Source organism: Oncorhynchus masou, chromosome 13, assembly GCF_036934945.1.
Source record: "Oncorhynchus masou masou isolate Uvic2021 chromosome 13, UVic_Omas_1.1, whole genome shotgun sequence".
Taxonomy (NCBI): Eukaryota; Metazoa; Chordata; class Actinopteri; order Salmoniformes; family Salmonidae; genus Oncorhynchus; species Oncorhynchus masou.
In genome coordinates, this window is record NC_088224.1 from 19,614,188 (window position 1) to 19,758,366 (window position 144,179).

The 144,179-nt window shown below is 44.6% G+C and overlaps 3 protein-coding genes across 7 annotated transcripts; all 3 read right to left on the minus strand.

Annotated features, from left to right (window-relative positions):
* Positions 1–20,268: 20,268 nt before the first annotated feature.
* On the minus strand, positions 20,269–37,391 carry LOC135551885 (sorting nexin-10B-like). Of its 4 annotated transcripts, XM_064983157.1 has the most exons (8): positions 37,039–37,391; positions 28,978–29,073; positions 25,209–25,248; positions 24,441–24,527; positions 24,159–24,259; positions 23,068–23,166; positions 21,217–21,423; positions 20,269–21,012 (listed from the first exon to the last, which is right to left on the minus strand). In XM_064983157.1, exons 3-8 carry the CDS (start codon positions 25,233–25,235, stop codon positions 20,736–20,738), a joined length of 798 nt encoding a protein of 265 aa, XP_064839229.1. In that variant the 5' UTR covers positions 25,236–25,248; positions 28,978–29,073; positions 37,039–37,391; the 3' UTR covers positions 20,269–20,735. The 4 variants fall into 4 exon arrangements, with proteins under 4 accessions (XP_064839229.1, XP_064839228.1, XP_064839230.1 ...); XM_064983156.1 differs by lacking the exon at positions 28,978–29,073 and having other exon boundaries at positions 37,039–37,389; XM_064983158.1 differs by lacking the exons at positions 25,209–25,248; positions 28,978–29,073 and having other exon boundaries at positions 37,039–37,384.
* Positions 37,392–51,086: 13,695 nt separating this feature from the next.
* Positions 51,087–55,113, minus strand: LOC135551887 (chromobox protein homolog 3-like). 2 transcript variants are annotated; one of them, XM_064983160.1, is made up of 5 exons: positions 55,003–55,113; positions 52,664–52,812; positions 52,282–52,450; positions 52,013–52,107; positions 51,087–51,723 (listed from the first exon to the last, which is right to left on the minus strand). In XM_064983160.1, exons 2-5 carry the CDS (start codon positions 52,804–52,806, stop codon positions 51,597–51,599), a joined length of 534 nt encoding a protein of 177 aa, XP_064839232.1. In that variant the 5' UTR covers positions 52,807–52,812; positions 55,003–55,113; the 3' UTR covers positions 51,087–51,596. The 2 variants fall into 2 exon arrangements, with proteins under 2 accessions (XP_064839232.1, XP_064839231.1); XM_064983159.1 differs by having other exon boundaries at positions 52,664–52,842; positions 55,003–55,110.
* Positions 55,114–63,934: 8,821 nt separating this feature from the next.
* LOC135551888 (endoplasmic reticulum membrane sensor NFE2L1-like) lies at positions 63,935–75,570 on the minus strand. The gene is made up of 5 exons (XM_064983161.1): positions 74,696–75,570; positions 72,030–72,134; positions 71,688–71,795; positions 71,004–71,478; positions 63,935–66,396 (listed from the first exon to the last, which is right to left on the minus strand). The coding sequence occupies exons 1-5, from the start codon at positions 75,209–75,211 to the stop codon at positions 65,624–65,626; spliced, it is 1,977 nt and encodes a 658-aa protein (XP_064839233.1). The 5' UTR covers positions 75,212–75,570; the 3' UTR covers positions 63,935–65,623.
* Positions 75,571–144,179: the final 68,609 nt, after the last annotated feature.

Genomic DNA, 144,179 nt, shown 5'->3' on the forward strand with positions numbered 1-144,179 from the left:
TATGAAAATAATAAGAATCAAAATGGTCAACGGGACAACAGTAACAACAATAACCAAGGGTCAAAATAACCATACATTGAACAATAACAATAAGCATACAGTAGAGTACATGTGCAGGTTATTTGGTCTGTCAGACACTGTCCCTCATCTTATGGCAGGCAGCAATGTAGTGCGCTGCCAACCCACAGTTCTCTGCGTCCTCCCCCAACAGGACAGGTGGCCTACTCTCATCAGAGAGTACTTTGGAACCTTGAATAAGGGTGTCACATTTGGGGAAATGACACTCTCTAATTGTTTTATATTTTTGACATTTTGTCAGGAAATGCAGCTCCGTCTCAGGTTCTGCTGTTGTGCAGTGGTTGTACAGCCTTTCCTCTACAGGGAGCCAGGTTTTCCTGTGTCTACCCTTCTCAATGGCAAGGCTGTGCTCACTGAACCTGTACTTTGTCAAGGTTTTTCTAAGGTTATGATCAGTAACCATGGTCAAATAGTTTGCCACGGTGTACTGTCGATTTAGGGCCAGATAGCACTGCATTTTGCCTTGTGCTTGTGTTTCCCAAAAAGTCATTTAAGTAATGTAGTTTTGTTTTGACTGTGTTGTAAGTTGTTTTATTCTGATTGATTGGATGTTCTGGTCCTGAGGTTTCAGTGTGTTAGTAGAACAGGTTTGTGAACTCAGCCCCAGGACCAGCTGGATGAGGGGACTCTTTTCTTTGCTCAGCTCTTGGCATTGCAGGGCTTGGTAATGATATGAGAGGGGCCACTGTATTTTAGATGTTTCCAAAACTTAATTGCTCTTTTTTGAGTTTTTATTATTAGTGGATATTGGCCTAATTCTGCCCTGCATGCATTGTTTGTAGTTTTCCTCTGGACATGTAGGATAACCTTACAGAACTCCGCATGCAGGGTTTCAATCTCTCTCTCTCTCTCTCTGGGCCCCTCTCTCTCTCTCTGGGCCCCCCTCTCTCTCTGGGCCCCTCTCTCTCTCTCTGGGCCCCTCTCTCAAATTCAAATTCAAGCTGCTTTATTGGCATGAAAAACATTGTGTCAATATTGCCAAAGCAACAATGTATACAATATACATTGTAACAAAATTCTAAATGATAGCAAATATAAAATATAAAAGTGTAGTAAATAATAATACAAAATTAAATACAAAAATAATAATAATTACAGTAATAACAATAATAGCAATAACAATTAAGTTACTGCTTACTATGCAGATGTTATTATTCAGTGTCCCTCAGGCTATGGCAGGAAAATACATATTTGGCTGCAAGAGGAGCCATTGCTCCTTCGCCCATGAGTATTCTTAGTTTTTCCTCTGGGTTCAATTTGTAAAAATTTGGAATATGTTTAGTAATTTCTGTGAATAATGAATCTCTTTGTGAGGAATATTTATCACAGTAAAGGAGAAAGTGCATCTCTGTCTCTACCTCCCCTGTTATGCAGTGACCACATACACGCTCCTCTTTGGGTAGCCATGTCTTTTTATGTCTGCCGGTTTCTATTGCCAATCGGTGGTCACTCAGCCTGTACTTGGTAAGGATCTGTCTCTGCTTCGTATCTCTGACAGAGTAGAGATAATCAGCCAATTCATATTCTCTGTTTAGGGTCAGATAGCAATTTAGTCGGCTTTGGGATTTTGTTTCATTTTTCCAATGTTGTAAATATGATTCCTTTGATTGGTTCATGATTTTGCTTATTGGAATTCTTTCTTTTGAAGCAGTGCTGGTGTCAGCTTGGTTGGTGAGGTCCAACACCAGCTGACTAAGAGGGCTCGTTTCTGGGCTCAGCTCTTGGGTTTGAAGTGATTTAAATTGCAGACTTGAATTTGGACTTAAATTCAGATGTAGCCAAAATTTTAATGATCTTTTCTGTATTTTCATTATTACTGGAAAACGGCCCAATTCTGCCCTACATGCATTAGTTGGTGTATTTCTCTGGACTTGTAGGATTTTCCGACAGAATTCTGCATGTAGGGCTTCAATTGGATGTTTGTCCCACATTTTAAAGTCCAGTTTATTGAGTGGCCCCCAAACCTCACTTCCATAAAGAGCTATTGGTAGGATTACACTGTCAAATATTTTAGTCCAAATTCTAATTGGGATGTTGATTTTGAATAATTTTATTTTTATTGCATACATTGCTCTGCGGGCTTTTTCTTTGAGTGCATTCACTGCCATATTAAAGTTTCCCGATGCAGATATGGTCAGACCAAGATAGGTGTAATTTTTTGTGTGTTCAATTAAGGTGTTGTTCAGGGTGAATTTATATTTGTGTTTCTGACATCTGGGTTTTTTTGGAAAATCATGATTTTAGTTTTTGGAAATTTACTGCCAGGGCCCAATTATGGCAATATTGCTCCAGAATATTAATTTTCTGTTGAAGACCTTCTTTGGTTGGTGATAGAAGTACCAAGTCATCAGCATATAGCAGGTATTTCACCTCTGTGTCAAATAGTGTGAGTCCTGGGGCTGGAGATTGGTCCAACATGTCTGCTAATTCATTGATATAAATGTTGAAAAGATTTGGACTCAAACTGCAGCCTTGTCTCACACCTCGACATTGTGAAAAAAATTCTGTTCTTTGGTTTTTGATTTTTATTGCACACTTGTTTTCTGTGTACATACATTTTATTAAGTCATATACCTTACCACCAAGCCCACTTTGTAGAATTTTGTAGAATAGCCCTTCGTGCCAAATCGAATCAAATGCTTTTTTAAAGTCAATAAAGCAAGCAAAGATTTTGCCCTCTTTTTTTGGTGGACGTGTTTATTAATTAGTGTGTGTAAGGTGTATATATGGTCAGTAGTGCGATGGTTAGGGAGAAAGCCAATTTGACATTTACTTATTACATTTTTTCTTGAAGAAAGGTTTGAATTCTTGAATTCAAAATGCTACAGAAAATCTTTCCCAAGTTACTGTTTACGCAAATTCCCCTGTAATTATTGGGGTCTGATTTGTCTCCACTTTTGTGGATAGGGGAGATGAGCCCCTGGTTCCAGACATCAGGGAAGCAGCCAGAAGTTAAAACCATGTTGAACAATTTAAGCACAGCATTTTGCAACTCAGGTGTGCTGTTTTTCAGCATTTCATTTCTGATGTTGTCTAGACCACAAGCCTTCTTTGATTTAATAGATTTTAGCTTTTCATTTAGTTCTTGTTGGGTTATTGGGTAATCTAATGGATTTTGGTTGTTTTTAATGACTGATTCAAGGATGTTCAATTTTTCTTTAATTTCTAATTGGTTCTGTTGCAAGTCTTTTTGTGGGATGTTTTTGTATAGATTATCAAAATAAGTTTTCCAAATTCCTACATCTTGTATTGCTAATTCTTGTGGCTTTGTTGTGCTTAAATTGTTCCACATGTCCCAGAACTGATTTTGGTCAATTGCGTTTTCAATTTCATCAAGTGTCCTGTTGGTATAATTAAATTTCTTGCGTTTCAGTGTTTGTTTATACTGTTTCAGAGTTTCAAAGTATTCATATCGTAGCTCTGGGTTGTTTTGCTGCTTATGTTTTTTGTTTGACATTTGTCTCAAGTGTTTTCTAATTGTTTTACATTCATTATCAAACCATTTGTCAGAAACATTTTGATTTTTGCTTCTGATGTTGCATTTCTTTGGTTTTCTCAAATTTGCTTTCGATGCTGCTTTTTGGAATATGCAGTTGATGTTTTGAGTAGCTGAATTGACACCATCTTTATTGTTTTGGTACCGTGAGTTATTGAAAAACTGTATAGAGTTCATTATTTCATTTGAGTTCAATGCTTCAGTGAATCTCTGCACTGTTTGGAGCCCATCTGTATGATTGGTTTATGTTGTAGAGTTTATTGGGCTGTTTTTTTAATGAATATTGCCGGTTAATTTCTTCAGAAACACGTTGATCTGACTGTGATCTGACAAGGGTGTCTGTGGTCTGACAGTGAATGCACTAATGGAAGAGGGGTCAATGTCAGTGATGGCATAATCGACTACACTTGTACCAAGAGCTGAGCAGTAAGTAAACTGACCTAAAGAGTCCCCTCTGATTCTACCATTAAGCATGTACAGGCCTAAGGCTCGACAGAGATGTACTAACTCCTTTCCATTTTTGTTCAGTATTTGGTCAGGACTGTTTCTATTATTTATAATAGGGCTACTGTATAAGGACGGGTGTCCAAATATGTGATGGTTACCTCCCGCATCAGTGTAGTCAGGCTCAGAACCTGTTCTTGCATTGAAATCTCCACAAAGAAGCACTTTACCCTGTGCCTGAAATGTAATGATTTCTGTCTGGAGATTGTCAAAAAACTGATCATCATAATATGATGAATCTGAAGGAGGAGCATAAGCTGCACATATGTATACATCATTGTCACAATAGATTGTACCTTTGTTAAGTTTTAGCCAAATGTGAGTGGTACCTTTTTTCATTTCATCCAGCGCTAAGTCCCGCTTATGCCAAATGATGATTCCACCTGAGTCTCGGCCCCTTTTAACATGTTTATGTTTGATTGACGGTAGTAAACTTTCTCTATAGCCTGAGGGACACTGAGTATCTATGTCTCCACGACACCATGTTTCCAGTAGGATTATGATGTCCTGTCCCTTGATGTTTTTAAGCAATTCTGGATTTGTTGTTTTATAACCAAAATGTGAAGAGTATAGGCCCTGGATATTCCAAGAGCTGATACTTAATGATCTCATTTATAATAAGTGATATTCACTGGTTTGAGTAAAGTACATCGAAAAAAAAAACAAATACAAATAATACTATATATATATATATATATATATATATATATATATATATATATATATATATATATATATATATATATATATACACATATACATATATACATATATACATACATACACACACACACACACACACACACACACGCAGACACACACACAGAATTATTATTATAATACCGGTGTCAATAAAATTAAGAATAGTTGTAAACAAATTAATAAGAATGGAATAAGATTGCACATAAAATAAGTACAATGCAATCTGCAACCCTGTGTGTGTGTGTGTGTGTGTGTGTGTGTGCGCGTGCGTGCCCGTGTGTGAATTAAAGGGACTGTCTAGCTCAGTAGTCTGCATATTAGTTCTCTCTCTCTCTCTCTCTGGGTGCCTCTCTCTCTCTCTGGGTGCCTCTCTCTCTCTCTGGGCCCCTCTCTCTCTGGGCCCCTCTCTCTCTCTCTCTCTCTCTGGGCCCCTCTCTCTCTCTCTCTCTGGGCCCCCTCTCTCTCTCTCTGGGCCCCTCTCTCAAATTCAAATTCAAGCTGCTTTATTGGCATGAAAAACATTGTCAATATTGCCAAAGCAACAATGTATACAATATACATTGTAACAAAATTCTAAATGATAGCAAATATAAAATATAAAAGTGTAGTAAATAATAATACAAAATTAAATACAAAAATAATAATTATTACTCTCTCTCTGGGCCCCTCTCTCTCTGGCCCTCTCTCTCTGGGCCCCTCTCTCTCTCTCTCTCTGGCCCTCTCTCTCTGGCCCTCTCTCTCTCTCTGGGCCTCTCTCTCTCTCTCTCTCTCTGGGCCCCTCTCTCTCTCTCTCTCTGGGCCTCTCTCTCTCTCTCTCTCTCTGGGCCCCCTCTCTCTCTCTCTCTGGGCCCCTCTCTCTCTCTCTCTGGGCCTCTCTCTCTCTCTCTCTCTCTCTGGGCCCCCCCTCTCTCTCTCTCTCTCTCTCTCTGGGCCTCTCTCTCTCTCTCTCTCTCTCTGGGCCCCCCTCTCTCTCTCTCTGGGCCCCTCTCTCTCTCTCTCTCTGGGCCCCTCTCTCTCTCTCTCTCTCTGGGCCCCCCTCTCTCTCTCTCTCTCTCTCTGGGCCCCCTCTCTCTCTCTCTCTCTCTCTGGGCCCTCTCTCTCTCTCTCTGGGCCCCTCTCTCTCTCTCTCTCTCTGGGCCCCCTCTCTCTCTCTCTCTCTCTGGGCCCCCTCTCTCTCTCTCTCTCTCTCTGGGCCCCCTCTCTCTCTCTCTCTCTCTGGGCCCCCCTCTCTCTCTCTCTCTGGGCCCCTCTCTCTCTCTCTCTCTCTCTCTGGGCCCCTCTCTCTCTCTCTCTCTCTGGGCCCCTCCTCTCTCTCTCTCTCTCTGGGCCCCCTCTCTCTCTCTCTCTCTCTGGGCCCCCTCTCTCTCTCTCTCTCTCTGGGCCTCTCTCTCTCTCTCTCTCTGGGCCCCTCTCTCTCTCTCTCTCTCTGGGCCCCTCTCTCTCTCTCTCTCTCTCTCCCCTCTCTCTCTCTCTCTCTCTCTCTGGGCCCCTCTCTCTCTCTCTCTCTCTGGGCCCCCCTCTCTCTCTCTCTCTCTGGGCCCCTCTCTCTCTCTCTCTGGGCCCCCTCTCTCTCTCTCTGGCCCCCTCTCTCTCTCTCTGGGCCCTCTCTCTCTCTCTCTGCCCCCCTCACTCTCTCTCTCTGCCCCCTCACTCTCTCTCTCTGCCCCCTCACTCTCTCTCTCTGCCCCCCTCACTCTCTCTCTGCCACCCTCACTCTCTCTCTGCCCCCCTCACTCTCTCTCTCTCTGCCCCCTCACTCTCTCTCTCTGCCCCCCTCACTCTCTCTCTCTGCCCCCCCTCACTCTCTCTCTCTCTCTGCCCCCTCACTCTCTCTCTCTGGCCCCCCTCACTCTCTCTCTCTCTCTCTGGCCCCCTCACTCTCTCTCTCTCTCTGGCCCCCCCTCACTCTCTCTCTCTCTCTGGCCCCCCTCACTCTCTCTCTCTCTGGGCCCCTCTCTCTCTCTGGGCCCCCTCTCTCTCTCTCTCTCTCTCTGCCCCCCTCACTCTCTCTCTCCCCCCGCACTCTCTCTCTCTCTCTGCCCCCGCACTCTCTCTCTCTCTGCCCCCGCTCTCTCTCTCTCTCTCTCTCTCTCTGCCCCCTCCTCACTCTCTCTCTCTGCCCCCCTCACTCTCTCTCTCCCCCTCACTCTCTCTCTCTCTCTCTGCCCCCCTCACTCTCTCTCTCTCTCTGCCCCCCCACTCTCTCTCTCTGCCCCCCTCACTCTCTCTCTCTCTGCCCCCCTCACTCTCTCTCTCTGCCCCCTCACTCTCTCTCTCTCTGCCCCCTCACTCTCTCTCTCTCTGCCCCCCTCACTCTCTCTCTCTCTGCCCCCCTCACTCTCTCTCTCTGCCCCCTCACTCTCTCTCTCTCTGCCCCCCTCACTCTCTCTCTCTCTGCCCCCCTCACTCTCTCTCTCTCTGCCCCCTCACTCTCTCTCTCTCTGCCCCCCTCACTCTCTCTCTCTGCCCCCCTCACTCTCTCTCTCTGCCCCCCTCACTCTCTCTCTCTGCCCCCCTCACTCTCTCTCTGCCCCCTCACTCTCTCTCTCTGCCCCCCTCACTCTCTCTCTCTCTGCCCCCTCACTCTCTCTCTCTCTCTGCCCCCCTCACTCTCTGGCCCCCCCCCCTCACTCTCTCTCTCTGGCCCCCTCTCTCTCTCTCTCTGGGCCCCCTCTCTCTCTCTCTCTGGGCCCCTCTCTCTCTCTCTCTCTGGGCCCCCTCTCTCTCTCTCTCTGGGCCCCCTCTCTCTCTCTCTCTGGGCCCCTCTCTCTCTCTCTCTCTGGGCCCCCCTCTCTCTCTCTCTCTGCCCCCTCTCTCTCTCTGCCCCCTCACTCTCTCTCTCTCTCTCTCTGCCCCCTCTCTCTCTCTCTCTCTCTCTGGGCCCCCCCTCTCTCTCTCTCTGGGCCCCTCTCTCTCTCTGGGCCCTCTCTCTCTCTCTCTGGGCCCTCTCTCTCTCTCTCTCTCTGGGCCCCTCTCGCTCTCTCTCTCTCTCTCTGGGCCCCCCTCTCTCTCTCTCTCTCTGGGCCCCTCTCTCTCTCTCTCTCTCTGGGCCCCTCTCTCTCTCTCTCTCTCTCTGGGCCCCTCTCTCTCTCTCTCTGGGCCCCTCTCTCTCTCTCTCTCTCTGGGCCCCTCTCTCTCTCTCTCTCTGGGCCCCTCTCTCTCTCTCTCTCTGGGCCCCCCTCTCTCTCTCTCTCTCTGGGCCCCCCTCTCTCTCTCTCTCTGGGCTCCTCTCTCTCTGGGCCCCTCTCTCTCTGGGCCCCTCTCTCTCTCTCTCTCTCTGGGCCCCTCTCTCTCTCTCTCTCTGGGCCCCCCTCTCTCTCTCTCTCTCTCTGGGCCCCCCCTCTCTCTCTCTCTCTGGCCCCCTCTCTCTCTCTCTCTCTGGGCCCCTCTCTCTCTCTCTCTCTCTGGGCCCTCTCTCTCTCTCTCTGGGCCCCTCTCTCTCTCTCTCTGGGCCCTCTCTCTCTCTCTGGGCCCCCCTCTCTCTCTCTCTCTGCCCCCTCACTCTCTCTCTCTCTGGCCCCCTCTCTCTCTCTCTCTGGCCCCCTCACTCTCTCTCTCTGGCCCCCTCACTCTCTCTCTCTCTGGCCCCCTCACTCTCTCTCTCTCTGGCCCCCTCACTCTCTCTCTCTGGCCCCCCTCACTCTCTCTCTGGCCCCCCCTCACTCTCTCTCTGGCCCCCCCCTCTCTCTCTCTCCCCCCTCTCTCTCTCTCTCTCTGGCCCCCTCACTCTCTCTCTCTCTCTGGGCCCCCTCTCTCTCTCTCTCTCTCTCTCCCCCCACTCACTCTCTCTCTCTGCCCCCGCACTCTCTCTCTCTCTCTGCCCCCGCACTCTCTCTCTCTCTCTGCCCCCCGCACTCTCTCTCTGCCCCGCTCTCTCTCTCTCTCTGCCCCCCGCACTCTCTCTCTCTCTGCCCCCTCACTCTCTCTCTCTCTCTGCCCCCCTCACTCTCTCTCTCTCTCTGCCCCCCTCACTCTCTCTCTCTCTGCCCCCTCACTCTCTCTCTCTCTGCCCCCCCCCTCTCTCTCTCTCTCTCTGCCCCCCTCACTCTCTCTCTCTGCCCCCCGCACTCTCTCTCTGCCCCCCTCACTCTCTCTCTCTGCCCCCCTCTCTCTCTCTCTCTGCCCCCCCACTCTCTCTCTCTGCCCCCCTCACTCTCTCTCTCTCTGCCCCCTCACTCTCTCTCTCTCCCCCCCTCACTCTCTCTCTCTCTGCCCCCTCACTCTCTCTCTCTCTGCCCCCCTCACTCTCTCTCTCTCTGCCCCCCTCACTCTCTCTCTCTGCCCCCTCACTCTCTCTCTCTCTGCCCCCCTCACTCTCTCTCTCTGCCCCCCTCACTCTCTCTCTCTCTGCCCCCTCACTCTCTCTCTCTCCCCCCCTCACACTCTCTCTCTCTGCCCCCCTCACTCTCTCTCTGCCCCCCCCTCACTCTCTCTCTCTCTGCCCCCTCACTCTCTCTCTCTGCCCCCTCACTCTCTCTCTCTCTCCCCCCCCTCTCTCTCTCTGCCCCCTCACTCTCTCTCTCTCTGCCCCCCTCACTCTCTCTCTCTCTGCCCCCTCACTCTCTCTCTCTCTCCCCCCCCTCACTCTCTCTCTCTCTGCCCCCCTCACTCTCTCTCTCTGCCCCCCTCACTCTCTCTCTCTCTGCCCCCCTCACTCTCTCTCTCTCTGCCCCCCTCTCTCTCTCTCTGCCCCCCTCACTCTCTCTCTCTCTGCCCCCTCACTCTCTCTCTCTGCCCCCTCTCTCTCTCTCTCTGCCCCCTCTCTCTCTCTCTCTGCCCCCTCACTCTCTCTCTCTGCCCCCTCACTCTCTCTCTCTGCCCCCCTCACTCTCTCTCTCTGCCCCCCTCACTCTCTCTCTGCCCCCTCACTCTCTCTCTCCCCCCTCACTCTCTCTCTCTCTCTGCCCCCCTCACTCTCTCTCTCTGCCCCCTCACTCTCTCTCTCTCTGCCCCCTCTCTCTCTGGCCCCCTCACTCTCTCTCTCTGGCCCCCCTCTCTCTCTCTCTGGCCCCCCCTCTCTCTCTCTCTCTGGCCCCCCTCTCTCTCTCTCTCTGGGCCCCTCTCTCTCTCTCTCTCTGGGCCCCCTCTCTCTCTCTCTCTGGGCCCCCTCTCTCTCTCTCTCTCTGGGCCCCCTCCTCTCTCTCTCTCTGGGCCCCTCTCTCTCTCTCTGGGCCCCTCTCTCTCTCTGGGCCCCTCTCTCTCTCTCTGGGCCCCCTCTCTCTCTCTGGGCCCCCTCTCTCTCTCTCTGGGCCCCTCTCTCTCTCTCTGGGCCCCTCTCTCTCTCTCTGGGCCCCCCTCTCTCTCTCTCTCTGGGCCCTCTCTGGGCCCTCTCTCTGGGCCCCTCTCTCTCTCTGGGCCCCTCTCTCTCTCTCTGGGCCCCTCTCTCTCTCTGGGCCCCCTCTCTCTCTCTGGGCCCCCTCTCTCTCTCTCTGGGCCCCCTCTCTCTCTCTGGGCCCCTCTCTCTCTCTCTGGGCCCCTCTCTCCCTCTCTCTCTCTCTCTGGGCCCCTCTCTCTCTCTCTCTGGGCCCCCTCTCTCTGGGCCCCTCTCTCTCTCTCCCCTCTCTCTCTCTCTGGGCCCCTCTCTCTCTCTCTCTGGCCCCCTCTCTCTCTCTCTGGGCCCCTCTCTCTCTCTCTGGGCCCCCCTCTCTCTCTCTGGGCCCCTCTCTCTCTCTCCCCCCTGCCCCCCTCTCTCTCTCTCTCTGCCCCCCCTCACTCTCTCTCTCTGCCCCCCTCACTCTCTCTCTCTGCCCCCTCACTCTCTCTCTCTGCCCCCCTCACTCTCTCTCTCTCTGCCCCCTCACTCTCTCTCTCTGCCCCCTCACTCTCTCTCTCTCTGCCCCCCTCACTCTCTCTCTCTGCCCCCCCTCACTCTCTCTCTCCCCCCTCACTCTCTGGCCCCCCCCTCACTCTCTGGCCCCCCCCTCACTCTCTCTCTCTGGGCCCCCCTCACTCTCTCTCTCTGGGCCCCCCCTCTCTCTCTCTCTGGGCCCTCTCTCTCTCTCTCTCTCTGGGCCCCTCTCTCTCTCTCTCTCTGGGCCCCTCTCTCTCTCTCTCTGGGCCCCTCTCTCTCTCTCTCTCTCTGGGCCCCTCTCTCTCTCTCTCTCTCTGGGCCCCCCTCACTCTCTCTCTCTGCCCCCCCTCTCTCTCTCTCTCTCTGGGCCCCTCCCTCTCTCTCTCTGCCCCACTCTCTCTCTCTGCCCCCTCACTCTCTCTGCCCCCTCACTCTCTCTCTCTCTGCCCCCTCACTCTCTCTCTCTCTGCCCCCCCCTCACTCTCTCTCTCTCTGCCCCCCTCACTCTCTCTCTCTCTGCCCCCTCACTCTCTCTCTCTCTGGGCCCCCCTCTCTCTCTCTCTCTGGGCCTCTCTCTCTCTCTCTCTGGGCCCCTCTCTCTCTCTCTCTGGGCCCCTCTCTCTCTCTCTCTGGGCCCCTCTCTCTCTCTCTGGGCCCCTCTCTCTCTCTCTGGGCCCCTCTCTCTCTCTCTCTGGGCCCTCTCTCTCTCTCTCTGGGCCCTCTCTCTCTCTCTGGGCCCCTCTCTCTCTGGGCCCCTCTCTCTCTCTGGGCCCCTCTCTCTCTCTCTGGGCCCTGGGCCCTCTCTCTCTCTGGCCCCCCCTCTCTCTCTGGGCCCCTCTCTCTCTCTCTGGGCCCCTCTCTCTCTCTCTCTGGGCCCCTCTCTCTCTCTCTGGGCCCCTCTCTCTCTCTCTGGGCCCCTCTCTCTCTCTCTGGGCCCCTCTCTCTCTCTCTGGGCCCCTCTCTCTCTCTCTGGGCCCCTCTCTCTCTCTCTGGGCCCCCTCTCTCTCTCTCTGGGCCCCCCTCTCTCTCTCTGGGCCCCCTCTCTCTCTCTCTCTCTCTCTGCCCCCCCTCTCTCTCTCTCTCTGCCCCCACACTCTCTCTCTCTCTGCCCCCTCACACTCTCTCTCTCTGCTGCCCCCTCACACTCTCTCTCTCTGCCCCCTCACTCTCTCTGCCCCCTCACTCTCTCTCTGCCCCCTCACTCTCTCTCTCTCTGCCCCCCTCACTCTCTCTCTCTGCCCCCTCACTCTCTCTCTCTCTGCCCCCTCACTCTCTCTCTCTCTGCCCCCCTCACTCACTCTCTCTCTCTGCCCCCTCACTCTCTCTCTCTGGGCCCCTCTCTCTCTGGGCCCTCTCTCTCTGGGCCCCTCTCTCTCTGGGCCCCCTCTCTCTGGGCAATTTCTCTCTCTCTGGGCCCCTCTCTCTCTCTCTCTCTCTCTGGGCCCCTCTCGCTCTCTCTCTCTCGGGCCCCCTCTCTCTCTGGGCCCCTCTCTCTCTCTGGGCCCCTCTCTCTGGGCCCCTCTCTCTCTCTGGGCCCCTCTCTCTCTCTCTCTGGGCCCCCCTCTCTCTCTCTCTCTGGCCCTCTCTCTCGGGCCCCTCTCTCTCTCCCTCTCTCTCTCTCCCTCTCTGGCCCTCTCTCTCTCTCTCCCTCTCTGGCCCTCTCTCTCTCTCTCTCTCCCTCTCTGGCCCTCTCTCTCTCTCCCTCTCTGGCCCTCTCTCTCTCTCCCTCTCTGGCCCTCTCTCTCTCTCACACACACCTCCCCCCCCCTCTGGCCCTCACCCCTCTGGCACTCTCTCTCACCCCCACCCCTCTCTCTCTCTCAATTTTTTTTCCTCACCCCGATCTCATATCTTCCCTATCTCAATCACTCTGCGTGCGTGCGTAGCATCTCTGTGTATGCGCTTCTTTATGTGTGTGTGTGTGTTAGACAGGGGTAATTGAGCTCAGAGAGTTCTGTCTTTGGTGACAGAGGGGAAATTGAAATCTTCAGAATCCATTAGAGATGTCTATCATAGTCTCTCCTGATGTGTGTGTGTGGTGTATAGTGAGGAATGGGTATAATGGTGGTGGGGTTGGTTACAGTTACAATCCCTGAGATAAAACATCATGACAGCGGAAGAAGCCGTAGAAAGCTCATGCCTTGCCTTCCAAATGGTTCCCTATCTAGTGCCCTACATTTGACTATTTAGGGAATACAGTGAAAATAAAGTGCCATTTGGAACACAGCCTACCTCAAACACAGAACGAGGGAGTTCCTTTCCAATTCAGATGAAAGCCCAGGTCATTGTGACATTGACAGCTTGCTACACTGAGTGGACAAATCATTAGGAACACCTGCTCTTTCCTTTTTGTGTGCATTGCATCATCCATGACTTGATGTGTTGTACAGGTGTGCAGAATGGCTCTCTGAACTCCACAGGGTGAGATAGAGAGAGCAGATGGAAGGAAAGCAATTGAGAGAAAAAGAGGGAGATGTACAGCATGTACCAAACAGGAGATGGTCTCATGCTTCCCCTCTCTCTCGCACGCTCAGCCACAAATCTGCACATCACACATATCAAATGTAGGCATACATTTACAAACGCTTGCACACAAACTAACTGAAATTCACACATTTGTATGGATTGTTAAACTGTGTGCTATGCAGAGTTAGCATTCTGATCAGAAGAGCTCACTGTTCCACACTTGTGGCCTGTGTACGATTTCATAAACTGGGACGGTCTCCCCTAAATGGCTCCATTGTCCCTATATAGTGCTCTACCACTTTCCCTATATAGGTGCACTACTTTTCACTAGAACATGTTTAACACTGCTGTGAACGGACATATTTGGAGGTTTGCAAAAGCTGTAATAGAGTGTCATTTTTGTAGAATGTGTTGTATGTAGCAGAGGTGGTGAACCTCTAATGAGTATCTTTACCTACGACTTGGTTCTCCCAGAGTTAAAGCCAATAGGAGGTTATCAAAGTGACTGTTGTGGGGTTAAACTAGTTTTCAGAGTGTGTGTGTGTGTGTGTGTGTGTAGGGGGCGATTAGCTGGTTTTAATGGGAAAATAACGTCAGAGCCAGTGGGACGTTTAATCCATCTGGGCTGATTCTGTTTCCATCACAGTTATTGATCACTAGTCAGATGACAAATCAAACAGGGGGCCGCTTTGCTGTGCTCGCTGTGAGGGTGTATGTGAAAGAGAGAGAGAGTGTGGGGCATGTCTGACACAGCATGTTAGTGTTTCTCCATGCATTACAGCATCAATAGCAACAGAAACAACTGCTGTAAGAAAGTCTTTTAGTGTTTTAAGACAGTATCAAGTTGGATAGAAGGCCTCTGTCAGTGAAGCCTGGTTAGTAACATCTATTTGGACAGTAGGTACAACTAACCTGTACATTCATTGACAACAGTAAACTAATGTTTGAATGCATCCATCCTGCTCTGTGTTAAACTCAGCTTTTTCTTCCATTTTCTCAATCTCTTCTCTCTCTTACCAATACCCTTTCTCTGTAAAACTTTCGCCTTCCCTTTCTCTCTCCTAGACACGCCCCCCCCCTCCCCTCTAAGTGCTATTGGCTTTAAAGGGCAGCAGATCAGCAACAGATTAATACTGCATTTTGGGGCCATTTGTCTCTGCTGCTCCTGACTCTAAAACCCTCTTCTCACCTCCATCCCACCTCCTCCCCCGCCTGCCCCACCTCCATCTCACCTCCTCCCCCGCCTGCCCCACCTCCATCTCACCTCCTCCCCCGCCTGCCCCACCTCCATCTCACCTCACCTCCTCCCCCCTCTGCCCCACCATCTCCTCCCCACCCACCACCATCTCCTCCCACCCACCACCATCTCCTCCCCCCCACCACCATCTCCTCCCGCCTCCCTCCTACCCACCCCACCATCTCCTCCCGCCTCCCTCCTACCCACCCCACCACCTCCCCCCCCTCTGCCCCACCACCTCCTCCCCCTCTGCCCCACCATCTCCTCTTGCCTCCCTCCTACCCACCCCCTCCCCCCTCGTCTCATCTCCACCCACCAACCCCCTCTCACTTCCTCCGTCTCACCCCACACCTTCCTGCCATCCCCAGCCGCTGCTGCCCATACGTGACACCCCCCCACCTTTCAATGGAGACAAATTACCCACTCTGTTGCTAGGAGATTAGAGTCGTCACGGTAACCTGTGCCTTGACAAAGTGGTTGTGATTGGTGACCAATGCACTTGAGGGCAGGGTCATCTCTCTCTGTGTTTAAAACAGAGCACGTTTTGTGAGTGTCACTGTGCATATCAGAGGTTGTATGTCAGCAGGTTCTTTGTGTGCATTTTTTTTTTATCAGGGCAGGGTTAGGTCCTGGCTATATGACACTGATCCTGGCAGACAGAGATTGGCGAGGGCCACATAGGGAAGTGACTACTGTGAGACCGGAGAAACCTTTTACTGGCCGCCGCCGGACACTGATGAATGGACACGGGCTGTTATCGAACGCTACCCTAATCAGCCCAACGATCCAACAGCAACAACATTTTTCAATTTTGTCCCAACTCATAAGGGGCGGGCCATCAGCCACGTCAGGTTTCATTGGCCCAGCCCTCTGTCACTCGGAATAGACCATGATTAGGTACATTACCAGATGATCAAACACAAGGTGCTGATCTGGGGGGGTGTTTAGGGCTCAGGTGCGGAGGAAGGGTTGTGTGAGTGCGCGTGGATGGGTGTGTAGGGCTCAGGTGTGGAGGAAGGGTTGTGTGTGTGTGCGTGGATGGGTTTGAAGTGGATGGGTGTGTAGGGCTCAGGTGTGGAGGAAGGGTTGTGTGTGTGTGCGTGGATGGGTTTGAAGTGGATGGGTGTGTAGGGCTCAGGTGTGGAGGAAGGGTTGTGTGAGTGCGCGTGGATGGGTGTGTAGGGCTCAGGTGTGGAGGAAGGGTTGTGTGTGTGCGCGCATGGATGGGTTTGAAGTGGATGGGTGTGTAGGGCTCAGGTGTGGAGGAAGGGTTGTGTGTGTGCGCGTGGATGGGTGTGTAGGGCTCAGGTGTGGAGGAAGGGTTGTGTGTGTGCACGTGGATGGGTTTGAAGTGGATGGGTGTGTAGGGCTCAGGTGTGGAGGAAGGGTTGTGTGTGCGCGCGTGGATGGGTTTGAAGTGGATGGGTGTGTAGGGCTCAGGTGTGGAGGAAGGGTTGTGTGTGCGTGCGTGGATGGGTTTGAAGTGGATGGGTGTGTAGGGCTCAGGTGTGGAGGAAGGGTTGTGTGTGTGCACGTGGATAGGTTTGAAGTGGATGGGTGTGTAGGGCTCAGGTGTGAAGGAAGGGTTGTGTGTGTGCACGTGGATGGGTTTGAAGTGGATGGGTGTGTAGGGCTCAGGTGTGAAGGAAGGGTTGTGTGTGTGCACGTGGATGGGTTTGAAGTGGATGGGTGTGTAGGGCTCAGGTGTGAAGGAAGGGTTGTGTGTGTGCACGTGGATGGGTTTGAAGTGGATGGGTGTGTAGGGCTCAGGTGTGAAGGAAGGGTTGTGTGTGTGCGCGTGGATGGGTGTGTAGGGCTCAGGTGTGGAGGAAGGGTTGTGTGTGCGCGCGTGGATGGGTTTGAAGTGGATGGGTGTGTAGGGCTCAGGTGTGGAGGAAGGGTTGTGTGTGCGCGCGGATGGGTTTGAAGTAGGATGGAAATGGAAAAAGTGTGTGTGTGTAGGGTTAGTGACACATGGGGCAAAAACTGAAAAATACAAATGAAGAGAAATATTTGATATTCACAGTTCGACATTCCATCTCTGCAGGGTTGTCAAGAGATGTAAAACAGCCATAAAATAAGTTTGTCCATTTTGTTTTTGTCTCCCTCCATTACACACATACAGATGTAACAGACACAGGGTACAATACTCCCCATCCAAAACGGGAAATATCAAGTGTGAAAATGTGAAATTTCATCTGTCGCCTAGAAAGCCAGTCACCTGCCCAGCCTGGGATGTTGACTAATGTGACAGAAAATTAACAATTAAAAATATTACACAAGCCTGGAGCATCGGGCGACGCAGTGCAGCTCGTTCACAATTCACTAGACACCCTAATTGCTTTGTAGAACATTCGGGTTTAAGTTTTGTTTTGTAGGTAAGGAGCGCATCGATGCACACTGGAAATTGAGTTAGAAATTACTGCGCTGCAACAGACCTACCATGAATACGCAGATATCTGAACTGTACACATACCCACCCCTTCCTTTGAGGACCGTGAAGCAGCATTTCCTTTCAGAAGGAAATTGACTATAGGCCCTGGAGGAATGAAACGGGTTGTGTGCGGCGTGTGCAATGCTCAGGTATTACCCAACAAGGCCGTTAATAAGGTCAAACACTTCCTGTACAGTTTGAATATCACGCTTTCTGTACGAGTGTGCATGGTGCATGTGTTAAGAGTGCCATATGAGTATCATTAGGTCTGTACTACTGCAGAGTAGGGACTCTTATCATCTCACAGCTTCACTGGCTTAGAAAACGCGGCAGGTAGCCATGCGGTTAAGAGCGCTGAGTTAGTAACCGAAAGGTTGCTGGTTTGAATCACCGAGCTGACGAGGTAAAATAAACCTGTTGAAGTGCCTTTAATTGCTCCTGAAAAACCGCTCTGGATAAGAGCATCTCTTAAATCCCTGAGAGGACAGGCTGGCTTGGTCTTTGGTGAAAGTGGGCTGCAGGACAGGAGGGAGACCGATGCAGTCTTATTTGAGCCTTCACCTGTTTTCCCCACTTACCAATTTACGCGCTGCACAGTATTCCTACCTGCCCCAAATTGACACACAGGTCCTGCTGCTGACAGGTAAATCCCCCCCCCTCCTCTCCTTAAATTAATACAGCTCACCTGGCAGAACTGACTGGGTGCTGCTGGTGACCAGCTCAGGAGTAGTGTAGCAGGAAGAAATACACCAACAACAAAAATAACTCATCAGCATACACAAACCAAGGCGCCTGTTCGGTCTGCTGGCCTGTCTTTGTGGGAGGGGAAGTGACATTAGCCCGCAATGTGATACATTGTCAGAACGCCCAAATCACAGTCTAGTCAGCACTCTGCCAGACCTGACACACGCTGTAATAAACTAGGTAGCCTACACACATGCAGCGCCCCTCCCCGTCAAAGGGAGAAATACCCAGAGTTTAAGACATCTCTAAGCAGTGTGTGAGAGCGAAATAGATGGGAAACACTCCTCACACCACTTCAAATACAGAAATGACTTTTTCGTAGGTTAGAACTCACGGAGAAGGTTAGTAAAATTAAGCAGTTGGAGACTGAGGTTGAGGTTAGGAAAAGGGCTAGCAAACAGAGTTAGAGGGGAGAAAGGTTGACTCACCATGACAAGGGTTTGGACTACAGAATACTGTCCAGCCATCCCTACCACAGAAGACCCGGGATTTCAAACCCACAACATGCCTCAGAAGCACAGACAACACCATGTTACTGACCCAGAAAAGCTACATCTTGGCAATATAGCACAGAGTTTCTAAACCCAGAGGTGCAACATCGCGAGACAAGATACGATTGCAAAGCAGACCAGGCCGGAGTTTGAGAAGTCAATAAGATAAGTGAAAAATGATTCCTTAGTTCATCCTCACTACCTAGAGTCGGGCTAATCGAAGGCGTGCCTTAGATTCGACAGCCTGCATATGCGCAGTTTGGCATGAGACGGCCGTTAGACCCGATTGTGTTTATGTGCATGAGTTCAGCTAGCCAATGTCACCTCCAAGTGTGATCAGGGATTTCCATTGGAGAAGCAGTTTCTGCCGAGCTTCATACTGTACTGACTATAGTTTCAGGATTTCGTTGACGCAGATTCTTTTGTATCTCCAAATCAGACAAACATTGCGCATCTTAAACTGTGGACATTAAATGAAGGGGATGAATATATTGAACTGGTTTAATCTCCAAGGGAGCTCATTTTAGATGTTACAACACCCTCTACAGGGCTGATAGCACAGAACATCTGGTGAGGCATCCAAAAGCCAACTACACTGAACAAAAATAAAACAAAATAAAATTGAGTTACAGTTAAGGAAAGTCAATTGAAAAAAAATTCATTAGGCCCTCAACTATGGATTTCACATGACTGGGAATACAGATATGCATCTGTTAAAATTAATTTTAAAAAGTATTGGTGGATTAGAAATAAGTATCTGGATGTGACCATTTGCCTCATGCAGCGTGACATCTCCTTAGCATCGAGTTGATCAGGTTGTGGCATGTTGTCCCACTGTTCAATGGCTGTGCAAATAGTTTTTTTATTGGTGTGAACTTGCTGTCATAAACCTCAATTCAGATCCAAAACATGCACAATGGTGACATGTCTGGTGAGTATGCAGGCCATGGAGGAACTGGGACATGTTCAGCTTTTAGGAAGTGTACAGATCCTTGCATTATCATGCTGAAACGTGATGGCGGCAGTTGAATGGCACAACAATGGGCCCCAGGATCTCATCACTGCGTCGCTGCATTCAAATTGCAATTGGAAAAAAATGCAATTGTTCATAGCTCTGCATGCCCATACCGCCACCATGGAGCACTCTTCACAACGTTGACATCAGCAAATCACTGACCCACGACAAACTAGGTCTGCCGGTTACAGTTGAAACAGGACTTATCCGTGAAGAGCACACACCTCCAGTGTGCCAGTGGCCATCGAAGGTGAGCATTTGCCCACTGACATCAGTTGATGCCGAACTGCAGTCAGGTCAAGACCCCGGTGAGGACAACGAGCACGCAGATGAGCTTCCCAGGGACGTTTTGACAGTTGGTGCCGAACTGCAGTCAGGTCAAGACCCCGGTGAGGACAACGAGCACGCAGATGAACTTCCCAGGGACGTTTTGACAGTTGGTGCCGAACTGCAGTCAGGTCAAGACCCTGGTGAGGACAACGAGCACGCAGATGAACTTCCCAGGGACGTTTTGACGGTTGGTGCAGAAATTCTTTGGTTGTGCCAACCCAGATTCATCAGCTGGTTGAGGTTCTGGGCTGGTTACACGTGGTCTGGTTGTGAGGCCGGTTGGACGTACTGCCAAATTCTAAAACGACGTTGGCAGCTCTGGACATTCCTGCAGTAGCACGTCAATTGCATGCTCCCTCAACTTGAGACATCTGTGGCATTGTGTTGTGTGACTGAACCACACATTTTAGAGTGGCCTTTAGTCCCTAGCACAAGGTGCACCTGTTTAATGATCATGGTATAATTAGCTTCTTGATATGCCATACCTGTCAGGTGGATGGATTATCTTTGCAAAGGAGAAACGCTTGAATTGAGAAATAGGCTGTGCATATTGAACATTTCTGGGATCTTTAATTTCAGCTCATAGGACCAACACTTTACATGTTTATATTTTTTTTCAGTATAGATCACTCATAACAGAAGACATCTAGGCCAGAGACTGGTGGGAGGAGATATAAGACAGGCTCATTGTGTCATGGCTGGAATGGAAGCGTCAAATGTGTTTGATACCATAGCAGCCATCACGATAAGTCTTACAGCACTTCCCACCAGCCTCTTCTAAGCCTACTGAAGTAGCCTACTGAAACCAAAGCACATTTCAACAAATTACTTGGACATTCCAGGATTTCAAAGGGCACCAACCACCAAGTCAATAAACCAAGTTAGTTCTTAAAAAAATTGATACTTGGAATACTTTAAAGAGTGAGCCTATACAACTCGGCCTCCCTAGCTAACCTTATAGCACAGTTTAATTGTGCAAATTTTATTTTTTTTAAGTATAATTTAAGAACCTTTCCTAGTATGATTGCAGGTAAACCGATTCACATACAAAGGAACAAAATGTAAGGCACAAGTTAGAATTCAAGAATGAGATATTACATTAAGACAACGTTCTGTTTTGGACAACTTATTCACTCGCAACACCAGTTGGTCCGCAATAAGAGGGTAAGTCAATAAAATATCCTTTAAGAAAACATGGCTCAGTCATTTTAAAAAGACCGATGGGGACGCAGAGAGAATTCCAACAGAACCACACCTTTCTACGCCACCAGTTAATCAGAGGTTTGAGAAGCACATGAGGAACAGTAACAAACAGTCTTTTGAGTAGTTTCCCAGACAAAGATTAAGCTGAGCCATGGAATAAAAAGCACTTGAAAGAATCTCCATGCAGGACTAGGCTTAATCTTGTCTGGGAAACAGCCCCTTTGTGCGTGTGTGAAGAGGTGTGTCAGGGCGCCATGTGTTCCTGGTCACACGACGACTCTGACAGACTGCTGAAGAATCCCTCATCCCGGACGCGAATGTTGCAGTCAGAATTTTCACAGGTGCTGCAGTCAAAGGGTAGAGGGCTGGGGCTCTGGGGGACCCCAGAGTCATGGCTGTGGCCCAGACTTGACGTGGTGCTGGTGAGGCTGAAAGTACGGAATAAGAAGGGCAGAGGGCTGGGGCTCTGGGGGACCCCAGAGTCATGGCTGTGGCCCAGACTTGACGTGGTGCTGGTGAGGCTGAAAGTACGGAATAAAAAGGGCAGAGGTCATGTCGGCTTGCGTCGTTTCTCCGACAGCAGCTGATATCAAATCATGCATTTTTTCATAGACAATCGCTGTTGAGTCAATGGATGTCATTGAAAAACAGCCTTAATCAATCTGTAAAATTTAGTAGCTTCTTGATATGCCACACCTGTTAGGCGAGTTCATACCGTTACTTACCTTTCATAGTCTGAGTTGAAGTACACCTTGCTGCCCTTCTCTATGGGGAAGCGTGTGCGGTGACAGTCGCGACACATCTGGATGGCCTGTGCCACTGTGTAGCGTGTCCGGCCCAAGACACATGCCTCCATCTTGGTCGTACTCAGCTGGGATTGGAGGAACAGGTGCACTCTACTGTCAGACAGCAGCAGGGGGTCCTGGAGGATACTGGGGACGAGGAGAAAAACATTCATTTGTTGGCTAATTAATGAACAGTAGATGCATACAACTATCAAGAACACCACAAGCTGTATTTTCAGTTTGTTTTTGAAGTTAACAGTGCTCCAGGTTAAAGTGTGGTAGGAGATTAAGTGAATTGTTATTCTAAGCTCTGGTACCCTATGCCAAAGCTCTGACAGGAGAAACTAGGCAAAAATGAGATCAACATTGTAATCAGTACATAAATGGCTTCTGTTTCAAGTGGAGTGGAGGAAATTAATGAAGTTGCTGGTAAAAGCCACTGGATGGCGTTTGGTGCCATAAATATAACATCTTATACAGGGCAAGCAGAGGCTTTACAAAAGAAATGTCATACTAGAGGAACATCTGAATTCATGTGATGGAATTATATTGCTATTCATTTGGGATAGAAATATCCCCCCAAAAATTGATTTACACTTTTGATACTTCAGTACATTTGATCAATTACATTTACTTTTGATACTTAAGTATATTTTAAACCAAATACTTTGACTTACTCAAGTAGTATTTTACTGGGTGACTGACTTGTCATTTTCTATTTTCACATCTTTGCTTTAGTATGGTAATGGGTATTTTCCACCACTGCAACTAATTGACATTTCATTTTTGGGTTATTAAACTAATTGACCAACTTCAGTTCAATTACTTGAATTCCATTTAGTTTGTGAGGCCAATGCTGAGAGAGAGAAAGTCAGGGGCTGTGGGACGCACGCCTGAAGGGAGTTGTAGTTTTCATTAAGCAAATATTCAACCTAATTCAGCGTAGAAACATGGTAATTAACTACAATGACCATAATCCATTTGAACCTGATCTAACATCTCTGGAGAGACCTGAAAATAGCTGTGCAGCGACACTCCCCATCCAAGCTGAGAGCTTGAGGGGATCTGCAGAATAGAATGGGAGAAACTCAAACAGGTGTGCCAAACTTGTAGTGTCATACCCAAGAAGATTTGAGGCTGTAGTCGCTGCTTCAGCAAAGTACTGATTAAAGGGTTTGAATACTTATGCAAATGTGATTTACGTTTATTTTTAATACATTTGCAAAAATGTAAAAACCTGTTTTTGCTTTGTCATTATGGGGTACTGTGTGTCGATTGATGAGGGAAAACATTTCATCAATTTTAGAATAAGGCTGTAAAGTAACAAAATGTGGATAAAGTCAAGGCTCTGAATACTTTCAGAATGCTCTGTATAGCTGTTCTCGTCTGGGTGCTACTGCCTGAGATGGTGACTTTAAGGAATGAAAAGTAATCAAATAGAAACTAAGTCATATTATTTTATGTCATAAGTTAACGTTCACCATTTTTCGCTCCATTTCCATTAGAAAGCTCAACTCATTGTAATGTCATTTCATAATGTATTTCTTTAAATTCGAACCTTAAATCAAAAGCCGTGATTTTTTTCAAATCTAAACTAAACGACTTCCAAAAGCACTAATTGTTCATCACTATTGACCGGACAACCACTTGAGGTAGGAAAACATCTGACAAACTGACTTTGGTTGCATCAGACCCATAGATGGGCTTTGTCTGGATCATCCCTTCAAACCTTTTGAACATACAAAACCTGGCAGCCATTCATAAGGCTGAGGAATAAACAAGGACACTTACATCTCTAGAAACTCCCGCAGGCCATTCATCCTCTGGTTGACCTTGTAGGGGTTTTTCATACTGAAGAAAGGGTTCCGGGGAGGCAGTTTGGGCAACTCTCTGGAAAGGGACAACAGTGGCTTTCAATGTGGCACTGTCATAGGATGCCACCTTCCCAACAAGTCTGCCCTGCACCTGTCAACAGTAAGTGCTGTTATTGTGAAGCGGAAATGTCTAGGAGCAACAACAGCTCAGCTGCGAAGTGGTAGGCCACAAGCTCACAGAACAGGAATGCCAAGTGCTGAAGAGCATTATCCTCGGTTGCAACACTCAAGAGATTCAAACTGCCTCTGGAAGCAACGTCAGCACAATAACTGTTCGCTGGGAGCTTCATGAAATGGGTTTCAATGTCCGAGCAGCAGCACACAAGCCCAAGATCACCATGCACAATACCGAGTGTTGGTTGGAGTGGTGTAAGCTTGCAATCATTGGATTTTGGAAATGCGTTCTCTGGAGTGATGAATCAGTAGAATGCACTGCATTGGGGCAGGTAGCAAGCTAAAGTTTGGTGACGGAATAATGTTCTGGGACTGTTTTTCATGGTTGGGGAGAGGCCCCTTAGTTCCAGCGAAGGGAAATATTAACACTACAGCATACAATGAAATTCTAGACAATTCTGTACCACCAACTGTGGGAGCATGACAATGTGTGGAAGAACTTCACAGGCCTGCAAAGTCCTGACATCAACCCCATCAAACACCTTTTGAATGAATTGGAATGCCGACTGCGAGCCAGGCCTAATCACTCAACATCAGTGACAGACCTCACTAACGCTCGTGGCCGAATGGCAGCAAGTCCCGCAGCAATGTTTCTACACTAATGAAAAGCCTTCCCAGAAGAGTGGAGGATGTTATAGCAGCAAAGGGGCAACTAACTGCATATTAATGCTCATGATTTTGGAAAGAGATGTGGACACCTGCTCGTCGAACACCACATGACCAAAAGTATGACTAGTCAACCCCTGAAAGACAAGTGCATACATCATTGCAGGAGTGATCAAATGATGCAGTGAAGAGGGCCTACAGTGAACTATCACTGTGGATTATACGTACATGAGCATAGTGTTGTCCTGCAGACGCTGCCGGAGCCAAACAAACTCACTGTATCGCCTCCGCACAGAGGAAGTCTTCTTCCTAAAACACATGCTATTGGTCTTAACACAGGAAGAAGGTAAATCAAATTAGCATAGGGTTTATAGCCAATATTACCCCACTTCAGATTGTCATGAAGTTAGAAGTTGCCAATAAATACAGCTTCCTCAATCTCTCAGAAGCTGAAGATGTTAATGTTTAATGATGTTCATCAAGTTAAGCGTGCCGTGCAGTAGTACTCACATGTAAACAGATCTCATAGTCAACGTGCGTGTGCCAGAAGTCATCTTTGTGGAATTGTGGCTCCTGGACCCAGACACTGACAAACTCCTGCAAAAGAAAGAACAGTGTTGAGGGGAACTGTGGCAATTTCTTTGCTCAAGAGCAATGAAGTCACAGGAGAGGAAACATTTCAACAGAAATGTTACCCAACCTGTCAGTGTGATTTTTTTAGTTGTGCTTTTCTATAAACCAATTTCTGTGTTCATGCAAGTGACTAAACGAATCCTCACTATCAGTATCTGCAATTTGGCAGTACGCCCAGAACCTTGTTTAGAGAAAGGAATCGGTTTCAACGTCCCAGCTTAAAGAAACCTAGAGGTATTGGTCGGTCACATGAGTATAGCAAACTTTATGAATGATAAGCTAAATCATGCAAATTTAACTCGTCAGTATTTAAGGGAACTAACGGGACTGCCATGTTAGAGCTCACTTCAGACCGGTACTTTATGCACTGAAGTTTGACTGACCTCCAGCTTGCTGACAAAGAGTATTAATTTAAGACAGACTTTGTGTGGCGTAATAATTTTCACAACAAGGAAAAACTAAACAGTATAGGTTTAGAGTTAATGTTCACCAGCTCTGCCTTCATCAACTACAGCATGTGCAGGCTTTCCAGACCAGCACTAATACCCAATAAGGTGTATTAGTTCTGGGCCAAGAACGAAAGTCAGCACATCCTATAGCTCTCCATGAGCAGGATTAGAGAGTCATGACAGGTCTATCACTTGCCTGTTTCATTAGACTGTCAATCTCCATCGTAGACTGGAATCTGGGGGAGATGGGACAGAACCGCATTCAGTCAATTGGCAAACTGGCAAGAATGAGGTTGTGCTTCTCTAGTAACGGTTTTTCTACAGTTACTTTACTGACAGTCAGTTCTATTACATAAAACCATCAGAGAAAAAAAAAAGGCAATATTTATTAGTCAAACACCTTCTCTGGCACACAAAGCCTACCTGACCCTTTCAAGTTCTCCTCTAAACCAGGGCTGAGAATTGCCAGGTATCGTGATACAATAATCGGGACACTTAGGTGGTGATACAATTGCAATATATATCAAACATATAGCTCAATACATGTCTACTGCAGTGAGACAATAGAAATGAGTTGATCAGTCAGGGAAATAAAAAGCTGAATTATTGGCTCACTATTTAAAAAAAGATTGAGAACAAGCTACAGGATAAAAAAATAGAGTTTTAGAGCAGGTACAGCGCTAGCTAACAGAAAATATTGTTACTTGTTGTCAAAGTATCAATATACTGTCCAAAATAATATCGCAATATGCAAGAGATTTTTAACCATCCCTACTATAAACCAGGCCGCAGAGTCAACGACTGTTGATTCTCCATGCACCTGGTTAAACATTCATATGCCAGAATCATTTGGCAACTTTCTGTATTCAACACATCCTGATATTCTGTTGCAAACTTGCAACCATGGACGCCAATGTGCGTCTCAAGTCAGTGGGTTCTCACCAGTCGGGTCAGAAGAGTGCTGTTCAATGCAAACGCATCAGACCCACAAACCAGCAATACAGGTGTACCCCATGGCAGTGTCCTTTTGCCAGTTCTGTTCACACTCTACACCAACAATTGTACCCCTATAAGAATCAGGATGCGCACAGTAAAATATGCTGATGATACAGCAATCGTTGATTTAATAGGTGACAATAAGGGATCATCGCTTTCACCTGATCAGTCTACGGCACAGTTTCCCAAAGTCGGTCCTTGGGACAACCCTGGGTGCACGTTTTGGTTTTTGCTGTAGCACTACACAGCTATTCAAATAACCAACTCATCAAGCTTTGATCATGTGAATCAGCTGTGTAGTGCTAGGTCAAAAAACAAATCTGCACCAAGGGAGGCCCTAGGACAGAGTTTGGGAAACCTTGGTCTACGGCACAGAAAGAGCATGTTTTGCAAAAATGTAAAGTTCAGTCAATTGAGTTCTAGTCGCAGGCTACAGTAAAATGTTTAACGTGTGCAATGATGTGCCAAAGGAATCTGATTTGAGTGCATTACAGGGTAAACCGTTAAGTGATATGTCAAGGTGCCGATCCATCATTAGTGTAACTAATGTTAGGGAATGATTCTAATGGAGAAAGCTGATCAGAGAGCAGCTCTACCTTTATTTTGAACTATCAGTATGCAAACATGATCCAGTGACGCACTCACAGAACGTTCTCAATGCGTGGTGTTTTGGGGAAACGCATGTTAGGTCTTCGACTGTTGTAGGACAGATGAATTGTTAAAAATAGTTCCATAACTATCAGGAAACCGGGCCCAGATCTGCAAGAGACATGGGGCCCATCCACAGACATACCATTTCAATTTCCTCTTTGTATTAAACTATGGCACTATACTTGACTCAAACCTCACCTGGACACCTAACAGAAGTTGAGAACAACTACAGTACCAGTCGCAAGTTGACACCTACTCATTTTAACGATGCACAAACAGCTCTCAAGGACAAACAGCAATCACCAACTCAGAGGCTGCTGCCTACATAGAGAAGAAGTCATTGGCTACTTTAACAGATCACTAGTCACGTCAAACAATGCACGCTAATGTTAACATACCGTAGTCATATCACATGTATATACAGAATGTTATACCATCTATTACACCTTGCCGCTCAGCCATCCATATACAGTTGAAGTTGGAAGTTTACATACGCTTAGGTTGGAGTCATTAAAATTTGTTTGTTAACAAGAAATGTGTGGCGTGGTTGACAAACTGTAGTTTTGGCAAGTCGGTTTGGACATCTACTTTGTACATGACAATTGTTTACAGCTTGGAAATAACCAAAAAATGTCATGGCTTTAGAAGCTTGATAGCTAATTGAAATCATTTGAGTCAAGTGGAGGTATTAAGGCCTACCTTTCAACTCAGTGCCTCTTTGCTTGACATCGGAAAAACAAAAAACTCAGCCAAGACATCAGAAAACAATTGTAGACTCCACAAGTCTGGTTCATCCTTGGGAGCAATTTCCAAACACCTGAAGGTACCACATTTATCCGTACAAACAATAGTACACAAGTATAAACACCATGGGACCACAGCAGTCATACCGCTCAGGAAGGAGACGCATCATCTCCTAGAGAGGAACTTACTTTAGTGTAAAAAGTGCAAATCAATTCCAGAACAGCAAAGGACCTTGTGAAGATGCTGGAGGAAACAGGTACAAAAGTATCTATATCCACAGAAAAACGATTCCTATAGAGACATAACCTGAAATGCCGCTCAGCAAGGAAGCCATTGCTCCAAAACCACCATAAAAAAGCCAACCTACAGTTGGCAACTGCACATGGGGACAAAGATCATACTTAAGAAATGTCCTCTGGTCAGGTGAAACAAAAATTGAACCGTTTGTCCATCGTAATGTTAAGAGGAAAAGCAAGAAGCTTGCAAGCCGAAGAACACCATCCCAACCGTGAAGCACAGAGATGGCAGCATCATGTGGGTGTGCTTTGCTGCAGGAGGGACTGGTGCACATCACAAAATAGACTGCATCATGAGGGAGCGAAATGATGTGGTTATATTGAAGCAACATCAAGGCATCAGTCATGAAGTTAAAACTTGGTCACAAATGGGTCTTCCAAATAGACAATGATCTCAAGCATACTTCCAAAGTTGTGGCAAAATGGCTTCAGGACAACAAAGTCATGTTATTGGAGTGGCCATCAAAAAGCCCTGACCTCAATCCCAGAGGAAATGTGTGGGGAGAACTGAAAAAGCATGTGCGAGCAAGGATGCCTACAAACCTGACTCAGTTTCACCAGCTCTGTCAGGAGGAATGGGCCAGAATTCACCCAATTTATTGTGGGAAGGCTACCCAAAACGTGTGACCCAAGTTAAATGTAAAGGCAATGCTACCAAATACTAATTGTGTAAACATCTGACCCACTGGGAATGTGATGAAAGAATGAATAATTATTCAGACATTTCACATTCTTAAAATAAAGTAGTGATCCTAACTGACCAAAGACAGGGATTTTTTACTAGGATTAAATGTCAGGAATGGTGAAAAACCGAGTTCCTGCATTGATAAACTTCTGACTTCAACTGTACATATTCTCATTCACCCCTTTAGATGTGTGTATTAGGTAGTTGGAGAATTGTTAGATATTACTGCACTGTCAGAACTAGAAGCACAAGAATTTAGCTACACTCACATTACCATCTGCGACAAGTTTTGAAGGGTTTCTTTATTTGTACTGTTAACTTCTTGCGTCGAGCATTCCCGTATCCGGGAGCGTAATCATAGCCTCAAGCTCATTAGCATAACGCAACGTTAACTATTCATGAAAATCGCAAATGAAAGAAATATATTCACTCACAAGCTTAGCCTTTTGTTAACAACACTCATCTCAGATTTTCAAAATATGCTTTTCAACCATCGCTACACAAGCATGTGTAAGAGTATTGATAGCTAGCATAGCATTAAGCAGGCAACATTTTCACAAAAACAAGAAAAGCATTCAAATAAAATCATTTACCTTTGAAGAACTTCAGATGTTTTCAATGAGGAGACTCATAACAAAATGTTCAGTTTTTCCAAAAATATTATTTATGTAGGAGAAAATCACGTTTGGCTAAGAAAAAAACAAATTCAGTCATTACAACGCCAAACTTTTTTCCAAATTAACTCCATAATAGCGACAGAAACATGGCAAACGTTGTTTAGAATCAATCCTCAAGGTGTTTCTCATATCTATTCGATGATAAATCATTCGTGGCAGTTAACTTTCTCTGAAGCAAATGGTAAAATGCACGCAGCTGGAGATTACGCAATAATTTTGGCGGAGGACACCAAGCGGGCACCTGGTAAATGTGGTTTCTTATGGTCAATCTTCCAATGATATGCCTACAAATACGTCAATGCTGCAGACACCTTGGGGAAACGACAGAAAGTGTAGGCTCATTCCTGGCGCATTCACAGCCATATAAGGAGACATTGGAACACAGCGCCCTCAAAATCTGGGCCATTTCCTGTTTGAAATTTCATCTTGGTTTCGCCTGTAGCATCAGTTCTGTGGCACTCACAGATAATATCTTTGCAGTTTTGGAAACGTCAGTGTTTTCTTTCCAAAGCTGTCAATTATATGCATAGTCAAGCTTCTTTTCGTGACAAAATATCTTGTTTAAAACGGGAATGTTTTTTTTTATCCAAAAATTAAAAGAGCGCCCCCCCTATATCGAAGAAGTTAACATAAGATTCAGACAAACTGAACAAGTTCCACAGACATGTGACTAACAGAAGTAACATGTCCCTGAAAGGGGGGGGGGGGGGGTAAAAAAATTAATTTTAAAAAAGTCAACGCAGCTGGTGGCCACACCAGATTCTAAGTACTGCAGTGCATCTCCTCATGGACTGCACCAGATTTGCCAGTTCTTGCTGTGAGATGTTAACCCACTCTTCCACTAAGGCACCTGCAAGTTCCTAGACATTTCTGTGGGGGTCCCATAATACTTAAACCTCTTGAAACTCCCCATCCCGGATCCGGGATTGTGACTAAGCCTCAGGCTCATTAGCATAACGCAACGTTAACGATTTCTGAAAATCGCAAATAAAATTAAAATAATGCGTTTGCTCTCAAGCTTAGCCTTTTCTTAACACTGTCATCTCAGATTTTCAAAATATGCTTTTGAACCATAGAAATTGACTAATTTGTGTAAGAGTATGCAAAGCTAGCATAGCATTTTGTGTAGCATGTAGCACGCGACATTTTCACAAAAGCCAGATAACCAAATAAATAAAATCATTTACCTTTGAAGAGCTTCTGATGTTTTCAATGAGGAGAGACTCCCAGCCACATACCAGATGCGCAGTGTTTCCTGAAAGCGTCTGTGTGTAGGAGAAATCGTTCCGTTTTCTACATTGCGCCTGGCTACCGAAACAAACCGAAAATGCAGTCACCTACAACGTGAAACTTTTTCCGGATTAACTACATAATATCGACGGAAACATGGCAAACGTTGTTTGGAATCAATCCTCAAGGTGTTTTTTCACATATCTCTTCATTGACATGCAGTTCGTGGAAGCTTGCTTCTCTCTCTTTTCTCCCATGGAAAAATACTGGCAGGTGACTTTTGCGCACCAATTTCGGCGCAGGACACCGGGCGGACACGTGGTAAATGTGGTCTCTTATGGTCAATCTTCCAATGATCTGCCTACAAATACGTCACAATGCTGCAGACACCTTGGGGAAACGACAGAAAGGGCAGACTCATTCCTCTTGCGTTCACAGCCATATAAGGAGATCATGAAAGACAGAGCCTCAAAAATCCTTGTCATTTCCTGGATGCCAAATCATCTTGGTTTTGCCTGAAGCTCACGTTAAAGGGCACGCACAGAGAAGATATTTGTATTTCTGGACACGTCAGAGTGTTTTCTTGCGAACAGTAGCAATTATATGCATAGTCGAGCATCTTTTTGTGACAAAATATCTTGTTTAAAACGGGAACGTTTTTCTTCCAAAAATGAAATAGCGCCACCATAGGTGTAAGAGGTTAATGGGATTGAGATCCGGGCTCGTCGCTGGACATGGCAGAACACTGACATGCCTGTCTTGCAGGATATCGGCCATAGTGTTCGTTCTGTAAGTGGTGGCATTATCATGCTGGAGGGTCAAGTCAGGATGAGCCTGCAGGATGTCTTCCCTGTAATGCACAGCAAGCTAAGTCTGATGATGCTGTGACACACCGCCCCAGACCATGACGGACCCTCCACCTCGATCCCGCTCCAGAGTACAGGCCTTGGGTGTAAGGCTCATTTTGTCTACGATAACGATAAGCGCGAATCCGACAATCACCCCTGGTGAGACAAAACCGCAACTCGTCAGTGACGAGCAATTTGCCAGTCCTGTCTGATCCAGCGATGGTGGGTTTGTACCCATAGGAGACGTTACCAGTGAGGTCAGGTGAGGAACTGCCTTACAAGCCCTCACTCCAGCCTCTCAGCCTATTGCAGACAGTCTGAGCACTGATGGAGGGATTGTGCGTTCCTGGTGTAACTCGGGCAGTTGTTGCCATCCTGTACCTGTCCCGCAGGTTTGATCAGATGCGTAACAACTGCACAGGATCGGTACGTGGTCTGCCACTGCGAGGACGATCAGCTGTCCGTTTTGTCTCCCTGTAGGGCAGTCTTAGTTTATATTGTAGAATAGTGAAGACGTCAAAACTAAGAAATAACATCTGGAATCTTGTAGTGACCAAAAATTTGACTTGTCAAAATATTTTAGATTCTTCAAAGTAGCAACCCTTTGCAAACGCTTGGCAGAGTTCCCATATATGCTGAGCACTTGTTGGCTGCTTTCCCTTCAGTCTGTGGTCCAACTCAACCCAAACCATGTCAATTTGGTTGATGTCGGGTGATTGTGGAGGCCAGATCGGATACAGCACTCCATCACTCTCCCTGGTCAAATAGCCCTTCCACAGCCTGGAGGCGTGTTTCAGGTCATTATCCTTCTGACAAACAAAATGATGTTTCCACTTCGTGGTTGGAACCAAAAATCGCAAATTTGGACTCACACCAGAAGGACAGACTTCCAGTCTATTGTCCATTGCTCATGTTTCTTGGCCCAAGCAAGTCTTCTTATTGGTGTCCTTTAGTAGTAGTTTCCTTGCAGCAATTCAACCATGAAGGACTGATTCACAGTCTCCTCTGAACAATTGAAGTTGAGATGTGTCTTACTTGAACTCTGAAACATTTGGGCTGCAATTTCTGAGACTGGTAACTAATGAATGTATCCTCTGCAGCAGAGCCAACACTGGGTCTTCCTTTCCTGTGGCAGTCCTCATGAGAGCAAGTTTCATCATAGCACTTGACGGTTTTTGCGACGGCACTGAAATTTTCCAGATTTAGACATGAAGGTCAGTCAAAGTAATGGACTGTCATTTATCTTTGCTTATTTGAGCTGTTCGTGCCATAATATGGACTTGGTATTTCACCAAATAGGGCTATCTTCTGTTGATCACCCCTACCTTGTCACAACTGGTCGTGCTGAAACGCACGAAGGAAAGAAATTCCACAAATTAACAAGGCACACCTGTTAATTGAATTGCATTCCAGGTGACTACCTCATGAGGCTGGTTGACAGAATCCCAAGAGTGCAAACCTCGCAAGTAAATGTTTTTATTTTATTTTTTATTTCACCTTTATTTAACCAGGTAGGTAAGGTAATGAGGTAAGGAAATAAATAGACCACAGTGGTGAAGTAATTACAATATAGCAATTAAACACTGGAATGGTAGATTGGCAGAAGATGAATGTGCAGGTAGAGATACTGGGGTGCAAAGGAGCAACATTTAAAAAATACATAAAATACCAGTATGGGGATGAGGTAGGTAGATAGATAGATGGGCTGTCTACAGAGGGGGTGTGTACAGGTGCAGTGATCTGTAAAATCAGTGGTGTTCGTTTGGTTAGCATGGAATCACTCTTCATGGAGTGGCACGGGCGGGGTTAAGGATTGCCACCGACCGCACACCCCCACGTAACAGTCAGGCTGCCGATACGCATAGACTACATCCCACAGTGACCGTATGCACATATACCAACCAGAAGCCATGGATTACAGGCAACATCTGCACAGAGCGAAAAGGCGAGAGCTCCCGTTGTCAAGGAGCGGGGACACTAACAAGAATTCCTGCTGGGCTCTGACGAATCAACAAAACAGGTAAAGCATCAATACAGGACTAAGAGCAAAAATCCTACTACACCAGTTCTGATGCTTGGATGTGGCAGGGCTTGCAAACTATTACAGATTACAAAAAGGGAAACCCAGCTGCACCAGTGACGCGAGCCTACCAGTCTACGCTCATGTCGAGGCGAGCAACACTGAACCATGCGTGAGCGTACCAGCTGTTTTGGAAGACTTATCACGCTCTCCGTACCCGATGTGATTAAGACCTTTAAATAGGTTATCATTCAGAAAGCCAGAATGCTTACTCTGCGCATGAGCTGACCAGCTAACAACTGTCTTCACAAACATTGTCAACCTCCCTGACCAAGTCTGTAATACCTACGTGTTTCAAAACCACCATAGTCCCTGTTCCAATCTGCAATCATGAAACGTTTAAAAAAGGCACCATCATGCCAGACACCTTGGAACCACGCCAATTTGCATACCGCTCCAACAGATAACGCATTCTACACTGCCCCTTCCCACTCAGTGTTCTACACCATAATGCCCTCCAAACTCATTACTAAGCTTGGCATCCTGGGACTGTACACCTCCCCCTGCAAATGGATCCTGGACTTCCTGATGGGCTGCCCCCAGGTTATGAGGGTCAGCATGGCAGATGAGTTGTTGCCCCCTCAGGAGTGTGCTTAATCCTCCTCCTGGACTCCATGTTCACCTATGACTGCGTGGCCGCGCACAACGCCAACATCATTACTTTTGACAACACGATAGTGATCTAGGCCTGACAACCGACAATGAGACAGACCTGGCAGTGTTGACAACCTCTCCCTCAATGTCAGCAAGACAAAGCAGCTGATCGTGGTCTAGAGGAATTTTATTAGTCACATGCGCCAAATACTACAGTGAAACTACAGTTCAGCAGGAACCAATGGAATGCTCGAATTGTGGGCTGCATTTGCACAAATTAATCCTGATCCCATAACCCTCACAGCTATCCTCCAATCACAAGGATTATCCAAGTATTGGTACTAATTCTCTCCACCAAACACGTTAATATCCGGTTGCTAAGCATGTTTGTCTAGAGGAAGCCCGTGTCAAGAGAAGCTAGCTCACGTCTAAATTCTCTAATTAAAAATACTGCCATTCCAACCTCTGCTTTGGTTTTAAGCCTCAACTTGCCTAGTTAACAGTTTACTTTGTTATAATTCTAATTAAATTTGAGGCTACATGTCATGTTATATTTTATTTCCAACAACCAACGCCACAATAAATCCAGCTGCATATTCATGGTTTGCACCTCAGTCACAACGTTGCCTTTGTTATCAATGCCGCAGCCATATTGATGCGTAAAAGTAGAACATGGGCTATTGACGTGTTTAAATTACACTATAGAGGCTTGGGAATACGATGACATTACTAAAGTAAGCACATATTTGGTAAGAAACAGCTTCGCCATCATGTTGTGAAATTTACTTTACTATCTAATGAGAACATTGCCATCTAAAGAACCTCTTGGAACTCCCCATCCCGGATCCGGGATCGTGACTAAAGCCTCAGGCTCATTAGCATAACGCAACGTTAACGATTTCTGAAAATCGCAAATAAAATGAAAATAATGCATCTGCTCTCAAGCTTAGCCTTTTCTTAACAACACTGTCATCTCAGATTTTCAAAATATGCTTTTGAACCATAGAAATTGACTAATTTGTGTAAGAGTATGCAAAGCTAGCATAGCATTTTGAGTAGCATTTCACATGCAACATTTTCACAAAAACCAGAACCAAATAAATAAAATCATTTACCTTTGAAGAGCTTCTGATGTTTTCAATGAGGAGACTCTGTTACATACCAAATGTGCAGTTTTTCCTGAAAGCGTCTGTGTGTAGGAGAAATCGTTCCATTTTCTACATTGCGTCTGGCTACCGAAACGAACCGAAAATTCAGTCACCTACAATGTAAAACTTTTTCCGGATTAACTACATAATATCGACCGAAACATGGCAAACGTTGTTTGGAATCAATCCTCAAGGTGTTTTTTCACATATCTCTTCATTGATATGCAGTTCGTGGAAGCTTGCTTTCCTCTGTATCCCATGGAATAATACTGGCAGCTGTCTTTTGCGCACCAATTTCGGCGCAGGACACCGGGCGGACACCTGGTAAATGTGGTCTCTTATGGTCAATCTTCCAATGATCTGCCTACAAATACGTCACAATGCTGCAGACACCTTGGGGAAACGACAGAAAGGGCAGGCTCATTCCTCTCGCATTCACAGCCATATAAGGGAGACAATGGAAAACAGAGCCTCAAAAATCCTGCTCATTTCCTGGATGCCGTCTCATCTTGGTTTTGCCTGAAGCTCACGTTCTAGGGCACACACAGAAAATATCTTGGTAGTTCTGGACACGTCAGAGTGTTTTCTTTCGAAAGCTATCAATTATATGCATAGTCGAGCATCTTTTTGTGACAAAACATCTTGTTTAAAACGGGAACGTTTTTCATCCAAAAATGAAATAGCGCCCCCAGAGCATCAACAGGTTAATCAAATAGCTAGAAATGCTCGTATTGTAAGCATTTCACCGTAATTCCACACCAGTTGTTTACAAAAGCATGTGACAAAGATTATTTGATCCCATGTATACCAAACCGCCAGAAATCGTTCAACCCCGCTATTAATCTGAACTGTATGAAATGTAAATTAATCCCATCCACAGTTTGTGATATTGCTCATGATTTACATTGTTGAATGTATTTATGCACTGTGGGGATGTTGTGTTATGTTTGAGATTCAAGACACATTTCCCTAAAGGGACAGTGTTCAACCAAAGACAAACAGTTCAGACCAGGCATATTTTGTCACAACTGCAAACCGCAACTGCTTAGAGAAGAACTTCAAAGTAAACACATGTGGCACCCTACTAAAGTGACCCTACTACACATTGCGAGATATTTGGCCAAATATACCAGCATGCCTATCCACAGGAAAACAATGGGGGAGCACAGCGGTCCAATGGCAAAGGGTATTTCAGAGCTAGCGTTTAACGGAGTACACTGCCCAGTATTACATAATTAGGAGATTGGACACCATGTTAATCATTACAATTTTAAATTATATATATATATATATATATAGATTTGGCAAAATACAGACAAACTTATATTTTCCTATAAGAAATAATGGGACAACAGCGTTCCATGAGTAATTGTTGTCTACATTTCAACTACCAGCAACGTGGGCAGGTCTCATTTCCAACAATAGCGAAGCAGGCCTTGTGACGTAGTACAATAGGCTGGGAATAGAACTTTCAGAAGGCGAGATGGCGCCACAGTGATCAATAGCACTAATAGCTGGCGGGGGGAGGGGGAATTCCCTAAAGCCTATTTTTTCATGATTACATTTTACATTTAAGTCATTTAGCGACTTACAAATTGGGATTACTTAAACTACATCAAGCAGCTGGGACATAATATTATGAGCTACATGCCAGATGAAATGAACTAGCTTTTATCATGAAATAAACATTGTTAAAAATGTAATGTGTTCAGCCTAGCTTCGGTTGACCCCAAAAGGCTAGGGCCAACTCTGACTACATTTGTGGGTACGGATGTGAAGATCCTTGAACCACTGCAGCCCCTCATGAGTTCCTTTTGAGGCCCAACCCTAGGCTGAAACGAAATTGAGGAAGCTGAGGTTAGAACGCCTGCAATAAACACGTTTTGCAAACAGAGACAAATGGCCACGCTCTTGAAATACAGAACAATACTGGAGAAATGATTGCATTCCACAGGTTTGTTTGGCATTTGAACAGTTGCAAACGCACCAGAGTCAATACATGGGAAACTTTACTTTTTCACAACATTAAAAGCATGTTTATCTCTAATAAAAGGCATAGTAAGCCTACTTGTCTTACCTTTTGTATCTGATTATTTATCCTTTCAGCTGACAATTCGTTAGTGCCGCATGAGCAGGCTATTCTTCACTGAGTGCTCTTTTTCGCGAGTCTGCCGACTGCAGTTCGTTTGAATATGATAATGAGGCGCGCGCGCTGTTTCGTTTGGTACGTGCACTCTCCTGGTCTGAAATTGTGTGATTATTTTGGACCTGTTAAAACTGTTGTAAAACCAAACCGCGCATATAAAAAAATAAACAATTATTTGACTGCGCTATTGGAGCGGATGGGTCTTTCTTTGCTGACCCCCCCACAGACAGCATTTATTGTTTACCAGTAAAATAACCGCTGACTTTAGTCAGTTTTAGTTCCAGTGCACACCTGCCCCTAATTGCAATTAGCAGATAGTACATGGCAAGATGATTGACAATATGGAGTGCATCTCAATAGTCGAGCTTGCTTCCTCCCCTTGTATTATTTTCAATCGTTAAGGACAAATGTTATGTTAAAATAACGATTTATCAACGATCATATGCAAACAAAAATAAGAAAATGGATGAGAGCAAATCCCCCTCATATCCTTCTGTCATATCGCTTCAATCTGTCTGTCCTGTATTTTCTGATCAGTGCAGCTGAAGAAAAAACATTAAAGGAAAGGAGCCACGAAGAGGAAGCCATTTAGACTATTGAGGCCACTTATGACAACCACAAGACTTGGATGAAAGCTATAGAAGAACATGTTGACGCTTATCCGTACAACTTAATCTATGGCTGTCCCATGGATATCCTATTAAATTACTAGAGGGGCTACTCTCTTGCCTGACAGTCTTTATTTCACCGGAGGGCGGTGCAATACGTCGCAGTGGGCGTGGGATTCAATGTGGAACTACAGTCCAATGCACGTTCACGTTCAACCAAGAACCTCCGCCTGGGACATTTTCATAACTTTGTCGTCGACATCACTATGGTGGGTTTCTACTTTATAGTTTATAATTTCAGCTTCATATATTACACCATTTTTCTTTAGGCTATTTGAACTAAGGATAGCTAGCTGGCAAATGTCTGGAGCAGTTTTCCCAAAAGTAAACTATGTGTAACGTCAAGTTTCGCTTGCTTGCCAAACAACGTCAATGCCATCTACTAAATTTACATGATTGAAATATATGAAATTTATCATGACTATATTTAATCTAATTTCACTGCGATTGGTTAGTCAACATGCAATAACACCTATATACTTTGAATCACAGAGATACATTATTTGGGTTTAGATTAACAAAATCAAATTAACTGAGCCTACCCTTTCCCCCGTGACTGTGATGCAAACCAATACTAAAGGTAAGTATGCTCAGTGATTATGCCTATATACATTGATATTCATGTTATGTGTGTGAGTTGTACAGTAGTAGAACTATCTGCATAAGCTGTATGTGAGTGAGCATCTCTCTCTCTCTTTCACACAGTCCTCTCAATTCAGTTCAAGGGGCTTTATTGGCATGGGAAACATATTTTAACATTGCCAAAGCAAGGGAGGGTGATAATATACAAGAGTGAAATAAACAGTAAATATGAACAGTAAACATTCCACTCACAGAATCATAAAACATGGGACGAGATGTTAAAAACTGTCCAAGGTGCCAATAGATGGAATGCACTCGCATGAGATTTGCCGTGATGTTGACAGAGTGGCATGGGAGGTTTATTTCTTAGATTGGGTTAAGATGTCAATTTTGGGACACATCCTCAGTAGTGTGCCTTCGAATCAGTGGGTGTTTCGGCCTTTAATCACTAAACACCCTCATCAAAGGTGGCCAGCTAAAGGGTGATCAAGCCTTAGCTTGTGTCCCATGCCCAATTAAGATTTCCCACGGGACTATGCAAGGCAGGGGCGTCCTCTTCCCTGAGCCAGCCCTACAGCTGACCGCATACCTCATATGCCCTCCTCAAGTTGGAGGGATCTGAATTGGGTTCTCAGGTGGGGGTTGGGGGTCATGAAGTTATAGCCCAGCAAGGGTCCTTCCGTTTCATCCAGATCCACTGGCTGCCTCTTTCAGCTGCTTGAGGAACTGCTCTGACGGTCTGCCGCAGAGCCTGTCCATGGATTCCAAGTTCTTTCAGCAAACTGATGGTGGAAGAAGCCACAAATCCTCTGCATCCCACTTCAACTGGCCAGACTTTTGCATTACAGCCACGCTGAGTTGCGTCTGCTGCCAACTCTGTGTAACAGTTTCTTACGCTCGTAGGCCTCTTCAACAGAGTTTTCCCACGGGACTGTGAGCTCTATGATGTACACAGCCTTTCGTGAAGGAGACCAGAGTACCATGTCTGGCCTAAGGTTGGTAGAAGCAATCTCAGGTGGAAAAATTAGTTGCTGGCCAATATCGACAAGCATCTTCCAGTCCCGGGCCATGGCTCGGTGTCCAGTTTCTGGCTTTGTAGGAGGATACTTGGGCTTTTTCTGTCCCTCCCGGATGAATGTTGTTGTTTTGACGGGATTGCTTGTTTTTGGAGGTAATGAATTGGTTGCACTCCTCTTGGTCTCAAGTGCTGCAGTCAGGCTCTTGAGGACCTGATTGTGCCTCCTGATTGTGCCTCCAGATTGTGCCTTTGACATCAATTTATCTGTGGCCAATGACCTTGAACCTTCTTAGATGGGCACTTCTAAAGTATCTATATGGCAGCACCCAATGGGCTAGAATCCCCATGGGCAACAGAACACTGAGCCTATCATGGTGCAACTCTCCTTATTTGCTGCTGGCTTGCCCCACCACCACAGAAGGCACTGAGCTATGCAGAAAAACCTGCATTCTGGAGTTGCCTTACTCAAAAAAACAAAAAAAGAGACCATGTTTGTATGCGGCTTTATTAACTCAATGATACACACTACGGTCAAAAGTTTTAGAACACCTAGAGTGTACAAAGCTGTCATCAAGGCAAACGGTGTGTATTTGAAGATTCTCAAATCTAAAATATATTTTGATTTGTTTAACACTTTTTTGGTTACTACATGATTCCATAGGTGTTATTTCATAGTTTTGATGTATTCACTATTATACTACAATGTAGAAAATAGTAAAAATAAAGAAAAACCCTTGAATGAGTAGGTGTTCTAACACTTTTGACCGGTAGTGTACGTATTTATTTACATTGTTTGCAAACTGATATGTGACACGTACTTATGCCAAAATAACATAAAAAACAGGCAAGCCTCCCCCCAAAAATTGTTTTGCTAAAAATGTAGGGCTCAAAACAGGTGTCCTGAATGACAGATTATGCTTAACTACAGTAATGGATGTTAGGCCTAAATGTTTCATCAGGGAGCTACAAAGATTAAGTAAACACGTCACTGCTGAAGTCGCTAAACAAATGTCATATTCTAGTTCTGTTTTTTTGTTGTTTTTTTTGAGAGAGAAATGTTTCCACAAAGTAATGAGACTGGGTGTGTAAGTATGCCTCCAGGATAATATGGTAAAGTTGTCCTTGTTTATCAACAAGATAATTATTTGTTTCAGGGCTTAGACTAAGTCCAAGGTCATCCAAAATCAATCAGATAAACCATTTTTAATTAAACCTGCAAAGCTGATACCAATTTCATTTAAAAAAATGTTAGCACATTGGGAGCGAGAGACTTTTAGAGAGGGAGAGAGACTGAAAGAGAGAGGAAACCCGATTTTGATAAACTCCCATATCTACTGGGTGAAATACCACAGTGTGCCATCACAGCAGCAAGATTTGTGACATGTTGCCACAAGAAATGGACACAGTAATATTTCAGTAGTAAAATGAGGTTTATTGGATTAACAGTTCAAGGCTTAATGAGCTCACCAAACCAATTGTGTGTTCCAATTGATCAGTGCTAAGTAGTTACAGGTATTCAAATCAACAGAATGACAAGGGTGCCCACATTTTTGCATAGCCTATTTTTCACATCTGATTTAATTTCATACAACGTTGGTTTGCTTGCTGCCAGGCCAAAGCCTCCTCTTCCATGCTGGATATTCCCCACAATGTCTTGGTGTCTCAGGGCTGATGTTGCTTGCTGCACAGCCATGGATGATGTCCATTTCCGTCCAGTTTGTAGAGGAGGTGCAGCCTTGCTAATGGTCTGGTCTTTGGAGTCCTTCAATGTCATCTGAAGTCTTACTTTAGAGCACCTGTACTCCTCCGTTAGACTTGTAAGAGGTAGTTCAAGGACCCCTTTGCCATAGAGGCCGATGTTACTCAGGCATCGTGGGACACAGCCATTTCTTCACGTATGAGGTAATGGTTCGCTCCATCTTCTCCACTGTTGTTATTGGGACCTCATAGACGGTGAGTGGCCACATTACCCGGGAGAGAAGTCCAAACTGTAGGCACCAAAGCTTGAGCCTCCCAGGCAGTAGGGTCTTGTTGACGTTCTCAAGACCGTCAGCGATGTCCTGCCTTACTTGCTGCACTTGATCTTTATCCCGGAGGTTTTGTTGTACCATCTACCCAGGCTCTTGATGGGTTGCTCAGACACCGTTGGTATCAGGTCATCTCCAATGCAGAACCTCACATCTTTAAGCTGTCCCTTGACTATGGAGATGCTTCAAGATTTGCTTGGCTTGATTTTCATCCGGGCCCACTTGATGTTATCCTGCAGTTTTGCAAGTAGCCGCCTGGTGCATGCTGCAGTGGTGGTCAGTGTAGTCATGTCATCCATGTATGCTCGGATAGATGGGAGACAGAGCCCTTCCTTAGTTCTCTCACCGCCGACCACCCATCTCGATGCCCTGATGATGACTTCCATGGCCATAGTGAAGGCCAGAGGAGATATTGTACAGCCTGCCATTATGCCTACTTCCAAGTGCTGCCATGTTGTTGTGAAGTCAGGTGTTGTGAAACACAATTGCAGGTCTTGGAAATAGGCCTTTACCAGTGTAGTGATGGGTTCTGGTACGTGGAAAATGTTCAAGGATTCCCAGAGGAGTTCATGGGGAACTGAGCCAAAGGCATTGGCCAGGTCGAGGAAGATGACAGTCTCTCTTGTCCTTCTTAGCTGTTTGGATCTGGTGCCAAATCATACTAGTATGTTCCAGGAAACCAGAGAAACCAGGAATGCCTGCTTTCTGTACGGATGTATCAATGTACTTGTTCCTTTCCAGATAAGTGGACAGCCTCTGTGCTATTATACTGAAAAAGATCTTCGACGTTGAAGGGAGATTGGTCGGAATTGACTGATGTCTGTTGCATCCTTCTCTTTCGGGATTAGCACACCACCAGCCCTTCGCCATGCCTTTGGTATTATGTCCTTCTGCCACACTATCCTCATGAGCCTCCAAAGAAAGCGTAGAACATCCGGGGCGTTCTTGTAGAGCTTGTATGGTACTCCATTTGGCCCAGGAGCCGAGGCCGCTCTTGCTCTTCGGACAACGTTCTCTACTTCCCTCCATTTTGGAGGGTCAGTGTCCAGATTGAATTCTGGTGGTTACAAAAGAAGTTACAAAATAATAAAGACACTACAAATGTCATATTATGTATACAATCGGTATGAAAAAGTTTGGGCACCCCTCTGAGACTGCATAATAATTTACTCTGTCGTCACAGAAAATGATCACAGTGGGTTGCCATTCCTTTTCGAATAAAAGCTGAGTACTGGGGTATTGTCCAGACAAAGATTTTTAGTGTAGCAATATTAAATTGTCTGAAATTAAATCAGATGTGAAAAATAGGCTATGCAAAAATGTGGGCACCCTTGTCATTCTGTTGATTTGAATACCTGTAACTACTTAGCACTGATCAATTGGAACACACAATTGGTTTGGTGAGCTCATTAAGCCTTGAACTGTTAATCCAATAAACCTCATTTTACTACTGAAATATTACTGTGTCCATTTCTTGTGGCAACATGTCACAAATCTTGCTGCTGTGATGGCACACTGTGGTATTTCACCCAGTAGATATGGGAGTTTATCAAAATCGGGTTTCCTCTCTCTTTCAGTCTCTCTCTCTCTCCCTCTCTAAAAGTCTCTCGCTCCCAATGTGCTAACATTTTTTTTTAAATGAAATTGGTATCAGCTTTGCAGGTTTAATTAAAAATGGTTTATCTGATGGATTTTGGATGACCTTGCACTTAATTATTTGTTTCAGGGCTTAGACTACCTTGTTGATAAACAAGGAAAACTTTACCATATTATCCTGGAGGCATACTTACACACCCAGTCTCATTATTTTGTGTAAATATCTCTAAAAAAAACACCAAAAAAACAGAACTAGAATATGACATAATTTGTTTAGCGACTTCAGCAGTGACGTGTTTACTTAATCTTTGTAGCTCCCTGATGAAACATTTAGGCCTAACATCCATTACTGTAGTTAAGCATAATCTGTCATTCAGGACACCTGTTTTGAGCCCTACATTTTTAGCAAAACATTTTTGGGGGAGGCTTGCCTGTTTTTTTATGTTATTTTGGCATAAGTACGTGTCACATATCAGTTTGCAAACAATGTAAATAAATACGTACACTACCGGTCAAAAGTGTTAGAACACCTTACTCTTTTTTTGTTTTCTTGAGTAAGGCAACTCCAGAATGCAGGTTTTTCTGCATAGCTCAGTGCCTTCTGTGGTGGTGGGGCAAGCCAGCAGCAAATAAGGAGAGTTGCACCATGATAGGCTCAGTGTTCTGTTGCCCATGGGGGTTCTAGCCCATTGGGTGCTGCCATATAGATACTTTAGAAGTGCCCATCTAAGAAGGTTCAAGGTCATTGGCCACAGATAAAGTGATGTCAAATCACATTGTATGTACAGTAGTTTTGATTGGACTGATCATTTCAACATCATACTTATAAAAAATGTCGCTAGCAGTCATCATGAAACAAGTCGACAATCTACTAGAAAATCCTTTTTAATCCTTGTCATATCAAGAGAAATAATGAAGAGAAATTATAGATCAAACGTATCGGTGCTCATCAGCCATTGGACATAAACATTACACAACAAGTTGGAAATCGCAAATTCAACCATGAGTGGTTTGGAAGGAATCAGTGACAGTGGCTGTGTGCTCCAAAACCGCCATAAAAAGCCAGACTACAGTTTGCAACTGCACATGGGAACAAAGATCGTACCTTTTGGAGAAATGTCCTCTGGTCTGATGATACAAAAATAGAACAGTTTGGGCATAATGACCATCGTTATGTTTGGAGGAAAAGGGGGAAGGCTTGCAAGCGGAAGGACATCATCCCAGCCGTGAAGCACAGGGGTGGCAGCATCATGTTGTGGGGGTGCTTTGCTGCAGGAAGGACTGGTGCGCTTCACAAAATAGATGGCATTATGAGGAAGGAGAAGTATGTGGATATATTGAAGCAACATCTCAAGGCATCAGTCAGGAAGTTAAATCTTGGTCTCAAATGGGTCTTCCAAATGGACAATGATCCCAAGCATACTTCCCAAGTTGTGGCAATATCGCTGAAGGACAACAAAGTCAAGGTATTGGAGTGGCCATCACAAAGCCCAGACCTCAATCCTATAGAAAATTTGTGGGCAGAACTGAAAAAGTGTGTGCGAGCAAGGAGGCCTACAAACCTGACTCCGTTACATCAGTTCTGTCAGGAGGAATGGGCAAGAATTCACCCAACTTATTGTGGGAATGTTGTGGAAGCTTCCCCGAAACATTTGACCCAAGTTAAACAATGTAAAGGCAATGCTACCAAATACTAATTGAGTGTATGTAAACTTCTGACCCACTGGGAATGTGATGAAAGAAATAAAAGCTGAAATAAATAATTATTTCTACTATTATTCTGACATTTCACATTCTTAGTATCACCACTTAAAATAAAGTGACCTAAAACGGAATTTCTACTAGGATTAAATGTCAGGAATTGTGAAAAACTGAGTTTGTATTTGGCCATGGTGTATGTAAACTTCTGACTTCAACTGTAAGTGCGTTCAAAACATCTGGGAACTTTGGGGGGACAAAACAAACTCATCCAACTCAATTTTCCAACTCGGGAACTCTGGCCTCTTTCTGGAGCTCCGACTCTCTGACCGGAAGATAACTGACGTCATGATTTGACCTTGTTTTTCTGAATTCCCAGTTGTTTTGAACGCAGCATAAGTGCACCAGTATGTGCGCTTAAATCTAAACACACTGTGACGTATAGCATTGCCCAACAGGAAAAATGGAGTGAAAAGTGTTGGTTCCTTTTGTGTCATTAACTCTCAAAGTTCCAGAATGATTTAAACGGCAGCCATATTGGTCAGGGAGAAATCCAAACCAGTCTAATTAAAATCAATGGCAGTGGAGTCATAATCTTGTGAGAGTGCTATTATGTGATACAATAGCAGCACTGGTTGCAATTACAACTTGTTTAAGTCCTGTCATTAACTGATTTGAGCCAGTGAATGGCTGTGGATTGACTGTATTGCTTAAATGGAATATTGGCAAATTGGCAGTTAATTTTACAGTCAATTTCAGGAATCATTCCTCTAAAACTGTCTGGCTAACAAACATACAGTGCTGATAAATTCTCAGAATTATTCATATTTGTCTAATAATGGTGGTCTTAAGGAAAATTTGCCAAGTGTGGGATCCTCTAGAAAAACATGGGCCACTAGCTAACTAAACTATATTGGCCTGATTGAACATAGGACTGTCTGACCCCAAGCTGCAACCTGGAAGCCTGGATGCCATTGTGATGCTGCAACATCAACATTCTACGTATAGCCCAGACATAATGCACTTGCCTATCCTAAATAATCATCTGTCTCTCGTAACGTGTAGAAAGTATGTTGTGGACGTAAAGAACCTGTTGACGTTAACAAAAGTGTCCATATGGAATGTTATCAATGCTTTTAGAAAAAAAGGTCCATAGGTCTATGCAATATGTCTTGGGAGTGAAAAGTTATTTGGCTATCTCTCAATTGATTTTCAGATAGTTCTTTCAGGGATAAGTTAAAGGTTGTTTTTGTAATAGACTGCATTGGTATATTGAACTGAGTGAGACAGTATGCTATTACTTGTTTCTCTGCCTCAATGTAATATCTACTCATGTTGCCATGGCATGAAAACATTTTAAAGTATGTACCCATCCACACTGTCTAGTACAGTCACCTATACCCAGTGTGTTTGTTTTAATCTCTCTCTATTAATTCAATTCAAAGATCTTTATTGGCATGGGAAACACATGATTACATTACCAAAGCAAGTGAAATATATAAAAATTAACTGTTGACATTACACTCACAAAGGTTTCAAAGGAATATAGACATTTCAAATGCCACATTATGGCTACTACATACAGTGTTGTAGTGATGTGCAAATAGTTAAAGTACGAAAGGGAAAATAAATAAACATGGGTTGTATTTACAATGGTGTTTGTTCTTCACCGGTTGCCCTTTTCTTGTGTCAACAGGTCACACATCTTGCTGCTGTGATGGCACACTGGTATTTCACCCAATAGACATGGGAGTTTATCAAAATTGGATTTGTTTTCAATTCTTTGTGGGTCTGTGTAATCTGAGGGAAATCTGTGTCGAATATGGTCATACATTTGGCAGGAGATTAGGAATTGCATGTCAGTTTCCACCTCAAGAGCATGTCTTCTCTTGAGAGCCAGGTCTGCCACTGTGTTCTCTCTGTTTAGTGCCAAATAGCATTCTAGTTTGCTCAGTGTTTTTGTTAATTACTTGACACATTGGAAATAAATATATTTTTGTTTTCTCTTTGGTTGGGTCTAATTGTGTTGCTGTCCTGGGGCTCTGTGGAGTCTGTGTGTTTGTAAACAGAGCTCCAGGATCATCTTGCTTAGGGGTTTCTTCTCCTTCTTCATCTATCTGTAGGTGATGGCTTTTTATGGAAGGTATGGGAATCGCTTCCTTTTAGGTGGTTGTGGAATTGAAAGTCTCTTTTATACATTTTGATCATTAGCAGGTATCGGCCTAATTCTGCTCTGCATGCATTATTTAGTGTTTTATGTTGTACACAGGATATTTTTGCAGATTTCTGCATGCAGTTTCAATTTGGTGTTTGTCTCATTTTGTGAAATATTGGATGGCGGGCGGACCCCAGACTTCAAAACCATAAAGGGCAATTAGCCAGATCCTAATTGGTATGTCAAATTTTATGTTCCTTTTGATGGCATAGAAGGCCCTTCTTGTCTTGTCTCTCAGATGGTTCACAGCTTTGTGGAAGTTACCTGTGGGGCTGATATTTAGGCCGAGGTAGGTGTAGTTTTTTGTGTCTTCTAGGGTAACAGTGTCTAGATGGAATTTCTATTTGTGGTTCTGGTGACGGGACCTTTTTTGAAACACTATTATTTGTGTCTTACTGAGGTGTACTGTCATGGCCCAGGTCTGACAGAATCTGTGTAGAAGATCTAGATTCTGCTGTAGGCCCTCCTGGGTTGGGGATAGAATCACCAGATCATCAGCAAACATTAGACATTTGACTTCAGATTGTAATAGGTTGAGGCCGGATACTGCAGACTGTTCTAGTGCCCTCGCCGATTCGTTGATATACAGTGCATTCGGAAAGTATCCAGACCCCTTGACTTTTTACACATTTTGTTACGTTACAGCCTTATTCTAAAATTGATTCAATTGTTTTTTTCCCCTTATGACACAATACCCCATAATTTTTGCTAATTTATTACAAATACAATTTACGTAATTATTCAGACCCTTTACTCAGTGCTTTGGTTAAGCACCTTTGGCAGCGATTACAGTCTTGAGTCTTCTTGGGTATGTCGCTACAAGCTTGGCACACCTGCATTTGGGGAGTTTCTCCCATTCTTCTTTGCAGATCCTCTCAAGCTCTGTCAGATTGGATGGGGAGTGTCACTGCACAGCTATTTTAGGTCTCTCAAGGACATTCAGAGACTTGTCCCGAAGCCACTCCTGCATTGTCTTGGCTGTGTGCTTACGGTCGTTGTCCTGTTGGAAGGTGAACCTTCGCCCCAGACTGAGGTCCTTAGAGCTCTGGAGCAGGTCAAGGATCTCTCTCTACTTTATTCCATTCATCTTTGTCTCGATCCTGACTACTGGAGTGCTGCAGAGATGGTTGTCCTTCTGAAATGTTCTCCCATCTCCACAGAGGAACTCTAGAGGTCTGTCAGAGAGACCATTGGGTTCTTGGTCACCTCCCTGACCAAGGCCTTTCTCCCCTTAATGCTCAGTTTGGCCGGTCGGCCAGCTCTAGGAAGAGTCTTAGTGGTTCCAAACTTCTTCTATTGAAGAATGATGGAGGCCACTGTGATCTTGGGGACCTTCACTGCTGCAGAATTTGTTTGGTACCCTTCCCCAGATCTGTGTATCGACACAATCCTGTCTCTGAGTTCTACGGACAATTCCTTCGACCTCATGGCTTGGTTTTTGCTCTGACATGCACTGTCAACTGTGGTACAGGTGTGTGTGCCTTTCCAAATAATGTCCAATCAAGTTGTAGAAACATCTCATGGATGATCAATGGGAACAGGATGCACTTGAGCTCAATTTAAAGTAAAGTATAGCAAAGGGTCTCATAGCAAAGGGTCTGAATACTTATTTACATAAGTTTATTTTTATTTTTAATACATTTGCACAAATGTATTAACTTTTTTTTCTCACTTTGTCATTATGGGGTATTGTCTGTGGATTGCTGAGGATTATTTATATATTTTTAAATACATTTTAGAATAAGGCTGTAACGTAACAAAATTTGGAAAAAATCAAGGGGTCTGAATACTTTGCGAAGGCACTGTAGATAACATACAATATATTACACACACATATAGATAATATACAATCTATTACACACACACAGATTTACCGTTTATTGACATCTACATTTGTCGTGTGGTCCCGTGTAGCTCAGCTGCTAAAATAGTGGCGCTAGCAATGCCAGTATAATGGGTTTGATTCCTGCTGAGGTCACACATACTACAATGTTTGTACTCAATGGATTTGTAAGTCACTTTGTTTAAAAGTGTCTGCTAAATGGCATATCCATATCTGTCTAAGTCTGTGGTCTTGTGGTTAGTGTCCACCCTGAGATTGGTAGGGAAACAATACTGTTGGATAGAATACGCTTCGGTCTCATGACAGAATGGAGTAGAAGGCTTGAGAATCTAGACTAGGGGAGATTCCAGGAATCCCATTGATAAAACGTTCCTATTGAGTTATTGTCTCAACATGCCTTCGATGACCTTCACTCTCTCAATCAGCTGATCTTTGATCATCTGACAGTCCCCAGTGAGTAGGAATCAATGGTTTTCTTCGTAAACTGATCAGAGTGCAGTGTGAGAGAACTGATAGATAAGGTACAATGGGTTGTACCTAGAACCTAGCCAACACAATCTGTTTACAACATGTTCTACGATGTGTATGTGTTATGTCTCAACACAAGTCTTGTGTGGTTGAGTTACTTCCCTGTGAGATTAACACCTGATAACGGTTGAGATGCAATCAGAAGCTCCAACATTCTGAATGAAAGGCTGAAATAGTGGAAGATGTGTGGAAATGATTTCTCTTGCTTGCTCTGTCACTTTGTCTCACCTTCTCTTTGTTTGTGACCACAGCTGATCACAAATCCGATTCTCCATCTACCCTTCCATTCCATTCTTTGCCGGTCACTCTTCCAACAGCCTCTCTGTCACCAAGGTCCCATTGACAGTGTGACTGTGTTGCATCCCAAATGGAACCCTATTCTAAAAGTAGTACTCTATGTAGGGAATGGTGTGCCATTTAGAGTGATTAGTGATATATTGTATTGAGTATGACTGACCTATGACCCCTTAGGTAAGAGTAATGATCAAAGAGCAGTGTCACACAGCAAATATGCTGAACACACACAGGGACACAGAGGGGTTTTCTACAAAGCAGAATCAATGTTAGCCAGCTAACTTTGATAAGCAACCAGGAATAATGATTGATTTTGTGGTCCATCTAAAAAGCTAAACTTAGATGTGTTTTCGTCATTTAAATTAATTAGACCATGCCTATTTTAAGCTTCTTTCTACTAAATATTTATGCAAGTTAGCTGGTGAACACGTTGATCCTGTTTAGTGTCTTCTGAGGGGTATACTAAGTCTCTATACCCTGACATGACAAACTGTGACACCTGAAACGTCCTCATCACCTCAGGCAGTGACATCTGTGGGGTCTGTCATTTTGGAGAAAAAAAAAAGTTGCATGAAGGAAGCCCCAGTGTTGAGGATGTTGCTTCGGAAGCTTTCTGTATTGTATCATTGAGGTCTAAAGTCAAATCTGTAGTATGGGACCCCTAACCACACAAAATACATCAAAACAGCACTGGCATGTCTGTGGGATTCTATCGTGCAGGACATTCCCTAATTTGGCTTTGAGAACCTGCGACTGTCACTTCCTGAAGAGGCCAACTTCCAAGTCAGTGTATTCTATAATGTTCAATTACTCCAATGCATTGTATTATGCATATTTACAATGAGCCTGCTAAACATCCAATAAGAACCAAGAGTTACAGCGGGCCCATGTTTACATTATTTTAATATTCATAGGTCAAAGAATGAGGTTCAAAGCATGATTTCTAAATTGTCAATCATAATACCATCACCAGTGTAACTGATGAGCAGTGAGAAATCTGCCTCATTTAACTCTGGCTTTGAGACAGTTCTGGGTGTCAAGTTCAGACGCTTCAATAAAAAAGCGGCACCAGTATAAGAACTTTGGCGAAGCTAAAGAATGGGATTTAAAATGTTGGTTATCCCAAATGGAGCAAGCTGCATGTATTTTGAATACAACAGCTCCACTGTAGACTCCAGTGTGTATGGGTCATGTCAGAGTAAGCCAACAGTCTATCCACAAATCACCTCTAAGCCATACTTTCATGTCTTCTGTAATATTGCTTTTCAGACTTGTATCTCCAATGGGAACACCAACAGTAAACACATGATCACAATTTTCAAAATCAGCTTCCCTAGTATCAATGACTGACTGCCGTCAACTACTGGGTATAATTTCACCGTGCACATGTTGAGTCAGTAGGTCAAACAATGAATCTGGCAGAGTCTATGGTTACAATTGGTTGAAGTCAGGGTGCAAAAGTTACAACCAGTGTCAGCGCTATGTAACAAACCTCAGCACAGGCAGAGGGGGTGGTAAAATGAAGCATATAAACCTTTATTGAACAGCTTTTTGAAAAAATATTTACAAAGTGAATATACAGCAAAAGACATACTGTTCAAGGGATTCAAGTATGCAACATGGGGAGATGAAAAAAAGAAACTAGCTGAATGTGAGGGAGAAGATGTCAAACTACATGGATTATACAAGATGTACAATTCCAACAGTAACTACATATCAGTTGAGGAACCAGTCCCTACCAGTACTGGATGAGGAATAGGTTCATTAAAAAGCGACAAATCACCCATCCATCCATTTCTCCTCACCGGTCTTATTCCCAGTAAATATCATCCTATCACTAAAAACGTGTACAAAAGCACAGACTTTCACCTGACTGCTCTGCACTAATACTATGGCTAAACATGCTGTATATGACAACAAAAAAAGTGGAGACATGAACAGTCCTGAGAGGCAGGAACAGGGACGGGGTCGAAGGTCTGGGGGGGGCCACAAGGGACGTCAGTTGGTTCAGGAAGGGGTGCTATTGGGCCTCGTCCTCGGGACAGGAGTGCCAGGTCAGCCTCTCCTCGTAGAAGGAGATGACCACCTGAGGGCAGCGGGTGTTGGCCTCGCGGGCCGGGACCAGGTCCGCCTCATCGGAGTCTTTCCTGTAGAGTGGCGGGACAGTGGTTGGTGGTTATTAGTAGCTATTGAATAGAATAATAAGACTCAACTATTTAGCAAGTAGCACTGTTCAGGATAATAAAGTTCAGGTGCACATCTAGAAAACTAAAATGTGATGGTTACAAAGGCACACGTACAGTAATTTTAGGAGGTGAACAACATACCAGGGGAGATAAATTATGAGGAATGGCTCTTGGGCTGTGCAACCCTGAAAAGGGGTGATATGAGAGCAACAGCACAGGTGACAAGTTAATTTCACAATTTGAGACTCACCACTTCATCAAGAACATAAGTTCTCCACTGCTGTCTGTAGCACCAATTATCCTCTCTGGATCCAGGCTCCTGGCAAAGCCCCGTGGCTTGTCACTCTGAAACACAAGGTACAGTCAACACAGCTCCCATGCAACCAGTCTGGAAACCACAACAAACTGATCAAATAACTATTGCACTTGCATACAAGCCTATACACAAAAAAGGACTACAAAAACAAAATCCTACAACACTGATTTGAAACAAAAATCCCGGTTAATTCGTACACTCACCACATCCTTCTTCTTCTTGGCTTTGTTTCCCTCTGTCTCTGGCTCATCTGTTGAAGACTTCCTCTTGTTGGAGTCAGGATTCTCCACCACGGTCTTCTGTGCTTCCAAGAAAGCTGAGATCAGCTCTGGACAATCCAGGTTATCCTCTGGCTCCCAAGTGTTATCCGCTCTGAAAGGAAAGATACAGAAGTCAGTGGCTATTTCTTCTCCTGCGTATTTCAAAAGACTATCAGCATACTGTTGAGTAAATCATGGCTCTAGAAATGCAGCAAATTAAGACATTTCACAATAGGTATATCTGTAACTAAAATGTCAGTCTTTGAAATTCAATTCAAATGCAGATTTCAACTAGCTTGGTTCTCCAGGATAAGTGTGCACTCACTCTGTAAATCCCTTCCACTTGAGGAAGAATTCCACCTTCCCGTTGACAATGCGTTGGTCCATAACCTTCTCCACAACATACTCCTCTGGTGGCTCCGCCTCCAATACTTCCTTCTTCCCTTTGCCATTCTGCTTTTTACCCATGTTAGGCTGCGAAACAAGAGGGGAGGAGGTTTTCATCTTTTTAAAGAGACGAATTTGGGTTTTAATAACATGACAATGCTTACACAGACTAGCAATACAATAATAATATCAGATTGTTTTTCAAGTGATACTTTGATACCCAACGTGCCATTCCCTTATAGGGGTTGACATCCTCCTGAGGAGGATGAGCTGGTCAATCAGCAGTCTACTTGCATACATATTTTTTGGCCCACTATACAACCACACCATAGAGATCACAAGCTTGTAGTCCTAAAAACCAGCAGTAAGTTAGCATTTTCCACCCCTGGTTCATTGGTCATTCCTATGGGGGGAAATGGATGAGTTTTTGGTCTATACCCACAAAATATGTTTTTTATTTAACCAGGCATGTCAGTTAAGAACAAATTCTTACTTACAATGACAGCCTACATGTAGACTGAGCCGTCGGAAAAAAAGACGTGAAAATGTGTACAGTCTTAAAATCATTTCAGCCCCCATATGGGGCAGATCCAGCGCCCACTATAGGCTGCCTAGGCTGTATGGAGTTGTGCGTTTTGCTCTTCATCAATCATGCCTATCCTCACACAGACAATGCTAACAAAATAACTTTTTTAGCTAAATAAAACAGGAGCATAGGTTGTAATTTTAATTTCTGTAACAACGCTGGGCCAATTGTGCGTCGCCCTATGGGACTCCCGATCACAGCTGGTTGTGATACAGCCCGGGATCGAACCCAGGTCTGTAGTGACACCTATCGAAATAGAACTACAACACTAGTTGCAAAATTTCTCATGGCACTACATCTAGTCCACGCATCTAGTGAGCGAAAACGCAAGGATGGTATATTGTTTTGCTCCAGGCTGCAAACAACTCTTCCGTGGGAAGGTGCTTGTTTTACTGGTTACCAAAGAATGTCTAGGAAACTTTGGGTCCGTCTTACAATGTAAGCTAAGCCTGTTAGGTAGAAGCCAAAAGGTTTACACCCCAAGGTGGTTTTATTTTCCATATCAGGTAATATGATATGTATAGTGTTAACCATCCTTCTGTAATTATCCTTAACTAGCTAGCTATGATGAACATGTTTCTTTGCTGATAGGTGTTTGTTGCCAAGCAACAGATCATGCTCACATGCTAAAAGTGGAGGGGAATCGCTTATGGAAATAGACTAGGCAGATCTAGCGCCCTCTATAGTCTAGGATTGATGTGCATTCTCGGTAATACACTCGCATCCCCGGTGAACCGGCTCGTTCATAAAGAACCATCCATTCAAGCTGCAAGGCATTATTTCCCTCCTTAACAATTTAAAGGCGAGCCGTCGGAAAAAAGACGTGAATGTGTACCGTCTTAATAAAATCATTTCAGCCCCCATATAGGGCAGATCCAGCGCCCACTATAGGCTGCCTAGGCTGTACGGAACTCGTGCGTTTTGCTCTTCATCAATCATGCCTATCCTCACACAGACAATGCTAACAAAATAACTTTTTTAGCTAAATAAAAACGGGCGCATAGGTTGTAATTTTATTTTCTCTAACTTTACTGTTAGCTATATTGGCTTCTAGCCAACGTTAGATTCTGTAGATGTAACTAAACGTTTAAATGACAGATTTCGCTAGGCCCCCTCGTTTCCCCCCATCTAGAACCTATTTTTTCCAGGCCTAGGGGCTGGTCCAATGCTTGCATTGATTGTACATACAAGCGAAGTAGTTCCTCAAAACTAACTACTCAATTGAACACAACTAAACTGTGTGTTACCGTTAGTTAACTATACATTGTGTGTTTTTGTTTGCTAGCAAACTAGAATTTGCCATCTTAGTTAACAAACTTCCACGGCTTAGCTAGCTACCAGATATTAAGGTTGGCACAATGGCCGGTCAAATTGTGATTGCAAGGCCCAAAAGCTGCAAATTGAGTATCCCATTAGCACTTGTTATTTGATTAGGCAGTGAGAATCAGATATTCCTTTGATTAAAGGGCAGCTAGCTGACTATCAAGCGAAGTCATAGTTAAGCGTGCTAGTTAACTAGCTAGCGCAATGATATCCCTTTGTCAGCGTAGCTTTGGTAACATTAGCTAGTAAAGCTCTAACGTTAGTAACTAAATTGGCTACAGTGGCTAGACACAAATATGCATAACATCAATTATCAGTCTACACTACACCTTGCATAATAATTCGAAGTTGGATCTTGAGGGACTCACCTTGCAAATCAATAAAAAGCTGATGTAGAATGAACGACGGAAAGCGAGCAAGCAACTTCGTTCTCTTCTCACCCGCGTGTGGTGCAGAATGTTGCTGCTGCGCGAGCGCCAAAAAAAACCTCTGCCTTTTTCTACGGGTGCCGCTAGGGTAACTGTTAACTTAACTTCGTACTCTGGATGTTTCCAAAGAAATCGTTGAATCCAGTCCCAAACAAGGGACTTTAAATACACATTCTGTAAGATTTCCAGTAATGAGAATTAATGGCATAGGTTTAGCTACCCCACTTAGCCTTTGAAGAATATATACGAAGTGGTGAAATGATCAGAATTCAGAATAAACTTTATTCGCCAAGTAGGCTACATTTGCACATACTCCGAATTTTACTTTGTGGTAATATGGTGCTGCTAGTGATAGACAACATTTAGATACAGAAGACAGACAAAGGAGTTTGCATACATTATGCAAAAATGAGTAGAGTGAGCATAGAACTATAATAGAATGAGCAGTTGATATACAAATATAGAGTTGATATAGGGTGCATTATGAAAAAGTGGGCCATTATATCAACTGGGGACAGTTTAATCCTGAAGCGTTTATTTCATTGTCTGACAAGTACATATCGAAACTATTGTTACTGATGCCGAATTCAAATACAACTGGGAACTCGGAAATACGAGGTCAAATCATGACCTCGGTGATCTTCAGGTCTGATAATCAAAGCTCAAAAAAAAATTCCGCGTTGAAATTTCGAGTTGGATGACTGTTCAAATCGATTTTTTCCCAATTTGGAGCTCGTCCCCCCCCCCACGAGTACCCAGTTGTTTTAAACGCAGCATAAGCCCTTGCAGAGAAACCACATGATCAAAATAATTTAATTGGTGAGACATCATAGAGGGGGGAAGAGCAAGCTTCAAACAGGGAGCTCACACCGCCAGGCACTGTGCAAAATTGTGATGTAAATGTGTGCTTCTATGTACTGGTTCATCAAAATAAATAAACAAGTTGCCAATAATTACGTTACAATTTTGTAATTCAGTCAGTTGTCCCGCTTTACCAACCATAGCTAGCTAAAGTAGGACAGCATGGAGTAGCTAAAGTGGGACAATCTTATAGGCTTTTCCAATGGAGGAAAGATATCCAGTTTACATTAGGGACCCCTATACTTAGGTTAGGCAGGGCTCTGGTTCTTGTAATGCTGTTATTTTGCTAATTTTTGGCACCAAGTCGAACTACAGCAGGTTGAATTCAGGAAAAGTGGGAAACTTTTTGCATTTCCGTCTTCTGTAACCACTTATGTAAAGTTTGTCGGTCCTGTTGTTTTTTTTAATATAAAGAGCACCTATCAACGCATGTGAAGCTTGGTTATGTACAATATGCTGTAAGAGCTTTCGTCTCCAAACCACTGCAGTGTAAACATTTTTAGGGATTTTGCCATGTTTCAAGTGTGTGCAGACAGACAGAGTATACTGAAGAACGGTGTGTAGTAAAAGGATGACGGTGTTGCAATTGTGGTGGGGATCATAATCCCGAATTCCTGGAGTGCCCTGTAAGGATGAAGGGGATGGAGGTGTCAAAAGTTAGAGGCCAATCGATACTCCTATGCAGAGGTAATTAAAATAGTTGAGAAACAGTGGAGGCTCCTCAGTGGAGGAAGGGGAGGACCATCCTACCCAGTGAATTATAAAAAATAAAATGGTGAAAATTACATTTTTTTGTAGCCTTTTAGATAAAGCTATGCTAAATATATTAACATCACCAAATAATTGAATGAAACACAATGTTTCGAAATGAAGGTCTACAGAAGCCTCAACAGCACTCTGTAGGGTAGCACAATGTTGTCGGAGGACAGCTAGTTTCATCCTCCTCTGGGTACATTGACTTCAATACAAAACCTAGAAGGCTCATGGTTCTCACCCCCTTCCGTAGACATTACTGCATGATTGTAGCAGGTTTACTAATGCGTTAGTTCTGGTACCTACACTACCGTTCAAAAGTTTGGGGTCACTAGAAAATGTCCTTGTTTTTGAAAGAAAAACAATTTTTTTTGTCCATTAAAATAACATCAAACTGATCAGAAATACAGTGTAGACATTGTTAATGTTGTAAATGACTATTGTAGCTGGAAACACATGTTCTGTTAGCTATTCCAAGTTTATAATTTTAAAAGGCTAATTGATCATTAGAAAACCCTTTTGCAATTATGTTAGCACAGCTGAAAACGGTTGTTCTAATTAAAGAAGCAATAAAACTGGCCTTCTTTTGACTAGTTGAGTATCTGGAGCATTAGCATTGGTGGGGTTGATTACAGCCTCAAAATGGCCAGAAACAAAGAACTTTCGTCTGAAACTCGTCAGTCTATTCTTGTTCTGAGAAATGAAGACTATTCCATGCGAGAAATTGCCAAGAAACGGTAGATCTCATATAATGCTGTGTACTACTCCTTCACAGAACAGCGCAAACTGTCTCTAACCAGAATATAAAGAGGAGTGGGAGGCCTCGGTGCACAACTGAGCAAGAGGACAAGTACATTAGAGTGTCTAATTTGAGAAACAGACGCCTCACAAGTCCTCTACTGGCAGCTTCATTAAATAGTACCCGCAAAACACCAGTCTCAACATCAACAGTGAAGATGCTGGCCTTCTAGGCAGAGTTGGAAGAAAAAAAAGACATCTCTGACTGGCCAATAAAGATTAAGATGGGCAAAAGAACACAGACACTGAACAAGTGTTATGGACAGACAAATCTCAGTTTAAGGTGTTTGGATCACAGAGAATAACATTCGGGGTGAAATGTCTTCAGAATACCTCAACAAATTGACAACTAGCTTACAATGTAAGCTGTGTGTAGCGGTTAGCAGTAATGATATGAAGGTTTGGCTGGGAAAGGTTTTTTTGCTTGGCCACAGAGAGCTCATGTGTTGTGCACTGAAGTCCATAAGCGAAGGGAAAAGGTGAGAAAAGGACAGAGCGTAGATGCGGCAAGTAATAATACAACAAGCAAAATGTTCATGCTGTTGTTTGTATGTGGCTGCTATGAAAGTGAACCGTGTTTGCATGCGATCAGGGGTATATTCATACCACTGATTCTGTTGAAAAACATTTCTTAAACGAAAGCAAGCTGATCGAAACGGGGATAAACATACCTGAATTTGTCCAAAAGAAACTCTCGTTTGCAACTGTTGGACTAATGATTACACCCTAGATCAGCTAGATGCAGGCAAGTGTGTTCATGGCAATATTGAATGTGTCACACTCTGTCTGTCACCTTGATTACAAAATTCTCTAGACCTGTGCACCTACGCTGTACATTTTCATTCATAGGCTAGGTTGAAGCAACACCAGCTGAGTGAATGGAATATAAATGACAGTCATCCAATATGCTGTAATAAAAATAAGGCCATGTTCATAATTGTTTTTATCTTAAACGTCACCGACTGCCACTGGTATCAAGAATGGTCCACCACCTAAAGGACATCCAGCCAACTTGACACACCTTGTAGAGTCCATGCCCGACAAATTGAGGCGGTTCTGAGGGCAAAAGGACAGGGGTGCAATTCAATATTAGGAAGGTGTTCCTAATGTTTGGTTTACTCAGTGTATAACTAAATGCTGAGAGATGATCAGAGTGCAAATGCAGGATAGTGCAATGATTTTTTTTGTACAGTTCAAATGTCTTGATGTGGTGTGCAGCATAGAGTGCATGGTCCTTTAGTCTCTATTGGCTAGATGACTGCTAGGTGAGGGCCACAGCACAGGGAAAGAAACTGTTCAGTTGGTGGATGGTTTTGGCTATGATTTACCTGAACCGCATGCCACAGGAGAGTTTTTGTAAAAGGGAGTGATTGGGGTAGGGTTTGGCGATAATTTTTTCTGCACACTTCCTTGCTCTGGAGTCATGCAGGACCTCGGTGGATGGCAGATGGCAGCCGATGTCTCTCCCTGCAGACCAGACATGTAACGCTCAAAGAGTGAATGGGTGTGGAGTCAGGCGCAGAGAGCAGAGGATTCGGGAAAAACACGCTTTAATGTCCAACTGAAAATGTACAATGGGTAACGCCGAACACAGGCGTAAATACACTCCACCCAAGTATCTCACCGGACAGCGGAAAACCCACAATAATAAAGAACACCTCTTTACATAACAGTAACAAGCCCGCACAAACACAGGCGGGCCAACCGAACTTAAATAACCCCAACCCAAAAACCCCAACAAGGAACAGGTGAAACTAATTAGACAAAACCAAACGAAAAGGGGAAAAAGGGATCGGTGGCAGCTAGTCGACCGGCGACGACGACCGCCACCCGAACGGGAAGCCACCTTCGGTGATATTCGTGATAGGACTGATGCATTGCAGCATGCCCTTGGAGTGTGGCCAGACCCAAACCAGACAGTGATTTGTTTTGGAAACCCTGATGGGGACATGCATCCCCGGAAAAATAATGAGATTTGAACAATGTAACTGTCTTACCTTATCGTAAATCAAATAATCTATGAATTACTACATTGTTTTTTTTTTTATCCTATAAGTCACAGCCGCACCAGAGAATGCTAAAACAAATGTTCCCTTATGGCGTATATTTCATTGTAAGGTTGTGGTTCTCTTGGTCATGTTTTATACCTAAATAGTGATGTGTTGGCTCAGGTTTCAGAAAGTATCTCAATTACTAAGCAAACTCTTGAAGTCATAGTTCTTCTAACAGAGATGTAGAAAATGTCATTTGATTTGTCATTCTGATTTTACAACAAACCCCGATCACTCAGTTTCTCTTATCACGCAATTTAATTCTACCGATTTAATATGGACCTGCTCCAATAGAGAAGCCGGTGTGGATATTCAGTGTGCATTCCAGGTTGTTCTTGAGAGGTGGGATAAACGTACAGTAGATAGGATTCCACATAGAAGTGTTCAATCAACCTAAAGACCTACCAGAGACCAAACACAGGCAACTTAATAATTTTTTTCATTTAATTTATTTTCTTAGGAAATAATCATGTCACCAAGAACATCATTAGTGCTCTTAGAAAAATGAAATTTAAGTCGCATCAGTTTCATATCCTTCCCCATACAGCTTTTAACACAATCAATCCCAGTTGAGCAACAACTAAACTCAGCAAAAAAAGAAATGTCCCATTTTCAGGACCGTCATTCAAAGATAATTTGTAAAAATACAAATAACTTCACATAGCGTAATTGTAAAGGGTTTAAACACTGTTTCCCATGCTTGTTCAATGAACTATAAACAATTAATGAACATGCACCTGTGGAAAGGGTCGTTAAGACACTAACAGTTTACAGACGGTAGGCAATTAAGGTCACAGTTATGAAAACTTAGGACACCAAAGAGGCCTTTCTACTGACTCTGAAAAACACCAAAAGAAAGATGCCCAGGGTCCCTGCTCATCTGCGTGAACATGCCTTAGGCATGCTGCAGAGAACTGCAGATGTGGCCAGGGACATAAATTGCAATGTCCGTACTGTGAGATGCCTAAAACAGTGCTACATGGAGACAGAACGGACAGCTGATCGTCCTCGCAGTGGCAGACCACGTGTAACAACACCTGTACAGGATCGGTACATCCGAACATCACACCTGCGTGACAGGTACAGGATGGCGACAACAACAGCCCGAGATACACCAGGAAACCACAATCCCTCCATCAGTGCTCAGACTGTCTGCAATAAGCTGAGAGAGGTTGGACTGAGGGCTTGTAGGCCTGTTGTAAGTCAGGTCCTCAGCAGACATCACCGGCAACAACGTCGCCTATGGACACAAACCCACAGTTGCTGGACCAGACAGGACTGGCAAAAAGTGCTCTTCACTGACGAGTTGCGGTTTTAGCTCACCAGGGGTGATGGTCGGATTCGCGCTTATCGTCGAAGGAATAGGCATTACACCGAGGCCTGAACTCGGGAGCAGGATCGATTTGGAGGTGGATGGTCATCATGGTCTGGGGCGGTGTCACAGCATCATCAGACTGAGCTTGTCGTCATTACAGGCAATCTCAACGCTGTGCGTTAAAGGGAAGACATCCTCCTCCCTCATGTGGTGTCCTTCCTGCAGGCTCATCCTGACATGACCCTCCAGCATGACAATGCCACCAGCCATACTACTCATTCTGTGCGTAATTTCCTGCAAGACAGGAATGTCAGTGTTCTGCCATGGCCAGCGAAGAACTGGGTTCTAAATCCCATTGAGCACGTCTGGGACCTGTTGGATTGGAGTGAGGGCGAGGGCCACCCCCCCCCCCAGAAATGTCTGGGAACTTGCAGGTGCCTTGGTGGAAGAGGGAGGTAACATCTCCCAGCAAGAACTGGCAAATCTGGTGCAGTCCATGAGGAGATGCACTGCAGTATTTAATGCAGCTGGTGGCCACACCAGATACTGACTGTTACTTTTGATTTTGACACCCCCCCCCCTTTGATCAGGGACACATTATTCAATTTCTGTTAGTCACATGTCTGTGGAACTTGTTCAGTTTATGTCTCAGTTGTTGAATATTGTTATGCTCATACAAATATTTACATGTTAAGTTTGCTGAAAATAAACGCAGTTGACAGTGAGGACGTTTCTTTTTTTGCTGAGTTTATATATTTTTTATATACACACACACTGTAAAACATTTCACAACATCTACTCATTCAAGGGTTTTTCTTTATTGTTACTATTTTCTACATTGTAGAATAATAGTGAAGACAAACTATGAAATAACACCTGAGATCATGTGGTAACCAAAAGTGTTATGCAATTCAAAATATATTTGAGATTCTTCAAAGAGCCACCCTTTGCCTTGATGACAGCTCTGCACTGTTGGCATTCTCTCAACCAGCTTCACCTGGAATGCTTTTCCAAAAGTCTTGGATATCCCACATATATGCTGAGCACTTGTTGGCTGTTGTCCTTCACTCTGCGGTCCGACTCATGACAAATTATCTCAATTTGGTTGAGGTTGGGGGATTTTGGAGGCCAGGTCATCTGATGCAGCACTCCATCACTCTCCTTCTTGGTAAAATAGCCCATAAAAAACCTGGTGGTGTGTTGGGTCATTGTCCTGATGAAAAACAATTGATAGTCTTACTATGACCAAACCAGATAGGATGGCGTATCGCTGAAGAATGCTGTGGTAGCCATGTTGGTTAAGTGTGCCTTGAATTCTAAATGAAACACTGACTGTGTCAACAGCAAAGCACCTCTCCTCCATGCTTTATGGTGGGAAATAAACATGCAGGGGATCATCCGTTCACCCACACCGCATCACCAAAAAACTCCAAAGGACAAATTTCCACGGGTCTAATGTCAATTGCTGGCGTTTCTTGGTCCAAGCAAGTCTCTTCTTATTGATGCCATTTAGTAGTGGTTTCTTTGCAGCAATTTGACCATGAAGGCCTGATTCACAATCTCTGAACAGTTGATGTTGAGATGTGTCTAACTTGAACTCTGTGAAGAATTTATTTGGGCTGCAATTTCTGAGGCTGGCATCTCTAATGAACTTATCCTCTGCAGCAGAGTTAACTCCGGGTCTTCCATTCCTGTGGCGGTCCTCATGAGAGCCAATTTAACTATAGCGCTTGATGGTTCTTGAAATGTTATGTATTGGCTCAAACGCATTAAGGAAAGAAATTCCATAAATTAACTTTTAATAAGGTATACCTCATGAAGCTGGTTGAGAGAATACCAAGAGTGTACACAGCTGTCATCAAGTCGAAGGGTGTCAATTTGAAGAATCTCTAATATAAAATATATTTGGATTTTTTTGGACACTTTTGGTTCCTACATGATTCTATATGTTTTATTTCATAGTTTGTCTTCACTATTATTCTACAATGTAGAAAATAGTACAAATAAATTAAAACCCTTGAATGAGTAGGTGTTCTAAAACTTTTGACCGGTAGTGTGTGTGTATATATATATATATATATATATATATATATGCACCTGCTCGTTGAACATCTCATTCCAACACCATGGGCATTAATATGGCTTTGGTCCCCCCCCCCCTGGCTGCTATAACAGCCTCTACTCTTCTGGGAATGCTTTCCACTAGATGTTGGAACATTGCTGCAGGGACTTCCATTCATGCTTCCATTCAGCCACAAGAGCATTAGTGAGGTTGGGTACTGATGTTGGACGATAAGGCCTGGCTCCCAGTAGGCATTCCAATTCATCCCAAAGGGGTTGCGATCAGGGCTCTGCACAGGTCAGTCAAGTTCTTCCACACCAATCTCAACAAACCATTTCTGCATGGAACTCACTTTGTGCACGAGGGCATTGTCATGCTGAAACAGGAAAGGACCCTTCCCCAAACTGTTGCCACAAAGTTGGAAGCACAGAATCGGCTATAATTATTACTCCTCCACCAAACTTTACAGTTGGCACAATGCATTTGGGAAGGTAGCGTTTGACAGGCATCCACCAAAACCAGATTTGTCCGTTAGACTGCCAGATGGTGAAGCATGATTCATCACTCCAAATAACATGTTCCCATTGCTCCAATGGCAGCAAGCTTTACACCACTCCAGCCAACTCTTGGCATTGCGCATGGTGATTTTTGGCTTGGGTGCAGGTTTACACAATTCACCGGTCCTGTTCTGTGAGCTTGTGTGACCTACCACTTCCCGGCTGAGCCGTTGTTACTCCTAGACGTTTATACTTCACAATAACAGCACTTATTGTTGACCGGGGCAGTTCTAGCAGGGCAGAAAGGTGACATCCAATGACAGTGCCATGTTGAAATTCACTGAGCTCTTTAGTAAGGCCATTCTACTGTAAATGTTTGACTATGGAGATTGCATGGCTGTGTGCTCGATTTTATCCACCTGTCAGCAAAGGGTACAGCTGAAATAGCCGAATCCACTCATTTGAAGGGGTGTCCACATACTGTTGTATATATAGTGTATATTTTATGGTCAAACAAATGAAGGATTTGTAAAAATTAATTCAGCCTCATTTACTCCCACACAGCAAAAAAACAACAACATAGAAGTGACTAAGAAAAAAATAAATAGAAAATGAAAAATATAAAACTGTTCAGTGTATCTTTAGAATCTGATTGGTTTTGTCCAAGGCAAAACCAATTTCTGAGGTGTAAAGAACATTTTCAATATTCATCTAAATAAAAGGACAACTGAATAGGTGCTTTCAAATGCTTGAAATAGGTACTATAGCCTACCTCGGTCTGTTTCTTGTAGAACTCCGTACAGTGTTTTTTCCTGTTTTATCTTCTACTACACTTTTCTTCAATCTCTCAAAGTAATTCTCAAATAATATAAAAACATACATACAAGCATACTAAACTTCTGAACAGAAAAGCAGGTGAATGCATTGCTTCACTAAGTGGATGAGGGTTACATCAGTTATCATCATCAAAATTGACCTACTACAGTGAAGCATTTGCAGAGACTTCGGTGCACTTGTGTTTCTCAACCAACCCTCTCCCCATGCAATAAAAAAAGGTCTCTCCTACAATCTGCCCAAACCATCCATATAAATCTGCTGTAGTTGAGGTAGAATGAAAACCATCAGAGTCAAAGCCCTGCTTCATAATATCAGAGAAAAGCATACAGCGCTTCAAAAAAATTGTTATTTAGATTTGTTTTTTTTAAACATACAAAAATTGATCACACAAAAAGCAATAGCCATGTACATCTGTGTTTCACCAATACACAACTATCAAAACATGATTCCAAATTAAAATAAGGCCTTTCAAATGACATGTCTAACATATCGGCAGTTAGATTGAGTTTAGAAACATTTCAACTTAAACTCCAGAACTAAGGTCTATGAGGGAACATAGGTCAGAATCTTTGAAATCTTTATAGATACCGAGTCGAAGTTAAAGGGGTACTTCAGGATTTTGGCAATGAAGCCTTTTATCTACTTCCCCAGTCGGATGAACTTGTGGACAGCATTTCTGTCTTTGCGTGCAGTTTGAAGTTAGTTGCTAACTAGCTCTAGAGTAATTGCTAACTAGTCTATGGGTATCTGTTAGTATAGACTTCCAGTCATTGAGCTAACACTAGTAAGCATTTGGCTTGTGAAACGACCTCTAACTTCCTTCATACAGGACACAGACATGGTATCCACGAGCTGGTCTGACTATGGGGAAGTAGATGTATTTTATTTTCTCAGGTAGATATATGGCCTCATTGGCAAAATCCCAAAGGGTCCCTTTAAGATATACAATTGGCGTTCTGTTTTTCATTTTAACTGTCCTACAATTTATTTTTGTAGGAATTATACAAATGATACTGCAGCCTGACATCCTCAGGAAAACAATATATCCTCCTTGTAAGAAATGCTTTAAAGATAATACAAACCTTTCCTTTACATAGTGAGGAAAACGTTAAGAGTCCAGTGTTTGAGGTACGATTATTTTTCTAGAAAAAAAGAGAGAAAAAAACTCCATTCACACGTTCTGTAATATTTGTATTTAAATGTATGTTTTTGGGTGTATTTATTTAACATACGTTTCTGCCCTTTTAGGTTCCCAAGGTCAAAGAGTCTAGACAAGGAGGAAGAGAAAGATCCGGAAACAGTCACAAGAGCAGAATCTGGACTGTAAGTTCAGAAAAAAACAATAACACCCCTTAAAAAGTCTCAAGTACCAGCAGCCCTTGCTGCATCAAGGCTTCTTCTCCTTCTTCCTTTTGTCCGGTTTACCTCCAGCTGTTGTCGTGGCAACACTAGGCCGCCTGATATGCTGCACCAGGACCCTCCCGTTGGCCTCGCACTGCAAGGTGTATCTCTCTGGGGTCAGGGGTCGTCCTGAGCCATCCCTCAGCCTGGAGAATATGTCCCTGGAGAGGTGCTCCATGCGCTGGCCTGCGGCACCAAGAGCCTTGGCCGTGTGCTGCCTCTCCCTGAGCAGCCTGCTCCTCTGGGCCTGCAGCCTCTCCACCTCCACCTGGAGCCCCGTGATGGCATCCAGCTTGCGCTTGCGACAGTTCTGCGCCGCCAGCTTGTTCTTCCCTCGCCGCCTGATGTCCCTCAGGAAGGCAACCTGGGTGGGCGAGAGGCCATGCCCCTCCAAGAGCTCCAGAAACTCCTCTACGGGCATGCTGACGATCTCCGCCGCCGAGAACGGGACATGCAGGGCCCGGGTGCGGAGTTCGTCGCGGCTAAGCTCCCGGGCTTCGTCATCTTCCCCGTCTTCATCGCTGAAAGGCTCCTCTTTGATGGCTTTGTTGGGGAAAGTGGTGGCTGACGGTTGGGAGAAGGCTGCGGAGGAGTAGCTGTGGTCGTGCCACACGCTCTCGCTGAAATCCACAGGCGACCATGTGTGGTAGTTGGCATTGCTCTTGGAGGGGAGGGAGTCCACCTCACTGCTGTAGCCCGTAGCCCCACCCTCGTCCTCAAAAAACGAACTGGAAGACGATGACGACACCTCAGATGCACCTGGGGAGTCAAGTGTGCATATGAATATGTAAACTAATTTACAATGTTTAGAATGTTGCAGATATGTGATATACAGTGCCTTTGGAAAGTATTCAGACCTCTTGACTCTTTCCACATTGTTACGTAACAGCTTTCTTTCAGAAATGGAATTCCTTAGTAATCTACACACAATACCCCATAATGACAAAACAGGTTTAGAAATTTGTGCAAATGTATAAAAAAAAAAAGTTTTAAAATGTACATAAGTATTCAGACCTAGGGTTGCAAAGTGTTGGAAAATTTCCGGTAAGTTTCCAGAATTTTCCATGGGAAGTTAAGTCAGAGAATTTTGCTTAAATTAATTTTTAAAAAAGTTAGCTTACAACAGTGAAACTTTGTGGAATACACATAAAGGCAATTCTAGGTCTTGTGGCATATTTTGGTTAAACTATCCCCAATTCAATGGATTTGCAACCCTCTGCATGCACAGTTCACTCTTCCATCATACGTGCAGCTGATTCTCAAGATCTTGCACACCAATGAGATGCTATTGAGCCCACACTACTATACTGTCTGAGCCAAGCACTACATGCTTTCTGGTAAGTTTTGATTACAATACTGGGTGGGGTGAATATATTTTGTATGACATACATGATTTTTTGTTAACTAATAAATGGTAGCCTGCATCAAAGTGTTTAAATAATTTAACTTGTTAACCATTTCTGCTAGTTTTGCTACCATGTGGGTTTTTAGCTTGCTTGAGCCTGCTAACTGAGGATTGTTAATTCACCTGTTTCCATCCATGTTTAAAACATTTATCTAACAAAGGAGTTGTTTAATCTAACTGCTTAACTATTTACCTGTACTTTGTTTTTTTTACTCATTTGTTTCTAATCTTTACAGGAAAATGCCACGGGCACTATCTGATGTGTGGAGACATTTCACTGCAGCTAATGAAGAAGGAAAAGCTGTGTACATTTGCAAATACTGTGCCAAATCATATGTGAAGAATGCAACGAATGTGCAGAATCATCTGGCCAAGTGCATACAGTTCTCTCAGCCTCTGACAAAAGTCCCTCTACTTCTATTCGAGGTGAAAATGATGAATCAGACACCTTATCGATAGTAACAGCTCATGGTCCTCCTGGAATCAGAAGTTGTTTTTTTTAATCAATGGAGGAACGTAGTCAGAGAAATGCAGAGGAATGTCTTGCTCGAGCTGTGTATGCAACTCACCTCTGATGCTCACAGGCAATGTGTATTGGAAGAGATTTGTGAATGTTCTTTGCCCAGGATACACCCCTCCAACCAGACATGCTTTATCTACTCATTTACTGAATGCAGAGTTCAGCAGAGTTCAAGTGAAGGTGAAGCAAATCAGAGAAAGCAGACCTTATTGCAATCATCTCTGATGGGAGGTCGAATGTTCGTGTGCAAGGAATAATTAACTACTTCATCTCCACCCCTCAACCAGGATTCTACAAGAGCACAGACACAAGGGACAACAGACACACCGGTCTCTACATTGCAGATGAGCTGAAGGCAGTCATGCACTGGTGACAGAAAATGCTACGAACATGAAGGCTGCTTGGTCTAAAGTGGAGGAGTCCTACCTTCACAGCATACCAATTGGCTGTTCTGCTCATGCATTGAATCTGCTCCTCAATGACATCATGGCACTGAAAACAATGGATACACTCTACAAGAGAGCCAAGGAAATGGTTAGGTAGGTGAAGTGTCATCAAGTTATAGCAGAAATCTACCTCACCAGCAAAGTGAGAAGAATAAGAGCACCACATTGAATGCCATCCTGTCTGATGTCCAGACTCTGCTTGTAGATGTAAGGAAAGAAATCCGTACTGCCCTGCCCACTTCACTGTTGCTCCAAGCAGAGCAAACTGCAGTTCAGAATTACACCAAAAAGCGTGAAGACTTCTGCCTGAAGCACATTCACGCAGCAATATACATGGAGCCCAAGTATGCCGGCAAGAGCATCCTGTCTGGTGCAGAGATCAACAAGGCCTATGGTGTAATCACTACCGTGTCTCGCCACCTTGGCCTGGATGAGGGCAAGGTTCTTGGCAGTCTGGCGATGTACACTTCCAAGCAAGGGCTTTGGGATGGAGATGCAATATGGCAGTCGTGCCAATATATTTCATCAGCCACCTGGTGGGAGGGACTTTGTGGATCTGAGGCTCTTTCACCTGTTGCTTCCATCATCCTCCAAATCCCACCAACATCAGCTGCCTCAGAGCGCAACTGATCCTTGTTTGGGAACACACACCAAAGCACACAACAGGCTGACCAATACAAGGGTTGAAAAATTGGTGGCCATCCGGGCAAATTTGAGGCTTTTTGCGCCTGACAACGAGCCATCCTCAACAAGGTTGGAAAGTGACAGTGAAGATGAGGCCTCAGAGTCTGATGTTCAAGAAGTGGACACTGAGGAAGTCCAGGGAGAAGACATGGAAGCCTGAGAGGAAGACAACCAAAGCTTTAGTTTCTAGACTATCATTGAAAACATTTTTGGGAGATGCGATGGATCATTGGGGATCATTCAATATTCCCTTTCTTTTGTTATTCAGTAAAATCATCCCATGTGAAGAGTCAACTCATTTAATTTAAGTTCAAGTTGTAACAAAATTGTTTTTTAAATTTCTATTGGAAGGATTTAATCATTTGCAATTATGTCTACTTATGATAAGGTAAAATGGTTGTTTCTGTCTCCATAGGATATGATGAATATATCCAATCCAAAAAACATCTACATTTAAATGGTATTACTATTAATTTGCATATATTCCTGTTAATTTCCACAGAAAGTTTCCACCTCTGAAAATTCCCCAAAATGTGCAACATTATTCAGACCATTTGCTATGAGACTGGAAATTGAGCTCAGAATAACCCTGTTTACATTGATCATCTTTAAGATGTTTCTACAACTTGATTGGCGTCCACCTGTGGTAAATTCATTTGATTGGACATGATTTGGAAAGGCACACACTTGTCAAAATAAAAGGTCCCTGAGTTGACAGTGCATGTCAAAGCAAAAACCAAGCCATGAGGTCGAAGGAATTGTCCATAGAGCTCTGAGACAGGATTGTGCCAAGGCACAGATCTGGGGAAGGGTACCAAAACATTTATTCAGCATTGAAGGTCCAAGTACACAGTGGCCTCCATCAACCTTAAAAGGAAGAAGTTTGGAACCACCAAGACTCTTCCTAGAACTGAGAAATCAGGGGAGAAGGGCCTTGGTCAGGGAGGTGACCAAGAACCTGATAGTCACACTGACAGAGCACCAGAGTTCCTCTGTGGAGATGGGATAACCATCTCTTCAACACTCCACCAATCAGGCCTTTATGGTAGAGTGGCCAGACGGAAGCCACTCCTCATTAAAAAAGGCACATGACAGCCCGATTAGAGTTTGCCAATAGGACCTAAACACTCTCAGACCATGAGAAACAAGATTCTGAGGCAAAGGTTCACCTTCCAACAGCACAACGACCCTAAGCACACAGCCAAGACAACACAGGAGTGGCTTCGGGACAAGTCTCAATGTCCTTGAGTGGCCCAGCCAGAGCCTGGACTTGAACCCGATCGAACATCTCTGAAAATAGCTGTGCAGTGACGCTCCCCATCCAACCTGAAAAGAGCTTGAGAGGATCTGCAGAGAAGAATGGAAGAAACTCCCCAAATACAGGTGTGCCAAGCTTGTAGTGTCATATCCAAGAAGACTCGAGGCTGTAATCGCTGCCGAAGGTCCTTCAACAAAGTACTGAGTAAAGGATCTGAATACTTATGTAAATGTCATCTGTTTTTTTGTTGTTAATACGTTTGCAAAAATGTCAAACTGTTTTTGCTTTGTCATTATGGGGTATTGTGTGTAGATTGATGAGGAAAATATTGAATTGTATACATTTTAGAATAAGGCTGTAACATAACAAAATGTGGAAAAATGTAAGGGGTCTGAAACATTTCCTTCGGCACTGTATATAGCACAACAGAGGATCATCATGTCCCCTCTCCGCAATGCATTACTATCTCCACCAGTGTTTACCCTATTCTTTGTAAGCAGTGGTTACAACGGTCGTGGAATGGAGGGTTTGTGGGTGTGGCTTAAATAAGTCCGGAATTGGCGGAAGAGAGAAGTGTGCTGTTTTTCAGCTAATTTCCTGCAATTCTATCATCTATTTCCATGGAACTTTGAGAATTTTGCTGTTTGAATGCTAAATTCCAACAATTCTACCCCACTTTCAATGGCTATTTTTGTGTTCTTATGCTCAAAGATTATAACAAAACCAATGGGGACCCCAATCAGGGCCCCTGAGATGTACCCCGTGTGGCCAGTCAGTAATCCAGCCATGGCACAAATACTCCTAAATTCATTGATTTTTTAATTTTCAATTCTCCCCCACAGTATAGTTTTAATTTAGGTGATTTATAGTTCAATGATTATATTACTTAGAAATATGTAGGTCAATTATCTTTCCTACATACTTTCTGTCTGGGTTTAGTCATTTAAGTATTTTTTTTTTTTGGTGTGGCGGCAACAGTTTAGCAACGGCGGTACAGGGGAAACACTGAACATTGCACCTCCCTAAAGCAGCCCCACAAGTCTTCCAACTCACTTGGGGAGTCTGGGCCTCGAGAGCTGCTCTCCAGGGAAAGACCGGAATCTGAGTCTAGGTCCTCCAGGACACGAGGGTCCTGTAGAATCCCCAGCAGCTGGGCGTCCATGGTTTCCAAGCAGCCATCCAGCCCCAGGAGGTTGATCTGGTCAAACACTGCCTCATCCAAACAGCCTTCGAGTGCACCATGGGACGATGACCCATTTCGTGTTCCGTTGACCACCGCAGCGTTCGGTAGTGCAGCCAGCCCTGTGGTCGTACCAGGCGATGAGTTGGAGGAGTTTGCGGACAAGAGTCGGAAGAGGGGCCCTCTTGGTTGCCGTGCCACCAGGGTCCTGACTCCACCCCTCGGGGGGATCATGTCGTAGACGGAGCCTGTTACCATGGCATCGCGGAGACTGACATCCTGGCTGATGGCGCTGGAGATGTCGTCGTCGAGGTCAGACAGCTGCTGAGGAACCAATGGGTCTAAATCCTGAAGAACACACACGTTATAAAAGGCACGGACATAGACACACCCTGACATACACAGTAGTGCACAGGTAAATCACAGTACCTCACAGGTAAATCCTAAAACCCTTGGGAGTTCGAAACCAATATTCCATAACTGACATTTTCAAATAACCTTCTCTTTTCACAAATATTACCAGGATATCATAATCATTATCAAGGGATACTACTTACGTCAAATTCATAGATCGGTAGGGACAGGAATTGGCTCCAGTGCTGGTCGATGTCAGGGGGGTGGGGGTCCTCAGAGCTGGAGAGAGGGGCTCCGCTACTTAACAAACCCTGGAATCAACAACACATAGTCAAATCGTCACACTGTGGAAAATCTGTGATGAAAAACATGACAAGGCAAGCACAGCGCCTATTACAAACACACAAAACACGAGGGCCATCAAACACTGAGCAAATAGTATGTTAAACAAAGGCACGCCTACAGAGCTGAACGCTTAATCTAGCTAGCTAGCCTATTCCAAGACAGAAAAAAAAAGACTTGTTCTATGTCATCGCTGTATGTACCTCATGTTCTAGTGTGGAACTGAGAGCCAGCTGGGTCAGGGAAACAGGTTCCTCTCTGCCTTCATCACCATACTCTTGGATCCGCCCCTTCAGTTCCTCAACCTCCTGATAACAGGAAAGACCGATAGAAAGAAGGGTGGAACAGAATACATTTAGGTACGGACCACGTTTCCATACAGTTTTTATAGCGTATACAAAAACAATTATGATAGCTGTGATGGAAACAGGAAGTTTTGGTACAGAGATATTTTTGTGGCTAAAATTGGGGAAGAAATGGAGGTGGAAATGTCTTTATGCAGAGAAACATTGATAAAATATAAAATGCAACATGTAAAGCATTGGTCCCATGTTTCTGGAGTGAAAATAAAATATCCCAGAAATGTTCCATATATATGCACAAAAAAACATATTTCTCTCAAAGTTTGGGCACACATTTGTTACATCCCTGTTAGTGAGCAATTCTACTTTGCCAAGATAATCCACCTGACAGGTGTGGCATATCAAGAAGCTGATTAAACAGCATACTCATTACACAGGTACACCTTGTGCTGGGGAAAAAAGGCCACCTGTGCAGTTGTCACACAATGTCACAAATGTCTAAAGTTAAGGGAGCGTGCAATTGGCATGCTGACTGAAGGAATGTCTAACAGAGCGGTTGCCAGAGAACGTAATGTTTATTTCTCTACCATAAGCTGCTTCCAGTGTCGTTTTAGAGAAATTGGCAGTATATCCAACCGGCCTAAAAACCGAAGACCACGTGTAACCACGCCAGCCGAGGCCCTCCACATCCGGCATCTTCATCTGCGGGATCGTCTGAGACCAGCCATCCAGACCGCCAATGAAACTGAGGAGTATTTCTGCCTGTAATAAAGCCCTTTTGTGATTGGCTGGGCCTGTCTCCCAAGTGACTATACCCCTGCAGGCCCACCCATGGCTGCTTCCCTGCCCAGTCTTGTGAAATCCACAGATTAGTGCCGAATACATGTATTCCAAGTGACAGAAGGATATCAATTAACTGTAACCCAGTAAAATCTTAGAAATTGTTGCATGTTGCATTTATATTTTTGTTCAGTATAATAACCATCATATTGAAGTAAACTTGGGAGTCATGCTATGATATGCCGTGTGTTCCTCCCACTATGACTCGGGAAAACATGCAATTTATTAATAAGCTACAGATGAAATAAATTCTGAACTTCACAGGGTGGTGAAAGTGCACAGAGAGCTTGATGTTCCTATCCAAAACATATCAGGGGTCTTATTCTGGTGACATGATCAATGTTTGACTGCCTTATCCATTATAATCTCATCATGTATGACTAGCCTACCCACACTATCTTTGAGCTGTGGATGTGGATTCTAGAATTTCTAGAATGGATTCTAGAATTTTGGAGTGAATATATGTCACCAATTGAATGCAAAACCAGCTATTGAGAGGTAGAAAGAAAAATATGTGAAGATAATGAGGGAGTCCAGAGAAAAGGGGTAAAAGATGGAGAGAATGGGACAAAGACAGTTTTGTAAGCAGTGTCAGTCATTGTGATTAAACCAACTGTTACAGGCCTATTCAAGGCTGAGTGAGTCCAGCAGCCTAGCAATCTTCTCCTATGAGGAATGTCTGAAACATTGCAACAATGCCCCTTATATTGTAACTTTATAGGAGGAATGGCTTAGGCATCTGCTTTCTGCCACAATGAACCAATTGTGACCGTTAAATGACTGAGGCTCCGCTTACCTGTTAACCACCACGGTTATCAATCTGTTGACAACTGTGGTTGCGGTTGTTCAACAGGTTGATGCATGAACTTGTGTTTCAACTGTGTCGAGAGCCACAAGATGATTTAGACCCAGGTGTGTGAGTGTAGCCTATATAAATGGGGTGTTACACAACACAAATCTCCCAATAGCAGCAAGTGAATTCGTGGGAGATAAGATAACACCGCCTTCGCCATTAGACACTCCTGAACTTTGCCCCACAAAATCTCACCCAAGGATCAAAAGAGAAAAGTATTAAATCACCCCCACTTAACAGGGTTTCCAAAATGCCATCTTGGTCACAGCCCTACAAAACACACAGCTGAAACCTAATTAAACTTCTGGGATTGACACACCCACAAAGTCCCAGACAAGTGCAATTTCGAAATTGGGCAGTGCATTATCAGCTCCTCTTGTCATGTTAGGTCATTGTATACCTTAGAGAGCTATGTATAAGTTGTCAGAAATGTCCAGATCAACTAGCCCATGTAAGTTAACGATTTTTTCAGACCAAAAATAGTTTTGTAATTCTTTAGTCACTCAAATCACGACTAACTAGACATAGCAAAACGTATAGAACTGGAAAAAAAGCTTTAAAATTGTAAAATTCTCTCCACCAAGAAGAGGGTAGTGAACAGCTTGTCCTGAAGTGCTTGTGCCCCTAGAAATAAACGTGGCGCGTGCGCACCCGTGGGGCGCTGGATGTCCCCCAATGATTGAAGGGGGACCAGATTGAAACAGTTTGGGAACCCCTGAGTTAGCCAAATAGTATAGGCCTATCAGAATACACTTACAGTTAGCTTCACTTGTTGAGTAGCTAAAGGCCTGGGGGTTAGCATTTTGTCACAATAACTTCACATTAGGTAAGTTTTTAGCAAAATTAGCTAATGCCATCTCGCTGCAGCACTCGCCTCATTGGGTATCTCGCAGGCTCCAGTGCTGGGATAAGGCCCCGGCTCACTTAGCTGGGCGGCAGTATGGCTTTCGTCGACGGCGAGAAGTTCAGTGTCGTTGGCCTCTTCCCCGGTACTCTCTGACAACAACCCCGCGCTAACATTACTGTTACTCGTGCTGTTTGGTGGCTCTCGGAACTCAGAGCTGTCAGGTACTTGGTGTACGAGCCACGCGCTCAGCTGCGTAGGGAACCGGATGGGCGACCCAAGCGCCCTCACCTCATCCAGGAGCCGACGGCAGGCGAAGAAATAATCCAACTCGGGACATTTGGGGTGCACGCTGTTCCCGTCCCAGTTGTCCCTCAAACTGTGAAACGGTGTCTGGATGTAGGCTGAGCTAGGACCGTCGCTAATCTCTAGCGGTGAGTAGGAGCCGTTCAAGTAACTGTCGACATCCACGCGAACTCCGATCAAACTGAGTAAGATCGTAAATTGGATCAGTCCTTCTGTGAAGTATTTCTTCACGTTTTGCATCTTTTTCACACTTTTGGAAGAACGTCTGTGGAGAAACGCTGGTCCCAGAGTTCACTTTAGACTACCAAACAAAGAAAATGCCGAACACGCTTTTCCAGCCAGACAAAGAGGTCCGCCTGACTGTACGCGACCGGCGAAAGCTTTAGATAGCTAGCTACTGCACTACCGGTTTCTGATAACTTCCTGACAGAGACATGTCCTCAAACGAATAACTGTACCACAATCGAATACAATAAACAATTTAAACTTAGATGAAACTATGATCTACGGGAATCTCCCGTTTATGTATGGTGTTACAAACGACTTATAATACAAGGTAAATATCCCGAACCTGTTCTTTCACTCCCTATCAGCTGCAAGGAGACTTGGGGAGGGATTTGCATAATTCACATAAAATCGGCCCAAAGCTTCCATCGCAACAGGGTCCGATTGGTTGAAAATGTATTATGTTATGGAGGGAGCCAATCGTAGCGTCCCACCGGCTGTTAGTTGGATGCAAAATGTCATCCCATTCATTGGATTTCCGCCACAAACAAGACACATTTATACTTAGAAATTATGCTTAAAACACATTTTATTCAATATTACACTGTTTCAGATAATGCATCACAAGAACACTACCGTTATTTTAAAACGGAACCTTGTTGTCAGGGGCGGGACCGGGATGGTACTTCCGGTGATTTAAAAGAAGAAGTTTGGCCCACTGACCTACTTCGAGTCCAGTAGGCCCGACCTACCATATCAATGAATAAATAATTTTTGAATGAATGGAGAAGTTAAAATCTACCCATCCTACAATATATCAAAATACCTTTAGGCCTTTTAAACTCAACATTACACAATATGTACAGGACAGTGTGTTCCCATCCATGTACCTGCACCAAATCTCCAGTATTTTTCCTTCATAGCTTGTTCTCCATAAAAATAAATAAATGGGGAGCCAATTTGTTTTAAGCACTTTTAGTTCCAAGACGGATCAAAACTCGTTTCTCATGGCTCTATCTTGTCCCTCTGCAGTAGACATATGGTGAGCAATATGTTGTGAACATCGAATGCCAATAAAATCACAGTATCAAATCGCAATACATATAGAATCACAATACAAATCGTATTGGAACCAAAGTATCATGATAACATTGTATTGTGAGGTCCCTGGCAATTCCCAGCCCTAACCAACAGGTCCTGTTGATCTTAGGAACTCATCTTATGCAAATCATTCAAACATGCTTCAATAAAGTCTTAGTTATGAATGATAATTAGTTAATCCTCTTCATACCTATGTGGAACATAAGGCTTCCATGAGAGAGTGCCCCTGTTGACAATCTTTTGTCTGTCTAAAATATTGATTTTGAGAAAAGGAAAAGAACAAAGACAACATTCTCAAGGCCTGTATAAAATGTTGAATACGTGCATGACACGTTCTTCTTTAAAGGTAGAGACAGGGTAATAGTAGGCCTAACTACTGCAAGTAGAATAGTCAAACGTTTGGTTTGAAAGTACCACACTGCCTAGTGCCATTCACTCTTGCTTGGTCAGCCCTGCCCTGACAACAGGGTCATCCCTAGTAACCACCATTGATTTATATATACACTAGATGACTGATGGGGGCGTTGTGTTGAAACCACAGTGCCTCCATCTTGCTCCCCCTCCCCCTCTCCCCCACAATGTCTACATTCGTTGTTGCTACATTTATTCTATTAGACACATTAACGCATACTTGTATATTAAATTATATTATGTGAGCTAAACATAGGGACTGAATCGCAGTGCTGGAGGCGTCACTACAGACCCGGGTTCGACCCCGATCTGTATCACAACGGCTGTGATCTGAAGTCCCATACAGCAGCGCACAATTGGCCCAGCGTTATCTGGGTTAGGGGAGGGTTTGCCCGTCCATGTAAATAAGAATGTGTTCTTAACTGATTTTCCTAGTTAAATAAAATAAAAAATGAAATTAACATAATACATTTTTACAAATCCTTAAAGTATAATTTTCAGAGATTACTAATGTTACTGTTCTCACTACAACAACACAAATATATGTAATTTTGCCCTTTAAAATGTATTAAAATACTGTAGAATTCCATTAATTCCAATGGAGGACTGCAGGAGAGTGACAATATGACCAGTGGCTTCCAGGCCTATTAATGGCCAATACATAGCTTCAGCAATTAAGGTTTTATATGGTGAGCTGATGGCGTTGAATGTTTATATGTAGCTTCATCGAGGACCAGGCTTACTTGATTTGGAGGCATGGCTACACAAGACTTAGTTCATTAAACTCAACTCCACGATCTACGATGGAGTTGAGCAGCAACAAGTGTTTGCAAACCGGAGCACCGACATCACCAAAAACAACATTGTTATGTGTAATTGTGGGCTATTCTTTGGATGCTGAAATCAGTAGTTTTTGATGAACTTACTTTTATGTAACATTGGATCTCCGGTCTGCCCACAGTAGTCACCGCTCAACTCCATCGATAAATCATGGAGTTGAGTTTAGTCGGCTATGCTACACTACTTGTTCTGTAGTCTTTTGGGAAACCATAAACATAGGATGTTTTCCCTTATTATTTTACCTGGTAAGTTGACATTCGGTTTTGTTGCACAGACCTGGGGAATAGATACAGGGGGATGAATGAGCCATTTGGAAGCTGGGGATGGTTGCCATGATGGCATGAGGGTCAGATTGGGAATTTAGCCAGGACACCGGGGTTAACGCCAATAATCATACAATAAGTGCCTTGGGCTCTATAGTGACCACAGAGAGACAGCACATCCACTTAACATCGCATCCAAAAGAAGGCACTCTATCCTGGGCAATGTCCCCATTCACTGCTCTGGGGCATTGAGGTCTCCTTAGACCAGAGGGAAGAGTGCCCCCTACTGGCCCTACAACACCACTTTCAGCAGCATCTGGTCTCCAATCCAGGTACAGACCAGGGCCAACCCTGCTTAGCTTCATGAAAGTGATGGAGAACAAAACAAAACATTACTTTTGGTCATATGGCTCATACACACCCCCTGCTGTTCGTTAACGGGATACCGCGAGATTAGGGCATTTACAATTTTTATGTTTCTGCGTGCAATATGGAAAAGTTAGTGGTAGTTTCGCTAGCCAATTCTAACTAGGGATCCCATCTTTCCATTCCATATCCCATAGCCTATACAGCAAGTGTGTCTACAGGCCCACTCTGTTAATCACCTCTTTTGATCCCATTGATTTAATTGTGGGCCATTGATAAATCTTGCTGTTTTCTAATTGCTCCAATGTATTAAAATGCCCCCCCCCCCCAAAAGCCTGTAGTTGTATTCATTTCCGAAATGTGAACAACTGTCTATTTCTCCCTTTGGTCATTATGAAGAGCTCCCCCTTTTTTTAACCTTTATTTAACTAGGCAAGTCATTTAATTAAGAGCAAATTCTTATTTACAATGACGGCCTAGCGGGAACAGGGGTAGAACGACAGTTGTTTACTTTGTCAGCTCGGGGATTCGAGCCAGCAACCTTTCTGTTACTGGCCCAAAGCTCTAACCACTAGGCTGCCTGCCGCCCCATTTAAGGGCTCAATAATATTTTTACTTTTTTTCAAGCATTTCATAATCATTTTTCAAGCATGTAGGGAAATTTTATTGTCTATTGATTTGGACTATTTTACTTTTGAAACAGCCTCTTTGTTGAAGACATTTCAACATTTATTTCTGAAGTGATGATTATGAATTTGTGTCTCTAGAATAATCACTATTTATATTAAGTAATTGGTCAATATAAATATATACAATATGATAAATATAAATAACGTTAGGCTATTATTTTGTCAATAATTGCCTGTATATGTTGTTTGCTTAAAACTATAGGATCATAAAGTTTCCCTGAAATTCCTTCACATCACTGACATTCTTTTCTGTAGAAAAAAATGTGCTATTTGAAGCAGAGATTACAAAATAGGGCAGGAAAACATCTCAATAGCGCCCACTGACTGCTTCTTCGATTTTTCATTGGTTAAATTTAGTTCTGACCTCACCCAGGGGTTGGGACATATTATTAAGACCACTCCCACATCACCCTCTGATTGGTTTAATTCTATACTAGGAATGCACAGCTGTTGAATATTATGTGACCTACTTAACCACTTCGATGCTGGCGTCATCCTGTCCAGGAATTCATAAAACATATAAATGCACATATTTCCGTTAGTTTTGCTCAATAATAAATACGTGTATTTGCATGTTAAATTGTAATTGTCTTTCCTGAAAATGTCTCCAATACATTCCTCATGTTTCTGTGAACTAAATAGGTTTACTAAACAGGCCAATATAGTTATAGCTTTTGTGGTGCAGAACTATTTACCCAAAAATGTTTAGGCAAAAATTAAAGCATAAAAATACCTGCAAACTCAGCTAGGCCTTAATGTGGAATACAAAACATTATAAATATTATTACAAATTAATTAATACACAATAGACTAAATAGACTATATGTAAAATTACATATTTTAGTCCATGACTTTTGCTAAAACAGTTTCATAATGTAAAATTGGTGACTGACAAAATAAATAAGCCTACAATTTTAATAGGAACGCAGCACATAATACATAGGCCTAATTTACCTTATTTTACATGAATGACCTGGAATTAAATTACACTTTGGCCTAAGGTTATTCATCACATCGAAAAAAAACAATAACAATAATATTTTTTTATTAACACTTTATTAACAATTTGATTAGATTAGATTATTATATTAGATTTTACTTCAGGACCACTGCATGACCAACACAGAAAACAAGTATGAATTAAGTATTTAAAGTAAAGAAAACTAATTGTTTAGACTCAAACAGCTTCAATGAGTTGCCCTGCTCGGCTATAACAACTCAAGCGCAACAGTTTGGCAAAGAAGAGTGACATTTAAGATAGCCTATGTCAATAGAGAACATGCCAGTTTTACAAATCGACCAGGTGCGACATGTCAGAAATGCGTAGAGGCACGATCAAGTTGTGGAGCATAGCTTTGAAATCCACTGAAGAATGATACGAGCTAGTTGATCTAACGCCAGGATCCAGGGCTTGATTAATCCACAAGTATTTTCATAACGACGCAAAATACATTTAAATCACTTCTGAGACATTCTGGACAGATTTATTGGGTAAATCTCTTAAATCACAACCTGAGCTGCTCGTAGAGAAGAAGGTGATTGGCCGACAAGCAAGTGACGTCTTGAAGACTGACATGAACCGTAGAGCATGCGCATAAGTTGGACATTGCCGCAAGGCATCGTGGGATCTCAAGAGTAACCAATTGTAGAGAGGAAGTAGAATTCAGTGCGCCTTAGGACTTCACTTCGGCTTCGGCCAACTCCCAAAATGTTTTCATACCAAGTTGTGGGGCCACTGAGATGTGAAAAGACACATTTTGTAAAATTATGCCCGAAAGGCCTACATTGCAGAAAAATACACGGGGTCTGTCTTGGTTTGCTCATTTGCTATGTATAATAGAGTAATAGGCCTATAATAAACAGTACGCTAGTTGGGGGGAAGAATGAATGCATACATGTCCGTAACTATTGACTGAGAGAAACAGAAACCATAGGCTATAATATAAACAATCGATGAAAGCATGTGAAAATAACAGCAAATATTCAATATTTTACAATTTTATAATTTATTGATTATTTAGGCTAATTGCCCAAATAATAATAACCTATTATACTAAATAACTTATTTCCAATGCTGATTGTGATGACAATGTGGGGATTTTACGATAACATTTAAACAATGGATGTAATAAATTGCATATAGATTGTATTAATTTCATTAAATATGAAAACATATTCTGATGTATTTAATATGTTTTCGAAATCTATTTCAGAATGTATTTTATCTCAATATGTAAAAACATTGCATTTTAGCCTATAGCCTAGTTTCCCCTAAGCATGATTCTACTTATTGTGACAATTTTAGTTGTAATAGATCTGTGGCCAATATTTGTGTTGTTATCTGGAATACGCGTTTTATTTTCAAATTAATCAATCTATTAATCAAGATTAGATTAATTTTAAAACAATAATAAATAGCAACCCTCTCATTCTCATCTGTTATTTGTGTATGCATTGTTTATGCATGTAGATTCAAATTTGGCTCATAAACAACAATGAAAAAAACAAGCTATTTATAGCTAATGTAGGCTATTCTTGACATAATGTTTTATCGCACACAATATAAGTTTTCCCATATCTTTCCAGTCCTCGGAGCTCCGTCGCCCAAAGCTCCAAACATCGAACTGGCGGCTCTCCCCCTCGATAACCACAGCTGCAACTTGATTGACAGCAAGCGCCATCCAATAAAACAAATGTGATTCAGATAAAAAACATTTCATTGGAAAAGTATTACTTTCGTCAGAGGTGACCTAAACCAATCACAGATGGTATATTACCATTGTTTCAAGGCCACATTTCTGGCAAGCTCTGTGGCGCCCCGCCGTGGACACATGGAGACAATTTTGAAGCGGTATTCTTTTCCCCGAAATGAGTAATAACAGTGAAAAATGTTGAGCAGTTTTCATTCCTTTATTTATTTCCCTTTCAATACTGGTCTTTGTTTTATGTTGATGGAAGAAGCAGCCCTCTTAACTTAGTGTTTCCCAACGGTCTCTAGGAAATTGATTGAACATGCTTTAGATTTCTTTCAATAGGATAAAATGTAGAGAACTACAGTGCTTTTGCTATAATATATTTTCCCCCAACAGTTTATCCCAGGGTAATTTAATAATTGACACAAACAGACGTTTGTCACCATCAGCCTATCTGTCATGCTGTTTGATAAATGCTTGCGATGTACTGACTAATTCAAATATCTAATATGGTTTTATGCTTGTAGGCTGCTGTGAAACATCATCCTTTTTTCTGACAACTACATTATTTTTGTTACCACAAGAGAGCGCTAGCCTATTAACCAAAACCAAAAACCAACCAAGGCCCCCAAACTAAGAATGATCACACTTTTGCAAATCCCATTGAAATAATTCATTGATTAAACTCTGCACCAATGCACTATATTTGTGGTGTTTCTATGGAGTTAAAATACAAAGAATGACAACCTCTACACAATTAATGATAGTCCTATGAGAGCAATGAATGAAAAGGCTAAACCGGTTGAGTCCAGCATTAAGTCTCTTTGTGGGTTATTCTCTCTTTCTCTCTCTCTCTCTCTCTCTCTCTCTCTCATATTTTCAATTTAAGGGGCATTATTGGAATGGGGAACATGTTACACTGCCAAAGCAAGTGAAATATATAATAAACAAAAGTTAAAGAAACAATAAAAGATTTACAGTAAACATTACACTCACAAAAGTCTCTCTCTCTCTCTCTCTCTCTCTCTCTCTCTCTCTCTCTCTCTCTCTCTCTCTCTCTCTCTCTCTCTCCTTTTCCTTCATCCCTCCCCCCCTCCTGTGGGCCTCTAGAGGTCATGGACGCCAGCACTCGCACCAGGCGTTGAAAGAAGTTTTTTCAGCCTGGGCAGCGGCTGTGGATTTGATGTGGGACCGTGAGATGGCTGCCTTGATAAAGCTTGTCTGGCTCACAGAGATTGGCAGCTTTCTCCCTGGAAAATAAAATAAAAACCTCTTATGTAAATAGCAGAAAATGTCCCGACCCCGCAGGAAAACAGCCCTATGTGCCGTGATCTGTGGTGCTGTGGAGTTATATCAACTATATATACACATCACACACACACACACACACACACACACACACACACACACACACACACACACACACACACACACACACACACACACACACACACACACACACACACACACACACACACACACACACACACACACACACACACACACACACACACACACACACACACAGTTCATGAAGGGTAATGTCATTTCACTGCTGACCAGGGCCAGTGAAGCAGATGCCAGCTGTATCACTATCATAAGCTTCTAGAATACAGAACATCAGACATCTCAGTGTTCTAGAATACAGAACATCAGACATCTCAGTGTTCTAGAATACAGAACATCAGACATCTCAGGGTTCTAGAATACAGAATATCAGACATCTCAGTGTGTTCTAGAATAGAGAACATCAGACACCTCAGTGTGTTCTAGAATACAGAACATCAGACATCTCAGTGTTCTAGAATACAGAACATCAGACATCTCAGTGTTCTAGAATACAGAACATCAGACATTTCAGTGTTCTAGAATACAGAACATCAGACATTTCAGTGTTCTAGAATACAGAACATCAGACACCTCAGAGTGTTCTAGGATACAGAACATCAGACACCTCAGAGTGTTCTAGAATACAGAACATCAGACATCTCAGTGTGTTCTAGAATAGAGAACATCAGACACCTCAGTGTGTTCTAGAATACAGAACATCAGACATCTCAGTGTTCTAGAATACAGAACATCAGACATCTCAGTGTTCTAGAATACAGAACATCAGACATTTCAGTGTTCTAGAATACAGAACGTCAGACACCTCAGAGTGTTCTAGGATACAGAACATCAGACACCTCAGAGTGTTCTAGGATACAGAACATCAGACATCTCAGAATGTTCTAGAAGCACAAGGAGCCTTTCTTCCCCAGGACCTGAATGGTGTGTAATGCATGTCTGTTATAAAATGTGTGTTTATTGATGTAACGGTGCCTATATGGAATCGCTGTATATGTCTGTGGCTACCGTGTCTGTTCCACTAATGGACCCTCCTAACCCCCCTCCCTCCCCCTCACCCCATATCATATGCATGTACTCCCATGGGATCTGATTAAAAGGGTTTCCAGTCAGAGAGAGGAGGGGAGGAAGGGGTATGGGACAGTGTGAGAGTGGTCCTCATGACCCCCTGTCTGTGTCCTAAATGGCAACCTATTCCTTATATAGTGCCCTACTGTTTTACCAGAACCCTACAGAAGGGAATAGGTTGCCATTTGGGATGCACACCTATGTCGGGATTGAGGGTAGAAGGGGTGGGGTGGGTACTCTCCTTCTTGCTAATCAATACAGATACCCCACCCCCAGGTCTGCTCTCTTTCCCTTCCACACTAGACTAATGTGTCTGGTACTGAGGCTACAGTATTACACAGGAAATCTATATCAGTGCAAACAGAATGGGAAACATTCCCAGATACAGATGCCTCCTAGTCCTGAACTAAAAACACCATCTCTGGTCTAAAGAAGTGCACTATAAAGATAACAGGGGGCCTTGTAAACATTGCTATGGTGCTTTCCATTGCATTCTAGCCTCAGTCAGTATTATTCCATTGTTGACCTGGAGGAAGGGGTTACCACCATCTCCCTGCCCGAGGGTTGCCTGGGTGTCAGCCTACAGGACCCAAAGGGCCCAAGACCAGGAGCCGGAAACTTCTGAGGGATGCCTAGTGTGTCTTTGTGGGATGACCTTTAATCTCTGTGACCTCCTGACCCGGGGTCAGAGAGGGTGTGGTGTTGGGGGAGGTGGGGTGGGAGTAGAGGAGAGGGAGTAATTGATGGGGTGATGGAGGGAGGCCTGGGGGTATGGGGAGGAGGGGAGAGCTAGGACACGGACACAGGGAATGGGAGTTGTGTGTGTGTGTGTGTGTGTGTGTGTGTGTGTGTATGACTCAATCTGAGGAAGATCCAGTTTTATGGCCGGTGTCTGGTCTGTGTGTACATATGCACGTATATCCCAGGATAAAATATATATTTGGTACGAATCAAATAATATTCCTATTGTTCTTGAGTTATCTGTTAGAATCATATAAGCCACTCAGTATAACTCAGAGTTGCATTCTTTTTGGTGAGGTCAAAGGGCAGACTGAATTGCTGGAGTCATGGAGGGGGAGAGAGAAAGTGGGGGAGAGAAAAAGACATCGGGGGAGGGACAAGGGGGGAGAGTGTAATGGCTGACAGATGTTTACAGGGGCCTGACTGCACCTCTGATTAGGGGGAGGGGTGAGGTAGTGTGTGTGTGTGTGTATGCAAGTGTGTGTCTGGGAGTGAGGGGTAGTCACAACCCCCCCAAAATTACATCCCCACCCCTGTCAGCCATGGAGACACCATGAATGCCCCTCTTTTCTGCAGCTCAAACACCCTAACACTAGCCTCCCCTGTCAGTCTCTTCAGCCCAACTTTGTCTAGATGGCTCAGGTCTAGCTAGCTCGGGGCCCAGGGCCGAGTGGTACTGGGTGGGCCTCCTATCCCCACGCTCTGCTCAGAACCACCACTCTGACTGGACCCTTTCACACAGATGGGATTCCAGGATTCCTCTGCACTCTGTATTCTACCCTGGCGTTCTTGGGTTACCAGCGGCCCAGTGTGGGTCGTGCCAAAGCTGTTTATTTAGAGAGTTGGACCTGGAGTGGTGTGTATGTGTGTATGTGTGGTTGACCATAATAAGTGCCTTTCATCTAGTCTGTCTACATCACAGTAATCCACAATGTTCTGGCAACCACATAGAGAATCGGTCACACTGTGAAACATCTACATGCTCTCCACAAATAATCAAAACAAGGCAGAAGAAAATGTTTTTTCAATGTTCAAAATCGCTGATTCACTGTTCAGTGAAGTGTATGATTCTATCCATAATGCAAAGCTTCCCTATGTGGTTCTTTTAAAGAAAACAAGCCTGGAATGGTAATACATGTATTTATAGTCAGCGTTAACAGTGAAATATTTGCTTGTGAATGGAGAACTCTCCCATCTGATTCCCCTCTACATCAACCATGCAATAGGCCTATGGGTCTCTGTTGGTCCATCTGTCAGCCCTGAAGAAGGCACTTTCCACAGAAACATTTTCTTTAACCTTCATTTAACTAGGCAAGTCAGTTAAGAACGACAGATTTTTACCTTGTCAGCTCAGGGATTCAATCTTGCAACCTTTCAGTTACTAGTCCAACACTCTAACCACTAGGCTACCTGCCACATTGGTGCTTTCTTCATGTTAACATTGGGAGCAAAATGTTTTCATCTGTCAAACTGAAAATGAATACATTCCTCCTCACCTCAATGTTTTCCCATGGTGGACTTTTTCAAATTCCCAGTCATCGCTGCGGCTGTTTCCTATTTACCCAAAACAGCCAGTGGATTGACATAATGACATACCGGAATTAAAATTAAAAATGTTTTAATAAAAAAAATCCAAGTATTGCCATTTTACATAAACTCGTAATGCATAATTGAAAAGATCTGTTTAGAAGGTTGTTATGAATGATAACATTCATTAAGGTGTCATAACTGCTTTCATCAAGGTGAATGCCGTACATACACCCCCTTCAAGTAAAGTGTTCCCGGGAAAGAAATCATCACAATATCATGTGGAGACTTCTGGGTATTTCCATGGCGTTGAGGGGGATGGGATTTAGCAAACACACATACTAATGCTGATGACCCTTGATTTGCAACGCTTGGCTGAGAGAAAACAGACAGTGTTATGAGAGAAATGGTCTGGCGTGTAGATCTGTTCCCTCCTCCAGGACCAACAGGAAGTCAACCCACAGAGAGAGAGAAAGAGGGGATTCAGTTTACACACATTTTAATCCATGTACTCCTGTCTGAATCATAAACACTTACAAACAAGCAAAAGCTAATTGAGGAACAGGGGAAGCATCCCAAATGGCAGCTTATTCCCTACATAGTGCACTATAGACCAGGGCCCCATTGTGATCTGGTCAAAAATAGTGCACTATAAAAGGAATAGGGTGCCATTTGGGACATAAGCAGGGTTTCCTGACCAGCGTTCCCATTTACTGAAATATTAATGCAATGTTGTGTAACTTCTCCCAACAATGTTTTTTTATTTTATTTCCCTAGAACACTAAAGAGACACAAGCTACCCAAAACCCAAATACTAAGATGTATGGAACATTCATTATAATAATAGAGCAATTCATTGTTCCCTTATTTCAATTACCATTTTAAAGGTCATATATTTATATATATACACTGTATATATATATATACTACCTGTCAAAAGTTTTAGGACACCTACTCATTCAAAGGGTTTTCTTTATTTTGACTATTTTCTACATTGTAGAATAATAGTGAATTAATTAAAACTATGACATAACACATCTGGAATCATGTAGTAACCAAAAAAGTGTTATGCAATTCAAAATATATTTTAGATTTGAGATTCTTCAAACTAACACCCTTTGCCTTGATGACAACTTTGCACACTCTTGGCATTCTCTCAACCAGCTTCACCTGGAATGCTTTTCCAACGGTCCTGAAGGAGTTCCCACATATGCTGAGCACTTGTTGGCTGCTTTTCCTTCACTCTGCAGTCCGACTCATCTAAATTTGGTTGAGGTTTGTGGATTGTGGAGGCCAGGTCATCTGATGCAGCACTCCATCACTCTCATTCTTGGTCAAATATCCCTTACACAGCCTGGAGGTGTGTTGGGTCATTGTCCTGTTGAAAAACAAATGATAGTCCCACGTAGCCCAAACCAGATGGGATGGCGTATCACTGCAAAATGCTGTGGGAGCCATGCTGGTTAAGTGTGCCTTGAATTCTAAATCAATCACAGACAGTGTCACCAGCAAAGCACCCCCACACCATAACACCTCCTCCTCCATGCTTTACTGTGGGAAATACACATGCAGAGATCATCCGTTCACCCACACTGCATCTCACCAAGACACAGCGGTTGGAACCAAAAATCTCCAATTTGGACTCCAGACCAAAGGACACATTTCCACTGGTCTAATGTCCATTGCTTGTGTTTCTTGGCCCAAGCAAGTTTCTTCTTAATTATTGGTGTCCTTTAGTGGTGGTTTCTTTGCAGTAATTCGACCTTGAAGGCCTGATTCACACAGTCTCCTCTGAACAGTTGATGTTGAGATGTGTCTGTTGCTTGAACTCTGTGAAGCATTTATTTGGGCTGCAATTTCTGAGGTTGGTAAGTCTAATGAACTTATCCTCTGCAGCAGAGGTAACTCTGGGTCTTCCATTCCTGTGGCAGTCCTCATGAGAGCCAGTTTCATCATAGTGCTTGATGGTTTTTACGACTGCACTTGAAGAAACTTTCAAAGTTCTTGAAATTTTCCATATTAACCGACCTTCATGTCTTAAACTAATGATGGACTGTTGTTTCTCTTTGCTTATTTGAGCTGTTCTTGCCATAAAATGGACTTGGTCTTTTACCAAATAGGGCTATTTTCCCCTCTAACTTGTTACAAAACAACTGATTGGCTCAAACGCATTAAGAAGGAAAGAAATTCCACAAATTAACTTTTAAGAAGGCACACCTGTTCATTGAAATGTGTTCCAGGTGACTACTTCATTAAGCTGGTTTAGAGAATGCCAGGAGTGTGCAAACCTGTCATCAAGGCAAAGGGTGGCTAATGGAAGAATCTGAAATATAAAATATATTTTGAAATATATTTTTTGAAATATATTTTCTGGTTACTTTCTTTGGTTACTACATGATTCCATATGTGTTATTTCATAGTTTTGATGTCTCCACTATTTTTCTACAACGCAGAAAATAGTAAAAATGAAGAAAAACCTCTTGAATGAGTTGGTGTTTTAAAACTTTTGACCGGTAGTGTGTGTGTGTATATATATATATATATAATATATATATTTTTTGCTTGTTGAAAGAGTGTGTTACAATATGGATGTCTTTCCATGCAGTATAAGTGATTCAACATAGTAATCATCATAGTCATATACTCTAAATATCCATCTGTTGCTACATGATGAGCCACAAAGGCCCTCCTCCAACCCTATCTCTCTTTGGAGTGGACTGGTCCATGTAGCAAATATCCATGTTGGACCAATCAATGTGTCCTGTCGTCTGAGTGAGAGATACCACTGTTGGGGGGAGGAGTGGGCATGGTGTTGTATTCACTGGGGTGTGACTGGTGGATTGCAACGCTGATGAAGACGTAATCAACTCTGACATGAGAGACTGACCCCATCCTCTGTCAACTCTCTCTCTCTCTCTCTGTCTCTCTCTCTCTCTCTCTCTCTCTCTCTCTCTCTCTCTCTCTCGCTCTCGCGCTCTCGCTCTCTTGCTCGCTCTCTCTCTTTCAAAATTCAATTCAAGGGGCTATATTGGTATTGGTATGGGAAACACATGTTAACATTGCCAAAGTAAGTGAAGTACATCTCTCTCTCTCTTTCACACACACACACACACACACACACACACACACACACACACACACACACACACACACACACACACACACACACACACACACACACACACACACACACACACACACACACACACACACACACACACACACACACACACACCACTATATAAAATGCCCTGTCTTTGTTTGTGAATGACGATGCAGTCCTTCTGAAAAAAGCACAGGGGGAATAGAGTGGGAATAGAGAGCGGATTTTGGGGTTGTTAAACGGTGCATTAAAGGGCTTGTGACTGGCAGTTATAGCTATAAAAGCTACATGTTTTAGTGTATTGGCTCAGAAGCAGACAGCTCTGCTGTTTAAATGTCATTTAGGGTATAGTTTAGTGTGTGTGTGTGTGTGTGTGTGTGTGTGTGTGTGTGTGTGTGTGTGTGTGAGTTTACACTGTTCGTTCAGCTTTGGGCCATTTCAGGACAGTGCAGAAGGGTGATTTAGAGATAGCTGTACACTCTGAACCTTCTTACATGATACTTCTTCACCCATTTGAATGATATCAAACAGTGGATACAAAACATCTGCTATTTTAATTTGGTGACTATTGTCGCAGGTCATTTTCTATGCAAATTGTAGTGTATTCAAGGTTTAAAAAGGCTTCTGGACATTGTTATTTTCAGTTAACATTTCAGACTTGATTGTCCCTAATGAAAAATAATGAAAAAATGTCCATTATTTATAATCCACGTAATAATTCACATTTCCTGTTGCTGCAGGATTATTTTCCTGCTGTTAGAAGCAGGGTCAAATTAAGACAGGGCATCTGTATCAGACTAGTTCCAGGCTGGCTGTTGTTCAGTTTGTGATTTGCCAACTTATAGGTAAGATTTCTTATATTTAGGACAGAGGCACATTCTCACACACACACACACACACACACACACACACACACACACACACACACACACACACACACACACACACACACACACTGCAGGTTGTAATGATCTGCGGGTTGTAATGATGTTCGCCTGCTGACATAGTTTCATATTTTAAACAAAGTATCCCATCCTTCTGCTTTCTTTAGATTAGAAGCCCATGCAGGTAACCCTAACCATACACCTCTGTGGAAAAAGTTCTACATGGAACCCAACAGGGTTTTTCAAAGGGTTCTCCTATGGGGACATCCGAAAAACCCTTGTAGGTTCTAGATAGCACCTTTTTTTCAAGAGTGTGTTGGTTCAGTCCATTGGTCTTTGACTGATGCTGAACAGACTCCATGTTAATGATGCTGTGTATGTGTGTATGTGTATGCGTGCTTGTGTGTGGCACACGGAGAGTTCTGAGACACAGCCTGACCTGACCTGCCTGTAAACATAAGCAACCGTATCCTGGAAACCACCTACAACCTTCTAAGAGCCTGTCTTGCATTCTAAGAATGTCCTCTTGGCTGTTTCCGCCATTGGGAAAAGCTGTCAACATGAAAACATATTGAGAGCTATAGCAGATACTGTCAGACAGATGGACGGACGGACGGACAGACAGACAGAGAGGAATAGCAGAAACAGATACAGACACACATACAACAGACAGTCCACTCCTTCCAAGCTCCAGACTGCAGTAGTGGTGGGTATTCTTACTTCCTTTGCCTGCTGCTTTTTGATTGGTGGTTAGGGTTGCTAACTTCCTGAATGTACAGCAACTGCACATCGTGCAGCTATGAGTTGTATTCACCCCTTCTGTGTGTACCAGCCAAGACTTTAACTCCATTGTCATGGAGTTGGGCTCCCGAGTGGTGCAGCACTCCACATCTCAGTGAAAGAAGCGTCACTACAGTCCCTGGTTCGAATCCAGGCTGAATCACATCTGACTGTGATTGGGAGTCCCATAGAAAGGCGCACAATTGGCCCAGCTTCCTCTGGGTTTGTCCGAGGTAGGCCGTCACTGTTTTTAACTGACTTGCCAAGTTAAATAAAGGTTAAATGTATAAATATTTTTTAAATGGTATGTGTGTGTGTGCACGTGCGGGTGTGTAGTCAAAGCTCTCTCTACCAAAAAAAAACTTTTAAACTTCCCTTATGACCCAAGCTAATGTAATTGAACACTGGTGAGGATATGGCCAGGAGGGGGGTGAGGGGTGAGGAGGGAGACAGGCCAGCACGGCTCAGGGAGAGGAGGTGAGGAAGGAGACAGGGGCGGCAGGGAGAGGGCTCAGGGAGAGGGACAGGGCGGTGCTCAGGAGGAGGGAGAGGGAGACAGGGCGGCTCGGCTCAGGGAGAGGAGGTGAGGAGGGAGACAGGACGGCTCGGCTCAGGGAGAGGATGTGAGGAGGGAGACAGGGTAACTCTGTTTAGGGAGGGGTGAGGAGAGAGACAGGGCGGCTCGGCTCAGGGAGAGGTGGTGAGGAGGGAGACAGGGCGGCTCGGCTCGGGAGAGGAGGTGAGGAGAGAGACAGGGCGGCTCGGCTCAGGGAGAGGAGGTGAGGAGAGAGACAGGGCGGCTCGGCTCAGGGAGAGGTGGTGAGGAGGGAGACAGGGCGGCTCGGCTCAGGGAGAGGAGGTGAGGAGGGAGACAGGGCGGCACGGCTCAGGGAGAGGAGGTGAGGAGGGAGACAGGGCGGCACGGCTCAGGGAGAGGAGGTGAGGAGGGAGACAGGGCGGCTCGGCTCAGGGAGAGGAGGTGAGGAGGGAGACAGGGCGGCACGGCTCAGGGAGAGGAGGTGAGGAGGGAGACAGGGCGGCTCGGCTCAGGGAGAGGTGGTGAGGAGGGAGACTCTGTTTAGGGGGCGGACACGGCTCCAGGGAGAGGGGAGGGTGAGGAGGGGAGACTGTTTAGGGAGGTGAGAGAGGGCGGCTCGGCTCAGGGAGAGGGAGAGAGAGGCTGAGGAGGTGAGGGGAGACAGGGCGGCTCGGCTCAGGGAGAGGAGGTGAGGAGGGAGACAGGGTAACTCTGTTTAGGGAGGGGTGAGGAGAGAGACAGGGCGGCTCGGCTCAGGGAGAGGAGGTGAGGAGGGAGACAGGGCGGCTCGGCTCAGGGAGAGGAGGTGAGGAGGGAGACAGGGTAACTCTGTTTAGGGAGGGTGAGGAGGGAGGTGAGGGAGGAGGAGACAGGGCGGCTCGGCTCAGGGAGGGAGGAGGAGATGAGGGAGAGAGACAGGGCGGCTCGGCTCAGGGAGAGGTGGTGAGGAGGGAGACAGGGTAACTCTGTTTAGGGAGGGGTGAGGAGGGAGACAGGGCGGCTCGGCTCAGGGAGAGGAGGTGAGGAGAGAGACAGGGCAGCTCGGCTCAGGGAGAGGTGGTGAGGAGAGAGACAGGGCGGCTCGGCTCAGGGAGAGTTGGTGAGGAAGGAGACAGGGCGACTCGGCTCAGGGAGAGGAGGTGTTTAGGGAGGAGAGAGACAGGGCGGCTCGGCTCAGGGAGAGTTGGTGAGGAAGGAGACAGGGCGACTCGGCTCAGGGAGAGGTGGTAGGGAGGGGGAGGAGGAGACAGGGCGACTCGGCTCAGGGAGAGGGAGAGGACAGGGGTTTAGGGAGGAGGGGAGACAGGGCGGCTCGGCTCAGGGAGAGGAGGTGAGGAGAGAGACAGGGCGGCTCGGCTCAGGGAGAGTTGGTGAGGAAGGAGACAGGGCGACTCGGCTCAGGGAGAGGAGGTGAGGAGGGAGACAGGGCGGCTCGGCTCAGGGAGAGGAGGTGAGGAGAGAGACAGGAGACAGGGGCTCGGCTCAGGGAGAGGAGGTGAGGAGAGAGACAGGGCGGCTCGGCTCAGGGAGAGTTGGTTGGCTGAGGAAGGAGACAGGGCGACTCGGCTCAGGGAGAGGTGGTGAGGAGGGAGAGGTGAGGGGTAGACTCGGCTCAGGGAGAGGAGGTGAGGAGGGAGACAGGGCGACTCGGCTCAGGGAGAGGTGGTGAGGAGGGAGACAGGGTCAGGGAGAGGAGGTGAGGAGGAGAAGGGCTCGGCTCAGGGAGAGGAGGTGAGGAGAGAGACAGGGCGACTCGGCTCAGGGAGAGGTGGTGAGGAGGGAGACAGGGTAACTCGGCTCAGGGAGAGGAGGTGAGGTGAGGAGAGAGACAGGGCGGCTCGGCTCAGGGAGAGGAGGTGAGGAGGGAGACAGGGTAACTCTGTTTAGGGAGGGGTGAGGAGAGAGACAGGGCGGCTCGGCTCAGGGAGAGGAGGTGAGGAGGGAGACAGGGCGGCTCGGCTCAGGGAGAGGAGGTGAGGAGGGAGACAGGGCGGCTCGGCTCAGGGAGAGGAGGTGAGGAGAGAGACAGGGCGGCACGGCTCAGGGAGAGGTGGTGAGGAGGGAGACGGGGTAACTCTGTTTAGGGAGGGGTGAGGAGAGAGACAGGGCGGCTCGGCTCGGCTCAGGGAGAGGAGAGGAGGACGAGAGGAGGGGAAGAGAGTGATCTGATGAAGTGAGGGGCCCCTCTCTCTCTCTCTCTCTCTCTCTCTAAGATGATACAGTCATTTGTCATCTCAGCTGTCAAAACGTTTTGGATCAATGGCTCCCATTTTCCCACTATGGTGTGTGTGAATATGTTTGTGTGCGTGTGACTGTGTGCATGCGTGTAACTGTGTATGTGTGTGTGCCAGAGGAGGTTGGTGGGAGGAGCTATAGGAGGACGGGCTCATTGTAACGGCTGGAATGAAATATTGGAAAAGTATAAAATACATCAAATATATGTAAACTACGTTTGATTCCATTCCATTTATTCCATTCTAGCCATTACAATGAGCCTATCCGCATATTGCTTCTCCCACCAGCCTCCCCTGGTGTTTGCGTGTGTGTGTGTGTGTGTGTGTGTGTGTGTGTGTGTGTGTGTGTGTGTCATTTTATGTATGCATATGTGCACGTCTCTGAACCGAGACATTCACACCAACACTACTGTGGCACCAAGCTGTCTAACGATGATTATGATTGTTAATGGCTTTATGATGAGAAAACCAACAAACAAACGTGTTTCCCTTTTGCAGTTATTTCAATTGTCCAATCACAATTAAGCCACATATACAGATGACTCTATCAACATTCAGGAGATGTAAATGTCCTCAGGTTGACAGTGTCTTGCTCCATCATTACTATTCAACAAGAGTTCTCTCCTATTTGTTTCACAGAATGTGTTAAATTAGCTCCGACCAGATGGAGCCTGTCTCCCTGCCAAGCATGTTAAAGAAGCCATGTGTGGGTTATTATCTCTCTCTCTCTCTCTCTCTCTCTCTCTCTCTCTCTCTCTCTCTCTCTCTCTCTCTCTGTGTGGGAGAGTGAGAGGGAGGGAGAGGGAGGGAGAGAGAGTGAGGGTGTTACATATACATACATATACATGTTACAACCTATGTGTTGTGATAATTGTGTTGTTTGCTCTATAACCTGTTAGTGCCTTGACACTGTGATATACAGGGTTAAGGCCAAGGCAATAAGAAGACACAGTGGCAGAATAAATTCAGGTGCATCTTTGTTTCGTCACAAAACCGGAGAGCAACATCTGTCCGGCGGAGTCCACAAAACATATTGCGTGGAACAAACAGTTACATGACCTACAGCATGGTCAAGCAAGTTCATGTTAACAACATTTTGGGACTACTAAACAACTATTGATTTAGAACACCAGAGAAAGTAACAAAGAAATCAGGAGCTGTTTCCGCTAGTCCAGCACCATTTCAACTTCAACATTTCAACATCATCAAATCACCTCTGCTTAGTCTAATACAATGACAACTAAAACATTCCAAAAACAATTTAGTCCAATTAATGTAAGCTAAATATCACGTGACTGTCCATGGTACTGATGTGTGTGTGTGTGTAAGTATGAAAAACATGTTGACTCTCCATACTAGTAGAGAAACACCAATGCCATCCTCCTCTCTTTCATGTTGCCGAAATGTACACACTGTTAGTTTTTGTTGTCCTAGGCTTTTATTTTATTTTAATTTTATCTTTATTTAACCAGGCAAGTCAGTTAAGAACAAATTCTTAATTTCAATGACAGCCTAGGAACAGTGGGTTAACTGCCTGTTCAGGGGCAGAACGACAGATTTGTACCTTGTCAGCTTGGGGGTTTGAACTTGCAACATTCCAGTTACTAGTCCAATGCTCTAACCACTAGGCTACCCTGCCACCCCAGGCTACCTGGAAAAATTTCTTGTTCGTTAGCCTAACTTCCTTTCATGGGAAATGATTAGCCAGCAATGATTAGCCAACATTAGTCTACATCTATCTACATATTGAACTTCCATCCTCTCAGAAAAGAGGCACAATGTATGAATTTATTATTGGATCAGTGGCCAGTAGAGAGAATTAAGTAAAACCACAAGTCAAAATCCCTATCTCCATTCAAGGCTAATTTAGGAAAGGGTCAATTTTAGCACACTAGCTAACCACAGGAGAACAACACAACGAGATGCAACAATTCAAGTTTATTTTTCTGTCAGTGACCTTTGGCTTCTGATGTGATGTGATTGGTGTGAAGCCAAATCCAACTGGCTTCCCTTGACACTTTGTTTTGGTGTGCCAGGACCATTCACAGTTGAGATCACTCAGTTAAGCTCAACGCTGATTGGCTATTATTGTATCATTTTTATCAAGGGAGGCCAACTTTTCACTGGCTTCTCTTACATTCAATGCTATAATATCATACTCTTTTTGAACAGACAGCATCAGATAGATGGGCTACACATACTGAGACAAAGGGGCACTATTTCGCTTGCTCAGATGCTTTCTCTCTTTGTCAATGTTTTGGGGAAGCTGGGCTTCCCTGGGCATCCATGAATACACGTCACTGATTTGTGCATGCAGGTGTGTGTGTGAGAGTTAGTGTGTGCGTGATTAAACATGCATTAGTGTATTATATACATTAGTGTACTATATATGAAACATACATTAGTCTACTATATATGAAACATACATTAGTCTACTATATACATTAGTCTGCTATATATGAAACATACTGAACATGAGTCTACTATATATGAAACATACATTAGTCTACTATATATGAAATATACACTAGTCTACTATATATGAAACATACATTAGTCTACTATATACATTAGTCTACTATATATTAAATATGCATTAGTCTACTATATACATTAGTCTGCTATATATGAAACATACTAAACATGAGTCTACCATATATGAAATATACATTTGTCTACTATGCATGAAACATACATTAGTGTACTATATATGAAACATACATTAGTCTACTATATATGAAACATACATTTGTCTACTATATACATTAGTGTACTATATATGAAACATGCATTAGTGTACTATATATAAAACATACATTTGTCTACTATATATGAAACATACATTAGTCTTCTATATATGAACCTGACTTCACCCTTTGTCTTTCTATATTGTCCAGCTGCTGTGTCGCATTGTGGTTTGATCTCTCTGCTGCACACATGTCCTGTCTGACCTGCCAGCAAATAGGGTTTTTGGTGTGTTTGTCTGTGTGTGTGTGTGTCATGCCAGAGACGAGGGCTTTGGACAGGCTCAGAGAGCAATGTGGGGAGGGGAGGCTATTCAGGGGTAGGCAGGGACATGGGGTGCTGTCCACGGTGTGTGTGTGTGACTGTGTGAGCAGTACCAGACGATGTGTTGACAGGATCTATAGGGGAGCTATGGCGGTCCATGGGGTTAGCCAGCTGAGTTCCAAATGCAATGTTCCCCTGTGTGTTTTCCTGTGTGTGTTTTCCTGTATGTGTGTGAGTTTGTGAGTTTGTGTGTTCCAAACCCTATTACTGGGTGATGTCATCACAGCTGCCAGGAGGCTAACAGACAGTTTCCGTGCCGCAACATGGGGCCCTATGGTTCATCTGTCAGCCTGATTGACAGGTGAATGACACCAATGAGGGTCCGTCGTCCCTCCCCCTGGGAGACTGGGACTGAGTGACAACCAGAAAGAGCTTATCTGAACCTTAAAGTAATCTCTTTAACTCACTCGAACACTCATTCTGCTTTCCTCTCTCTTTTTTCACGCATCTCTCACTTCTTTCTCTCCTGGAGTTTTCTGTCCCTTTCTATCATCTCTCTCTCTCTCTCTCTCTCTCTCTCTCCTGTGTGCTGTTGTGTCATAGAGAGGCAGCTTGACTTTACCTCTTCTATGTCTCTTAGTTAAAAATGTACAAGAAGTGGGAATAACCAAGTAGTATTCAAAAACATAAAAACATTACTCTGTCAGTCTCTTCCACTCTCTCTCTCTCTCTCTTCCTCTCTCTCTCTCTCTCTCTCTCTCTCTCTCTCTCTCTCTCCTGTGTGGGTATAACCAAGTAGTATACAAAAACATTACTCTGTCAGTCTCTTCCACTCTCTCCCCCCTTTGAATATTGAATATCTGTCTCTCCTCTACACTGGTAAACTGACTATATGTTACACCGTCTCATTTCTTCATCACTCTCTTTCAATCTGTCTTTGTCTCACTCTCTAACTTACTTTATATCTCTCCTTACATGTACGTCTCTGCATTTCTATCTCCCTATGAATCCCTCTTTCTCTCTCTGTCCATATCTATTAGGAACTCTTAATGGCCTTTGTCAGAACCACAGTCACTCCCATGCCAACTAGTTGTGATTGATGTCTCTTCATCTGGTGGCCGGGACAAGTGTGTGTGCATGCGTATGTGCATAATATGCATGCATAAGCCTACTTGCATGTGTGTGTGTGTGTTCTCCAGTGGATTAATTTGTCTTCTGGAGGGGCACTGTGATGTTTATCTCAGTGACATATACAAATAAAGCAGAGCCAGCCCAATCTAAACAGGGCAATCACTAACCAGCCTTCTACGGTCCTGTTGGTGTGTTTATACTGGGGTTTCCTTTTAATCTCTCCATGTGTAACTACAGAGAGAGAGACGGGGAAGGAGGGGAGATGGAGAGGGAGAGAGAGAGAGAGGGAGAGAGAGTTTGAGAGAGAGAGGTGGGGGGAAAGAGAGTTTGAAAGAGAGAGAAGTGGTGGAGGGGGAAGAGCGAGGTGGATGTTGGAAGAGAGAACAAGAGAGCGAGGTAAAGGGAGAGAGAGAGGTGGCGGTAGAAGGGAGGGGAGAGGGTGCTTTCATGATGTCAGGGTCCTCTCATGCCTCCTACAGTATGTGAAAACAATGGCCAAAATAAATCATCTCACTTTTGAAAAATATTGCATTCTAAAACTACTGTAACTCCAGATGACAAATGAGGTGGTTTTAGCACAGTCAGATAACCATTAGCTTTTACCTTTTGTGGCTGAGGATCCTGCTATTTTAGCAGTGGTCAGCCCCATCATCCTCCTGCCAAAATAGAAAATCGGCATGTGAGTTCTTGGAAATTTGAAGTTCGAAGTGAAACAGAAGGAAGCTTTTATGCAAGTATTTTGTTGTAATTATTTCAATCTTATATCTCGAAATACTCAAAAAGACTGCACTCTGCTCTTTGTTTTGGCTCGACTTCTTGAACATAGAGCTCATTTCTCTCTGTCAGCCATGAAAGAAGTGACTTTCTGAGGGCTGACTCCAATCAAAGCGATAACAAGCTTATATCTCACACTGCAATGGAAAATAGAATAGCTGTAATAAGAGGTTAAGCTAACAACCTATCATGGAAAGTTGAATGGTGACAGGGGGGTGGGACAGAAGGTGACCTTTCAATTGACAGGAGTCATGCTGTTTGACAGACAACCAGACAACCAGCCAGGCTCCGTGGAACTCGAGAATGTCGGTTTGAATTTAAACTAAAAACCTGTTTAGTTTAAAGCCCTCCCTCTGTGTGTCTGTGTATTGTCTCGACAATGGAAATATGTGTCTGTAAACTGCAAATCAACCCAACACAAACATCCACTCACTGGCAGGCAGAAACACTAGCCCATACAATAACACTAGCCGGAGAGTCAATGTCACAGTACAAGAGGGCCTGAACTGCTGCAGAAACATGAACCATACAGACAATGCATGGATAGGGCAATTGAAATTATAGAGTACATTTCAGTGTCAATGATTGATTCAAATTCAAAAATGAAATGTAGGAAGTAAATGTGGGTAGTTATTTGTCTTCCTCATATTTGACACTGCTGCTTTGGTCAATTCATGTTCTGAAGCTGAAAACAGCAGGGAGAAAGAAAATGAAAGAGAGAGAGAAAAAAAAGAACATTATGGGGTCAAAGTAATAACCCTTGACCTTCATTCCAGCTGCATTCTGGGCGAGTGTGCCAGACCACACTAAGGGCAAAGGTCACAGTTCATCGAGGCCATTATGCACTACTATACCTCCATCCCTCTATACCTCTATACATACAGTGCATTCGGAAAGTATACAGACCCCTTGACATTTTCCACATTTTGTTACAGCCTTATTGTAAAATGTAATACATTGTCTACCCCCCATATATCCACACAATACCCCACAATGACAAAGCAAAAACAGGTTTTTATTAAAAATATCAAACTGAAATATTACATTTACATAAGTATTCAGACTCTTGACTCTGTACTTTGTTGAAGCCCCTTCGGAAGGGATTACAGCCTCAAGTCTTCTTGGGTAAGAAGGTACAAGCTTGACACACCTGTATATTTGGGGAGATTCTCATTCTTCTCTGCAGATCCTCTCAAGCTCTGTCAGGTTGAATGGGGAGAGAGAGAAATATCTGGGGAAGGGTACCAAAAAATGTCCGCAGCATTGATGGTCCCCAAGAACAGATCTACGGCCAATACCTTCGACCTCATGGCTTGGTTTTTGCTCTGACATGCACTGTCAACTGTTGGGCTTTATGTAGACAGGTGTGTGCCTTTCCATGTACAATCAATTGAATTTACCACAGATGGTCTCTAATCAAGTTAAAGAAACTTCTCAAGGATAATCAATGGAAATAGGATGCACCTGAGCTCAATTTCGAGTCCCATAACAAAGGGTCTGACTATTTATGTCTAATGTGTTAATGTTTTTATTTTTTATTTTATGCATTTGCAAACATTTCTAAAAACCTGTTTTTGTCATGAGGGGGTATTGTGTGTAGATTGATGAAATGTTTTATTTATTTAATACATTTTAGAATAAGGCTGTAACTACTAAAATATGGAAAAGTGAAGGGGTCTGAATACTACAACTATCCCTCCATACCTCCATCCTTCTACCTCTATCCCAGACAGACAGACAGACAGACAGACAGACAGACAGACAGACAGACAGACAGACACAGTGTATTGTTATTGTTATCTATCCAAGGCGGTTTGAAGTTGACCAGATTTTTTATCCGACATTAAGTAATTAACCTTATTTATCTACCACAGAACAACTCACGGCCAATCAGAGAGAGGTGAAAGAAAAAAAGACGAATGTCACTGTTTCTGGAGTGTGACGACCTACGCTGGTATCCCTCTGAGCTCACAATTATCTGAATGTTCTAAGTGACTTTAATTGGTCATAATTGGCTTAAATTATGTTTAATTGGCTGTAATTGGTACGATGTGATAATCTGATCCTAGATCAGAGGTCCAAGGTCCTGTGTGGGTTGTGAGTGAGTATTCCCTTGCCCTGTCACTGACCCAAAACAGATGGATCAAACACACAATTCTGATCCACTGTTGATTGCTACAGTTGTTGCATTTGTTTGTGTATGTGTGTGTGTGTGTGTTGTGGTGAGTCTTCTGGCATACTCTTGCCTTTACATTCATTACAGCATCTGAAAGCATAAAAAGTTGAGTCTTTTCTGCCTCAGTTGTTAAGGGAATTGTTGAACCCATATCCATAAAATTACAATGGCACTGTTATACTTGTACTCCCATGCACATGCACGCGCACAAACACACAAGCTCACTTTGAATCTGGGGAGGGTTAGAGATGGCAGGAGAGATTCAAAGTAAACAGTAATGTAATACAGTACTGATTTGAATCTCATTTTCTTGCTCAAAGCCGCTGAATTCCTAATTGTGCATGAAGCTGTCCAGAAGTCATACAGAATTATAATATCCCTGACAGAAAGAGAAACGTGATGCTACACCACCACTAATTAGATCTGACGAAAGGAGGAAGGAGAGGTGAGGAGGGGGAGAGGGGACTGATGTGTTTGTATTGGAGATGGAAACCACTCATGGTACACACACACACACACACACACACACACACACACACACACACACACACACACACACACACACACACACACACACACACACACACACACACACACACACACACACACACACACCTCTCTCTCTTTCTCTCTTTCTCCCCAATCACTTTCATTCATTCTCACATTTCCCATTTTTCTGGGTCTGTCGTTGGCTGGACATGCAGATGGGAGCGATTATCTCATAATAATAAACCGTGGGAGGAACAAGACGAGCGGGAGGAGAGGGAGAAGAAAGAAAGAGGGTCTCTGCGGAGTAGCTCATGGGCCAACACACGTGTCACTCTGGCCCGGCACGGATCAACGCCAACGTTCATTCCCATCATGCTGATGTCTTGGACCTCCATCGGAACGCCGGGAATGGTGTGTGGATCGCAGAGTCTTTTCCCAGGATATAGAGTTCTATTCCCCCAGTTCGATCTAGCGTCTTTGATCAAATATCAAATATTTATTGATTTTGATTTGCCAATTCGATTTTGGGGTTTGCATTTTTACAGGTGCTGTTCAAAGAAGTGTCAACTGAATCTTACAATATACAGCTGTTTTTTCTTCCTCCTTTCACTCTGTTTGTCCCTCTTTCAGCACGGAATCATGTCACACATTTAAACAAGGTCTGATTTCATTCAGACACTCTGGTAAGAGCAAAATACGTGTTCTTCTCTCCTTCTTCCTCTTTCTCCTTCCTCCTCTCTCTCCTTCCTCCTCTCTCCTTCCTTCTCTCTCAGCCAGATGTGTTTCTGTCAGTGTGATTATGGTTTGGCAGTAACAATGTCTCTTACGCTGCCTCCTCTCACTCACACAGTGTGTTTAACATCTGCCCGTGGGCCTGAACCTCTCAGCACCCACTGCAGTCTGTCTGTCAGCCATTACGACACTACCACAGTCGCACAGAAAGCACCCCACCAACCACTCACCCCCTGCAACTGCTCAGCTATGACAGAGACAGGGCAGTAAACAGAGGTATAGTTAAACCATGACCACGAAACAGCACTTTGACAGACATGTAGCCACTGAGAGAGAGAAAGAAGGGTTGAGGGACAGAGGAGGAGGAGGAGGGGTCAGGAACAGTGGAGGAGGAGGAGGAGGAGGGGTCAGGAACAGTGGAGGAGGAGGAGGGGTCAGGAACAGTAGAGGATGAGGAGGGGTCAGGAAGAGTGAATGAGGAGGAGGAGGAGGAGGGGTCAGGAAGAGTAGAGGAGGAGGAGGGGTCAGGAACAGTAGAAGAGGGGTAGGAGGGGTCAGGAATAGTAGAAGAGGAGGAGGAGGAGGGGTCAGGAACAGTAGAAAAGGAGGAGGAGGAGGGGTCAGGAACTGTAGAGGAGGAGGAGGGGTCAGGAACTGTAGAAGAGGAGGAGGGGTTAGGAACAGAAGAGGAGGAGGCGGGGTCAGGAACAGTGGTGGAGGAGGAGGGGGAAAGAGGAGGAGGGGTCAGGAACAGTAGAGGAGGAGGAGGGGTCATTAACAGTGGAGGAGGAGGAGGGGTCAGGAACAGTAGAAGAGGGGTAGGAGGGGTCAGGAATAGTAGAAGAGGAGGAGGAGAGGGGTCAGGAACAGTGGAGGAGGAGGAGGGGTCAGGAACAGTAGAGGAGGAGGAGGGGTTAGGAACAGTCCCAGGGAAAGAGGAGGATGGGTCAGGAACAGTAGAGGAGGAGGAGGGTTCATTAACAGTGGATGAGGAGGAGGGGTCAGGAACAGAGGAGGAGGAGGAGGGGTCAGGAACAGTGGGGGAGGAGGAGGGGTCAGGAACAGTGGAGGAGTAGGAGGGGTCAGGAACAGTGGGGCAGGAGGACGGGTCAGGAACAGTGGAGGATTAGGAGGGGTCAGGAACTGGAGGAGTAGGAGGGGTCAGGAACAGTGGAGGAGGAGGAGGGGTCAGGAACAGTGGAGGAGTAGGAGGGGTCAGGAACAGTGGGGCAGGAGGACGGGTCAGGAACAGTGGAGGATTAGGAGGGGTCAGGAACAGTAGAGGAGGAGGAGGGGTCAGGAACAGTAGAGGAGGAGGATTGGTCAGGAACAGTAGAGGAGGAGGAGGGGTTGGAAAAGAAGAGGAGGAGGCGGGGTCAGGAACAGTGGAGGAGGAGGAGGGTTCATTAACAGTGGAGGAGGAGGAGGGGTCAGGAACAGAGGAGGAGGAGGAGGGGTCAGGAACAGTGGGGGAGGAGGACGGGTCAGGAACAGTGGAGGAGTAGGAGGGGTCAGGAACAGTGGGGCAGGAGGACGGGTCAGGAACAGTGGAGGATTAGGAGGGGTCAGGAACTGGAGGAGTAGGAGGGGTCAGGAACAGTAGAGGAGGAGGAGAGGTCAGGAACAGTGGGGCAGGAGGACGGGTCAGGAACAGTGGAGGATTAGGAGGGGTCAGGAACTGGAGGAGTAGGAGGGTCAGGAACAGTAGAGGAGGAGGAGAGGTCAGGAACAGTGGAGGAGGAGGAGGGGTCAGGAACAGAGGAGGAGGAGGAGGGGTCAGGAACAGTTTCGGGTCAGGAACAGTGGAGGAGTAGGAGGGGTCAGGAACAGTGGAGGATTAGGAGGGGTCAGGAACAGTAGAAAAGGAGGAGGAGGAGGGGTCAGGAACTGTAGAGGAGGAGGAGGGGTCAGGAACAGTAGAAGAGGAGGAGGGGTTAGGAACATAAGAGGAGGAGGCGGGGTCAGGAACAGTGGTGGAGGAGGAGGGGGAAAGAGGAGGAGGGGTCAGGAACAGTAGAGGAGGAGGAGGGGTCATTAACAGTGGAGGAGGAGGAGGGGTCAGGAACAGTAGAAGAGGGGTAGGAGGGGTCAGGAATAGTAGAAGAGGAGGAGGAGAGGTGTTAGGAACAGTAGAGGAGGAGGAGGGGTTAGGAAAAGAAGAGGAGGAGGCGGGGTCAGGAACAGTGGAGGAGGAGGAGAGGGAAAGAGGAGGATGGGTCAGGAACAGTAGAGGAGTAGGAGGGTTCATTAACAGTGGAGGAGGAGGAGGGGTCAGGAACAGAGGAGGAGGAGGAGTGGTCAGGAACAGTGGGGGAGGAGGACGGGTCAGGAACAGTGGAGGAGTAGGAGGGGTCAGGAACAGTGGGGCAGGAGGACGGGTCAGGAACAGTGGAGGATTAGGAGGGGTCAGGAACTGGAGGAGTAGGAGGGGTCAGGAACAGTGGAGGAGGAGGAGGGGTCAGGAACAGTGGAGGAGTAGGAGGGGTCAGGAACAGTGGGGCAGGAGGACGGGTCAGGAACAGTGGAGGATTAGGAGGGGTCAGGAACAGTGGAGGAGGACGGGTCAGGAACAGTGGAGGAGTAGGAGGGGTCAGGAACAGTGGGGCAGGAGGACGGGTCAGGAACAGTGGAGGATTAGGAGGGGTCAGGAACTGGAGGAGTAGGAGGGGTCAGGAACAGTAGAGGAGGAGGAGAGGTCAGGAACAGTGGGGCAGGAGGGACGGGTCAGGAACAGTGGAGGATTAGGAGGGGTCAGGAACTGGAGGAGTAGGAGGGGTCAGGAACAGTAGAGGAGGAGGAGAGGTCAGGAACAGTGGAGGAGGAGGAGGGTCAGGAACAGAGGAGGAGGAGGAGGGGTCAGGAACAGTGGGGGAGGAGGACGGGTCAGGAACAGTGGAGGAGTAGGAGGGGTCAGGAACAGTGGAGGATTAGGAGGGGTCAGGAACAGTAGAAAAGGAGGAGGAGGAGGGGTCAGGAACTGTAGAGGAGGAGGAGGGGTCAGGAACTGTAGAGGAGGAGGAGGGGTTAGGAACAGAAGAGGAGGAGGCGGGGTCAGGAACAGTGGTGGAGGAGGAGGGGGAGGAGGAGGAGGGGTCAGGAACAGTAGAGGAGGAGGGAGGGGAACAGTGGAGGAGGAGGAGGGGTCAGGAACAGAGGAGGAGGAGGAGGGGTCAGGAACAGTGGGGGAGGAACGGGTCAGGAACAGTGGAGGAGTAGGAGGGGTCAGGAACAGTGGAGGATTAGGAGGGGTCAGGAACAGTAGAAAAGGAGGAGGAGGAGGGGTCAGGAACTGTAGAGGAGGAGGAGGGGTCAGGAACTGTAGAGGAGGAGGAGGGGTTAGGAACAGAAGAGGAGGAGGCGGGGTCAGGAACAGTGGTGGAGGAGGAGGGGGAAAGAGGAGGAGGGGTCAGGAACAGTAGAGGAGGAGGAGGGGTCATTAACAGTGGAGGAGGAGGAGGGGTCAGGAACAGTAGAAGAGGGGTAGGAGGGGTCAGGAATAGTAGAAGAGGAGGAGGAGAGGTGTTAGGAACAGTAGAGGAGGAGGAGGGGTTAGGAAAAGAAGAGGAGGAGGCAGGGTCAGGAACAGTGGAGGAGGAGGAGAGGGAAAGAGGAGGATGGGTCAGGAACAGTAGAGGAGGAGGAGGGTTCATTAACAGTGGATGAGGAGGAGGGGTCAGGAACAGAGGAGGAGGAGGAGGGGTCAGGAACAGTGGGGGAGGAGGAGGTCAGGAACAGTGGAGGAGTAGGAGGGGTCAGGAACAGTGGGGCAGGAGGACGGGTCAGGAACAGTGGAGGATTAGGAGGGGTCAGGAACTGGAGGAGTAGGAGGGGTCAGGAACAGTGGAGGAGGAGGAGGGGTCAGGAACAGTGGAGGAGTAGGAGGGTCAGGAACAGTGGGGCAGGAGGACGGGTCAGGAACAGTGGAGGATTAGGAGGGGTCAGGAACAGTAGAGGAGGAGGAGGAGAGGGGTCAGGAACAGTGGAGGAGGAGGAGGGGTCAGGAACAGTAGAGGAGGAGGAGGGGTTAGGAAAAGAAGAGGAGGAGGCGGGGTCAGGAACAGTGGAGGAGGAGGAGGGTTCATTAACAGTGGAGGAGGAGGAGGGGTCAGGAACAGAGGAGGAGGAGGAGGGGTCAGGAACAGTGGGGGAGGAGGACGGGTCAGGAACAGTGGAGGAGTAGGAGGGGTCAGGAACAGTGGGGCAGGAGGACGGGTCAGGAACAGTGGAGGATTAGGAGGGGTCAGGAACTGGAGGAGTAGGAGGGGTCAGGAACAGTAGAGGAGGAGGAGAGGTCAGGAACAGTGGAGGAGGAGGAGGGGTCAGGAACAGAGGAGGAGGAGGAGGGGTCAGGAACAGTGGGGGAGTAGGAGGGGTCAGGAACAGTGGGGCAGGAGGACGGGTCAGGAACAGTGGAGGATTAGGAGGGGTCAGGAACAGTGGGGGATTAGGAGGGGTCAGGAACAGTGGGGCAGGAGGACGGGTCAGGAACAGTAGAGGAGGAGGAGGGGTCAGGAACAGTGGGGCAGGAGGACGGGTCAGGAACAGTGGAGGATTAGGAGGGGTCAGGAACTGGAGGAGTAGGAGGGGTCAGGAACAGTAGAGGAGGAGGAGAGGTCAGGAACAGTGGAGGAGGAGGAGGGGTCAGGAACAGTGGAGGAGTAGGAGGGGTCAGGAACAGTGGGGCAGGAGGACGGGTCCGGAACAGTGGAGGATTAGGAGGGGTCAGGAACAGTAGAGGAGGAGGAGGGGTCAGGAACAGTAGAGGAGGAGGAGAGGTCAGGAACAGTAGAGGAGGAGGAGGAGGGTTCATTAACAGTGGAGGATTAGGAGGGGTCAGGAACAGTGGAGGGGTCAGGAACAGTGGGGCAGGAGGACGGGTCAGGAACAGTGGAGGATTAGGAGGGGTCAGGAACAGTAGAGGAGGAGGAGGGGTCAGGAACAGTGGAGAGGAGGACGGGTCAGGAACAGTGGAGGAGTAGGAGGGGTCAGGAACAGTAGAGGAGGAGGAGGGGTCAGGAACAGTAGAGGAGGAGGAGGGTTCAGGAACAGTGGAGGAGTAGGAGGGGTCAGGGTGGGGCAGGAACGGGTCAGGAACAGTGGAGGATTAGGAGGGGTCAGGAACAGTGGAGGAGGAGGGGTCAGGAACAGTGGAGGATTAGGAGGGGTCAGGAACAGTGGGGCAGGAGGACGGGTCAGGAACAGTAGAGGAGGAGGAGGGGTCAGGAACAGTGGAGAGGAGGACGGGTCAGGAACAGTGGAGGAGTAGGAGGGGTCAGGAACAGTAGAGGAGGAGGAGGGGTCAGGAACAGTAGAGGAGGAGGAGGGGTCAGGAACAGTGGAGGAGTAGGAGGGGTCAGGAACAGTAGAGGAGGTGGAGGGTTCAGGAACAGTAGAGGAGGAGGAGAGGTCAGGAACAGTGGAGGAGGAGGAGGGGTCAGGAACAGTAGAGGAGGAGGAGGGGTCAGGAACAGTGGAGGAGTAGGAGGGGTCAGGAACAGTAGAGGAGGAGGAGGGGTCAGGAACAGTAGAGGAGGAGGATGGGTCAGCAGTCTTTGTGTGTGTGCCTGTGCTCATATAGTATGAGTCTTAGTGTGTGGTGTGCCAGTGCTCATATAGTATGAGTCTTTGTGTGTGTGCTGGTGTTCATATAGTATGAGTCTTTGTGTTTGTGCCTGTGCTCATATAGTATGAGTCTTTGTGTGTGGTGCCTGTGCTAATATAGTATGAGTCTTTGTGTGTGTGCCTGTGCCTGTGCTCATATAGTATGAGTCTTTGTGTGTGTGCCTGTGCTCATATAGTATGAGTCTTTGTGTGTAATGTGCCGGTGCTCATATAGGAGTCTTTGTGTTTGTGCCTGTGCTCATATAGTATGAGTCTTTGTGTTTGTGCCTGTGCTCATATAGTATGAGTCTTTGTGTGTGTGCCTGTGCTCATATAGTATGAGTCTTTGTGTGTGTGCCTGTGCTCATGTTGTCTGAGTCTTTGTGTGTGTGCCTGTGCTCATATAGTATGAGTCTTTGTGTGTGTGCCTGTGCTCATATAGTATGAGTCTTTGTGTTTGTGCCTGTGCTCATATAGTATGAGTCTTTGTGTGTGTGCCTGTGCTCATATAGTATGAGTCTTTGTGTGTGTGCCTGTGCTCATGTTGTCTGAGTCTTTGTGTGTGTGCCTGTGCTCATATAGTATGAGTCTTTGTGTGTGTGCCTGTGCTCATATAGTATGAGTCTTTGTGTGTGTGCCTGTGCTCATATAGTATGAGTCTTTGTGTGTGTGCCTGTGCTCATATAGTATGAGTCTTAGTGTGTGTGCCAGTGCTCATATAGTATGAGTCTTTGTGTGTGTGCTGGTGTTCATATAGTATGAGTCTTTGTGTTTGTGCCTGTGCTCATATAGTATGAGTCTTAGTGTGTGGTGTGCCGGTGCTCATATAGTATGAGTCTTTGTGTGTGTGCCGGTGCTCATATAGTATGAGTCTTTGTGTTTGTGCCTGTGCTCATATAGTATGAGTCTTTGTGTGTGTGCCGGTGCTCATATAGTATGAGTCTTTGTGTTTGTGCCTGTGCTCATATAGTATGAGTCTTTGTGTGTGTGCCTGTGCTCATATTTGCATGTGTGTGTTTGTGCCATGTGCTCATATAGTATGAGTCTTTGTGTGTGGTGTGCCGGTGCTCATATAGTGCTCATATAGTATGAGTCTTTGTGTGTGTGCCTGTGCTCATATAGTATGAGTCTTTGTGTGTGTGCCTGTGCTCATATAGTATGAGTCTTTGTGTGTGTGCCTGTGCTCATATAGTATGAGTCTTTGTGTTTGTGCCTGTGCTCATATAGTATGAGTCTTTGTGTTTGTGCCTGTGCTCATATAGTATGAGTCTTTGTTTGTGTGCCTGTGCTCATATAGTATGAGTCTTTGTGTGTGTGCCTGCGCTTCTGTGTGTAAAGCTATCCTGAAAAGGGCCAGTTTTGTCCAAATAATAACTATAAAATGTGACGTTTATATTATTTTTATTCTATATAATTGTATCTTAATCGGCTCTCTTAAACCAGTCATGTATAGTCACCACAAGCCATCACAGTAAATCTAGAATGATTACACCCAATATTACTGTCATGTTTTAACAGGCCCTTTATTCAAATATTCCAGTCTCCTAGAAACCACACCACCAACTTGCCAGTGGCGCCCAGAAACACTTTCCTGCGTCAAGGCAGTCGCCTTCAATATCTCTCTCTCCTCCTTTTCATATATTTGTTTAAATCCTCCCTCTGCGGCGGCAGCGGGTTCCTCAGAGGGTGACATCATCAGTCAACGCCTGAGTGAATCGGTTGCCATGACGCCATGACCGTTTGAAGTTCTGTGGTACTGTAAACTGGGAATGAAAGTGTCTTATTCGATATTCAGTGAGGGGTTCTGCGGGGAAAAAAGGCCAACAGAAGTGAAGCATGTAGCATTGCTGACTTTGAAGGGGACTAGGGAAGGCTCGGAAAAGGAATGTTGGTTTCCCGTTCCCGCAGACGGCCGGAACTCCCTTCACTAAGCTTCACTAAGCACATACACATAATAAATAAAGACAAAGCATGCGTAGCGGTTCGTGTTGGTCTAGGTTAGACGTTGTTCCTGATATACAGGGTTTCCTTCAGCAGGGGCCTCAGCTCTGATTAAAGAGAAGAAAGATGAGAGACATCTGACATAAACAATAGCTAATCAACACACACACATATATGTGCACACACACTTAACCACACACCCATGCACACCTCTAAACAAAGTGTCTTTCGTTCTCTCTCTCTCTCTCTCTCTCTATTTCTCTTGATACATCCCATTGGTCACACTTTGGTTGAATCAACATTGTTTCCATGTCATTTCAATGAAATGACGTTGAACCAACATGGAATAGACATGGAATTGACGTCTGTGCCAAGTGGGGCTGTTCTTCCCTTTCTTCCTTGTTTTCAAACAATGATGTGTGCTAGTTCCTTTGAATGTCATTTTATTTCCTGATCTAGCCAGGCTATTCCCAAAACCACATCCCTTTTCTCTGATCCACAGAATTCCAAATGTGTTCCTGGCCCAATTAGTCTGAATTGATGATGTTGTGTCATCAGCCGCGGGGAAGTACACAGGGTGTGGTTGCTGGCGTCTCAATCAACTTTCCCCTCAGTTTAAGGGATGCAAACTGTGTGTGACATCTCTGTATTGATGTATAAATACACATACAACTCTCCGTATCCCTCCCTCACAAAACATGCTGACACACACCTCAGCTGGAGTGCTGGGTTCTATCACCTAGCAACTTTGCATCTGTATTTGGAGGCAGAAATCATGTGTGACTGCAGGAAACCATTGCTGGAGTAAGGGATGGAAAAGTTATGTCTGTTCTAGCCCTGCTGTCTCTCCAACTCTCTGTATCTTGCTTGCTCTCTTCCTCTACCTCCTGGTCTCGGTCTCCTGGTCTCTCTCTCTCTCTCTCTCTCTCTCTCTCTCTCTCTCTCTCCTTCCTCTTTTCTGTTGTTCTTTACACCTCATCCCTTCTTTCCTTCATCCATCCATCCCGCCAACCATCTGGTGCCCATACACCACTTAGCTGAGTCCACCTCTAAAAACCCACTGCTGGGCTTTAACACACACACACTGCATGCATATATTTACACTTATTAACGAAAGTTGAACTTATAGAATAATTATGCGGATGGCTGTCACATAATGTATGTTGACATAGCCGCCATAATTCCAGACGCCTCACTTCCCCTAGCCTACTTTCCACAAAGGAACTGGGCAGGTAATTCCTGTATGGGAGTAACAGTACATGAATGTACAGTGGATGACGGGACAGGCAGTGAACATAACCAACTGAGGCTTTCATGCAATAAGTACCCTCTGAAAACTCCACTCTAACATGGCAGCTCTGAGACCTCCACTCTAACATGGCAGCTCTGAGACCTCCACTCTAACATGGCGGCTCTGAGACCTCCACTCTAACATGGCAGCTCTGAGACCTCCACTCTAACATGAGACCTCCACTCTAAAATGGCTCTGAGACCTCCACTCTAACATGGCAGCTCTGAGACCTCCACTCTAACATGGCGCAGCTCTGAGACCTCCACTCTAACATGGCAGCTCATGGAAGACCTCCACCTAACCAGCTCTACTAACATGGCAGCTCTGAGACCTCCACTCTAACATGGCAGCTCTGAAACCTCCACTCTAACATGGCAGCTCTGAGACCTCCACTCTAACATGGCAGCTCTGAGACCTCCACTCTAACATGGCAGCTCTGAGACCTCCACTCTAACATGGCAGCTCTGAGAGCTGCACTCTAACATAGCAGCCCTGAGAGCTCCACTCTAACATGGCAGCTCTGAGAGCTCCACTCTAACATGGCAGCTCTGAGAACTCCACTCTAGCATGTTTATGTAACAGAAGGCTGGAGTGGCATAAGGGCAACATTGTCAGAGCGTTAGTATAGATATCAGGGGGCTTGATCGGTGGCAGATGCTGTTTGTGTAATCACAGTGGGTCAGACAGGGGTAACCAGGGGCAACAGCAGGGTTCCAGAGCTACGGAACACAGAACAGACCTCTTCAATTTCAGAGCTACAGAACAGACTTCTCCGGTCGTGATCCGAGATTCGACTACGGTTCCTTTCCCTGTCAGAACCCAAGACCTGGAGAGTGTCAGGGTAACACACACACACACACACACACACACACACACACACACACACACACACACACACACACACACACACACACACACACACACACACACACACACACACACACACACACACACACACACACACACACACACACACCAGGTTGGTGGCACCTTCATTGGGGAGAACGGGCTCTTGGTAATGACTGGAGCAGGAAAGGTGGAATGGTATCAAATACATCAAGGTTTCCAGGAGCTTGATACCATTCAATTTGCTCTGTTCCGGCCATTATTATGAGCCGTTCTCCCATCAGCAGCCTCCTGTGATACAAACGCAGGCAATCATGCTTCAAGAAAGAATACACACACACCAGCATGCAGCAAACACACAATGGAATGGAATTATTTTAAGAGCCTTAACACATGTCTTGGAGTGTTTTCCTCAGATCCAAATTTAAGGTGTCATGAACCAGGAGGATTAATTGTTAAACTTAATAACCATCATTATCTGGAATTATTTCAAATTTTCCTAAATTCTCATCTTTCCAGGACATGTGTTCAGAGAGTTTGACTGCTGAGGAGATCCAGAACACTTTTCCTTCGAAATGTCACTATTTTTTCTGTCTTTTTTCCTGTTCTGTCTTTTTTTCTCCCTCTCTTCCTGGAGCTAATTTCCACAATGATTTCATGGTTGCAGAATGTCCTAATTGCGGAGAGCTGGTCTCTCAAGCTGCGGGGCAGCTTTTGGCTGTGGGGTGGGTGGGGGGGTACCAGGATATATGTGTATGTGTGTGTGTGTGTATGTGTATGTGTATGCGTGTGCGTGTGTGTGTGTGTGTGTGTGTGTGTGTGTGTGTGTGTGTGTGTGTGTGTGTGTGTGTGTGTGTAGAGATTTGGGGTGGGTCAGGGACTTTTAGGACGGGGGTACCTGTCAGTTTGATAGACGTCTAGTGGACCTGTGTGCCCCTGTACCCCTAACCCCTTTTCCAACCCACCCCTCCCCCTCCCTACTCACTCTGTCTGACAGTTAAACCCAGGTGGGGGACGTAGGTGTGTGTGCAAGTGTATGAGTGTGTGTCTGGGCAGTAAATATATAGAACTGGGGTCTACTCAAAGAACAGGGGTCTACCCCTGGCCCAAAAGGCCAAAATAACACTTAACTCTACTCACGCTGTTTCACTCAATCACTGTATAGTCTGAACGCAGCACAGAACAAACACAGGAAATGCTCTGATGAACACATAAAGACACATTCAGGGCCAGAAATTAGCACCAGTACTCTAATACTATTCCACTTATATTTTCAACTGTTATTCGGGGCCCAAGATAATCATGTAATGTTTATGGGGGAGTTCAGTGTCCTGATGATTAGAACCATGTGGACAAATACATTCTCAACATATCAACCGCAATTTACAGCTATTGTACTTGCAAGACAATAGTTTGCATTCATTCCAGTTCATCCTAGATTATACTGTTGCCTGTGTTTTAACTATGTGTGGGTGTGTGTGTGTGGTGTTTGTGTGCGCACGTGTGTGTGCTTATGTGTGTGTGTGTGTGTGTGTGTGTGTGTGCGTGCGTGTGAGTGTGGTTGTGTGTGTGTGTCCGTGTGTGCGTGTGTGGTGTGTATGTGTGTGTGGTGTGTGTGTGTGTGTGTGCTACACACCATTATTTACACACACACTATTTCTAATTTCACACTTCGCACACTTTCTGTCATCTCCTGAAAATAGAGAAATGAAAAACTCAAGGGAGAGCTTGATGAAAATGAAATAGAAAAATTAAAAGAAGAGAGAGAACGAGGGAATGATAGAGCGCTGCCAATGGTTTAATCTTAGACGGAAACCAATCGCAATAGAAACTGCAGGGCCTGAGTCAGCAAACTGCATCACAACCATTTCACACAATGGAATAACAAGTTGATAAGACCTGATTAGTGACATGGTCAAAACATACAGACGCAACGGTGGCTAAGACGGGGAGAGGTTTGTCCATGATAAAACTCTGCTCTGCTTTCTAAGATGGGGAGAGGTTTGTCCATGATAAAATAAAAGGTTTGTCCATGATAAAACTCTGCTCTGCTTTCTAAGACGGGGAGAGGTTTGTCCATGATAAAACTCTGCTCTGCTTTCTAAGATGGGGAGAGGTTTGTGCATGATAAAACTCTGCTCTGCTTTCAGGTTTGTCCATGATAAAACTCTGCTCTGCTTTCTAAGATGGGGAGAGGTTTGTCCATGATAAAACTCTGCTCTGCTTTCTAAGACGGGGAGAGGTTTGTCCATGATAAAACTCTGCTCTGCTTTCTAAGATGGGGAGAGGTTTGTCCATGATAAAACTCTGCTCTGCTTTCTAAATGGGGAACTCTGCTCTGCTTTCTAAGATGGGGAGAGGTTTGTCCATGATAAAAACTCTGCTCTGCTTTCTAAGATGGGGAGAGGTTTGTCCATGAGGTTTGTCCATGATAAAACTCTGCTCTGCTTTCTAAGACGGGGAGAGGTTTGTCCATGATAAAACTCTGCTCTGCTTTCTAAGATGGGGAGAGGTTTGTCTGATAAAACTCTGCTCTGCTTTCTAAGATGGGGAGAGGTTTGTCCATGATAAAACTCTGCTCTGCTTTCTAAGATGGGGAGAGGTTTGTCCATGATAAAACTCTGCTCTGCTTTCCAGGTTTGTCCATGATAAAACTCTGCTCTGCTTTCTAGGTTTGTCCATGATAAAACTCTGCTCTGCTTTCTAAGATGGGGAGAGGTTTGTCCATGATAAAACTCTGCTCTGCTTTCTAAGATGGGTTTGATGATAAAAGGTTTGTCCATGATAAAACTCTGCTCTGCTCTGCTTGTCCATGATAAAACTCTGCTCTGCTTTCTAAATGGGGAGAGGTTTGTCCATGATAAAACTCTGCTCTGCTTTCTAAGATGGGGAGAGGTTTGTCCATGATAAAACTCTGCTCTGCTTTCTAAGATGGGGAGAGGTTTGTCCATGATAAAACTCTGCTCTGCTTTCTAATGATAAAACTCTGCTCTGCTTTCTAAGATGGGGAGAGGTTTGTCCATGATAAAACTCTGCTCTGCTTTCTAAGATGGGGAGAGGTTTGTCCATGATAAAACTCTGCTCTGCTTTCTAAGACGGGGAGAGGTTTGTCCATGATAAAACTCTGCTCTGCTTTCTAAGATGGGGAGAGGTTGGTCCATGATAAAACTCTGCTCTGATGGGGAGAGGTTTGTCCATGATAAAACTCTGCTCTGCTTTCTAATACGGGAGAGGTTTGTCCATGATAAAACTCTGCTCTGCTTTCTAAGATGGGGAGAGGTTTGTCCATGATAAAACTCTGCTCTGCTTTCTAAGATGGGGAGAGGTTTGTCCATGATAAAACTCTGCTCTGCTTTCTAAGATGGGGAGAGGTTTGTCCATGATAAAACTCTGCTCTGCTTTCTAAGATAAGGTTTGATGAAAACTCTGCTCTGCTTTCTAAGATGGGGAGAGGTTTGTCCATGATAAAACTCTGCTCTGCTTTTAAGATGGGAGAGGTTTGTCCATGATAAAACTCTGCTCTGCTTTCTAAGATGGGGATGAGAGGTTTGTCCATGATAAAAAAGATGGGGAGAGGTTTGTCCATGATCAAACTCTGCTCTTCTAAGATGGGGAGAGGTTTGTCCATGATAAAACTCTGCTCTGCTTTCTAAGATGGGGAGAGGTTTGTCATGAAGAATGATAAAACTCTGCTCTGCTTTCTAAGATGGGGAGAGGTTTGTCCATGATAAAACTCTGCTCTGCTTTCTGTCCATGATAAAACTCTGCTCTGCTTTCTAAGATGGGGAGAGGTTTGTCCATGATAAAACTCTGCTCTGCTTTCTAAGATGGGGAGAGGTTTGTCCATGATAAAACTCTGCTCTAAGATGGGGAGAGGTTTGTCTAAAAGATGGGGAGAGGTTTGTCCATGATAAAACTCTGCTCTGCTTTCTAAGATGGGGAAGGTTTGTCCATGATAAAACTCTGCTCTGCTTTCTAAGATGGGAGAGGTTTGTCCATGATAAAACTCTGCTCTGCTTTCTAAGATGGGGAGAGGTTGGTCCATGATAAAACTCTGCTCTGCTTTCTAAGATGGGGAGAGGTTTGTCCATGATAAAACTCTGCTCTGCTTTCTAAGATGGGGAGAGTTTGTCCATGATTTGTCCATGATAAAACTCTGCTCTGCTTTCTAAGATGGGGAGAGGTTTGTCCATGAGAGGTTTGTCCATGATCTGCTCTGCTTTCTAAGATGGGGAGAGGTTTGTCCATGATAAAACTCTGCTCTGCTTTCTAAGATGGGAGAGGTTTGTCCATGATAAAACTCTGCTCTGCTTTCTAAGATGAGGAGAGGTTTGTCCATGATAAAACTCTGCTCTGGAGAGGTTTGTCCATGATAAAACTCTGCTCTGCTTTCTAAGATGGGGAGAGTTTGTCCATGATAAAACTCTGCTCTGCTTTCTAAGATGGGCATGATAAAACTATGCTCTGCTTTCTAAGATGGGGACAGGTTTGTCCATGATAAAACTCTGCTCTGCTTTCTAAGATGGGGAGAGGTTTGTCCATGATAAAACTCTGCTCTGCTTTCTAGTTTGTTCCAGATAAAATAAGGGGAGAGGTTTGTCCATGATAAAACTCTGCTCTGCTTTCTAAGATGGGGAGAGGTTTGTCCATGATAAAACTCTGCTCTAAGATGGGGAGAGTTTGTCATGATAACTCTGCTCTGCTCTTCTAAGACTCTGCTCTGCTTTCTGAAGATGGGGAGAGGTTTGTCCATGATAAAACTCTGCTCTGCTTTCTAAGATGGGGAGAGGTTTGTCCATGATAAAACTCTGCTCTGCTTTCTAAGATGGGGAGAGGTTTGTCCATGATAAAACTCTGCTCTGCTTTCTAAGACGGGGAGAGGTTTGTCCATGATAAAACTCTGCTTTCTAAGATGTTTGTCATGATAAAACTCTGCTCTGCTTTCTAAGATGGGGAGAGGTTTGTCCATGATAAAACTCTGCTCTGCTTTCTAAGATGGGGAGAGGTTTGTCCATGATAAAACTCTGCTCTGCTTTCTAAGATGGGGAGAGTTTGTCCATGGAGAGGTTTGTCCATGATAAAACTCTGCTCTGCTTTCTAAGATGGGGAGAGGTTTGTCCATGATAAAACTCTGCTCTGCTTTCTAAGAAGAGTTTGTCCATGATAAAACTCTGCTCTGCTTTCTAAGATGGGGAGAGGTTTGTCCATGATAAAACTCTGCTCTGCTTTCTAAGATGGGGAGAGGTTTGTCCATGATAAAACTCTGCTCTGCTTTCTAAGATGGGGAGAGGTTTGTCCATGATAAAACTCTGCTCTGCTTTCTAAGATGGGGAGAGGTTTGTCCATGATAAAACTCTGCTCTGCTTTCTAAGATGGGGAGAGGTTTGTCCATGATAAAACTCTGCTCTGCTTTCTAAGATGGGGGGGAGAGGTTTGTCCATGATAAAACTCTGCTCTGCTTTCTAAGATGGGGAGAGGTTTGTCCATGATAAAACTCTGCTCTGCTTTCTAAGATGGGGAGAGGTTTGTCCATGATAAAACTCTGCTCTGCTTTCTAAGATGGGGAGAGGTTTGTCCATGATAAAACTCTGCTCTGCTTTCTTGACGGGGAGAGGTTTGTCCATGATAAAACTCTGCTCTGCTTTCTAAGATGGGGAGAGGTCTGGATGATAAAACTCTGGTTTGTCCATGATAAAACTCTGCTCTGCTTTCTAAGACGGGGAGAGGTTTGTCCAGGTTTGTCCATGATAAAATAAAACTCTGCTCTGCTTTCTAAGACGGGGAGAGGTTTGTCCATGATAAAACTCTGCTCTGCTTTCTAAGATGGGGAGAGGTTTGTCCATGATAAAACTCTGCTCTGCTTTCTAAGACTGGGGGTCCATGATAAAAACTCTCTCTCTCTTTCTAAGATGGGGAGAGGTTTGTCCATGATAAAACTCTGCTCTGCTTTCTAAGACAGGGGGAGGTTTGTGCATGATAAACCTCTGCTCTGCTTTCTAAGATGGGGAGGTTTGTCCATGATAAAACTCTGCTCTGCTTTCTAAGATGGGGAGAGGTTTGTCCATGATAAAACTCTGCTCTGCTTTCTAAGATGGGGAGAGGTTTGTCCATGATTCTGCTCTGCTTTCTAAGATGGGGGAGAGGTTTGTCCATGATAAAACTCTGCTCTGCTTTCTAAGATGGGGAGAGGTTTGTCCATGATAAAATCTAAACGGGGAGAGGTTTGTCTGATAAAACTCTGCTCTCTGCGGGGAGAGGTTTGTCATGATAAACCTCTGCTCTGCTTTCTAAGATGGGGAGAGGTTTGTCCATGATAAAACTCTGCTCTGCTTTCTAAGACGGGGAGAGGTTTGTCCATGATAAAACTCTGCTCTGCTTTCTAAGACGGGGAGAGGTTTGTCCATGATAAAACTCTGCTCTGCTTTCTAGACGGGGAGAGGTTTGTCCATGATAAAACTCTGCTCTGCTTTCTAAGACTTTGCTCTGGATGGGGAGAGGTTTGTCCATGATAAAACTCTGCTCTGCCTAAGATGGGGAAGGTTTGTCCATGATAAACTCTGCTCTGCTCTGCTTTCTAAGATGGGGAGAGGTTTGTCCATGATAAAACTCTGCTCTGCTTTCTAAGATGGGGAGAGGTTTGTCCATGTTTGTCCAGGTTTGTCCATAAAACTCTGCTCTGCTTTCTAAGATGGGGAGAGGTTTTCTAAAAAGACGGGGAGAGGTTTGTCCATGATAAAACTCTGCTCTGCTTTCTAGACGGGGAGAGGTTTGTCCATGATAAAACTCTGCTCTGCTTTCTAAGATGGGGAGAGGTTTGTCCATGATAAAACTCTGCTCTGCTTTCTAAGACGGGGAGAGGTTTGTCCATGATAAAACTCTGCTCTGCTTTCTAAGATGGGGAGAGGTTTGTCCATGATAAAACTCTGCTCTGCTTTCTAAGATGGGGAGAGGTTTGTCCATGTAAAACTTTGCTCTGCTTTCAGGTTTGTCCATGATAAAACTCTGCTCTGATTTCTTGATCGGGGAGAGGTTTGTCCATGATAAACTCTGCTTTCTGCTCTTCTTTCTTGACTCTGCTCTGCTTTCTAAGATGGGGAGAGGTTTGTCCATGATAAAACTCTGCTCTGCTTTCTAAGACGGGGAGAGGTTTGTCCATGATAAAACTCTGCTCTGCTTTCTAAGATGGGGAGAGGTTTGGGAGAGGTTTGTCCATGATAAAACTCTGCTCTGCTTTCTAAGATGGGGAGAGGTTTGTCCATGATTAAACTCTGCTCTGCTTTCTAAGACGGGAGAGGTTTGTCCATGATTAAAACTCTGCTCTGCTTTCTAAGATGGGGAGAGGTTTGTCCATGATAAAACTCTGCTCTTTCTAAGACGGGGAGAGGTTTGGAGAGGTGGAGAGGTTTGTCCATGATAAAACTCTGCTCTGCTTTCTAAGATGGGAGAGGTTTGTCCATGATTAAACTCTGCTTGCTTTCTAAGACGGGGAGAGGTTTGTCCATGATTAAACTCTGCTCTGCTTTCTAAGACTAAGGGGAGAGGTTTGTCCATGATTAAACTCTGCTCTGCTTTCTAAGACGGGAGAGTTTGTCCATGATTAAACTCTGCTCTGCTTTCTAAGACATGTCCATTAAAGGTCTGTCCATTAAACTCTGCTCTGCTTTCTAAGACGGGGAGAGGTTTGTCCATGATTAAACTCTGCTCTGCTTTCTAAGACGGGGAGAGGTTTGTCCATGATTAAACTCTGCTCTGCTTTCTAAGACGGGGAGAGGTTTGTCCATGATTAAACTCTGCTCTGCTTTCTAAGACGGGGAGAGGTTTGTCCATGATTAAACTCTGCTCTCATTTCTTGACTTAAAAATCAGCAAAACAATCCTACATACTTCAGTTTTATCCCACCTGGACTACTGACCAGTTATATGGTTTAGTGTTGCAAAGACTTAGGCAAATTACAGTTGGCCCAGACAGAAAATCACAGCTGGCCCTTAGATGTACACTAATGGCCGATATCAATAACATGCATGTCAATCTCTCCTGGCTCAAAGTAGAGGAGAGATTGACTGCATCACCACTTTCCTATGTGAGGGGTTTTTGAAAGCTCTGATATGTCTGTTCAAACAGCTAACACACAACTCAGACACCCATACATACCCCTCAAGACATACCACCAGGGGTCTCGTCACAGTCCCAAGTCCAGAACAGACTATTGGGGAAAAGCCCAGTACCACATAGAGTCATGACTACACGGAACTCTTCCACAAGAAGTAACTCAAGCGAGCAGTTAAACAACACCTCACGGCACAAGGCAGACTGTGAAGAGACACACACACACACATTTAATTTATATTGTACATTTGTAAAAAATAGTGTAGTAATGTATTGTATGATGTAAGGTTCACTCACTGCTCTAGACTGTAGTCATTTGCAAATAAATTCATTAATAATCCTACAATGTGATGTTCTGGATTTGTTTTTCTAATTTTGTCTATCATAGTTGAAGTGTACCTATGATGAAAATTACAGGCCTCTCTCATCTTTTTAAGTGGGAGAACTTGCACAATTGGTGGCTGACTAAATACTTTTGTGCCCCACTGTATATATACATATATATATATATATATAGGCTCAATTTAGATTTGTATTGCGCAGATTTCATTTATAAAAGCAAATGTTATCACACACGAACCTGCAACCACTAGCTAGCTTGTCAGTTGACATTTGAAGTTAGCACAGTTCTGCCACGGAAAAGTGACATAGTTCTATTGAGAAGCGACCACATTTTGACAATGGTCTTAAGGACATCCTATTCACTCTAATCACGCAACATTCTCAGAGTAAATGGTCTGGAACCTTCTTGCCATTTGTGCCCTTTGTGCTCTTGTCTCTGCCCAATAATGTTTGTACCATGTTTTGTGCTGCTGCCATGTTGTGTTGCTACCATGGTGTTTAAGTTGTTTTGTTGCCATGCTATGTTGTTGTCTTTGGTCTCTCTTTTTGTAGTGTTGTGTTGTCTCTCTTGTCGTGATGTGTGTCTTGTCCTATATTTTTCCATAATTTATTTTTATTTTTAATCCCAGCCCAGTCCCTGCAGGAGGCCTCTTGCCTTTTGGTGTCTGTCTGTCTGTCTGTCTGTCTGTCTGTCTGTCTGTCTGTCTGTCTGTCTGTCTGTCTGTCTGTCTGTCTGTCTGTCTCTATCCCTCGGTCTGTCTGTCTGTCTGTCTGTCTGTCTCTCTATCCCTCGGTCTGTCTGTCTGTCTGTTTCTCTATCCCTCGGTCTGTCTGTCTGTCTGTCTGTCTGTCTGTCTGTCTGTCTGTCTGTCTGTCTGTCTGTCTGTCTGTCTGTCTGTCTGTCTGTCTGTCTGTCTGTTTCTCTATCCCTCGGTCTGTCGGTCTGTCTGTCTGTCTGTCTGTCTGTCTGTCTGTCTGTCTGTCTGTCTGTCTGTCTGTCTCTCTGCTTTTTCCCTACCATTCTATTAACTTTGGTGAATTCACGGTGTGTCTGGCTAGCTGCTGTCACAGTGCTGCTACAGGGGCCAGCTGTGGGGGTCCTTCAGTGAGGGGCTGTCCATGTGTCTGTCTGACAGGACCAGGGCTGGGTTTACACTGTCCTGAATGCCCAGCCGTCGCTCCTAATTACCGTCCCATCACAGAGCCGGGGAACTGCAGGGGAACTGGAGAGAACCAGAGGTCTGGAAGTCATTACTCTGTGAGTTGAGTGAGTACCCCGTCTCCACCTCTATCCCCTAGCTCGCCCCCCTCTGGCTTTAATCACTCACAGCTGAGGAGGGCTGGGGGATGGAGGTTTCAAGGGGGGCTCAATCAGTAACAAGTGCGATTGATTCTATTCAGCCCCACCCCTCTCTTTGTATAAGGAACCCTAATACTCATGCACGCGCAGACACACACCCATGGGGAGCTGCCATGTTTCTGGAGAGGAAACTATCTCTCACAGGAACAGGAAATGAAGAGGCAAACACACACAGGCTGCTCTGTATCACCAACCCTCTCTCTCTCACACACACGCACACACGCACACACACACGCACACACACACGCACACACACACACACACACACACACACACACACACACACACACACACACACACACACACACACACACACACACACACACACACACACACACACACACACACACACACGCACACACACACAAACCCCTAGGCCCTAGGCCCTAGGCTGGTCCTTGGAGTCTGCTGGGCATGCTTGTTTTTGTCGGCCCTCTGTTGTCACGAGACCCTGACAGATGGGACGTTAGGGGAAAAAGTGTGTGTATGTGTGTATGTTAGAGGGTCGACACTTAGTGCTTCTGACGCATCAACCGCAGCTACCCATGATGCCTGCCGGGCGGGCGAGGGCTGGCGGGGAAAAGGAGAGGCACAGAAAACACAGCCCCTCATCAAACAGCCTCTAATCAGCAGAGCACCGATGCACACGCACACACTCACAATTACACCTACACCCAAATACACCCATCAGGAGACACACATATTCTCTGTCTCTGTAAGGGCTGACACCGGACAGGAGAAGCAGGTATGGGGAGTCAGACATTTATTCGGAAACAGACAGAGAAGAAGACAGGAACAGCGTCAGCACACGGGTAACACGTACATATGACAAACAATGCAGTAGTGGGGAACAGAGCTGGGGAACTGACTAATATAGGGGAGGTAATAAACAGGTGAGTCCAGTATCGCTGAAGCGCGTGATGAGTGAAGGCAGGAGTGCTTAATGCAGGGCAGCCAGGGGGGATGAGCGGGAGCAGGCGTGACAGGCTCTTACATCTCTGTCCCTATCTCTCTCTCTGCACCTGGGTTGTGTGTCTAATACAACAAGATCTGATAGTTTCACTTTGAAATTTGACCTATTATTGATGAACAGTGTGTGTGTGTATTTGTTACGCATGGTTAATTCCGCATGGTTACAGAGTTCAAACAGAAACCACTCAAAGGTTTAACTTTAAGTATTCATTCTGAGTGGTTAAGGTTCGGGCTACGGTGTAGGGAAGGCTTAAAACATCAAGTATCATCTTGTTTTCTCCCGGCTTGCCAGGGCATTGTGAACTGCCGTGGTGCAGTGGTTAGAGTAGCATGTTTTGGTCTGAGAAGCGAACATCATAAGTTTGTGCCAGCGCTGGGCAATATTCTTTTTATTTCAATTGTGAGCGCCAAGAAAGGCACATATTGCCATTCTCAGTTCCTTTTTAAAGGTCTAGTGATGAGTCTGGTCTATGTCTATCTCCATGTCTCTCTCTCTGCGCCTGAGTGTGTCTAATCCAGCCAGGTCACGTGATACAAGTCAGTTTTCGACGTCCATCCATATCTGAGGATGTCGGGAGATGAAGTGGAAACTGGCCACTAGGGGCAACAATGAGCGCTGTACTATCAGGTAAGTTTTGGTTTTGCTAGGGCTTTGTGGACGGGAATGACGGATGGGCGTCTGCCTCTGACTTAAGCATTTGCCTCAAATGGTTGCATCTTTGAATACAGTGATAGAAAGTTGTTTTGATATTGTTGTTTTTAAGCCCATCCCAAACCTTAACCCTTATCTTAACCATTCGAATGCATAACATTACATTTGGAGTTAATGCTTAAACTTATCCCTATCATTAAAAATGTCAAGTTAACACCTAAAACCTAACCTTAAAAATGTGAAGTTAACGCCTAAAATCTAACCTTAAACACTTTGAAATTTGACGTTTGGAACAACTTTGAAATTTGACATTTGAAAAACATCTAATTCTGAGGTGAGACTGTGAGAGCTGGTAGGTCTAATCTCTGTCTCCCTCTCTGCACCTGAGTTGTGTGTCTAAAGATGAAAGACTAAATCCTGTATGAGAGAACAAGGTCAGCTGAAGTTGTCATCCATCAACAGACAAACTGTTTCATTCAGCGTCAGCAGTGTGTGTGTGTGCATGCGTGTGCGTTTGCGACCAGGGATCTCTCCTGTGCTCTCTGACAGTCTATAAACTGTGACCATCTCTCCTGCACTCTCACAGTCTATAAACTCTGAACATGGATCTCTCCAGTCCTCTTTGACAGTCTATAAACTGTGAACATGGATCTCTCCTGTCCTATTTGACAGTCTATAAACTGTGACCATCTCTCCTGTCCTATCCGACAGTCTATAAACTGTGACCATGGATCTCTCCAGTCCTCTTTGACAGTCTATAAACAGTGCCCAGGGATCTCTCCTGAACTCTCTGACAGTCTATAAACTGTGACCAAGGATCTCTCCTGTCCACTTTGACAGTCTATAAACAGTGCCCAGGGATCTCTCCTGTCCTTTTTGACAGTCTATAAACAGTGGATCTCTCCTGTCCTCTTTGACAGTCTACAAACAGTGCCCAAGGATCTCTCCAGTCCACTTTGACAGTCTATAAACAGTGCCCAGGGATCTCTCCTGTCCTTTTTGACAGTCTATAAACAGTGCCCAAGGATCTCTCCAGTCCTCTTTGACAGTCTATAAACAGTGCCCAGGGATCTCTCCTGTCCTTTTTGACAGTCTATAAACAGTGCCCAGGGATCTCTCCTGTCCTTTTTGACAGTCTATAAACAGTGATCATGGATCTCTCCTGTCCTCTTTGACAGTCTATAAACTGTGACCATCTCTCCTGTCCTATTTGACAGTCTATAAACTGTGACCATCTCTCCTGTCCTATCCGACAGTCTATAAACAGTGCCCAGGGATCTCTCCTGAACTCTCTGACAGTCTATAAACTGTGACCAAGGATCTCTCCTGTCCACTTTGACAGTCTATAAACAGTGCCCAGGGATCTCTCCAGTCCTCTTTGACAGTCTATAAACAGTGCCCAGGGATCTCTCCAGTCCACTTTGACAGTCTATAAACAGTGCCCAGGGATCTCTCCTGTCCTTTTTGACAGTCTATAAACAGTGCCCAGGGATCTCTCCTGTCCTTTTTGACAGTCTATAAACAGTGCCCAAGGATCTCTCCAGTCCTCTTTGACAGTCTATAAACAGTGCCCAGGGATCTCTCCTGTCCTTTTTGACAGTCTATAAACAGTGCCCAGGGATCTCTCCTATCCTTTTTGACAGTCTATAAACAGTGACCATGGATCTCTCCTGTCCTCTTTGACAGTCTATAAACAGTGCCTAGGGATCTCTCCTGTCCTTTTTGACAGTCTATAAACAGTGCCCAGGGATCTCTCCTGTCCTCTTTGACAGTCTATAAACAGTGCCCAGAGATCTCTCCTGTCCTTTTTGACAGTCTATAAACAGTGACCATGGATCTCGACTGTCCTCTCCGACAGTCTATAAACTGTGACCATCTCGACTGTCCTCTCCGACAGTCTATAAACTGTGATCATCTCTACTGTCCTCTCCGACAATCTATAAACTGTGACCATCTCTCCTGTCCTCTCCGACAGTCTATAAACTGTGACCATCTCGACTGTCCTCTCCGACAGTCTATAAACTGTGATCATCTCTACTGTCCTCTCCGACAATCTATAAACTGTGACCATCTCTCCTGTCCTCTCCGACAGTCTATAAACTGTGACCATCTCGACTGTCCTCTCCGACAGTCTATAAACTGTGATCATCTCCACTGTCCTCTCTGGTTCACAGGTCACACTACTGTCATCTATAAACCTCACCCAGGAAAATAGAAACAGAAAGAGGAGAGAAGGAAGAGCAAGTTGCTCATAGAAAGAAAGACAATTGAAAGAGAAGAAGTGAGATAAAGGCACAGAGAAAGTGAGAGAAAGAGAGAGAGAGAAAGAGTTAATGGAAATAAATAGTTGTGTGGTTTTTGAGATCCAATGAATGTAATGTTTTGAGTTTGAAAAATAAAATATATCCTCACACATAGCCCATGTCCCTCTCTGTGCTGAGAGCCCCATTAATGGAAGTCGAGATGCAAACTCACAGGCCTCAGCAATGATGGGAGTCATGTTGATATTACAGAGATCTCATTAGCTTCATTTTCACATTTAGGCTATAAACCTGGGATTAATAGTGTTTTGGGGATTGGCCCTCATTTCTAAACAAAATATCTCTCTCTCTCCAGTCAGACCTCCTCTCTGGCATGTGACTCAGTGTTGAGGACCAACTAGCCAATTAATGGAGAATATGAGTGTTTTAACAAGCCTGTGGGGAATTATGGCGCCTGATTCCGACACCCACTACCTGATTCCGACACCCATCAGCCCTGCCCTAGCCCCCTTATACACCCTCCTATCAATCACCCCTCATCGCCTCCTCCCCACCTCCAGACAGCACCAAATATCTTAATGACAGGTTAGTCACAGCTGGGACCTAGGATAGGGAGTGCAAAGGATTCTGGGTCATCTCTTGTGCTGAGAAAGATGGAATGGATGAAAGTGAGATGTTGGTGAGTGAGAGTGTAGGATTAAGACAGAGGTCTAAAGAGAAGAAAAATAGAGAGATAGATGGAGAGAGAGATAGCTGGAGAGAGAGATAGATGGAGAGAGAGATAGAGAGAGAAGGGCAACCAGTGAAGAACAAACACCATTGTAAATACAACCCATATTTATGCTCATTTATTTTATCTTGTGTCCTTTAACCATTTGTACATTGTTAAAACACTGTATATATATAATATGACATTTGTAATGTCTTTATTGTTTTGAAACCTCTGTATGTGTAATGTTTACTGTTAATTTGTATTGTTTATTTCACTTTATATATTCACTTTATATATTATCTACCTCACTTGCTTTGGCAATGTTAACACATGTTTCCCATGCCAATAAAGCCCTTGAATTGAATTGAATTGAATTGAATTGAGAGAGATAGATGGGGAGAGAGAGATAGATGGAGAGAGAGAAACCTTAGAAAAACTTGACAAAGTACAGGTTCAGTGAGCACAGCCTTGCCATTGAGAAGGGTAGACACAGGAAAACCTGGCTCCCTGTAGAGGAAAGGCTGTACAACCACTGCACAACAGCAGAACCTGAGACGGAGCTGCATTTCCTGACAAAATGTCAAAAATATAAAACAATTAGAGAGTGTCATTTCCCCAAATGTGAAACCCTTATTCAAGGTTCCAAAGACCTCTCTGATGAGAGTAGGCCACCTGTCCTCTTGGGGGAGGACGCAGAGAGCTGTGGGTTGGCAGCGCACTACATTGCTGCCTGCCATAAGATGAGGGACAGTGTCTGACAGACCAATCAACCTGCACATGTACTGTATGCTTATTGTTATTGTTGAATGTATGCTTATTTTAACACTTGGTTATTGTTGTTACTGTTGTCCCATTGACAATTTTTATTCTCATTTTTATTTTTATATTGTAAATATCCAAAGTAAGCTTTGGCAATATGTACATTGTTAAGTCATCAATTGAATTGAGAGAGAGAAAGAGGGAGAATGAGAGAGAGAGAATAAGCGAGGGAAAACCTGTTGGAGTTTTCCCTCGGTCTGTTCGTGCTCCTAGCTTGGTCAAGCATGGTTGGCCTGAGTACCATAATAAACTGTGAGACTGAATCATTCGACGGCACTGATTTGTTTAGCCAAACGCAGGCCTCAAGTTTATTTGTCTCCGTAGCATTCAATCACACTCTGTGAGAGGATTGACTTTAGTCAAACATGTAAGTAAAGGAACTCAAACCAACTCCTTCCCCCATTGTATGAATAGGTTCGTAAATACAGTATGACTATGTTGTAATGGTTGATATAGGCAGACGGGATGAAAGCTAGCTGTGTGGGAGGCTGGACGGGAGCGCAATAATATCCGACAGAGGGTCGTAAAATCGCCCTTGTGCCATGAGTTTGGCATCTCTGCTATAGCTCCACTTACACCTATTCTGCCCTAACTCCTTACACACTGTCTGCATTCCAAATGGTCCTATGAACCATGGTCCAAAGTAACGCACTAGAAAGGGCATAGGTGCCATTTGGTATGCAATCGTTGTTATTTGCCTGCTAACTAAAGTAGTCTCAGAACCTTTCAGTGCCACCATAGCAACCATCAAAATTCCAAATCTCACACCAAGTTTGCTGACCGCTGCAATGTACTGTACTTTATGACATTCCATGTCTCTGCTTAGAACGAGCAGAGAGAGAGAACCCTGTAGAATGTAGATCCTTATGGATGACTTTGTCGTTTTTTAGCACAATTTCAATGATACAGAGACCGAAATATCGTATTCATGCCAATGTTATCCTCAATGTCATAGAGGATCTCCAGGCAGTCCACTCCTAATACCCTGTGACAGAGCCCCCGCTGCCAGGACCCCAGGATCTGTCTGAATGTTTCTGATCGGGAAGTCAGATAGACAGCCTTGCAGCAGGGGTCCTCTGTCTGTGTCAGCGATCAGATCTTCTGGGTTACTATGTATATGTGTGTGTGATAGCAATGTTCCAGGTGATTATTGACAGCAAATCAGCTGATGGCCCGTTGAGAGAGAGGAAATTATGAATGTATTGGAGATCTGAATGTGGGCATGTGTGTGTGGTCATGTTCTTCTATTCTTGTCGGGACCTGAAATCCCCAAAAGTCCCCATGAGGACAAAGGCCATTTTAGGGTTAGGGGTTAGATTTATGTGTCAGGGTAAAGTTTAGGGTTAGGCTTTGGGTTTAGGTTTAGGTGTTAGGGTTAGGTTTAGGGTTAGCTGTTAGGTGGTAGGATTAGTTTTAGGGTTAGGCTTTGGGGTTAGGTTTAGGTGGTAGGGTTAAGTTTAGGGTTAGGCTTTGGGGTTAGGTTTAGGTGTTAGGGTTAGGTGTTAGGGTTTAGGGTTTAGGATTAGGTTAGGGGTTAAGGTTAAGGTTAGGGTTAGGGGTAAGGGTTAGGGTTAGGGAAAATAGGGTTAGGGTTTTGAGTGGAAATACATTTTTAGGTCCCCACGAGGATAGAAAATCGGTGTGTGTGTGTGTGTGTGGTTTTCATGTGTGAATGACTGGTCTAACACGAGGTTTCAGCACCCCTGGTCCCACAGCTGTGAGGTGTTGAGTGACACAGTGAGTAACTCACACTGTCTATGCTGCTGTGACTACAGAGCTTAACAATCTGTGGACTGTGGTCTCACGTTACTCCTCTTGGGATGGTGTGTGTGTGCGTGTGTTCATGTGCATCACTGTGTGTGTATGTGTGTCTGGGGACTGGACTGGGCGAGTCGATAGGAGAAGAGATGATGACATATTTTGAAATCTGATTTTGATCCAGTCATTTAAATGTACATGCTACAGTCACACGGTTATACAGTTACACAGTTACACAGTCACACAGTTATACAGTTATACAGTTACACAGTTAAACAGTCACACAGTTACACAGTAACACAGTCACACAGTTACACAGTTATACAGTTACACAGTCACACAGTTATACAGTTATACAGTTACACAGTTAAACAGTCACACAGTTACACAGTAACACAGTCACACAGTTACACAGTTACACAGTCACACAGTTCCATATACAATCACACAGTCACACAGTTATACAGTTACACAGTCACACAGTTATACAGTTACACAGTCACACAGTTACACAGTTAAACAGTCACACAGTTACACAGTTACACAGTTACACAGTTACACAGTCACACAGTTACACAGTTACACAGTTACACAGTCACACAGTCACACAGTCACACAGTCACACAGTCACACAGTCACACAGTCACACAGTCACACAGCCACACAGGCACACAGTCACACAGTCGCACAGTCGCACAGTCACACAGTCTCACAGTCGCACAGTCACACAGTCACACAGTTACACAGTTACACAGTCACACAGTTACACAGTTACACAGTTAAACAGTCACACAGTTACACAGTAACACAGTCAGTTACACAGTTACACAGTTACACAGTTACACAGTCACACAGTCACACAGTCACACAGTTACACAATTACACAGTACACAGTCACACAGCCACACAGTCACACAGTTGCACAGTTACAAAGTCACACAGTTACACAGTCACACCGTTACATATACAGTCACACAGTCTCACAGCCACACAGTCACACAGTTGCACAGTTACACAGTCACACAGTCACAGCTACACAGTCACACAGTCACACAGTCACACAGTTACAAATACAGTCACACAGTCACACAGTTACACAGTCACACAGTTACACAGTCAGTCACACAGTTCACACAGTTACACACACAGTTACACAGTCACACAGTTCACAGTTACACAGTCACACAGTCACACAGTTACATATACAGTCACACAGTTACACAGTCACACAGTCACACAGTTTAGTTACACAGTACACAGTTACAAAGTCACACAGTCACACATAGTTACACAGTCACACAGTTACACAGTAAACACAGTTCAGTCACACAGTCACACAGTCACACAGTCACACAGTTACAACAGTCACACAGTACACAGTCACACAGTTCACACCATACACAGTCACACATATACAGTACACAGTCACATACAGTTACAGTTTCACACAGTTACACAGTCACATTTGCACAGTTACAAAGTCACACAGTTCAGTTACACAGTCACACATTCACACAGTCACACAGTTCCATATACAGTTACAAAGTGACATAGTTACACAGTCATACAGACACACAGTCACACAGTCACACATTTACACAGTCACACAGTCACACAGTTATACAGTCACACAGTTACACAGATACACAGTCACACATTTACACAGTCACACAGTTATACAGTCACACAGTCACACAGCTATACAGTCACACAGTCACACAGTCACACAGTCACACAGTTGCACAGTCTCCCAGTTACACAGTCACACAGTCAAACAGTTACACAGTCACACAGTTCCATATACAGTCACACAGTCACACATGTACACAGTCACCCTGTTATACAGTTGCACAGTTACACAGTCACACAGTTGCACAGCCACACAGTCACACAGTCACACAGTTATACAGTTACACAGTCACACAGTTACACAGTCACACAGTTACACACACAGTCACACAGTTACACAGTTATACAGTCACACAGTCACACAGTCACACATTTACACAGTCACACAGTCACACAGTTATACAGTCACACAGTTACACAGATACACAGTCACAATTTTACATAGTCACACAGTTCCATATACAGTCACACAGTCACACAGTTACACAGTTACACAGTCACACAGTCACACAGTTCCATATACAGTCACACAGTCACAATAGTTATACAGTTATACAGTCACACAGTTGCACAGTCACACAGTTATACAGTCACACAGTTATACAGTTACACAGTCACACAGTTATACAGTTACACAGTCACACAGTTATACAGTCACACAGTCACACAGTTATACAGTAATACAGTTACACATTCACACAGTCACACAGTTACACAGTCACACAGCCACACAGTCACGCAGTTGCACAGTTACACAGTCACACAGGCACAAAGTCACCCATTACACAGTCACACAGTTACACACACAGTCACACAGTTATACAGTCGCACAGTTATACAGTCACCCAGTTATACAGTCACACAGCCACACAGTTATACAGTTGCACAGTTGCCCAGTTACACAGTCACAAAGTCACACAGTCACACAGTTACACAGTCACACAGTTCCAAATACAGTCACACAGTCACACATTTACAGAGTCACACAGTAATTCAATTGCACAGTTACACAGTCACACAGTTGCACAGCCACACATTCACACAGTTATACAGTTATACAGTCACACAGTTACACAGTCACACAGTCACACAGTCACACAGTTATAAAGTCACACAGTCACCCATTACACAGTCACACAGTTATACAGTTGCACAGTTGCCCAGTTACACAGTCACACAGTCACACAGTCACACAGTTACACAGTCACACAGTTCCATATACAGTCACACAGTCACACATTTACAGAGTCACACAGTTATACAGTTGCACAGTTACACAGTCACACAGTTGCACAGCCACACAGCCACACAGTCACACAGTCACACAGTTATACAGTTACACAGTCACACAGTTATACAGTTACACAGTCACACAGTTACACAGTTACACACACAGTCACACAGTTACACAGTCACACGGTCACACAGTTATACAGTTACACAGTCACACAGTTATACAGTCACACAGTCACACAGTTTTACAGTTATACAGTTACACATTTACACAGTCACACAGTTACACAGTCACACAGTCACACAGTTATACAGTTACACAGTCAAACAGTCACAAAGTTATACAGTTACACAGTCACACAGTTATACAGTTACGCAGTTACAGTCACACAGTTACACAGTCACACAGTTACACAGTCACACAGTTACACAGTTACACAGTTACCAAGTCACACAGTCACACAGTTACACAGTTACACAGTCACACAGTCACACAGTCACACAGTTACACAGTTACACAGTCACACAGTCACACAGTCACACAGTTACACAGTTCACACAGTTACACAGTTACAAAGTTACACAGTCACACAGTTACACAGTCACACAGTCACACAGTTCCATATACAGTCACACAGTCACAAAGTTATACAGTTACACAGTCACACAGTTATACAGTTACGCAGTTACAGTCACACAGTTACACAGTCACACAGTTACACAGTTACACAGTCACACAGTTACACAGTTACACAGTCACACAGTCACACAGTCACACAGTTACACAGTCACACAGTTACACAGTCACACAGTTACACAGTCACACAGTTACACAGTTACACAGTCACACAGTCACACAGTCACACAGTTACACAGTCACACAGTTACACAGTCACACCGTTTACACAGTTACAGTCACACAGCCACACAGTCACACAGTTACACAGTTGCACAGTTACACAGTCACACAGTTCACAGTTACACAGTCACACAGTCACACAGTTCCATATACAGTCACACAGTCACAAAGTTATACAGTTACACAGTCACACAGTTATACAGTTACGCAGTTACAGTCACACAGTTACACAGTCACACAGTTACACAGTTACACAGTTAAACAGTCACACAGTAACACAGTTACACAGTCACATAGTCACACAGTTATACAGTCACACAGTTCCATATACAGTCACACAGTCACACAGTCACACATTTACACAGTCACACAGTCACACAGTTACACAGATACACAGTCACACATTTACATAGTCACACAGTTCCATATACAGTCACACAGTCACACAGTTCCATATACAGTCACACAGTCACAATAGTTATACAGTTATACAGTCACACAGTTGCACAGTCACAAAGTTATACAGTCACACAGTTATACAGTTACACAGTCACACAGTTATACAGTCACACAGTTATACAGTTACACAGTCACACAGTTATACAGTTACACAGTCACACAGTTACACAGTCACACAGTTACACAGTCACACAGTCACACAGTTATACAGTTACACAGCCACACAGTTACACAGCCACACAGTTACACAGTCACACAGTCACACAGTTATACAGTTACACAGCCACACAGTTACACAGCCACACAGTTACACAGTCACACAGTCACACAGTTATACAGTTACACAGCCACACAGTTACACAGTCACACAGTCACACAGTTACACAGTCACACAGTTCCATATACAGTCACACAGTCACACAGTCACACATTTACACAGTCACACAGTCACACAGTTACACATATACACAGTCACACATTTACATAGTCACACAGTTCCATAGTTACACAGTCACACAGTCACACAGTTACCAGTTATACAGTTACACAGTCACACAGTTATACAGTTACACAGTCACACAGTTACACAGTCACACAGTTACACAGTCACACAGTCACACAGTTACACAGTTACACAGTCACACAGTTACACAGTCACACAGTTACACAGTCACACAGTCACACAGTTATACAGTTACACAGTCACACAGTTACACAGTCACACAGTTACACAGTCACACAGTCACACAGTTATACAGTTACACAGCCACACAGTTACACAGTCACACAGTCACACAGTCACACAGTCACACAGTTACACAGTCACACAGTTACACAGTCACACAGTCACACAGTTACACAGTCACACAGTTACACAGTTACACAGTCACACAGTCACACAGTCACACAGTTACACAGTCACACAGTTCCATATACAGTCCCCAGTCACATAGTTACAGTTATACAGTCACACATGCAGTCTCAAAGTTTTACAGTCACACAGTTATACAGTGGCACAGTCACACAGTTATACAGTCACACATCACAGTTACACAGTCACTACAGTTTCACACAGTGATTACAGTTCACACAATTACACAGTACACAGTCACACAGGACATTTACACAGTCACACAGTCACACAGTTCACAGGATCCCAATCACAGTTTCCAGGAACAGTCACACAGTCACACAGTTGAATAGTCACACAGACACAGTCACACAGTCAACAGTTACACAGCCACACAGTTCACACAGTTCACAGTCACACAGTCACACCAGTACACAGCCACAGTTACACAGTCTCCCTGTGATCAAGCCACACAGTTACACAGTCACACAGTCAACAGTATGACATCTCCACACTCCCAGTCACACTCCATTTCTCTCACAGCACACACTTTCACCTTACACAGTCACACTTCACACAGTCCCACACTTTACACACACACAGTCACACAGTTCCATATCACTCACACTTTCTTCAGTCTTACAGTCACACATCACACTTCTATACAGTCACACCTTCCATAGTTATTTTTCACACAGTTCACTCACAAAGTTTCACACAGTCACACAGTTATACAGTTCACAGCATCCTACCTCACACAGTTTACAGTTACACAGTCACACAGTTATACAGTTACACATCTCAAATGGCACAGTCACACATTCACAGTCACATAGTCACACAGTTATATAGTACACAGGACACAGTTACACAGCCAGTCAAGTTACACAGTCACACAGTCACACAGTTACACAGTTACACAGTCAGTTATACAGTTACACAGCCACACAGTTACACAGTCACAATAGTTACACAGGTCACACAGTTTACACAGACTCATAATGGTGATGTCTTGAGCAAGACTTGGTCAGATTCATGTTCCCTGGTAACTCATAATGGTGATATCTTGAGCAAGACTTGGTCAGATTCATGTTCCCTGGTAACTCATAATGGTGATATCTTGAGCAACACTTGGCCAGATTCATGTTCCCTGGTAACTCATAATGGTCATGTCTTGAGCAAAACTTGGTCATCATCCATGTTCCCTGGTAACTTTCATAATGGTGATGTCTTGAGCAACACTTGGTCAGATTCATGTTCCCTGTCTTAACTCATAATGGTTCCTTCCATATTTGAGCAACACTTGGTCAGATTCATGTTCCCTCAATTAACTCATAATGGTGATGTCTTGAGCACACTGTTGGTCAGATTCATGTTACCTGGCCATTTAACTCATAATGGTGATGTCTTGAGCAACACTTGGCCAGATTCATGTTCCCTGGTAACTCATAATGGTGATGTCTTGAGCAACACTTGGTCAGATTCATGTTCCCTGGTAACTCATAATGGTGATGTCTTGAGCAAGACTTGGTCAGATTCATGTTCCCTGGTAACTCATAATGGTGATATCTTGAGCAAGACTTGGTCAGATTCATGTTCCCTGGTAACTCATAATGGTGATATCTTGAGCAACACTTGGCCAGATTCATGTTCCCTGGTAACTCATAATGGTGATGTCTTGAGCAACACTTGGCCAGATTCATGTTCCCTGGTAACTCATAATGGTGACGTCTTGAGCAACACTTGGTCAGATTCATGTTCCCTGGTAACTCATAATGGTGATGTCTTGAGCAACACTTGGTCAGATTCATGTTCCCTGGTAACTCATAATGGTGACGTCTTGAGCAACACTTGGTCAGATTCATGTTCCCTGGTAACTCATAATGGTGATGTCTTGAGCAACACTTGGTCAGATTCATGTTCCCTGGTAACTCATAATGGTGATGTCTTGAGCAACACTTGGTCAGATTCATGTTCCCTGGTAACTCATAATGGTGATGTCTTGAGCAACACTTGGTCAGATTCATGTTCCCTGGTAACTCATAATGGTGATGTCTTGAGCAACACTTGGTCAGATTCATGTTCCCTGGTAACTCATAATGGTGATGTCTTGAGCAACACTTGGCCAGATTCATGTTCCCTGGTAACTCATAATGGTGATGTCTTGAGCAACACTTGGTCAGATTCATGTTCCCTGGTAACTCATAATGGCGATGTCTTGAGCAACACTTAGGTCAGATTCATGTTCCCTGGTATGTATGATCTAAACCCCATGATGGTCTCCCTGTGTGATCTAAACCCCATGATGGTCCCTCTGTGAGAGCAGAGTGGTAACTCATTAGTTGGATGATGAGATGGCCAGACTAAACCTCTGAGTAGAGGACGGTGTAATAATCATACAGATTGATATTTATAGACTGTTTGTTACGGCTTCCGCCGAAGTCGGTCCCTCTCCTTGTTCGGGCGGCATTCTGCGGTCGACGTCACCGGCCTTCTAGCCATCACCGATCCACCTTTCATTTTCCATTGGTTTTGTCTTGTCTTCCCTCACACCTGGTTTCAATCCCATCAATTACATGTTGTGTATTTAACCCTCTGTTTCCCCCATGTCCCTGTCCAGAAATGTTTATTGTAGTGCTTGTGTACGTTATGCTGGTGGATACCGGGTTTTGTTTGACCCATTCGTTTATTGTTCTGTTTACGGTGGTTTTATGTTTATTAAACGACACCATTGTAAATCAGTTTTCACTCTCAATTTTTTTTGATAGCATGTATGTGCGTGCATACTTGTGCGTGTTGGTGATAATGTGTGTGCATACTTGTGTGTGTTGGTGATAATGTGTATGCATACTTGTGTGTGTTGGTGATAATGTGTGTGCATACTTGTGTGTGTTGGTGATAATGTGTGTGCATACTTGTGTGTGTTGGTGATAATGTGTGTGCATACTTGTGTGTGTTGGTGATAATGTGTGTGCATACTTGTGTGTGTTGGTGATAATGTGTGTGCATACTTGTGTGTGTTGGTGATAATGTGTGTGCATACTTGTGTGTGTTGGTGATAATGTGTGTGCATACTTGTGTGTGTTGGTGATAATGTGTGTGCATACTTGTGTGTGTTGGTGATAATGTGTGTGCATACTTGTGTGTGTTGGTGATAATGTGTATGCATACTTGTGTGTGTTGGTGATAATGTGTGTGCATACTTGTGTGTGTTGGTGATAATGTGTGTGCATACTTGTGTGTGTTGGTGATAATGTGTGTGCATACTTGTGTGTGTTGGTGATAATGTGTGTGCATACTTGTGTGTGTTGGTGATAATGTGTGTGCATACTTGTGTGTGTTGGTGATAATGTGTGTGCATACTTGTGTGTGTTGGTGATAATGTGTGTGCATACTTGTGTGCGTGTTTGTGATAATGTGTGTGGTGTGTGCGTGTGTCCGTGTTGAATGTTTAATATGATGTGTTATCGATCTTCTCCACAGACAAAGGCTTGAGCTCTATTAGCCTACTGTCTACCCAGAGGACAAGAGCTCTTCTGGGGCTAAGAGGACTCCAGCCACTCACATAGCTAGTGGAACAGCATATAGAGCTCTGTCTCTCTGTGTCTCTGTGTCTCTGTGTCTCTGTGTCTCTCTATGTCTCTTTTTTCTCATTCTTATTATCTTTCTCTCCTTATGTCTCTCTGTCTCCCCCTCTCCGCGTGAGTCTTTGTTAATGCCTGCAAATGTTAGTGTGTGTGTGTGTGTTGGTTAGCTTTCTCATCCTACATTTGAACCCGTGTTGACAGCCTGCACAGGGAGTGAAGGAGGGAGGGGTGAATTCTTTATTTTCATTATCAGACGGCTCCTTTGAGAGGAACCCCGGAATGCCAGGCCCTTTACTCGTCCCATTTATCCTTTCAGTTCCCTCCCTCACTCCTTCACTTTCGTTTCTCCTCCTCCACTGACACGGAACTCCACTCCACATACAAGACATACAGGAGTTCAGGGCTGACTAGTTCTACCCTCTGACGTATGCTTTGAACTGACAACTCTGTGTCCAATGAGTCCCCCATGATTAGCCACAATAAGTATTGTTTTGTAAAACAACAACTTAGACAGGCCCACTAGGCTATAAAATGGAACTGCACATTTTTGATAGTCTACCACTGCCTCCACCAGCCTGTATTTCTATCAATCCATCAGTTTGTCTATCTGTCACACACACACACACACACACACACACACACACACACACACACACACACACACACACACACACACACACACACACACACACACACACACACACACACACACACACACACACACACACACACACACACACCTACACACACACACACACACACACACACACACACACACACACACACACACACACACACACACACACACACACACACACACACACACACACACACACACACACACACACACACACACCTTACATGTCCCCACCTCAGCCAGGTAAGATACTTTTCTGGAACCTCTCACAGCAACACACTGGAGAAACACTGAGACTTATAACTAGTAAACAGGACAGATTGTGCAGATCTCAGAGACAGCCAATTGTGTAAGTTATTTATGAGGAGAGGTTGTAAGTCAAGGGATAGGGTGGTGTTTGGTGTGTGTGTGCATGCTAGCGTGCGTAAGTGTGTGAGTGTATGCTTGTGTGTGTGCGTGTGTGTGTGTGATTGCATGCTAGTGTGTGGGAGTGTATGCTAGCATGGGTGCATGTGCGTCTGTGAGTGTGTGTGTGTGTTTGTGTGTGTGATTTCATGCTATTTTGGGTGCATGTGCGTCTGTGTGTGTGTGTGTGAGGAGCTGTCAGAGGTTAGAAGGCAGGGGCCCCTCTCTCCTTTTATTGAGGGGATGAGTTACACCCTTGGATGACAGCTCCTGACAGCGATCCCTCACACTCCCTCAGAGCTCTGACAAAACAATCAACACCCCTTTCACTGAAGGAATCCAGCTCTCAGCACTACCGCTCCCCCACAGGGTGAGAGACAGAGACAGAGACAGAGACAGAGACAGAGAGAGAGAGAGAGAGAGAGAGAGAGAGAGAGAGAGAGAGAGAGAGAGAGAGAGAGAGAGAGAGAGAGAGAGAGAGAGAGAGAGAGAGAGAGAGAGAGAGAGAGAGAGAGAGAGAGAGAGAGAGAGAGAAATGCTGCGAGAGGGAGAGTGTAGGAGGGAGTTGAGAAAGGATTAATGTATTCAAAAGTCTGTTTGTATTGTTGTGTATAAGATTAATAGCATTTTTCTGTAAATTTGCTCTCTCTCGCTCGAATTTCAATGTAAGGGCTTTATTGGCATGGGAAACATCTGTTAACACTGCCAAAGCAAGTGAAGTAGAAAATAAACAAAAGTGAAATAAAAAATACAAATTAACATTAAACATAACACTCACAAAAGTACCAAAAGAATAAAGACTTCAAATGGCATATTATGTGCAAATAGTTAAAGTACAAAAGGGAAAATAAATAGACATAAATATGGGTTGGATTTACAATGATGTTTGTTCTTCACTGGTTACCCTTTTCTTATTGCAACAGGTCACACATCTTGCTGCTGTGATGGCACACTGTGGTTTTTCACCTAGTAGATATGGTAGTTTTTCAAAACTGGGTTTGTTTTCAAATTTGTTGTGGGACTGTGTAAGCTGATGGAAATATGAGTCTCTAACATGGTTATACATTAGGCAGGAGGTTAAGAAGTGCATCTCAGTTTCCACCTCATTTTGTGGGCAGTGTGCACATAGCCTGTCTTCTCTTGAGAGCCAGGTCTGCCTACAGCGGCCTTTCTCAATAGCAAGGCTATGCTCACTGAGTCTGTCCATATTGTAATTTAGTGAAAGTGATGCCATAATCCAGTCCGTGTATTCGGACTGTGGGATTCCAGTTCCATGTTTTACAGTAGCCAGACGTAGGAGTGATATGCCATGTGAACTATGTTATGCCAGCATACTTTGGAGTAAAGTTAAACTAAAGTATACGAACGCCCCAAACTCAGTTCTGAACAACTGTGGATATTACACATAGTCAAAGATTTCCTTAAATTTGGGTCAGTCACAGTGGTCAGGTATTCTGCCACTGTGTACTCTCTGTTTAGTGCAAAATATAATTTTTGTTTGCTCAGTGTTTTTGTTAATTCTTTCCAAAGTTTCAAGTAATTATCTTTTAGTTTTCTCATGATTTGGTTGGGTCTAATCATGTTGCTGTTCTCTGACACTGTGGGATCTGTTTGTGTTTGTGAACAGAGTCCCAGGACCAGCTTGCTTAGGGGACTCATCTCCAGGTTCATCTCTCTTTGTTATGGAAGGTTTGGGAATCGCTTCCTTTTAGGTGGTTGTAAAAAAAATCTGGATTTTGATAATTAGCGGGCTTCGGCCTAGTTCTGCTCTGCATGCATTATTTGGTGTTTTACATTATACACAGAGGACATTTTTGCCGAATTCTGCATGTGGTGTCACAATTTGATATTTGTCCCATTTTGTGAGACCTTGGTTGGTCAGCGGACCCCAGACCTCACAACCGTAAAGGGCAATGGGTTCTAACTGATTCAAGTATTTTTAGCCAGATCCTAATTTGTATGTCGAATTTTATGTTCCTTTTGATGACATAGAAGGCCCTTGTTGCCTTTTCTCTCAGATTGTTCACAGCTTTGTGGAAGTTACCTCTGGCGCTGATGTTTAGGCCGAGGTATGTGTAGTTTTTGTGTGCTCCAGGGCGACGGTGTCTAGATGGAATTTGTATTTGTGGTCCTGGCAACTGGACCTTTTTTGGAACACCATTATTTTTGTCTTACTGAGATTTACTGTCATGGCCCAGGTCTGACAGAATCTGTGCAGAAGATCTAGGTGCTGCTGTAGGCCCTCCTTGGTTGGTGATAGAAGCACCAGATCATCAGCAAACAGTAGACATTTGACTTCAGATTCTAGTAGAGTGAGGCCGGGTGCTGCAGACTGTACTAGAGCCCTCGCCAATTCATTGATATATATGTTGAAGAGGGTGGGGCTTAAGCTGCATCCCTGTCTCACCCCATGGCCCTGTGGATTGAAATGTGTGTTTTTTTGCCAATTTTAATTGCACACTCCTCTCCTCCTTGACCCATTTGATCTTTTCTTCTGGATGTCTGATTGTTTGACAGTTGGGAGGCCAGTCACCATACCATACCTTACGCTCTGTCACACTCTGTCACTGCCATGATTCTCAGATAGGAGGAGATATCCAACCACAACAGTAGTGGAGTTTTTCTTGGCAGTACTCTTCAGTGTCCTTACCATTAACACAAGTTAACATGACACTGTTAGATATACTGAGGTACTGATAACAACAAAAGTTGTTGGTTCATGTCCCACATTGCTTTGGATGGAAGGTCCTTCTGAATGACCATAAATAAATAAAACATCAGAGAGAACTACAGGTAAAGGAAGACATGTAGACTGATAAAGAACATCTATAATAGCTCTGTTTGGTAGCGCTGCAGCTAGACAGACTCTGACACAGTCACTGTGGTGACCATCGACTGTGTGTGTGTGAGTTAGCTTTCTTCAATTGCACAATAAATGCCATGCAGGCAGTTGTCCATATTGTCTCTCATTCTGCTTGCTGCTGATCTCTAACACTCTACACAGAGAGAGAGATAGAGAGAGGGGAAGTTTGCTCTTTCTCTCTCCCCCTCTTTGGAATTCCCTCTCTCTGTTTCTCCCTCATGTAGAGACATGTCCCCTTTATTTTGGAAAAACTATCACAGAGACCTGAAACAGAAGGTTGATGCACTTACAGACATTACTTCACGGTCCTGCTGTCAGGCAGTGTGGGTCGTGAATCGCCTCACTGAAATCCTACATCATTAATCATTAATCTGACTGGCCTGACAACTGTCTGTAATCACAAGGTCCCCCAACCACATATCTAGAATCAGATTACCCTAACCACTATCCTAACCATAACCACTGGACGGATAAAATAATATTGTCTCTTGTGTCAATGGTTAAGGACAACTTCTCCCTTCTCTCTGTCAATCATCACAGGGGTATTTCCACTCTTTCTCATTGGTGTTTTACGACAAAGCCACACCACCCTCGATTCGCTTACAGATCCAAATAACTTCTCACCATTGATGCGTGTGAGAGTTGACGGGTGGTCTCGTAGGCCCTGATGTGTCTCTGTCCGTGTTTTTATTGTGAACATATACGAGCGCACACACGCACACATAAACACGCACACACGCACACATACACACATACACACATGCACACATGCACACATACACACATACACACTGCAGCACAGGTTAGGTAGTCGGGCATTTACTCAAGTGCTACAACTAAACAAACACAAGTGAAGAGAGGAGGTTGTGTGAGGTATTTAGGAGTGTGAGGTATTCAGGTTGGTTAGGTATTCAGGTGTGTGTGGTATTCAGTTGTGTGAGTTATTCAGGCATGTGAGGGAATTCAGGCGTGTGTGGTATACAGGCGTGTGAAGTATTCAGGCGTGTGAAGTATTCAGGCATGTGTGGTATTCAAGCGTGTGAGGTATTCAGGCGTGTGAGGTATTCAGGCGTGTGTGGTATTCAAGCATGTGAGGTATTCAGGCATGTGAGGTATTCAGGCGTGTGTGGTATTCAGGCGTGTGAAGTATTCAGGCATGTGTGGTATTCAGGCATGTGAGGTATTCAGGCATGTGAGGTATTCAGGCGTGTGTGGTATTCAGGCGTGTGAAGTATTCAGGCGTGTGTGGTATTCAAGCATGTGAGGTATCCTGGCATGTGTGTGTATTCAGGCGTGTGAGGTATTCAGGTTTGTGTGGTATTCACGCGTGTGAGATATTCAGGCGTGTGTGGAATAGTTAGTATGAGTACAAGACATCAGATGTGAAAGAAACAAATGCTTTGTGGTGTTGAGTGCTAGGCTTACTGAGAGACTAACAAGATGCAAGCACAGATGACATGTCTAGTATATACAGTAATTGTGTGAGAGGATAATATAAGAAACATGAGAAGAGTGTGTGGTCCAATTTCTTCATTCATTCAGATGGACAGATAGAAAGTCACTAGGTTCAATGGTAAGGGTATTATGCTCATGTTTGAGCGAGCTCGAGAGAGATTTGCTAGTGTCGTGAGTGTGCACGTATATAGTTTGTGTGTGTGTGTGCGGCATGTATACAATATTCCCCTTTCGGAATTCCGTGATACGTACCTGAGATGCTATCTGCCATGCCAGTTAACGCTGTCTGCCATGCCAGTTAACGCTGTCTGCCATGCCAGTTAACACTGTCTGCCATGCCAGTTAACGCTGTCTGCCATGCCAGTTAACTGTGTCTGCCATGCCAGTTAATGCTGTCTGCCATGCCAGTTAACACTGTCTGCCATGCCACTGTCTGCCATGCCAGTTAACGTTGTCTGCTATGCCAGAGCCTGAGTCTCTCACACACAGATTCATTGTGTCAAGAGCTCTGCACACCACATCTCACACCCACCAACACATACCGTATGCACACTCTCTTTCTGTCCCTCCATCTCTCATTTCCATCCTTTTTTGTTTCACTACCGATGTAGATTTCCACGGTGTGATAATTGACCATGTGTGTGTGTAGTAAGTGTATGTTTGTTGAACTGAATTGAGTAATTGCCTCTCCATCTCTCTTCTCTCCCCTACAGAGCTCATCCTGGACCAGTGTTGGTCATAATTGATACACATGTTTATGTTCCCAATAAGACCAGCTTGTACTGTGGCCTGTACTGGCTTACAGGGAGACTGGATTGGTGTAGTGTGGCCTGTATTGTGCTTACAAGGAGACTGGATTGGTGTAGTGTGGCCTGTACTGGCTTACTGGGAGACTGGATTGGTGTAGTGTGGCCTGTATTGTGCTTACAGGGAGACTGGATTGGTGTAGTGTGGCCTGTACTGGCTTACAGGGAGACTGGATTGGTGTACTGTGGCCTGTACTGGCTTACAGGGAGACTGGGTTGGTGTACTGTGGCCTGTACTGGCTTACAGGGAGACTGGATTGGTGTAGTGTGGCCTGTATTGTGCTTAGAGGGAGACTGGATTGGTGTAGTGTGGCCTGTACTGGCTTACAGGGAGACTGGATTTGTGTAGTGTGGCCTGTATTGTGCTTACAGGGAGACTGGATTGGTGTAGTGTGGCCTGTACTGGCTTACAGGGAGACTGGATTGGTGTAGTGTGGCCTGTATTGGCTTATAGGGAGACTGGATTGGTGTAGTGTGGCCTGTATTGGCTTACAGGGAGACTGGATTGGTGTAGTGTGGCCTGTACTGGCTTACAGGGAGACTGGATTGGTGTAGTGTGGCTTGTACTGGCTTCCAGAGAGACTGGGTTGGTGTAGTGTGGCCTGTACTGGCTTACAGGGAGACTGGATTGGCGTAGTATGGC

Excerpts from the sequence above, each read along its gene's own strand:
- LOC135551885 (XM_064983155.1), bottom strand. The coding sequence starts at position 25,274 with ATGCGGTTCTGTCCCATCTCCCCCAGATTCCAGTCTACGATGGAGATT. Across the intron at positions 24,260-24,440 it reads ACTATGAGATCTGTTTACAT|ACCAATAGCATGTGTTTTAG; the intron begins GTGAGTACTACT and ends TCCTGTGTTAAG. Across the intron at positions 21,424-23,067 it reads CTGCGGGAGTTTCTAGAGAT|TATCCTCCAGGACCCCCTGC; the intron begins GTAAGTGTCCTT and ends CCTCGTCCCCAG.
- LOC135551887 (XM_064983159.1), bottom strand. The coding sequence starts at position 52,842 with ATGAAAACCTCCTCCCCTCTTGTTTCGCAGCCTAACATGGGTAAAAAG. Across the intron at positions 52,108-52,281 it reads CCAAGAAGAAGAAGGATGTG|AGTGACAAGCCACGGGGCTT; the intron begins GTGAGTGTACGA and ends CTTGTGTTTCAG. Across the intron at positions 51,724-52,012 it reads CTTATGTTCTTGATGAAGTG|GAAAGACTCCGATGAGGCGG; the intron begins GTGAGTCTCAAA and ends GCCACTCTACAG.
- LOC135551888 (XM_064983161.1), bottom strand. The coding sequence starts at position 75,211 with ATGCAAAACGTGAAGAAATACTTCACAGAAGGACTGATCCAATTTACG. Across the intron at positions 72,135-74,695 it reads CCTGCGAGATACCCAATGAG|GAGGTTGAGGAACTGAAGGG; the intron begins GCGAGTGCTGCA and ends TCCTGTTATCAG. Across the intron at positions 71,479-71,687 it reads TACCGATCTATGAATTTGAC|GATTTAGACCCATTGGTTCC; the intron begins GTAAGTAGTATC and ends TGTGTTCTTCAG.